This window comes from Vanellus vanellus, assembly GCF_965231255.1.
Source record: "Vanellus vanellus genome assembly, chromosome: 1".
Classification (NCBI taxonomy): domain Eukaryota; kingdom Metazoa; phylum Chordata; class Aves; order Charadriiformes; family Charadriidae; genus Vanellus; species Vanellus vanellus.
In genome coordinates this window covers 40,329,518-40,473,696 of record NC_138905.1, presented here as the reverse complement: position 1 = coordinate 40,473,696, position 144,179 = coordinate 40,329,518, and the positions used below count along the sequence as shown (strand labels likewise).

General features: G+C 40.2%; 2 protein-coding genes across 2 annotated transcripts; both read right to left on the bottom strand.

Moving 5' to 3' along the window:
• Positions 1 to 46: 46 nt before the first annotated feature.
• KCNMB4 (potassium calcium-activated channel subfamily M regulatory beta subunit 4) lies at positions 47 to 22,295 on the bottom strand (the record flags this gene model as incomplete). Its single annotated transcript, XM_082483042.1, has 3 exons — positions 47 to 215; positions 10,774 to 10,901; positions 21,957 to 22,295. 3 exons carry the CDS (start codon positions 22,293 to 22,295, stop codon positions 47 to 49), a joined length of 636 nt encoding a protein of 211 aa, XP_082339168.1.
• Positions 22,296 to 29,325: 7,030 nt separating this feature from the next.
• Positions 29,326 to 122,526, bottom strand: CNOT2 (CCR4-NOT transcription complex subunit 2). Its single transcript, XM_082495853.1, has 15 exons — positions 122,447 to 122,526; positions 68,753 to 68,875; positions 57,327 to 57,393; positions 53,921 to 54,068; positions 53,091 to 53,273; positions 50,205 to 50,284; positions 48,940 to 49,065; positions 46,200 to 46,324; positions 44,568 to 44,688; positions 44,298 to 44,454; positions 39,741 to 39,802; positions 39,594 to 39,643; positions 38,648 to 38,748; positions 37,942 to 38,086; positions 29,326 to 30,554 (listed from the first exon to the last, which is right to left on the bottom strand). The coding sequence occupies exons 2-15, from the start codon at positions 68,861 to 68,863 to the stop codon at positions 30,468 to 30,470; spliced, it is 1,563 nt and encodes a 520-aa protein (XP_082351979.1). The 5' UTR covers positions 68,864 to 68,875; positions 122,447 to 122,526; the 3' UTR covers positions 29,326 to 30,467.
• Positions 122,527 to 144,179: the final 21,653 nt, after the last annotated feature.

The following is a 144,179-nucleotide window of genomic DNA, read 5'->3' as shown; positions in this document are numbered from 1 at the left end:
TGAGACCTTCTTGCAGGGTTTTCTTTTCCATCAGCAGCCTGGCTGTTTACAAATGCTTCTTCTTTTTTATTGCCTCTGCCCTGACAGCTAAGCTCTTGGCACAGATGGTCAGGACCACGATGAGGACTCCGACCAGGAACGTAACCAGAGGCCAGAGGAAGCAGTGCAAGAGGACAGTCTCATCGTGGGTGCGCTTCAGCATCACATCATCTGGCCTGCGAAGAGGAGGAACAGAAGAGGGAGAAAATATAAAGCAATACGACATCATCAATTCATCATAAATGGAAAGCATCTGCCACGGAAACAATAAGTCTTTTATTTGCAACAGTGTTAGAAAATGATTAAGTGGACTGTTTCGTTCACTGCTTTCGTTTGCCCGTCTATCACCAGCACTCGTGGCAGGCCGTGAGGGCTTCCCACTAGCAGTGTTTGCAGGCTAACAAGTTCGTTCAGACAAAAAAAAAGTAAAAAAAGCATTGGTACTTTCGATCTTCCAGGGGCTGTGGTCATCACAAACAGCCGTGGGAGATACAATATCACGCTGTGGATTGAAAAACCACTCCAATGCAAACATAATCCAAGGCAACTGTTATACATATCTACCTCAAATGGCATCAGACACTGCACAATGAGTTTAAAGTGCAATTAAAACTTCCCTTTTAGCTTTCAGCCCTGATGTGTCCATGGGGCTACACGGAGGGTTCTGATGAAGCCCTGGCTGTGGTCTGGATCTGGATGGAGAGCCAGTCCCTGTCCTGACTGCTGCACTGCTGGTGGCCCAGGCTAGCCCAGCCATGCCGGCAGGCAGGGGTCTGCAGAACACCTACCCCAGGAGGGCTCCTGCCCAGCCCCAGGGTGCTGGAGGCTCCCGACTCAGCTCCTTCCCAGCAGAAGCTATTTCAGCAATAAGATGTGATTTGGTACTGCAAACACCAGCTGCTCAGTGGACTTGAGTCTGCTCCTACAGGCACACTTTGGGGAGCCTGACCCCCCGTGGCTCCAACAACAACGTCTAACACACAGTCATGGTTGGGTCTGTGATAGATTTATGCATTTCCAAAGGGAAACAGATGGAGAAGAATAGCAAGGAGGAGGCATCTCAAGAGGTTTGGAAATTCAGCCATGCCACATGTCTGAAAGATCAGGTGTCCATCTGCCTCTTCCTGGTCTAGGAAGTTGGTTGGGAAATCTGATGGCAGTTTTTGCTCAGCTCCGGCTCTTTCTGTTCTCTCTGTAGTTTAACAGAGTTATTAAATCAGTCTCGTGGAATTTGCACTTTGCTGCTGCTTTCCCATCTACAGAGACATGCAGTCTGCTGGAAAACTAGCTGCAAAGGAAGGAAAAAAAACTTTCTCTAATTAGGAAAATACATATAGTCTTGACTCATATTGGTCCTCATTTGCATCGAACACTCCCATCCCACGTTGCTTCGTCAATGCTACCCGCCACTCCTTGGAGCAACAAACCTCACAGCCTAAAATCCTGGCAACCCCAGCTCATCCAGCTGGGTTGTTCAGCTCTCCTAATGCGGTGGCACATGGGAACAGATACCTGTGTGATGATTGTGCTGTCTCTCCCCCAACAGCTGCATCCTGATCAGAAAGCAGCGCTAAGAAAACATTCCCTGTAGGGGAAACAAGAAGACACTCTTTTACCTTCACCGAGAAGTTAATTAATGGAGATGCCCACAAATCTACAGGGGTTTATCCATCTTAAGGAGTAGGTGAAGCCAGACCACCAGGCTACACCTGAGCCCCGATTTAATTGTAATCGCATTTGCATTTGCAGGTCTCTCCTCCAAAATTGCTGTGTGGAGGTTCCTCTGCACTGCGCCAGTCTGCCAGTCCCCGAGGCCAGCACCGCACGTCTCTCTTTATTTGTGTAGTAAGGAGCAGAATAAGACTTTGATTATGAGCAGCTCAGCTACATAAAAGTTGAGACTCAGCAACATAAGAAATGATCAAAAGAAACCCAGGTGTATTCAATAGTGGGACACGTGAAGTCTGCTCAACCGAAATCCTCCAGACACATAATCAGGCACGTGTGGAGACCATAAATTGAATAAAATAATATTAACTTTATGGGCACAAACCCACAAGCCTATGCCATATAAATGACAGCACCTGAACAGAAAAATCCTTTCACAGGAGGTATAATATTGCTTCCCTCTTATTTACTGTATCATCATCTGTGAATAACAGAGTGCTAATTGGCAAGGAGGCCATAAGTAGACAGCATTCAGTCCTCACAGCTCTCAGCTTACAAGTGACGTTGATTTTTAAGTATTTTTTTAAAGTGGATACTAATCAAAGAGTTCAAAAATAAGGGGCAAGCAAATAAACTCGAAAATTGGATTCAGTTAAAGAAAAGAAAGTATGATTGGAGAGAGCAAGATATCCTTCTGATTGAATCTTAGATATTTTGGAAAACATCTGTACCAAAGCTAGCAGCGATGGATGCCAAACGCTCATTATAGGTGTGACTGTAACTCTTGCAACTTAGTAATTTAAAAGTTTGGAAAAGAGTCAAAGACTTACAGAGGCCTTTAATGAAGCCTCAGGATGAGGTTTGGGTTCAGATGGATATTATTGCTATTCTTAGCTACAGCGAGAGTCCCTGTGCAATTCCTCCATGGCAGAAGGTGTGCAGGAATTCACAGTCATCTGTTTACAGCGTCTCTTCAGACAACACATCAAGTCATGACTGGTCCCTCAACAATACATCATTAAATGACTATTGGCAGCACATTTAAGGCATTAAATGCCCCTCTTTAGCCAAGGGAGGGAGAGAGGCTCCTGGAGGGTGATCCGGCACACAGGAGAGCTCAGGGACCCTCCAGGATGTAGCTTCTCGGGACTGACTCCTGCCACCAAACAATGGTGGGACAAATCTCTGCCTTGCTACTACTTGGTTTAATCTGCATGGTTATTCTGGAAGAGCTATGGTGCTTTCAGCTGGTCTTTATCTTATCCTAAATTAACTTTCCAGTGGAGATAATCACTGTTGGACCCCAGGAGTGAATGAGAAAAGCTAGTAAAGGCAGACAGACCACACACTCCTGGATGGCAACGTCCTGGTTATCTGCCTGTAGTAACCCAAGGAAACTTATCAGGATCAACTTTGGCAACATATAATGCTGTTTCTTTGCATTTGTATGATTCCCTCCCTCTCCCATCAGGACCAGCTCCCCTTTCCTGCATCTGCTTACCTGCACGGAGATGTCACGGGGCACAGGGGAGAGCACTGGGGAGTGCTGGGGCGGCAGGAGGAGGCAGTGGGGGATGGGAGCCTGGGCTCGGCGGTGCCCAGTTGAGGAGCCCTTCCCTGCAGATCCATCACTGGAGCTGACAGCAGTTATGGAAAGCTCTCTGGAAAACAGCTTAGAGGGTGTAATGGCAGCAGAGGGTCCCACTGAGATGCAGCTTTTACAGCAGAGGGAAAGACCTGAAGAGGGGTTATTGAAAAAGAAAATGTTTACTATTTTCTTTTACAAGATAACTCCTTTTACCTCTGCTTTTTGGTGCTGAGATTGCAAACAACGGCAAATAACAGCTTCCACAGTGAGGAGGGACAATCAGCCCTGCTGCACCCTTGTGACGTGCTGCATGAGACCCTGAGCCCACCACCCTGCTGCCGTAGCCCAGGGCTGGTGCCAGCAGGGACCCCATGCAGCCAAGCTGGCCAACACGACCCGAGAAGGACCATCCAGGCAGAGGAAAACACCCCTGACCAGGAAAAACACCCCAGTGGCATGTGGGTTATACTGGACTTGCAAGTCCACAGCAAGAGCAGCCCAAGGAGCTGGGGCTGGGCAGCCAGATGTCCTCTGCAGCAGGAGCACCGCAGCCCGGCGGCTCTGCAGGAGATATGCAGAGGTAACCGCAGGGGCTTGGGGGTTCATCATGGGCCCCCCACGCTGCACCCCACAAATGAGGTAACTGGGCTCATCCCCAGGTTTTCGCTTGCTCCTTGGAAAGAGGGTCAGGGAGGCACAAAGGGGGTGGTTTGCAAGCCAGACTTGCACGTCCTGGCTTGGCAGCCAGGGATTGGCATGGTGGGCAGTGTGAGTGAGGGCTGGGGAGGCCACCTGGCTAAAAACCCGAAGAATAAACACGTTTGCGTTTGTTTCCAGGTGTTCCATACCAGGCTAAAAACCATAGGTATTTCATGGGAGATGTGCAAAGTCCAAAGGGAAAGACTGGGGAAAAAGTAGGAGGAGATAGAGGGAGTGAGAATCAGAATTAATCGGATGAATTAAATATAGCAAAGTCATTAGTGGTTAATTAACAGGTTAGCCTACAGAGGCTGGATTTCATTTCTTCCAGGCTGTTTGTTATCCTCTCATGGCAGCATCAGTTTAGGGGAAGAGCTATCCTCCACCTCCTGAGAAATGAATTCTCAGGCAGAGCAGAGCAGAATGCCACCACCACCCGGCAAGTCTCCGAAGGAGCCAGAGAGATGCGTAGAGCAGCTGTCCTCCAACGTCTGAGCCTGCAGAGTGTTTGGGGACATCCCTGGGACAACTCCTAAGCAATCCTGCAATGAACCCTGAGGGATAAGGAACAAAATCTGCTTGCAGAAAGTACCCAGAGCAGCAGCCAGGACTGCGGAAGCCCTGCTTGGCCCATGGGACGTGCTGCTGGCCACCTCGCTGCGGCATCTTGCTCGGAGCTGAGCTCATTACTGGGGCGCTGCATCAGCCCCCTCGGGCATCAGGAAGAGCTGGATCTGTCCTGCTGTTCTGGTACAAAAGCCTTTGGCTTTCGCTCCAAGGCTTACACCATGATTAATACAAGAGAGCTGCCCCGTGTGTTTTTGAATTAGAAATGTGCACACAGAGATACTTATCTTGCCAAGCACAGACAGAGAACATCACCAAGAGAGCAAAGCGGCTGGCAGTGAGCCGTGATGTTTATGTGGCCCATCACAGTTACTTCTGAGCCCTGAGATAATCACGACGGCTGTGCTGTGAGACAAGAGGAACCAGAGCTGGGCTGTGCCAGCAGGGGCAGACTCCCAGCGCCGTGCTGCACCACCATGGAGATGACCAGGAGTTCAGGAACCAGACAGCCTAAAGGGCCTTCAGGAGAATGAGCCTTTGGGTGGCTGTCACCCACCCATGAAACAGAAAGCACACAGCAGTCAGGAAATATTGTGGCCACCTGGGAACGCCAAGATACAGGCCAAAGGAGCAGAAAATTTTAGCTGAAATCTCTGGATTCCACATCTAAAGCAATAACTGCTATCAATAGCAGAAGCAAGGAGAGCAGGAGCCTGGAAAGGAGCCACGGAGCTGCCACAGGAGCGGCAGAGGAAGCTGGCAGGGCTGGGCAGAGAAAACAAGAGGATGGTGTCAGGGGGAAAGGAGAAAGATGATTTTAACAGGCAAACAGCAAAAAGAAGAGAAGAGAGAGGGCTCTACTTCTACAGCAAACCACCTTTTTCCTTGGGAGAAAGAGAAATGAATAGCTATCAGGACACTCAAAACTTAACTCTTGGTTTTGCACAGCGAGGTCAGCATGTATCCAAACTGCAGATTTGACTTTTTCTTGCTACTTTTGTAGACGTGACCTGCCTATTCCCAGAGTCAGAAGGCTTGTTATTTGGCTTGGAAACAGAAACAGGAAGGTGCTCCCATCCCTGGAGGAAACCTTCTCATGACAAGGACATGGCTTTGCTGGAAGTCCCTGCAGCATCACTCCCCTGGTGCTGAGTCAGCAATGCCAAACTCAAAGGAGGTATGCCATGCCTGGAAAGGTTTTTCTTTTCCTTGTGAAAATCAGCAGCTATAATTAAAGATATTGCCTTGTCCCTGCAAGAACGGTGCATTTGATAAACCCATCTTTGCTCTGCGACTTCCATATAATACTTTAGTTCAAAGACATTGACCAGAGGGGTTGCACATGTTCCCCCTAAGTTCCGTTATGGACTATCTCTTGTTTCTAGCGATGCTGCCATTCAGCTCTCCAGCAAATGCAAAGCTTCTCGAGGAGATGCACTCAAACTCCTAACACCAGTTATCCGTGCACAAAACAGCGGCAGGGGCAAGAGAGAGACCTGGTGGGACAAAAGGGGGGAAAAAAATGAATACATTCAAACCCTGGTCAGGCATCGAGACCAGGTCCTGCTGCAAGCAGTGATGGCCACTGTGCAGCACCACCACCACTGCCCAGCAGCAGCCCCAGGGTGAAAGAAGAATGAACAAACTAAAGAAGTCTCTGCCTTAACTCTGAACACACACTTTTCCCTTTCGCTGAACAGACAAAGAGGGAGCAAGTTTGTTTTCATAGCTAAAAGGTGAAACCGGTACTTATTTTTAGCAGGACTTTGAGCTCAGGGCTGGAGCCTCGTGGGGCTCTGGCCAGGGGTAACTGGATTAGTTGTTGCATTACACAACACGTCCCTGTTAGGCGCTGCCAAGCAATTCAAACAGACACTGGGTAAAGCAGGCCTCCGTCAGAGCCTTCGGAGCAATTACTGAACATCATGGGAAGAACTGCAGCGCAGGGGTTACCAAAAAGTCATGGAGGACCAAAAAGTTACAGGCATGTAAACTTTTCACTCATCACTTATGCACCACACCGTGCAATTTATGTGACGCAGAGAAAGCTGGCAGGGGCAGGGGCATGGGATAGGGAAACCTTACAAATATTTTTTATATGAAAAAAAAAATCTGGATTTCAAGATGTTTGCAATCTGCATACACTTATTTTCGCCACAATTATTCACATCCCTTCCCTATGACAAGCACTCATCAGAAGTTTTTTTCCCCTATTGTTGCAAGACACAGAGATCCTCAGCTGGACGGCTGCACGCAGGGACAGCGCAATCCTACAAGAAAGGATAGGAAATAACAACACTGTTTTCTGACTGGAGGGAATTAATTTAGAAAACTTTGTGAAGTACCAGAGCAAACCCAAAATTTCTGTTCCACCATTCACGAATGAGCAGCCCTATTACCTGAGCACCCTTGGCTTCTGCAGATAAGGAGGAGGCTGAGGGGAGACCTCATCACTCTCTACAACTATTTAAAAGGACACTGTAGAGAGGTCTCTTCTCACAGGTAATTAATGACAGAACAAGAGGGAATGGCTTCAAGCTCCAACAGGGTAGATTTAGGCTTGAACATTAGGAAAGAATTTTTCACAGAAAGAGTGGTCGGGCATTGGAATAGACTGCCCAGGGAGGTGGTTGAGTCACCATCCCTGGATGTGTTTTAAGAGACGTTTAGATGTGGTGTTGGGGGATATGGTGTAGGGGAGAACTTTGTAGAGTAGGGTAGATGGTTGGACTCGATGATCCCAAGGGTCTCTTCCAACCTAGACAATTCTATGATTCTATGATTCTATAATTATTCCCAAATAAATGGCCCGCAGGTTACCCCAACACCGTACAGGTGGTTGCTAACCACTAGAGAGTGTTTGCTCTTCAAATCTCAGGTGAATTTGTGTACAGCATGCTGCAGCAAACACAGAGACATATAAAGCACGGCTGGCTCATCTGCTGCGCTGTGGCAAAGGAACCACAGAGTGTTCTTGCTCCACTGGACGAACCCAGAGCTGAAAAGCAACAATGCCACATAAATGAGCTACTAGTACAAAATGACTTGACATATGTCGCTCTACCTATCTCTGCTTGGCATGAGACTGAGGGGTCTGAGCTGATGGAGATCTTGGTTTCTCTCTTTTTGTTCTTGTTGTTGATGTCAGTGAGACCTGGAACAGGAAGAAATAAAGTGACAGGATCTCCCCCATCCCGCCCATTCCCGCAGGCCTTCAGGGCATGCAGCTGTGACCCTTGTTTGCATGTGTTCGTGACTACAGACCCCCGGGACAATCCATGTGAGATCCGTGAACGCTGAAGCACAAGAGCTCAGTGCCTTCTCAAACCTTTGGCAACAGCCTGAGAACTTTATCTGAATTTGATGTTTATTTTGTGCTCCGAAACACTGGGGATTGGTTTCTGCTGGGCAGGGCTCCCTACAGACCAGAGTATCATCACGCCAGCAGACAGGCACCTCCACCAGAGGTCTGGAAAAGCAACTTTCCCACGCAGTTTGCATCACTTGGCCCACAGCTAGCCAGAGAAGAGTGGGACACTTAAAGGTAAGTGCCTACTGTGGAAAAGCAAAACCTCGTTTTTCAGTAAAGTGCTGAGCTCCGAGCTGAGCTGCGCGTTGGTTCCCTAAGATAAATGTCAGACAGGTAGTTGTGCTGGGCCTCTCCCTTTATATTAACAGAGAATGACTGAAATCGCCAAGTCTGCTTCTCACCCATTTCGTATAACTTTGAACTGTACAAACGGCACCACTTTCTTCTTCTTTTCAAAGCAGCCTGTTGAAACGTGCCCCACCAAACTGAAGAGAGGTGTCACCTAACAATGCGCTTGGCATCCAGCAACAACTCTGACAATAATGCTAAATTAAGTTTGATGAAGAGGAGACAATGTTCATTCGTTGCTTAGATATATACCTAGAATTTTATTCTGCCGTTTCAAGAGAGAGTATTAATATTGCAAATACTACTTTCCCTGAGAAACCTACCACTATATTCTATATGTTTTATACAGACTGACACAGACGAGTTAGCTCATCCACACAGTTAAAAAAATACTGACAAAATATGCACACTTCTGTTTTGAAGTGAACAGATGTTTTCCTCAGTTTGTATGGTTTTTTACTGCTTCACAAGCTGTTTAGTCATCGTAACTCTAACAGTATACCTAAGCAAGCACATTCCTAGTCAGCAAAACTTATCTCTCAAAACTGATTCCTATCTCCAGAAGAAAATAGATGGTGTACACATTACAGCTTAGGCTGTCTTCAAGTATCTCTGGCAGTGAGCCTCTCTTCTGCTATATATAAATTGTTGTACGATCAGCAAAAGGCAGCCGTTGCACTTGGCGAGAACATCTAACAGTACAGGATGCCGCAACTATAAGGAAGAAATCTTGCCCGAGTGCTGCAAAATTCTTCAGTGTCAACCTACATAAATGGCAGACCCTGGGCGGTATGCAGCCTCAGAAAATTTTGCCTTCGCTTCACCTACAGATGTGATGTGAGAACCAGCTCACCTACCTCTGGACACCTACCACCTAGGTGCCTGCACCTGATCAGTCCACATCAGCTCAGATGAATCCCAGCCATGACAACTCCTGCAGAAGATCCCATATTTCTGACTATCCTGCTCACTCAGGCAGGGGCTGCTGAAGGTCCCAGGTCTCAACAGCGTGGGGAACCGGCAGCACCTGCCTGCCCAGAGAAGCCAAAATCATCACGTGGCTCCTGGTGAGCAGACCCAAGCAGTGGCACCCTGTGGACCAAAGAAGCTCCCAAGAAGGTCCCTGTCAGGCCTGATGTGACTGCACAGGGTGCCCTAAGTTTTAGCCTCTGCACACTGTAGACAGTGCTTCTTTCCCCACGGTAAGAAGAGAGGTTTTGTTACAAAACATTGGAGGTTTCCCTCTGCAAAGAGTTAACCAGGGACAACAGACTGTCATCCTGGGCACATTGACTAGGTCTACGGTCTCTCCAGGGAGGGGACAACAATCATAGCCAGCCTAGGACAAACCTGAAGCCCCCAAGGCATTCAGTGAGCCACTGACAGGAGAGTTGGACATCTCTCTGCCTGCCACCCTGCTCCTGCTACCCAGTTCCTCCAAGGTCCTATCACACACTGGCATCCGTTTTCCTCTTGTGTGTCTTAATAAATTTAAATATGTGATGCCAACAATCCCACACTGAGGCCTGAATTGGACCAACAGGTACCAAGCTATTCCCACCCAGGTCTTCCTCACCTGTTTAGCTTCCAAGTACTGGTGGGGTAGGACCAACCTCCACCTTTAGTCCCTGATGTGTCAGACATTTATTTGAGTGCTCAACTTAGCAACCAAGAGCAGATCCTTAGCTTTACCAAAATTACTCATGCTGATCAAATTAAGCAAGTGCCATGTCCCTCCAGAACTGGACTCTAAACCCCATAGGCTGATCTGGAGATCTTAAATATTCTCTTCCCACCTCCCTGTCTACACAGACCCATCATCCCAATCATTGCTGTTCTCCCAAGTTCTACCAGAGAGGTGGAGCAACAGTAAGTTGCTGCTGCCACATCACCTTTTTTTCCCTGGCACATCACCATCAGAAAGAGATAGGCAAAAGGACTCTCTCCTCTTCCCATTTACTGAAGGAAGGAAACCACACGTCACCCTTATACACACTTAAGTCACATCAACATTGGCAGTAAAAGTAAGAATTGAAACAGTGGAGGAGATGCTTTAAGTTACAACTCTGCAAGCATCTATGAAAACGGGCAGTTCTGTGGATGTTTATTACGCATACCCAATTCACTAATCCTCCACGAACACGATTCCCGAGTTGATTCGTACTATTTACTGATCTCCCCTTTTCCTCCAATCCCTCATTGACACAGTAGGATTTCTCTTCCATGGAGGGAAGGAATGTTACTACCCAAGCCAGAAATTGTCCATCTAAGCATTAAAAGCCAAGATGTTTTTTGCCATAAAATGACATGTTTTAAGGGAGAAGGAGTTTTATATTTTTACTTCAAGCGGTAAAAACATTTTGCTTTCTATGTAGCTTTTCATCAATAGAGTTGTCTCGGAAAGTTGTGCACTAAACTCTGGGTGATAAACCATATCACTATATGGGGGTGTCTGTATATATACATGCATTTCTATATATTTTCTAACAGAACAAATAGACAGCTGTTAAACAGATGCGTAAGCACTTCTGCCTATGAAATGTAGATTACTCACCTCAAGTGCTGGTTAAAATAGCATGTAAATGGTTGTGAACCCACTTTCTCTTTCCAGTATTTCTGCTTGTACGTGACATTCTCAGAGTTCTCCTGGTCGTCTCTGGCGCAGGGAGGGATGTACGAACACTGCCAACACACATTGCAAAACAGAGTTACTTCTGCGCGCAAGAATGCAGGGCATCACTTTCTCTGCATTTTCCTAATAGTACCAGTGGGACTGAAATGGGCAAAGAATAATAAGTACAAGGTCCAAAGAAACAAAAAAGAAAAGTTAGCTGAACTTTAATTCAATTGCTAGTTACCCCCTGCAGTAAGGAGTAAGGAAAAGAATATGCCAACATTCAGAAACAAAATAAAGGCTTTATCATGTTTTGTCCCATTATCAAACCACGTGCCACGTAATACCTTGGGTTTTTGCATGATGAATGTAAAAATGATTGTTGCATTTTGAGGTATTCCTAGCCAGCTGCACGGATTGGATTTGAATTACTTCCTATTTTCAGTGAGAAACATAATCACAAGTTTTGTTTAGCACCATGCTAATAAATAACCAAAATATTCCAGCAAGCTTTCCCAGATGATGGGTTATCTGATACCTGGCTAATATCCCTTGGCCAAAGACAAGAATTCTTCCACCGTTACAACACAGGGAAACAAGCACAGAAAGTTCAAAGCCCCACTTCAGCAGAAAGGTGCAACATCCGCTTCTGCTGTATAGAAGTCAACAAGAGTTGAGCGTGCAGCTGAGCTATCTGCAGATCTCACCCTCAGACATCTGCTTCAAAGCCCAGACTGATCAAGGGAAGTTCCTCCCTCAGCTTGGTGCACTTGGCACTGGGCTTTCTGCTCTGGGTCACACACAACGCACAGAACCTTGTTTCCAAGTCTTGTCTTTGACGCGCCACCCTTCCCTCCTAGCCACAGGGAGTTAAACAAGATAAAACAAATAGTCCACTGAATCCAATGTCAGCAGTATCAGGATCTCAGTGTCCAAGCACAATCCCTCCTGTTGTTACCAGGCATCCATACAGGAGTTCATTACGGGAGATCATTACAGGAGGTTTAGAACCAAACTGAGTAACACAGCTTAAGTGATCCTTGGATAACATAAAGACGTTTCACCCAGGACGACTCGCGGACAGCAAGGCTCAAGGTGTACACACAGGTATTTAATTCCTTTAAAACTGAGCGCTGCAAGCAGAAAAAAAGTGACTGTGAAGGCAGCTAAAAAACCTCATACTTTGGCAGGATGAGGCAGCAGGAGGTGCAGGGTGAGGGGTGCCCCGAAAGGCATCCCCACATATGATCACAACATGAGTTTCTTCACAGTACCCTGAAGGCAATAACAACAAGGAGAGCGATACCCTCTCTAACCTGAAAATAAAGATCACCGTGACTCACTGTGCCCACTGAATGCTTCCTCTCCCTCTCCATCTGGTGAGGTTCCACAGAGGCCTACTGTGCCCCTAGCTGCACGCTATACCCAAGCTGTACGGACCTACAAATCCATCTCCACCATACAACAGCTCTAATCTTTGCCATTCCAGGGGGATGGGAGAAATCCCAGGATTTTATTGGCCTAATCATGTAAAAACTGACCACTTGTCAGCACTTCCAATTGCTGCCAGTAGCTTCCATGCTTCAGACTGAAAGAATCTACAAGGTCTTGCTTGTTGCTTCCAAGCTGAAACTTGCCTTATTCACAGGCATGGGCCCCCGTTTCCACATGGACCCACATCTGGTGTTGCCACGGTACAGAGCTCCCTTTCGATCCCTGTTCAGATGACTCTAAACAAGGATTGTCCCACTGATGACGAGGAAGGACAGGAATGAGCAGCAACACCACTCTGCTTCAGAAACCAGAACGCAGGGTTTATCACACAGTTATTTCCATCTTAGATAATATTCCTTGGCCAGCAATGTTTTTGTTTTGGTTGTGTACTTTGGAAGCATCAACCACACTCCTCTTTCCTCCATCCTCCTAGTCCACAAACACATCTGTTCAGCAGCTGGATGGAGTCAGCAGATTTGGCACAAAGACACCCAAGGGCAATGCTGGCTCTGCTCTGTTCCCCTGACAGCCACCAACGTGCCACACCATCCCACCTGGTCCCCTCCTGGTGCTCCCTGCTCAAGCCGGGGTCCAGCACTCCCAACCATCTCCGCTCTGGGGTTTTTCTTCATGAAGCCTTTCAGATCCCGTGGAAATGGTGCCATATTCCACCAGTTGTACACTCACTGCCTACGTCTGACTGTAATCTATACCCTGCTCTTCCCCAAGCCCACAACTATATTAAGTACGCTCTTGCAATACAGGGATACAAGAGAGTAGAAGTAAACAGGCTTTACTCAGAGTCACCAAAATTGTCCTGGTTTCAGTGGGGATAGAGTTGTTGCTAAGTGTTGCTTACATTAGTCGAGGACTTTTTCAGCTTCCCATAGAAGCTGAGAGGGAACACAGACAGGAAAAGCTGGCCAAAGGGATATTCCATACCATAGACATCGTGCTCAGTATACAAAAGGGGGTTGGACCGGAGGCAGGAATCCGTGATCACTGCTTGCAATGGGATGGGCAACCAATCATCAGGTGGTGAGAGCAACTTGTATCACTTTATCTTGTATAGCCTTTTACCATTATTATTGTTGTTGTTGTTATTTTCCTCTTCTGTTACCGTTCTATTAAACTGTCTTTATCTCAACCCATGAGGTTTGGTGGGTTTTTTTTGTTCCTCCCCCTCTCCTTTTCTCACTCTTCCCCCTGTCCTACTTGGGGGGCGGGGAGGGTGAGGGAGAGTGTGAGCAGCTGCATGGTCCTAGTTGCTGGCTGGGTTTAAATCACAACACAAATCAACCACTATTGGTATGGCCAGCAGGTCGAGGGAGGTCATCATCTCCCTCTACTGTGCCCTGGCGAGGCCACATCTGGTATCCAGTTCTGGGCCCCCTGGTTCAAGAAAGGCACAGAACTCCTGGACAGTGTCCAGTGGAGGGCTATGAAGATGATCAAGGGAATGGAGCATCTCTCTTATGAGGAAAGGCTGAGCAACCTGGGGCTGTTTAGCCTGGAGAAGAGAAGACTGAGAGGGGATCTTATCAATGCTGTTAAATACCTAAAGGGGGGTTGTCAAGAGGATGGGGCCAGACTCTTTTCAGTGGTGCCCAGTGACAGCACAAGGGGCAACAGGCACAAGCTGGAACACAGGAAATTCCATCTGAACATGATGAAAAACTTCTTTACTTTGAGGGTGGCAGAGCACTGGAACAGGCTGCCCAGAGAGGTTGAGGAGTCTCCTTCTCTGGAGATATTCAAAACCCACCTGGGTGCAATCCTGTGCAACCTGCTCTAGGTGAACCTGCCTTGGCAAGGGAGTTGGACTAGATGATCTCTGAAGGTCCCTTCCAACCCCTACCATTCTGTGATTCTGTGATTTAGCCAGAACACAAAATGCAGACTTAGACAAAACAACTAGGTACCAATACTCATTCTTGTACCTAAATCTCCTCAGTGATCTCGAAAACTCCTTTTCCTGTGGTACCAGCTCCAGTACGCAGCTCCCCTCTCTGAAATGTTTCTTCCTCATGGCTGAGCCTACTCCTGTCCTCTGTTATGAAAGCGTGAACACCCCACCACTCCTCTGCTGGCCAAACTTTCTCCAGACCCTTCAGAGATCTTCCCTTCTGCCCCCCCCCAATATTACATGAATCCTTCACAAAGTTCACAACTTGGTGAACCATTGTTTATCCCCATCCTGAATTTCAGCCTTAAAAACAACTGCAGAGATCTCTTTTCCCAAGAGACGTCCATCTGAACGGACAAGTAGCAAGCTGTAACAGTTTCCAAGGGCAGCTCCATCACAGAGGACTTCGCAATTTTTTATGATGGCAGTCCCTACAGGTTTAGTTCAAGATAAGCTATTGAAAATGGAGTTTTTCAGGGCAGGGATTTTGCCTGGTTTGGAAGATGTAAAGGGCTCCACAGACAGCTTCCCCAGTCAACACATCCATCTTCCCCCATGCCAAGGCAAGACAGCGGTATGGGAGTACTGCCAGTACTTTCAGGAGGGACACCTGGAATTTGGGGACAACAGCAAATATGCTCTCTGTAACTCAAACTTCACACCACTCTTTGCATAAGTAATCCCAATGACAGCTGACAGAAAACATGCTGGATTCATTCCCATGTCTTCCTCTTTATCTTCATGAGGAAAACACAAAGGAGGCACACGGGAGCTTGCCATCAATCAATGGGACCTTGTTGCTTGAGCCTGTCAAGGATTAACAGTCTTGAAGAGAGGAGTGCTCCTTGCCCAAGGCAAAATCATCATCATATAAATCCCAAGGCTCACCCTGAAACATCTCCTCAACATGATGAAGGCCTTGTGCCGCAGTGAACACGCAAGGTCCAACTCCAATGTAGGCTTCCCACCTGCTGAGCGAAAACCGGAGCTCGACTGCCTCCCCAGGATGCCAGCACAGTTCCCACCAACCGGATGTTCACTTTGGCCCCTTCTGATCCACGTAGGTGGTGGATCTCTCTTTTCTCAGCTTCCCAGGCACACTTCTTGGGGACTTCGTTTGATCAGCTGTCTCACCCTCCAAAGCACAGTCAGCATGTGGATAAAAGGGGATCATAACCTGGCAACTTTCGCTGCCGTGAGTTGGTGGATGAACCTGAAAGGATCTCCCCCTTTGGCAAGAGGCACTTTCTGAAAGGTTAATTCTGCAGTCTTCCCCCAGAAGACACGGCATGAAATCCTACTATCAAAACATAAACAAACGCCAAGTGTTTGAAAGCAAGCTAGGATGCCTTGTGCTCACCCGCAGCTTGTGCAGCAACATCCATTTTCAATGGAAATGTCCCGCTCTGTACTTCTTTGATGTTTTTTCTTAAACAAGTTACAATGAAGTTGCAGAACAGCACTTAAGATTAGGCATTCAGAATAAATCGAATGGAGCGGAGGCCTTTTCAGCGGATCTATTGATACACGGTGCCACAATCGCACCTCCTACGCTATGTCATAGCAACGATAAAATTATTATGTAATTCAAATACAGTCTCAACTACACAGATCAAAATCAGTATCAGGGTAATAATATTCCCCCTTCAATCAAAGCCAGTGTTTGGATAGATGACTCGGGACTCAATTCAGTAAAAACATCAGTGAACTGCTAATACACCTTTCCACCAAGGTTTTGTAAGATTTGCATCTGTGTTTGATGCTGGATACTCACACTCCAGTGTCTTTGCAGATGCCTGGGAAGATTCCCAGTCCCTTCAAACACTTCATCAGAGCAGCTATTCTTCCATATCACTGAGAAGGGACAGAGGAGTGAACTCCTGACCATGCTTTAGCTTCCAGGTTGCATTTCATGCTTTTCAAAGGCTAATTCTTGCCCAGTTCAGTCACATTTTTATGAAAAAGAAGCCAGACTTGGTAGGCTCTGAGGCAAGCTGTCTCAAGCTTGGAAGACACCATCTACAAGATGAGACCAAGAGAGTCTCAAATGCACACAGGTGTAAGAGCCCAAAGTAGAAGCAAGTCAGCCCATCAGAAGACAGACTGATGACACCAAGAAGCAACTCTCCAGCCTCAGTCTCCAAGCAACTTGTCAAGGACCATCCTCCTGGCTGCTGGTAAACTACGGGACATAGCGTGTACCATTTGCTTGGCAGGGCAGACAGCCCCCACATCACGTGTCATGCAGGTTGGGAAGCTTGCGATGAAATGGAGTGGAAAGGATGCTCTAGATAAGTATCATTGCAAAAATACAATGCACCACTAAAGCCAACAATTGCCAACTCCCGATCTTCAAGTGTATTGTGTTCGCGTGGCAAGGTTTTGGTAACAGGGGGCTACAGGGGTGGTGTCTGTGAGAAGCTGCTAGAAGCTTCCCCCCATGTCTGACAGGCCCAATGCCTGCCGGCTCCAAGAGAGACCTACTGCTGGCCAAGGCTGAGCCCATCAGCGACAGTGGTAACACCTCTGTGATAACATATTTTAGAAGGGGGAAAAGCTGGTGTGACACAGCAGCTGGAGAAGATGAGTGAGAATATGAAAGAAACAAGTCTGCAGACACCAAGATCAGTGAAGAAGGAGGAGGAGGTGCTCTGGGCGCTGGAGCAGAGATTTCTCTGCAGCCCGTGGTGAAGACCATGGTGAGGCAGGCTGTCCCCCTGCAGCCCACAGAGGTTAATGGTGGAGCAGATATCCACCTGCAGCCTGTGGAGGACCCCACACTGGAGTAGATGGATGCCTGAAGGAGGCTGTGACCCCATGGGAAGCCCCTGCTGGAGCAGGCTCCTGGCAGGACCTGTGGCCCCATGGAGAGGAGGTTACGCTGGAGCAGGTTTGCTGACAGGACTTGTGGCCCCGTGCGGGACCCACGCTGGAGCAGTCTGTTCCTGAAGGATCTGCACCTCATAGAAGGGACCCACACTGGGGCAGTCTGTGAAGAACTGCAGCTCATGGGAAAGATTGACATTGGAGAAGTCCGAGGAGGACTGTGTCCTGTGGGAGGGGCCCCACACTGGAGCAGGGAAAGAGTGTGAGAAGGAAGGAGTGGCAGAGACAACGTGATATGAACAGACCACAATCCCAATTCCCCATCCCTCTGCATGGCCTGGGGGGAAGAGGTAGAGAATTTGGGAGTGAAGTTGAACCCGGGAAGAAGGGAAGGGTGAGGGGAAGGTGTTTTAAGGTTTGGTTTTATTTCTTATTACCCTTCTCTGATTTGATCAGTAATAAATTAAATGAATTTCCCTGAATCGAGCTTGGTTTGCCCGTGACGGTAATCGCTGAGTGATCTCCCTGTCCTTATCTCAACCCATGAGCTTTCTGTTACAATTTCTCTCCCCTGCCCCAGCTGAGGAGGGGGAGTGACAAAGCAGCTTTGGTGGGCACCTGGTGTCCAGCCAGGGTCAACCCACCACACCAAGCGATGTATGAGCTTCTCTGAGCTTTGTGTGTGGGCACCTCCTCACATTACTCGGTTATTTTCATGGCCTGGAAGGGCGGAAGCGCTGCCAACAACCATCCCGCTGTGGCAGGAGAGGAGCAGGGGGGGACTCGCTCCATTAGTACGGAAGGACGCTCCCCTCCCAGCTGACTGTACCGGGGGAGCCGGAGCTGAGCATCACATCTGGTTTTCACCTGCATCTGTCAGCACAGACGAACCCACCAGGAGTGACCAAACCCACAACCCCTCCCAGAGGCTGGAGGCAGCGAGGGGTGCCCCAGCTGAGACAGGAGGTGGGGGAGCGGTGGGGTTTATCTGCAGCACCTGGGGCTGCTTCCTGAGGAATCGCTGGACAGCCTCTGCAGAGTCTGCCCCTCACAGGCACCAGCCCAAGCACAGATCTGGTGCTACAGCAGATGCACCAGACCATCCCAAAGTCATTGTAGGGTTGGGCATATTTTGGTATTAAACCTCCTCTGTCGTATTTAAGAGAGTACCAAAACCAAAGCCATTTACAAGCGCAGAGAAGAGAGAACTGTACGCCATCTCGTCAGGCTGAGCGCTTACAGAAAGCGGCACGACAGGAGCGCAGACAAGGAGCAGCGGCTGCCTGCTCTGCTCCCCGGGACGGGGACCGGGACAGGGACGACCGGTCCTGCTGCACAGCTGCTAACATCAGGCTCATCAGTCACTCCCCTAAAAGTTTCTTCCTCAAAAGAGTGGGCGACTTCTTCCGGCCCTGAGCTTAACTTTAAGCATAGAAAGGGAAAAGTTTAAAAAGCCAGAAAGCAGATCTTTTTAGCAGCTGACATTCCCCACTCTCATTTTACCCAACCAAACCTATAGCCCGGTCCCCGTGCTGGCTGTACAGCCCGCTGACACATTTGATGGCCAGAACGAGAGCGACAAATTGATTTTGGAATTAATCCCCCTTAAGCCTTATCTCAGAGATTATTATTGCTATGAAGGCAGCTGAAGGAAGGCTACCATCCCTCTGCTGAAATGTCTTCCTCTGAGACAACAATTAAAGAAAAAAGAAAAGAAAAAAAAAAAAAAAAAAAGAAATCCACAAATCACTTGGGCTGAACACAAATGTCATCGTGGCCGGTGCTTTATATATACATTTCTGGATTAAGTCTGACCCAGCTATATAATCTTTTAAGAGCTAAAATGAATCCTGGGCTGTGCAATGATGTGATTATCTTAGGAAACAAGAGAGAAAAAAAAAATAAATTTCTTTTTCTTGCAGCTAGACCTCACTAGAACAGCCAGATGTGTAGCTGCCGAGATGTTTATATGCCAGCCCACTCTACTACAGAAAGTAGAATATTTTTAGTCCGACACACTGGGGATTTTTGGGGTAGAGTGAAGCTGCCAGCTGATTCAGTGTTGTTTCATGGTGTAAGGAGCCTGAACTACGCCTTTTCCGTACTATTGATTTAGCAGGAAGAATCGCTACCCCACACAGAGAAGCGGCTAGACAGAATGTAAAATTTTCAGATCATTCAAAACAAAATTGTTCAGGTTTTTTTTTTTTTTTTCCTTCTAGTTGGGTGGCACCTATTAGCGTGCTGTATGTGTAATCGCATGAACACGAGCAAGCATGCTGCGAGAAGGCGACGGAAACGGGGAGGGTTAAACGGCTCCCTAAGTGTCCGTTCATAAATACATACTGGATCCCAAGCCTTAGATCCAGCAGGTTCCTACTCTGTTGCTACGACTAACCTATTTCAGCATAAAATCCTGAACGCTTTTAAAGACAGCGAGACTTTAGCACAAAAATTAAAAGGAGAGTATAACCGCTCGGCTCCACAGACATTAAACTGGCGGAAAAAGGGAAAACCGAAGCGACAGCTATACGTACTTCATTCTCTCAAAACGGTATGTTTTCCTAATGGGTCTTAAACAACTTTTCTTCTTATTTTGTATTGATTTTACATAAACACCTTAAGGTAAGGAAAATAATTGGACTGCATTTTTTTCTATGTTGTTTTCCGCTTAGTTAAACTCAATTACTACCAGAGAATGCAGTTACATTAAAAAAAAAAAAAAAAAACAAACATCCTTTCTGCTTGGTCTCATCTGGTAAATCAGATTCAGTCATCAGCAATCAATATCCCAGGGTAAACAGCCCACACCTAGAGGCGCAAGTTGCAAGCTGGAGGAAACAGATTATATTTGCAAGAGATGCAAGTCCAATGTGCTGCCAACACACAGCCCCGTGTATCTTTATTAGATACTAAATAAAAGCAGGCTTCTGAGTGACATTTATGGGCATCACTGCTGAAGCTCTGGGTGCCTCTCTGCAGAAATTGCAATCCAGCCCCCAGGCAGGTGCAATCCTCCACTTTCCACCAGACTTCCAGAAAGGCGGGAGAAGACAGAATTGAGAAGTAAAAACAAAAAAAGAAACCACTCAAACTACTCCCAGAGATGTTGCAGGCGCAGCCCAGTTTCAAACAGAGGATGCTGCAAAAGTTGCTGAGCCCAGGCGTGCTGGTGGCACGGCTCACCACCCACCTCCCGCCTCCCGTCCCTGCTGGACACGGCCAGAACCGGGGTCTCGGGCTGTGCTCAGGGACAGCCACGCTGCACCCTCTGCGGCAACACGGCACCTTCACCCTACTTCCAAAGGGCATTTCACCAACTACCCCCAACCTGCCTGAAGATGGAGAAAGGTTCAGAGAAGCCCTGGTGCTCGGACTGCTGGGTGCTCATGGTGCACCTCCCCGGAACCACGGCCCCCTCTGTGGGGAGCCCGGCAGCAGCACCCCCAGGGAAAGGTGAAGTTTGCAAAGCTCCCTCCCAGGCCAACGTTTCACTCGCTTCTCTCTCAGGCACCATGCAGCGCTGCAGCTTCATCGCTAGCGCTTCTGAGCGGTGCCAACAATTTAATCCAAAACCTGTCAGACTTATCATCCTGCTTCTCGCTTTGCTGATTTTTGCCCCGACCACCTTTCTGGGCCCGCAAGCTGCCAAAGGGAAAAAAAGAAACCCCCAAACTCTGAGCTTGCAACTTAATCCACCTTCCAAGGCACAGTTCCATGCTGGTGTAACTACGACTGCGGAGACACGAGGCTGCACATCCCAAATGAGATACGCAAGTCTGCTCCTCAACCCCTGCATGCAGACCCCTGCAGCATGCTTAGTGTGACCCCTGGCACTGCGCTACATTCCCATCTCGATCAAATTGAAGAGCCCAAATTTGCTTCTCCAATATACTCCCAATTTCAGGTTCTTTCGGGGGGAGGGGGGGGGGGGAAATCCTGCCGTATTTTTTATTTTCTGGAAACTACTTAAAATTTCCTCCACTCAGGCAGCGCGCTGGCAAAGGTGGTCTTTACTCAGCATGAAAAGAAAAAGGGGAAAGCAGAAGCACTGTCTTTAAAGAAAGAAAAAGCACAAGTCACACACTGCCTTCAGGCTACCCTAGTTTGCTAGAAGGTGCAACTCTAAAGATGTTTCCGTCCAGCCCATTTTCATGTGGGTGATGGAGAAGTTTAAGAATCAAACCAGCATGGATGAAACTTCAGCTTCAGTGCAGCCCTCTGCCCCGGGGTCCCACCAGCAGAGACTCTGTTAAAATTTCTCCTTGCATTTAGGGGAGCTGCTTTAGGAAGCCCCTCACCCTCCAGGGCACGCAGTGCAACAGTGGCTGGGGCAGACAGACCTCCTCACCGGCAGCAGGACTCTCTCCCCAGCTTCCCACCAGCGTCCCGGGGCTGCCGACGGGACAGACGGGGGGACCGGGAGCAGAGCTGCCCGAGGGGTGCACTGGGGCCGGGGTGGCACCGCTCCCGCGGGAAGGATAATCCAGGGCTGTTCAGGGTAAAAATATATATATAGCATGTGTATATAGTGTTATACTATACTATATTGTATAGGGTAATACTATACTATATATAGTGTATATATACACACTATATACATACACACATCATATATATATATACACAAAATGTATAATATTTTTATACATGTACTATATATACACTTTTTGCTGAGTAACAGAGCACAGGGGCATTTCGGGGGGATGCTCCGCGACTTACTTCATCCCCCCACTCCCCATCAGAATAAAACCCGAACCCGAACGGAGAGCTGTTGCAGAGGACCCTGACCCCAAAGGAGGGCAGAAGGGGCGGTGATAAAGGGCGAAAGGCTTTGCCCTGCGGGACCCCCACCCCCGCACCCCCTCTAACCGTATTTTGGGAGCGCGGGTCTCACCTTGGGATTGGTGCGGAGCTGCCGCTCGTCCTCATGGAGCAGCGCAGGGACGGAGGAGCGGGAGGTACGGACCAGGACCTGGAGACAGGGGTAGCGGGCGGTACCCCGGCAGGCGGCCCCGCAGGAGAAGGTACAGGCGAAGCGTTCCCCGAGCTGCCGCACCGCCAGCACCGTGCAGTTGGCGGAGCCGCCCCCTCCCCGTTCCTGCAGCGCCGGGCGCAGCCAGCAGCAACCCAAACCCAAGAGGGAGAGCAAACCGGCGGCGATGAGGAGGAAACCCAGCCGCATGCTTTTGTCCTCCGCCTCCGTGTACTCGTAAGCCGCCCGGCTCCTCGCCATGGCCCGGTTGCCGCTGGCAGCCGCCGCCGGGCAGCCGCTGCCATCGGCTAAAGCTCCCGCCGCTCCCCGCCTCCCTCCCCGCCTCCTCCCGGGGGTGAGGGAACCCACGGGAGGGAGGGTGGGAGTGGAGGGATGCGTGTGTGTGCGTGTGTAACCAGAATGAAAAAAAAAAAAAAAAAAAAAAAAAAAGATATAAATAAATAAAATGCAAATGTAAACCCGGTTGACCCAATTCAAGCCCCTCCGGGGGTGGAAGGGACAGATTGCGATGGGATTATCTGCCCCCGGAGATTTGTTAGTCCGGATTAACACCGGGTACTGTGTAAGGTGCCATATCTAGAGGGGGGCGGACGGGTGGGGGGCTGCAACGCGCCCCCCTCTAAGCCAACATCCCCACACACGACGGGGTAAGCAAGAATAAAAAAATCATGGCTTGAAAATGGTTTGCGCTTCCCAGTTCCCACCGCCGGCTTAGTTAAAGGCTGGCGAGCCCATGTGACGTCATGCTCGGTACCCCCACGTGTCAAAATCTGCGAGGTCTCTATGCACGCACAGGGAGTCAGACCCGAAATTAAAGAAATTAAGTATGTAGAAGTGAGGAAGCAGCTGTTATTTTCACCTTATTAACTGAGAAGGGAAATAACAGGGGTTGGCTGAACGTTGTCCTGCCTCAACGGGACTTCTTGGGGGCGCAGGGGCAAGCGCTCTGCTCTAGCCAACCCCAAATGCAGCATCCACGCAGCAGGGACAGAGCCAGCGTCTTTCAGCATTCATTGAAGATAATAGGTAAGCAAGATGGTAGCCATCAAAATGTTTTACGTAGAAAATGCTTTCAACAAGAAGGACCTTTGAAAGGTCCCCCTAAGAAGTGCCCTCTTCCAAGCAGGTCTGCAGAAAAGCAGTTGATCCAAGAAAATACACTTATTTTGCAAATAAAGTTTGGTTATTACCCAGCATTTCCCACTGTGGCAACATAACAGAAGCAGCTCTTCGGTGCCAAAGTTCCATAAGCAATAGTTATATTTTTACTCCATAGTCTTTATCATAGGCAATTAGGTAGAACAAAATGTGACAGTTTCAGAGCCGACAGCTGAACTTGATGATACAGCAGACAAGAAAATACAGAAATAATAGAAAAATAAATACGGGAAATAGCACTTTCCTCTGGCCACCTTTTTTCAATCGCTTTCCCACTGCAGAGTGCGACGTCAAACTTTTAAAAGTTTGATCCATAGATTCTCCAAATGGACTATTGAGCAAGGTTTGGCAGGAAGGCTATTAAGAATCCACTCTGTGACATGAATATAAATGGATGCAAATATTGTCCTTGGTTGCACCAGTGCACTACCACGCTGCCCTCAGGCCAGCGGCTCTGTAGTAGCCTTTCCTAACGCCAAAGGGTTTCAGGTAAAGTATGTTAGCTCCAAGTAAAAATAATAATCCCAGGTTTAAACATGCAATGGGATTTTATACTAGAAACTGAACTCATCTTGGTTAGTCCTGGGCTCTGTTCATCCATTCCCATCCGTCAGGCTTTGCTGCCAACGCTTGTGATGACAGCAGTCTCTAACAGCGGGGCTTGCTGCGTAGAGCTTTCTTATCATAAAAAATAAATTTTTAATCAGGTAGGTTTGTTGCCTGCCACCTGAAGGGAAGCTCCAGCCCTGCTTTCCCAGTTCAGCTGGGCTGTGACTTCCCTTCTTTCTTACCTTCTGAACAGCTGGCGCTGAGTGTCCCTGCATTCAGTACTCGGTTCAGTTCCTTGCTGTCCCCTGTACATAAAGTGCCCTCAGCTGAAAAGTAAGGCAACAGCTCACTGGGTGACACAGTAACCTTGAGAGTTAGTCCTCTTGTGTGCATCCAACCCCTACATCATCCGTGGCCGAAGGAGATGCTGAGGCTGTATTTTAACTGGCAACGGCATTTAACATTCACCAGGTAATCTCACCGGTTTTGAAGTTCTGCACAAATAACCCCATCAGGACTCGAGGTCTATTTGGATCAGTTGGAAGTGAAAAACTATCATCGATGCCCAATTTGTAAGAGAATAAAGCTGGGTACCAGGGGCCTGTTGTGAAGATTTTAGCTCTGCTGTCACCTGCTGAGGGCAGGAGTTGGGATGCTGCCTCCATGGCCACAGGAGCAGCCAGGGCTGAGAAAGCCAGCGTACAAACTTAAATAAATGTCTGTATGAAATTTTCAAGGGCAGGAAAACAGGTTGCTCCCTGCTTTTTCAGTCCCTTCCTTGCCTTGCCACCTGTGGCCAACTGCTGATCACCCACCTGAAGGCAGCTTGTGTGACCCGCGGTGAGGATGCTTCCACCTCGGTCACGTACCTTGAAGTTGGAGGCGCCGTGGTGGGGCTCCATCACCACATGCCCAGAGGGGCCAGCCGACGAGAATGGGCTCACTCATCCCCGTTTCCTTGCAGAAGCCGAGTGGTGGTCCTCATGATGTTGACCATGGAGCTGCCTCCCCCGTCTTCCATGAAAGTGCTAGTAATGAGCTCCTTTTCGAATAGCAAATGTATATATACACAAAACCAAAATGGCTTTTCAAAACAAATACTGTGATGCCCACCAGAAAGTAAATCGTCCTTCAAGTGGAGGGAGATCCCAGCCAGCTGGTAGAAGCACACCCAGGGGCAGGGGAACAACCAAAACAGCCGGTTTGTCCGAAAGAAGAACTGTAGGAAAAGCTGAAGAGTTTCCACAGAACGTCGATGTCTGCACCAAACGGGGCAGCCCCGGGGTGCCGGCGTTCCCTCCGCTCCTCGTCAGGGCTGTCTTAACAGGCGATGCAAGATACTGCAATCATGAAAATTGGCTGCCGCTTCCTTGGATTGTTTGTTCGTTAAACCAGAGGGAGTTCAAAGAAGTGGTTTTGCAGGAAATTAGTTTGGCGGCTTCAGCAGGAAAATTCTGACATATACACACCTCCAATATTGGCGTGGTAATACCGACAAGGGAACGTCAAATGCAAACAACAAACCGAAGTCCAGGAAAATAACACGCAAGCTTGGTTAGCGCTGCTAATTCTGAAGTGCGTTGAATCAGCAATATTCAAAACTATTGTTCGATGTGTTTTAACATTACTTTCAAAAAAATGAAGTTTAACTCCAACAGTAAAATGGTTTTAAGAGGTAAACCTACTGAACTAATTCAAACCACAATTTGAAAATAAGTCATCCAGCTGCACTTCCTCAGGTCTTCCGAATGTACCAGAAGCTTTCAGACTTGTGGAAATGAAGGCACGTACACTTATCAGAGGAGAGAAATGAAAACAGCTACATTTCAATTCTTATACTATATGAAAATAAAAGCATCAGCTGTCAACCCAGGCAACCTGGGTTACTCCTCTACGCCGCTCTGGTGAGACTCTACCTGGAGTACTGCATCAAGCTTTGGAGTCCTCAGCACAAGAAGGACATGGACCTGTTGGAGATGGTCCAGAAGTGGGCTACAAAGATGATCAGAGGGGTGGAGCACCTCTCCTACGGAGATAGGGTGAGACAGTTGGGGTTATTCAGCCTGGAGAAGAGAAGGCTCCAGGGAGACCTTACAGTGGCCTTCCAGTACCTAAAGGGGGCCTACAAGAAGGCCGGAGAGGGACTTTTTACAAGGGCATGTAATGATGGGATGAGGGGTAATGGCTTCAATCTGGAAGAGGATAGATTTAGATTAGATAACAGGAAGAAATTCTTTACTCTGAGGGTGGTGAGACACCGAAACAGGTTTCCCAGGGAAGTTGTGGAGGCCCCATCCCTGGAAGTGTTCAAGGCCAGGCTGGACAGGGCTTTGAGCAACCTGGTCTAGTGGGAGGTGTCCCTGCCCATGGCAGGGGGATTGGAACTAGATGATCTTTAAGGTCCCTTCCAACCTAAACATTCTATGATTCTACAACTGCATAGCCTATCTGCATTCTTTACCAGAATTCAACTTCTACTAGCATAACTTTTAGGCAGTGGCATTTTGAGGAACACGATGAAAGGGTATGGTATTTGAAAACTAGGCACACTCACAAATTTTGCTTTAATAGAAGCCATTGCTATATTTAGGATTTTAAATCAAAAGCACTGTCTAGCTACCTCATGCTTAGGATGACATTGTGCATTCAGAAGCTCTTCTTGAGTGCGACAGATAGCAATCAAATTTTCTTTTTTGTTTCAATCAACATCCAGCCATGGAAGTACTTTCAGTCAGAAGCCAGGGGAATTAACTTTAAAAAAATAAAACTAAAACGTGTTCATTTTAGGTGACAGATATCTTTAAAACAATGTTATGTAGAAACTGAACACCTTTCTTCAATAGCCACAGCCACCTAGGAGCCCCGTGGGATGGAGCTGACTGTCCCCTAGACCTCTATGCCTTCCAGCACTGCCTAGGTCATACCAAAGGTAGTTTCTGATCTCTTTACAGTCAACAGAAACAGTCTCTCAGAACTCTGCAAACAATTTCACATCTGCCTACAATACACAAGTTCTTATTTTGGGTACATTGTCAATATTCTTCTTCATGGAAACTGCAAAATGGAAACAGAAAAGTACAAAAAACCACTGGCTTAAGGATAGAGGGGATTTCAGACATGACACACAGCAAAGCGGTATTATTATACATCTTTGTACCACACAGATGTCACGTCTGTGAAAGAGCCGCATGGTCATGAATTCTGACACATAGCCGACACTTTAACGGAGGTCAAAGTCACGTGCAAAACAGTTCTGCCCATGTGAGTATCTGCAGCCTTTCCTGGATTAGTCGGGTCTTCAATTAGATTAATCAAGCCCATGAAGGTTCTCACGTGCTTAAGCATTTGTGGCACCAGGTACCACGGCAGAAGAGACACAGCCCGGAGTGGCTTGGTCTTTTTGTTTGGTTGGTTTTTTAAACACCCAGGTGGAACATCCTTACCTCCTTCCTCCCTGCCCCCCTGGTACCCTCGATTTTCCCACAATTGGGGTGGTTGTAGTAGTAATGGTTAAAATAACAACTGCCAGTGTTTTCTGCAACACTAGGCGTAATCAAGTGGGGGAAACGCATCTTAGCCTTGGAAATTTGGGGTAGTGGATTTCCAGAGAAGCTGGAGCTAACTACTTGATAAAGATTTATGAATGATACGCAATAAGGAGCCATGAATATGAGAATATGTTAGAACATGCCAGATATAAGAACACTTCTACTTGTTTCCAAGAACACCAGGCTTACTACTCAGAACTTACCTTGGCCGTTGTTGCACAACGCTGTCATTATGGGGACAAAAAACCCACCTCAAATACATGTATTTTTAAAATAGCATTCTATTCTCTCCCCTTATACACAGTGCTAGCGGAATATAAAAACGTATTAAATAAGCCTCAGACCTTAATTGTCAGTGTTGAAAATCTCCAAGTTGATTCAGTTGCCAATTTACCACGTGCGTAAACATGCAAAAGAGGGCTGAGGCTTTCTTCCCTTCAGAAAAAAAGGCAGTATGGTTTTTTCTCAATTGATGTGATATCAGCTAAGAAGTGTTTCCAATTTTACACCTTGTTTTCTGTTTAAAGCCATTTCTCCTGCTTCAACCCAGAGTGTAACATGAAATTAAGTCACAGATTTTGAAGTCTCCATATATGCTTAGTGCACCAGAATGTTCTTCCCATTGGCAGAGCCAAAGCACCAGTTCCTTGCTCACAGGTGAGAAGTTTGCTAAAATCAAGTATCACGCATTTTTGAAGCATCATGCAGTTGAATACAACTGTATCATCAAAGTAACTTTTTGGAGAACTTAGATTCCCAATTTCAGCTTAATTGTTTTTAACGTACCATAGGTATTTATCAGTCGAAGATACCATTTTAATGTTACTCATCTTGCTCCCTTTACCTGAAATGATCTGTTGTTTGTTTCCATAAGACTGGCTATGCAGATGAAAAACAACATTAAAAAAAATCCAAGCCTATATATAATCACATTTGATTTGAAGATGCAAACATTGTTTCAGGAATCCTTAAAAAGAAGAAAAAAGAAAAAGCAAAGTTCACAGCAGACCTGATGGCAAAAAAAAAGAGTAAGAATAATTGTGGAGTGAGCAAGATGCTTTGGGAAAATTATACTTTTAGAATTTATATATTTATGCTTGAATAGTCAAATATATGCTTGTATCTGCTCTGATTTGAGAGAGAGACAGCAAAAATAGGAACAAAAGAAAAAAAGAAAAAAGCCATCTTTTTCAGTTGTGTCAGCCATCATCTGGATTATAACCACCCTCATCCTTCAAGTTGAGAAAGCCGCTTGCTTTAATAATAAAAAACCATAATCAATAGTCTTATATGTCTATCATCTTAAAATAGATATAAAAAAAGTGTAGAATTTAAAATTGCTATACACCTGAAACAGAACCACAGCAATGCCATTAATGGTCCCATTTCCGGGCATAATTCAATACATGTCAACAAGCTGGTTGGAAAAACAGGTCAAAACCTGAAGATAAAACCCCACACCACCCCATTCACTGATGTGTGTTTTGCTGTCTTTTCTTGCTTTGGTAATTTCAGGTATTCTGAAATGGTTTGCATCACCAGAGGCAACTCAATGAGAAGTGGCAGTTACATCAAGAAAAAGGAAACTACGCAAACAGTTCAGGTTTTTCTTCCTCCGCTCTAAGAGAACAGTCATAATTTTCAGAACCAGTGTATATTCATGTTTGTTTGCAGCTGGCAGCTCAAGTAATAGAGATCATCAAATGAAATGTACCTAAGAGGGCAAATACCAACCTGGCAGTAAGCTACGATCAGTTCTAAACCAAGTTTCTTCCAAGTGTTCCTTCTGTGATGAATTCTTGAAGCATCTTTCTATCATTTTACATGTTACCCACCCGCCTTTCTAAAAGTGATTTGCTGTTTGCTATTATGGAGAGGGGATCCGAAACCAAGGTTAACCAGACTTTTTGGCTGTGGAAACTTTACTGTGGAAAGGAATATAAAACTCTCTCATAAATTTACTTGTCAGCAGCAAAAAGACTCTTCAAGTGTCTTAACCACTGTACAGCTCGATAGTTTTAATACTTCAACTTTTTTTTTTTTCCATTTTTCATTGTTGAAGAAATAATTTCACAATCTCAAATCAAAGTCAACACTGCAGTGAGGAGAGCTTTTCTACTTTATTACAAAGAGAAGAAGCCTTTATGTGGTCAGAAAATACAAGATTGATCTTTTTTTTTTTTTCTCTTCCTATGAAACGCTGCTGTTCAAACAGCCAGAGTGAATTGTCTCAGTTCACTTCTTTAAGTCCCATCACATTCACTTGGGTATGGATGTCCTTGGCTGCTGAAAATCTGGCCCTTTAGTGCACAGGGCGACAAAGTAGTCCCCTGACCAGCAGTTCCAGAATGTCCCGTTTTCATATATTGCATCCATGCACACCTCCTAAAAATGAGGTACAGCAGGGCAAACATTTTCCAAAATAGATGTCATATATATAATATATACACATTCGTACATACATACCTTTATTCATGTGATGTCCAAAAATTTAAAAAAAATGTACACATTTATTACAAAATCGTAACAAAGACTGGACAGTGTTTTGCTCATTCTGGAAAGATGAAGCTCAGTAATACACAACTCTGGAAACTAACCAGAGACTGTGGCAATATCTTTCTTCTAAACAGTCAGATATTCTTGCATTAAGCTTGGCGAAAACTGCCTTTCAAAAACAGAAGGGGAAGTAAAATGAAGGAAGCAAACCTTGCTCATCTTTCCAAATGAAATACGAGAAGGATCTTCACATAAAAATGCACAAACATTTTTTATTACCAATAGTGCTACAATGAACAATGCAAATTTTGTTGTCTAATTTTTTGTCTTTTTTCTTTTTTTCTGTTTTTACATTTTGGAAAACTAAGTGGTAAACTTTTGTCAGTGTACTTGCTTGTCTTTACAGACCCAAGCTTGTCTGCTGGCAAAAAATAAAACAAAAACAAAAATTCAGACCCTGCTCAAACTAAAGAAAAACAATTACAAATTTAGTTGTTGGGCAGCACATAATTAGTAAGGCAGGACCTCAAATGGTGACCCTTCGCATGAGCCAATTGCCAGATCCTCAAGGAATTAAAACCAGGATGCCTGAGCCACATCAGTTCTGCAGTTATGTTGAGTATTGTGCTGAGACAGCCATACCCCAAGAAAAGGGAAGTCTTTAGAAGGCTTGCTGAGCAGGGTTGTAGTTGAAGGTTGATGGCAGATGAGGCCTTTCTTCTAATTTGTCATATTCCAGATGGAACTCCTACAATTAAAATAAAAAAAAAAGACAAAACCAAATAAAACAACGTATCATTTACCTGTCGAGACCATGTCTTCCTACCAGCCATATTTGAAATGCACATATACAGAAGAGACCAAGTTCTAACTTATCTTAAGGCAGAAACACATGATTTTTGCTATCTTGGATTCTCTATTTTAAGTAGAAAAAAGTCAATATCCTAAGACATTATACTTGCAACATGTAAGCTCTCCTATTCCTTTTAATGCAACATTATTCTCAGAACCCTCCTTATGATATCAAACAATTTTATATAGGCACACACACAAAACACAAATACACAATCACGGCATGAGCTGAACTACGAATAAAAAGCTTCTGTCTTTCACCACGTCAGACATACAGAGACTTGTTTTGGATGACCTGGAGTTTGGGGATATTTTGTGGCGTACTACCAGGCCCAAATGTAAGTTAAACTAGCTAGGTTTCTCCTTGGGGAACGCTACCTAAAATCCTAGAGACAAAGTACTGAGACATACTTGAGGCAGAATTTAACAAAATATTCCACCACATTTCATACTCAGATTTAAGCTCCAGGCTCACCCAACCCTCCTGTACATCCTAAGTTCCTTGCTCCTATATCCCCACTTTGCCAACACCTTTCATGAGGAATTCTCTCATAAACGACCACACAGAATAAAAATCTTTGCCCATGTACTTGGATGCCACACAAGCCACTGGTTAACAAATAAACAGCTTTATTGTCTCACCAGCACAAACACCTGACTTGGTTTGAGGGCGTACTGGTTTGCATAATCGTAAAACATTTCAGTGATCCAGTAGGAATTCCTATACTGACTACAACAGCTACTACAATAGAGGTTGTAACCACCCTTGATGTCTAAATGCATCCTGATTATTATAGCGAAAAAAGCAGCTTCCTTCCCTGTGACATTAATTTGTGCACACAACCCTAACTAGTGCACTTTGATATTCAGTGCTTGTTACTTCATTCATGCAAAAACGTACAGGGACTTACTTAAATCTTGTATTTTTCAGATCCTTTCAGCAGTTTAACTGTGTCTCATCCCCATTTTATCTTCATTCAAGAAATAGAGTAAGCGGAAGATTCAGAATTTCTCTTTAAGGGTATTTCTTAGTAATTCAGCAACAGCTACCTTGGACATGCACAGTAACTTAATTTTGCCTAACTCAGTGGAGAACTTCAGCAGAACATCATCTGCATCTGCAGAGCAAACCTACCTCACTATTGTGACATAAAGATGACAATGCTAAGAGAAGTGAACAGATTATTTTAGAACGCTCCCTGAAGTGATTAAATGGTGTAATATTTCAGTTTTCACAGGCCAACAAACTAAATTGAAGACCAAGTCAATGCAAGACCAGAAATAAAATCTAGGAAATTCAACTCTCAGATTTCTCTGCTTTAAAGCAAAACAAGGTCCATCTAGCATAGAAAGAACATTCAGCATGGTAAGGAAACAAAGTAGAGGAAAATGCTAAGCATTCAGTAAGTCTGCGTTCCCCAGAGACTACTGTCCCTAAACCTGGAAAATCCTAAGAAAACCTATGTGAGGTTACAGCCACCTGTACTGAAGTGCTGCACATCTGCTCCATTTCTGGTTTCCTGCTCTCTGCTCCAACCAAGGGCTTTTTTAGTTGGTTGGGGTCGTCTTTTATTTTGGTGGTGGGTCGGTTGGTTTGGGCTTTTTTAGGTTATACACACAAGTGAATTGCTTTTGGCATTCCTAATTAACACTGCATGCCAGTTGGTGTACATTCTCTTTTTATGCAGATACATACACATATGCTGATGCTGAAGAGCTGCCTGCTCCCTCCTTTTGTGAGAAGCAAGATCAAGGTGTACAAGTCTTTGTAGGTATTTTTGTGTCAAAGGCTGGTTTAGGTTGGGTGGATCTTCAGTAACTCTGAAGTTATTTTACAATAGAAAAAATACGACTCAAACTTCTCTCCCATTTATAGCTTTTGAAGTATCCATTTTGTACATAATCATGGACAGGTCTGCAGATTACTGTCAACCTATGGTCAGCTTCAGTCTGTCACCGGAACCTCCACACGCTCTGAAATGCCTTCAAAATTACCCATGGAAAACCGCTACTGAACTGGTAAGACAGCATCAGTAGCCTAAAAAGGGCTTTCCAACCTTAAGACGTTTGTGCACCTCCATTGGCAGTAGTAGCTGTGAGCAAGGTGTGTGTCTGAGAAATGCTCAGTAGCTTAAGCGACCTGTTGTGTGCCGCAGATTGGAAGCCCCTCATTCAGAAGAAGGAATGTGATTCCCTACCAAGTTCATATTTCAAACTGTCATCAATTTTTAAAATAAACAGGCTTTATACAGCCTTTTTGATTTGCATCCCAGTGTCAGCAATGCTCAAGTCCAATATCCAGTCATGTACAAGAACGCCTAAAGTTATATCTGACAATAGCAAAAAAAGAACTCATTGACCAAGTACTTTTGAAAACTAAAAGGCAATTATTTATTACATATAGAAAAGTGCTTCTATTACAGTTATACTTTATGTTTTTGCTTTTGATTCCAGGGGTCACTGTGGTTTAGGATGTGAACAGTAGCACTGATATTTTTTAATATAGACAGATACAAATAAAATGCAAAAAAATGTCATTTATCCATTGACAAACATCTGTTAAATTATTTTATTTTCCACATGGAAGAAATTTTTAAAAATTAAGCACCTTTTATTAACCAAGAATAATGAATACTAAATGTGTGTGGAAACTTACAGCACATGTGCGACGCTAAATTATTGTTCTACGCAAAGAAATCAATCAATTCTCACATCATCCTGAAAACTGGTTTTGATGGTAAAGTTACATCAGCCTGCACATGTACGAACAATAATAGGTAAGTAAGAATGCTAAAGACAGAAGAGAACTGCTTAAGGTGATCCAATGCGTTAACAGAGTAAAACAAAACAAAAAGTTAGCTGACTATGAAGTGTCCTGAGGACAAAATATTCTGGACTCTGTAAAGCCATCAAAGGAGATGGTAGAAATCCCATGGCTAGCTCAAAAATTCCAAATGGGACCAAAAAGCAGCATTTATACTGGCTTAAGGATGGATGCAAAGACCCAAATTTAAATTAGGGGCTAAATTAAAATGCTATGGCACATCTCTATTAGAAGAACAAATTTAACTTTCTAGCAATTATAAAAGTCTTTCACTTAATATTGATCTTAAAAGGACAAGAAGTAATTTAATGTAGGCAGCAACCCTTACAAGCAAATAAACACTTGGAAATTTAACTTTCTCTCACATAAAGAATTCCATGTTTTGTAACTACAAAGTCATAGTAAAAGGGTTTTATAATCTTGTTCCTTAAACGGGATTAATTCTCCTTACTTTTCAAAGGAGAAATTCCAGACAGTTTACTTCAGACTATTTAAATCAGGATTTCAGTACATGTGCAATTGTAGAAGGCATTTTTGGTCTTATCTCCACTTCCTTTCCTCTCTCATGTCTCCTCAACAGCAGCAAACTATATAGCCAAATCCTCAGTGAAAAATCAAAGTGTCTTTAACCATACTATACTTTCCATATGCCCTAGGATGAAAAACCATATATACAGACATATCTGTAACAAGCATTTTCCTGAATTTTGATTTGAATTTAAGGTGAATTTCAAGCTTACTGTCATTCATATTTTTTTCACTATTTACTACCACATATCAACAGAGAATTAATTTGATTTTATTCCGATACAGTTTAGGAATTGTCTCATTACTCAGCTATTTTGCTGCATTTTCTTCTTTGGTCTATTATCTACTCTATTAGGACTATAAAAATACAGCCCACATCTTAATAAAAAAAATATATATATTATATGATGTCTTCTTTAAAGAAGTTATTCAGTTTAGTTTACTGGGTTTTGTTAAAACCAATCTAGGACACCATCAAAAAAATCTGTTAAACCACATCCGATTTGTGTGTTTACAAACTTAGTCTTAAGATTTAGTAATACAATGAAATATAACTGTTTACTTCAGATAGTATCTGTTGTAATACAGTATAATTTAAAATAGGTACAATAAATAAATAAGCTCATAATGCACCACGTCTGCAAAGCACAACACATTAAAATGTGCTGCCCTACATTTGAGCATATACACTAGAACAACAGACAAATTTATAAAGCACCTTGAAAAACAATTTAATTTGCATGTATAAGAGATAGTAATTTACCAGAAATAATTCTTGTCTGACTGTTTCAAAAAAGGAGTAATGAAACCGTTAAGCTGCAGTTATTATTGTGGCCTTCTAAGGAACTGACATTCCCAGGATTCACTAATAATGTAGCAGTTATAGTAGGAGACCACAATTTATCAGAATTCTTTCTTTTTTATTGCAACTTCTTATATTTTTAATTTCCTGAAACATTAATTAATACTTCTGCATTTGTTAGGAAAAAATTAGTTGGCCATACTTTTCTTTGCATTCAAAGCAATGTGGAGCTACCAAATACTGCCATCCTTGTTATGCTAAGTCTATGCTAGTCTTCCTCGAAGGAAACGTCAACTCCAGAAATCAGTATCAGAATTAATACAATGCCAAGATCATACCTGACATATATCTAAGTTCTTATTTATTTACCACAGATGGAAACATCACAGAATTATTTCTAGCCAGTAATTCCTTTTCCATGTAACAAAATAGCAATTTTTCCCCAAATCCTTCTCTAGCTTCCTGTGATCAATACTTCAACTTGCCTGCTGTATTGTGCACCAAACTAAAATTAAATAAAAATTTCAAAATAGTATTCTAGTTCGAATTTTTACATTAAGAAATGCACAACCCTAAAAGAACAGATACTATCCCTTCCTATGGACACTGGGGGGAAAGAAAAAAAAAAAAAAAAATGTTCCTTGTTAACACACCAGAGTAAGTGCAAAACTTTAAAAAATACTACCCCTCTCCTCACTACCTATCAATTGCTTCTTAATGTTGGGGGAATTATTTTCAGTATTCAAAGTAAAGAGAAGAGAATCATGTATATCTTGGGCAAAATCATTTGGAGAACAGTAGTGATTTATAACTCTTTCTCACCGCTGTATCTCCAGAAATGCCTAACAGATGAAGCCAGATCGACTCTTTAAAAGAGGAAGGATGTAGTGTGCTAATTAACAACCTGACCACTGGATGTTGAATTTTAGGACTGCACTCAGGACTCTAAATAGAGTTAATACTGCCTTCAAAAGTAACGCTTAAGCATCAAGTAGCAGCTTCATACATTTAGTATAGTAGAAAAAGAAGAGACACTAAAGAGGTTACTACCCTTATACAACAGACACCACTTCCACCTAGTAAAAAAATGTTTCCACATAGGGTAAAAACTCAAGTCCACTGATATATGAACCTACACGAGGCTCTTACTGCTCATAAATAAATGGAACATACTCAGTTGACTCCAAAGAAGAAATCTATGCTTTCAAAAGGTAATTACTTCCCCTCTGATGATCTTATGTAATAATAAAATAGCTCTAAACAGCATCTTGGGAAACTTGAAGTATACCAAGCAGCAAATCAATAATTCAAGTAGAAATTAAAACTTTCCTTTTGTTTGGGTTTTCTTTTGAGGGGAGTGATGCTTTTGCTTAAAAGTTTTGAAATTACCTTGCACTTATGGAAACCCATACAAGTAGGGCTTGCCACTAAAACCTTCAGTTACAAAATCCTGGTTGTCTTATGGTCACAAGAAAGGCAGCAGAGGAAACGAGTCATGCAGGCAAATGGACTGAAGACCCTCCTTTATCATTTGGGGCAACTACAATGTTAGTTTCTGAGGGGAGCTTGCACAGACCAAGCAAATTTACTGGGGGGAGGAGGGAAGGAAAAAGAAAAAAAAGTGCATTATATCTAGTTAATCTCTAGGTGATGGCAAACTTCAATATACTTGCTAGGAAGAAATGTAATGCACTTACAGAAAGGAGAACATTGAATTTTATTCCCTTTAATTTAAAGGTGATGTTTAAAAAGAGGTCAACAAACATGTCACTATTTAATGTTATATTTCATAATCTCCAAGTGTAGAGATGCAACTTTCTCACAGAAATGAAATGCCTATTCAGCAAACAATTAATAAGTTAGGCTCCAGGTGAAAAGATTTCTGATTAAATGGAATACCTAAGCATGCAGAACTACAAAATAGTTCCAACATGCTGGAATCATGTCTGTTGAGTTCAAGGCTTCAAGATTAATCTGGTCTGATCTCTTAAGTGTTTTTTAGAGAAAAGCAAGAGTATGATACTGTGTCTACAGAAGGTCTGACATGGAAGTTTTATGTTTGCTCTTTCATCAATGAATCCAACAGGTCAGTTAAAACCTGAAGCAAAAATCATACCACATCCATAAAATCTCATATAACCAAATTTAAGTGGGGAATGAGATTCTTCAAAAAAAATATTTAACTCAAACAGACTCTAGGTAGGAGTAATGGTTGTAGGCACGTTGTGAATATATCTTTTTTTCAGCTCCAGCTGAAGCTGAATACATGGCTTTATAGGGCAGGCTACTTTCAAAAGAGCATGCCTCTGGCCAGGTTGGTGAATGTTAGAGCTCCTGATAACTCAAATAATGTTTTAGCACAAATCTAAACTAGGAAAATCTTTGCTTTAGTGGGGAAGAGAAATCACAGACAGCAAAAGACATCATACAATATAGTTTTAAAAGCTGGAATTGGAAGTTGGATGGTGTTAAAAGTTGGAAGATACTGAAAATTAATTATCTTTAGGGGAGGAAGGAGAAAATGAAGCACAATTCTGTACATTTCTTAAGCTAACAAGTAAAGGGTGAATGTTACTGAAAATACGCCTCCTCCCTAAAAGAAGTGATTTATCTCAAAGTACTCTGATGTTCAAACAACAGAGCATGAAAGTCCTTCAGTATGCTAAAGGACAGACAGTACCTGAAAAACAAAAAAACACTGCCCTCACCCATCCCACCCCCATTTTTAATTCCAAAAAGAGATGTGGTAGCTCCCTATTTAATTTTCTAAAGCAAAATAATAAAATATTTGCAAGCACAATTTCTCAATTGCCAAATAATGCTTTCTATTCTATAATTCTGTAGTTGAAGAGAGCTTTTGATTTTAACAAAACTGATAATAGAAGTTCTACGTCCTTGTACCTCCCAAAGAAAACTGGAAATAGAGAGACAACTCCTGCTTTTCCACAAGCAAGCGAGTGTTTTAGGCAATCTTTATTCCCTCACACGTCAGAACTTAAGATAATGAACTTAAGCAACAAGAGGTTAAAAGGTTTGAGATTTTTGGGGAGGAGGTTGGGGTTTACTTTTGTCTTCCTAAAAGTACATGGTTGACAAACTTAAAAAATCTGCACAAGGGAAAAGAGATACCTTAGCTACTTTCCTCCAGTTAAGACAGTCAAAGAAGTAATATGTTCCCCTCTCGTACGTATTGGTTTTCATTGTTGGCTCCATGCCGGGTGCCCTGGTGATCCATACTCGTTCTTCTTTGTGGTATCTCCAATCCCGGTTAAATCTTTCATTTTTAATAGGAAGGAAAAAGAATTTTTAGTGTTAGTTACCTGAAGTTGACTTAATAAACTAAAATTTTAAAGGTTGCAATCAAAACTGTACAATGCATTCAAAACCAAAACAAAAATTCTAAGATATCATTATACCTGTGATCTCATACCTCTTCCATACAATTATTACACCTCAAACTAATCACATACGAAACTTTTAAGTCTAGTAGGTTCAAACAACAAACTTTTAATGATTATTTACTGGTTTTCATTTTGTTAAAGACAGGTAAGTTAGACATTTAGTAACAACTGGCACCTGCCGCTTTTTCACAACGCTTCATAATAATGCAGTATTCATGAGACACACTTTTGATTTCCACTATATGAATGAAAAAAAAAGTACAAAACAGAACCAAGGTTGGAGGAGTATTTAAAAAAAGGTTTCCAGCTTTAGATTGACTGAGCTTCTGTTTTCAGTGTCTAACTTGTGGACTGACTTTTTTTTTTTTACATCTACTACTTCATTACTGCAATAGATTAAATCATATAAGACTGACAAAACAGTTTGAACGTACAGCTCTACTGCTGCTAATAGCTGTAATACATCTCCTCCATTCATGTAATAGAGATAAAACAGGAGATCTTCTCCATATCGGCCAAGTTTTATTGCAGCCAGCTGCAAAAGATTGAAGAAAATGAGGATGAAAAATCACAATAGATAAATGTTTTAAGACATACTATCCCACTTAAATAACACTAGGATACATCCAGAATGTGCTTCCAGCCTAAGTGTGTTGCAAATGATACTCTAGTATAACAAGAGTAATAATTATTAAAACAATCAATTTTTCTTCACTTTTAGTTAACCTTTCCAACATAAAGGATACAACAGAAAAATGAACAGAAGTAATGAATCAGCAAAACAGAATTTTCTCCCTGTACCTGTGTGTACCCTCATCAGTTACCTTTTTTTAATTATAAACCCCAAACATTTACATTTCTTTGCTCACTTCACACTGTATTAAGCAACATTACTAAAATTTCTTAGTGTTTCTCAGCCATCCCTCTTACAGAACTAATAGTTGAAAGAAAATATATCTAACAAAAAAATCCCTATTCAAGTAGATATAAAATGCAACAGATAAACATGAGAATATCTTGAACCACAATTCTGAGCTTATCTCAAGAAGAAGTAGCTCTATTTAATATGGCATTTGAATATTACAGTATGTGGACTATAAGAAACTTCTGCTTTGCATGAAGGGCAAACTCTTGAAAACCTAATGTTCTCTTTTGCTAATCATGCCCATTCTCAGTTTTGCCTTCCCTTCCTTTTTCTAAGGTGGAATGGGTGCATGATGTGTCTAATTAGCTGGTTAACGCACCACTGTTCCTAAAAAGATTGAGGACATCCATAAAAAGCATTGATTTTGAACATCACCTATGTGAAAGAAAATTTAGAAAATTACTGATAATAAATTAACAAAAAATACGCACGCGCACACACACACACGTACTCACCTTATCCCTAATGTGAATGTTAGTTAAGTATTCAGATGGAACATGGAAGTCTAAAAAAAGAATCGGAATTGATGCAACTATTAAGACATGTAAATGAATATAATTTGCAAATATTAATATTGAATTAAGTAGTTATTTCTCTCTTACCTATGTCTTGAGGTCGACAAGGTGATGATGCCCAGGGTGATGCAAATTTGGGATAAAGATTTCTGAAGGAAAAGAAAAGCACAGATTTATGAAAAATGAAAGCGAAACCCAAACCAATCAAACAAAAAAACTCCATAACCAACCTCACAACCCTAAAAACCGTACTACACAACCAAAATCACTAGCTGGGTGAGAAAAAAAAAATTCCAGCCCACTTTCCCGAAACAGTTACATTTATTCATTTTCTTTTTTAATACATGGAGTAAGATTGCATTTAAACTGCCGTGGGAATCTACAGGGTCAAGACTTCCTTTTTAATCTATCATTCCTTCAGCTTAAGCGCCAGGGATCCCAACCCTTTTCAGGGATCCAATTTTACACAGGGCTTCCATTTGCGTACGAACAGTTGAGACAAGCCTCATGGGTTCTGATTTATTAGCCTACGATATCCAGCGTGACCTGGACAGGCTGGAAAGCTGGGCAGAGAAGAACCTAATGAGGTTCAACAAAAGCAAGTGCAAGGTCCTGCACCTGGGGAGGAAGAATGCTAGGCACCAGTATAGGTTAGGGGCGGACCTGCTGGGAAGTAGCTCGGAGGAGAAGGATCTGGGGTTTGTGGTAGACAATAAATTATCCATGGCCCAGCAATGTGCCCTTGTTGCCAAAAAGGCCAATGGAATCCTAGGTCGAGGGAGGTCATTCTCCCCCTCTACTTTGCACTGGTGAGGCCACAACTGGAATACTGTGTCCAGTTTTGGGCTCCCCAGTTCAAGAGGGACAGGGAACTGCTGGAGCGAGTCCAGCGAAGGGCAACTAAGATGATTAAGGGATTGGAGCATCTCCCTTATGAGGAAAGGCTGAGAGAGCTGGGACTCTTTAGCCTGGAGAAGGCTGAGGGGAGACCTTATTATGGCATACAAGTATCTAAAGGGTGGGTTGAAGGAGGATGGAGCCAGGCTCTTTTCAATGGTTCCCAGTGACAGGACGAGGGGTAACGGGCACAAGTTAGAACACAGGAAGTTCCGTTCAAATACATGGAAACACTTCTTTACGGTGAGGGTGACAGAGCACTGGCACAGGCTGCCCAGGGAGGTTGTGGAGTCCCCTTCTCTGGAGGTTTTCAAGACCCGCCTGGATGCAGTCCTGAGTAATGTGCTCTGGGCAATCCTGCTTTGGCAGGGGAGTTAAGACTAGATGATCTCTAGAGATCCCTTCCAACTCTGAAAATTCTGTGATTCTATGATATAAAAGGGGATGAAAAGCTTATACTGGCAGATTTTTTTTTTTTTTTAAACATCAGTTTTATTATTTAATATTTTTCTTTCAGATAGATTTTGCTAACATTTATTTAAAAATATAGGGCCATTCGTCTAATAAAGAGAAAATAATGAACCTTCCAACTCTACTACAATGACTGATGTACTGAGGAATGAGTTTTCTAATTAACAGGTAAAGAAGTGGAAAAAAAGGAGTTAGCAAAATGTACTTTTGGCAGGTAACTACAGCCTGCTTTTAATTATTCACAACAGCATCCTATTATGGCAAGTTTTGTAAATGAAACTTGAGTATGGTACACCCTATCAAATTCTTGCTTCCGTCTTGTCAAGGGCCTAATAATTACTATAAAAAAAAAATACTGGAAGCCTACCGAATTCCCTGAAGACAACCAACTCCCAGCTAAGCTATATAGGCCAAAAACTACACTGATCAAGTGGCATCCTCTAGGCTAGTTAATCTTACTGTTAGCAAAAACTTATGCTTTAGAGCCTGAAGGAAGATTTCAGTGGCAAAATCTGCAGATGTTGAAAATAACTAAACCATTCCTCGTACTGAAAGCATGGATAGGCAGTGCCCCAAGAAGAGGAGTGTCCTGCAACTCCATCACCTCATGCCTGCCCCATAGGTTTGGTTTCCTAGGGCAAAGAATCCAGGATTGTACAGACTCAGGATGGCACCTCTATATGCAATAAAATTAGAAGAGTTTGCACACAGTGTTCCCTCTATGATACAAATAAAATTCTACTAATTTAACATTTTTCAAGGAGCTACTGGACAACCTACTTTGTATTTGATGAGTGTTTCAGAAAGCTTCAGAACATGAACAAACAGCTACATAATCTCTAAAGAATTAAATGTAGTAGTGTCATATTTTTTTAATCTTTGTTTATGTAGAATTTTAAGTTATCCTAAGGAATCAGAAGCATATTTCTTAACAAAGAAATACAGGACTGTACAGGCAATACAAAATCATTCTTTCAACAACTGAAATAAATCTTAACCTACTTAAACAGAAAATCTATATAAAACTAGGAGTTAGAAGGGTTAATTCAAACTATTAGAGATATATACAGAATTCTAAAATTTTGTTTCTAACAGCACATTTATTGTGCTAAGTGTTTAAGTTAGACAGGTATCTTTACCATCAGAAGTACCTCACAGGGCAGAAAATTTCGTCTTTCCACATGTGAAATGCCTTTAGTTTTTCAAATGACAATTCACAAAGGAAGCAGAGGATGTCTAACGTAAGGCAAGATGACAGGCCAGACACTGAGGACTACACAGGCTGTTTGTATTTTTTTTTCTGTAGTATAAAATAAAACCAGCTTTCCAATACAGAACTGCCTGGATAAAATATTAATTCTACCCCCTCCAAGACACTTAATACCCTATACACAGAAACTGAATGTTAAAAGCTTTTAAATATCCAACTACTTACAGCATACCTGCTAAGGAAAGGCATACTGCTTATGTACAAAGACACACTAATAATTTGGATGCTGTATTCAGGAGCTGCATAACACAGCTACAAGTTGTCACATCATCAAAGCATGTTTAGTATCCCTCTGCAATGACATACTAGTTTTATGTAGAATTTTCAATAGGTATATTAAGCCTAAATTTTATGTTAGTCACTAAAACCAATGAATAACATTGAATAAAACATCAAACAGTATCACCAAAAGTAGGATCACTACTCCTATTCTGCATGCCAACAGCTAGAGAAAATAGCTGTATAACCAAACAGCATAACTAGATGGACCTGTGTCTAGGAACAGTTCCAAAATTTGGATACTGATGTACCTGAAATTATTTTAATGAGCAAAGGCATTCTACTTTCAGCTGATCATCCTCAAATCATGTTTGAGCAACTGAGAAGTGCAAATTACATCAGTATCACGTAGATCCAGGAGACCCATCTCCCAGTCCCAGCTGTAAGCTCTGGGACTACCAAAGAAAAACAGCAACCCATGGTCAGTTTAACTGTTCTTCGGGCATTCTCTTTATGTTGTGGGAGAAGGGGATGGCAGTGGGAAACTATTTGATTCAATGGAGGAGTGACCTGCAAGACTAACACTACAAGTGAAGAAGATACTGCATTAACGTAACACATTCTGCAAATAACTACAGACAATTGTATTAGAAGTCTGACTTTAGATGATAATTTTGAAGTATTTTTCAAAGTGCCAATGGAATAACAATTTGACTAAGTTTTGATGCAAGCTCTACAGAAAGAATTTCCAGAAGTGGTAATTTCTAAAAAGTTACAGCTCTAGAAAAAAATACGTAAATTCATGCAAATTATTTCAAGTTAGAAAAAAATCAGGAACCATTTTTCCTATGCTTTCCTTCTCAACTTGATACCCACATTCATCAGTCTTCCCTGAACTTGTGCATTCAGAGTGCAGCTCCATATAAATTTGTGAAAAGTGAGAACTGTGTGTATGCTGTCTGGTCTTTGTTTCATTAATATACTATGTGCAAACCTTAAAATGTGTATACTACTCTGTCAATAAGGCTAACACTATGTAAATCTCTGCTGAAACAAAATGATGGGAGATTCTCAGCTGAAAGTCGGAGTACCAGAAATTAAATTGCTCTCACAATTACAATCACCTAGAAGATAAGTGGTTTTGTCCAAACTGATCTAGGTTCTGTCTATAACTAGTGGAGAAAGAGAGGCACCCTGGGCTGGTGATTCATCTGATCTATCTTAAGCACTTATCTTACCATTAGTGCAGTCACTAACTGCTTTTCTCCCCACTGCTTCTACAGGAAGCCTAGATGACTAAACTTAGGCAAACTGAATGACTAGAAGTTAACTACAAAACTACTTTTTCATTTTAAAAATTCATTTCATATTTGGTGCAGGGTAACACTGCAGATGCTCTGTTCATTATTACATTAATATAAATTGAATTTACCCCCCAAAATTGCACAGTTAAGTGTAGATATTCTCAAGGAATATTATTTGAAAAATAATGTATACATAAAATTTATTAACAATACACTGCCAATTCCTTGAAGAAAGTCCTAAAGAAGTTAGAAGAATAAGCAAAGCCACTAGGTTTATTGAAAGCTTGCATAAGAAGATCTTAGTGTGCCTTGAACCACAATTCTCTTGTTGACGAAAATTTTATTTTACTGTCATTACATTTTCAAATTTTATTTGGTAAAACATCTTCAGGGTTTGACAGTCGTGTGAGCTAAGTGAACATATTATGAACAACAGCATAATAAAACCAAAACTGAAGATAGTACTAAAACCCAGAAACTTACTCAGGAGAGTTGAGATTGAGACCTAGTGTTGTTAAATCACTTCCTAATGCAAGATGTACCATTCCTGGATCTGTCTCTGCTGCCCTGATGAATGTTAACAAGCCAATCATTCCAAACTGGTCCGTCACCATCCCTTGAGGAATGTTGGTAACCCGACCTGGGCAAGAACAACAAATTAATTTTCTCCTTTCAAGAAGTGGAAGAATCAATAAGATGATCTAAATGACTGTCAAAACTTTTAAAGAAGAAAAAAAATGGAGTAACACATACCATCAGGTAACACCTGGATCCCTTTTTTCTGCTGGTTGTTGTTTTGCGTAGTTGAACTTTTATCTCCAGGAAACTTGGGCCCATCTGTGCTGGATGATGTTTTGCCTGATGTACTCAAATTCTATTAAAAATAATTTGCAGAGTTGGTATGATGGAAACAAACCAAAATGGAAAAACTTGTGACTGTATCTTTCAGTCAAGCGCTCTAAACCAGTACATCAAGTCACTCTAATAAATTAGGCATTAAAATGGAACAAAGCTGAAGCTCTTGAGTTCTGTTGACAAACCTTATGTAATACTTACCACTTCCAAAATATACCTGTCATGCAATAAGAGCTATTAATGAGCCTACCGCTTGCAGTCTAAAAGGATAAGAAAATATTTTACACCTAAGTTTGAATACATGATGGATATCCCAACTGCCTGTGACTAGAGAATATTTTGGACTGATCCCATCATATATTTTTCCCACACGGTCTTGTAACACTGTGACACAGCAACACATAATAACTCAAGCCAATTTCAGGGGCAAGCAACATCCAGTTGGCACATTTGCAACTAGCAGGAAAGAGATATAAACGCTATGTCTGGCAAGAAAATTGCGAGGAGCCCATATGCTGACAAAAGATATCTTCCATAACTATTATTTCTTACTCTTTACTTTTCTTTAAAACAAGTCTGCAGTAACACAATGGAATCACATTTACTCCCTCCTTCCTTATGGTATTCAACACTAACTGTATCAGAACACTTTCCACATGATAAACCTGGCCACAACATTTGGGAGCTAGGCTTCCCCGCATCCCTTTTTTGAAGAGTTGCATTTTTCAGTTTTCACATGTAGTCACATCTACTACCTACTCATCAGTATTTATGCCACCCTGATAAACATACATTTTGCAATTATAAGTAATAAAACAATCAGAAAGTAGAACATTTTGTCAAATATTGTAGGAAACTTATCTTCCATCCACATTTTATTCACCTTTCATTTGTAATAAAAAAAGCAATTTTTATTACAAATCTTTCAGAGCAAACAATGAAAAAACCCCATAATCTAAGCTATATATCCCACTAGTCTACAACATATCCATGAATGCAATGGTCTCTTTTAACAGAGTTTATTCCCTGTGATTTCATTTCCCCATCAAGAATTTTACCTTGAAGTGATACTGTACCACCTAACTTTTAAAGGATTTGACAGCTTTGAAGAAAGATGTTATAATATGTAAATTACTACTACTGATGAGAAGCACCAACAGCGAAAAATGAGCTGGAATTGGTAGAAAAGGAAATCATGAATTTCAAAACTTGAAAAATATACATTCATTCTCAAAATTAAATTTTGAGATGTTCTTGCAAGTTCCTCCCTGGCCCCTTCCCAAAATACAAAAGGATACACAGAAATCAAATGAAATTAAGAAACCAAGGTTGCAGTGACTGTTGGGACCATAAAACTTTGTGAGAAATTCCATTTACATAGTTATATATGAAATGTTGCTTATGGAAAATTTGTTCTTAATTTAGAGGGGTCAATTTGAAAATCTTATATTACAAATATAGTCACTGCCCATTTTAAAATCTAATAATCAAAAGAAGTACGAACACTCAAAAGATTTAAGGTTTACTTACAGATTTATTGTCATCATTACTCGATGTTGGGTCTTTGTAGCTGGAGCCTGGTAATGCTGGAAAATCTTCATTGTGTATTGAAAAGTCCTGGGACTGCTCACTTGCTGGTTTTGTTACCATTCCAACTATCATCAAAATGAAAGCAGGAATAGCATTAAATGACTGCTAAGTAAAGAATTTTCTGTTGTTGATCTTGCTTACTGTCCGTTTTCATTATGTGCAAGCTGTACAGCAGAAATTACTTTCAAAAAAACCCAGGTAAACCAAAACAAAGCATATTCATTTAAAACATCCACATGTATTAGACTAAAGCCTCTTATTTAAGTGTGAGCTGAGAAACACTCCAGGTTAAATTCATAGACACATCCACTGCTTTAAGAATGAAGCCCAGTATTTTTACCAGGAACAGCACCTGTTTTGCACATCTAAATAATCAACTAATCTTTACAGGCATTATTAAAGCGGTATTTAAGGAAATCCACTGATGAAGGAAGGATATACTGCTTTTAAGATTATAATACATTTTTCCTCCATCCCCTAATTGCATGAAGAATTTCTTAGCATAATCTCTTTAGAAGCACGTATTCTTAAAGGACGCCCAGCTAACTTGCAACAGAACATACCACCAATGAAATACTTGCCTGTGACATAAGAACGACTCCTGCTTTCAGTATGAAAACTGAAAGCATTTAGCCTGCAACTCTCAGTGCTCTGACCCTAATTTAAAAAAAGTAGGCCAGTCACATTGGAACATGGATTCCGACTACTGAAAAGCAACATCTTTTTTTTTTTTTCTTTTTAATGCCCGTTGAAAAAACAAACCAAACCCACAAACAAAACAAAACAAAAATAAAACCCCAAAATAATCAACCAAAGAAAAGCCCCCACACCACACACCCAAGGGCAGGTATTCTTTGCTAAGGACAAAGAAGTAATTCAGTGATTTGGTTGCAAACAACATTGCACTACCAAAAGAGAAGACAGAAGTAGTCTAGGGCCTATTTTTCAAAGACTCCTAATAGATGTATAGGATCTAATATAGTTCAATAGCTGACAATATAGATGACCTTCTCTACTATTCTGAAGTTAGAGATCAAAGTTCCTTTATTTTAAGGAACCACTGAGTGGAACCACTTTAAAAAAATGACTGAGTTAATCTTGTTTCTGCTGTTCACCTTTTTCATCCAGACTTATGATTTTTTCCACTGTATGAATAAAACTGATAATGGATTAACTGTGTTGCATAGTCTCATTCTTTCTAAAAAATTGTCTGAAGTCTAATTTTCCTAAATAAGCTAAGCATGAAGGAAGCATGTCTCTGCTCAGTTTCAAACCTTTTTTTTTTCCTTGATCACAACCAAAAGTGCTCTCCCCTTTTTGTTGCTGGTGACAGCATCCACTGCATCTCATATCCCCACTTCTCAATTGCTTATACCACCATACCCACCCCCTGCATTAAGCAGATGCTCCAGATAACTCTTCACACAGTGAAATTTCTTTCCTGGTTCACCACAGAGGTATGCCAACCGTTGTGCTAGCACCAAAACGGGGAAATGGCATAAGGACAGGAGCAATTACAGATTTTTTTATGTGGCAATGCTGCTGAATGTTGAATTCCAGCTCCATGCTGGAAGTACATCTGTGTGGATCTCCTTCCTACCTTCTATCAATTTTCCATGTAATGGCTTCTCTTTCAAAAACAAGACAAAATCTCATGTAAACCACAAGCCACATTAGCTCTCCACTCCCAGTGTGACTTTTCAGCATCTTTCTTTGGGGAAGTGACTTTCCCCTGTGCTTTGGAGCACTTCAGTTTAACTCATTTAGCTCGTTCTCACAGCTATCTTAAGCAGAGGGCCCTGGTTACGCCCAATCCATGAGGCTACTTTCTCCTGATAATGCAGTATCTATTATTTCTCTTCAATTAAAGTTGGAGATATCTCTGAAAAACACTAGGTTGTTATAGTTAGAAAACACTGGGTCATTTTTTGGTTGGAAATTCGACGAGTGTCACAAAAATAACTTCAGGTAGCTGATGCAACATGCATGACAAAATCTACTAAAGCAGTAACAAAAAAAGTATTGTGTCTCACACTAAGCTTACCTGATTTTTTTCCAGACCCAAATAATAAGATTTGTATCCACCTTAAAGTTTTTCCTTTTATTATTTTTAAGCTGTTCAGCAAGAATTATATAAGACACAGACTTGGAATCTGACTGATAATAGTTGATGCTTACAGGTTATTTTTGGAAATCTGATGTTCATTGTAAGAATGACAGTGAACAGTACTACAGCAAGTACTACCAATAAACAGAGAAAATACACAGTATGTTTACAGCTGCTGACTTCTTACACAATAACACCTCTAGTAACCAAATATTATTTCTAAACTTTACTACTCTAGACCTCGACAGTTCTTGTATATATGCAATTAGAAAACAACCTGTTGCCTAAGAAATGTCTAGAGTGAGCAGCCTCAGAGTAATCATAATGTACAGACTGAAAACCCCAACAACCTCTGTTGACCGTGAAACTAAAGCAGATGAGTTCTAATACTTACAAAAGCCTTAGGGGAAACTCCAATGACAGAGATATTGATTATTTATTTTAAAAAAACGAGACTTAAGAGCTCAAGTGTCTGGCATTTTTGAAAATACTACCTATTGTGTTAGGAACAGCAAAAGGTGAACCAAGCAAATACAGATTTCATTCAAAGAGCATTCAAAAGTATAGTCTTACCATAGGGTGCCCTTCCAGCTAAAGGGTTTATTAATGGAGTTGGATTGCCACTTCCTTCCCTTCTGTTTCTGTCTGCTAGCGCTGGAAAATCTGAGAGGTCCAGTCCTGTCACATTTTCACTTCCATCTACAATAAAAACAAGTATTTTAATTCCCTTATGTTTTTTATCCAAAGACTTCATTATGCACAAGATAAATGCAGGATATATTTTCTTTCCTCAAGTTGATCTTTTTACTCTTTACTATAATTATTACAAATAACTACCGCCTCTGTGTTATGAGACTAGCCTAAAGAACATCAAGATGTTTTGGGTTTGCTTTTAAACAATAGCTAGTCAACAGTATTTAGTAACAAGGTCTACTTATTTTGAATTAAAGACTGCACACATAAAATACAGGCAGACTATCAAAATTACAATACTAGGATAGGTAGCCTGTATAAATTTAAGGAGCTACCAAGAAGAAATTTGAGAGAAGATAACAACCCATATTAGCAGCACCATCAAGGAGCTCTTTTGTCCTTAGATAAGGTAAGATAGAACTGAAGCAACTACAGAGCCAATGCAATGCAAGGTACACGGGAACATGTTTTGATTTGTAGCAGAAAATACTACAAAGGCGAGGCCAGAGCTGCGGCTCGATAAAGATGTCACAAGGGATACCCAAACCCTTCCACTCTGTGATATCACCAACACCTCAAGTTGCTTGATATACACAGCCACCTACAGAAACATCAACATGGACAAACCTAAGGCATTTATGCACAAGGATATTTTCCCCCCTCTAGTTCATTAAATTCAGGCAAAGAATAATTCCCAGAGAAAAATCACAACTGAAACAAGTAATTGAAAGGATCACATTATAAACCAGATGTTCAAAAGGAGTTTGAGATTTCAAAAAATGCTTTCCCACTGTTTTTACCCTATATAATGTTTTCATAGAAAATGGATAAATCTTTTCTCCTCTGATCCCCTTTTCAATTCCACAAGGTATTTTGCATTTCTAACTGACTATGTATAATCTATAGTCATGTGATCTACAGTGAGTATTCTACAGAATACTTTCACTTTGTCTTCAAAAGTATTAAAATCCACTATTACAAAGCAGTAACAGTTTCATAGTACAGCTCTTAAAGCATTTCTATGGAACAATTGAAAATTATAACACAGTTGCACTCCAACAGAACAAAGTATTTTCAATTGGATTTATTTAGTCAAAAAATCTCTCTGCTATACTTTAAGACAACATTAATCAGAGCAAACTCACCTGTTCCATTAAAAATGTTACTTGATAAGGAGTTATTCATTCCAAATGCCTGATTTCTGTTCATCCCAAATCCAGACATACTGTGAAAAAAATCCAGGAAGTCAGACAAAAGGATATACAAACTCTGCAGTTTCCAGTGGAAGGCGTTAAGGGGGAAAAATACCCCTAAGACACTTAAATTATTTCAAGCTTAAGTAACCCACATTAGTCAACACTCAGTTTTTAATTATTTTCCTCTGTATTTCTGAAAACTCTGAGCAGCAGCAGCAGGCACTGCTCAATCAAGACAACTGGAATGACTTAAAAATAACTTTGTTTTTTAATAGCCACTGTGTCCTTAAGACATCTGTCAACCAATAAGTTATGACAAACATGATCGTTACTCAATAATTTCATATAGAAAAATGGAGCAGCAGTAAATGCAGCAGTGAAAAGTCAGACTGCAATCCATCCATTTGCAGGTGGGAAGCTGGATCATGGAAGTGATCAAGTTTGTCATGACTCAGTTATAAGCTGAACAGTTACGGTGTGCAATCAACACCATGTACATATGGTACCTACTACGAGCATAGGGATGGTCTCTGCCACACAAGGACACCAGTTAAACTAGTTTCATATAGTCAGGCAAAAATCTAAACATCATATAGGACTACTGTGGTTGGAAAGACACCCTCACGAATGATCCGCTTCATTCTGTGTGAGCTGGAGACGTTGAGAAGCCCAAAGGTAGGCCCCAGCTGAGTGAAATTCTGAATTTCTGCCCTGTGGGAAATCACAGCATTCATTTTCCCCTGTAACAGTATGGAAGTTGATGTTTTAGAAGTTTCCACAAATAAAAATGTCAAACATTTTCCTAGTGGAAATTTTACCTACACAGACTTTTTCCACAATTACAAATCTGAAGCATTTCATTCCATCTGAAATAGCCCTAAATGCTTCATTTTGGATTGAGACATCAAGAAAAGGAACAGTTAGCCAAGACTGGTTCTCTCCTGCTTTGTTTCCCCGAGGCGGTGTATTTGAAAGACATCCACATTTTGGACACCTGGCACATTTGAAGAAACACATTTCTGGTACTATCTGAATTCTAGACCTGGTGAGAGCACCAACAAGGAACAACTTGATCTGGAGGGCATATAATCTAGCCTGATAACAGACACTATTTCTCATGCAAAGTTTTTTTTTTTTGTTTTCTTTTAAACTAATTAGAAATAACCACGTTAAGAATTGCAGGGATAAGAAATGGATTAGGCCACAAAATGCATATTTCCCTAAAATTATTTATAATCTGTTTTACCAATGTAACTATGAAAGGGAAAGTGAAGTATTCATGTTCAAAAACCTAAAAAATTGCATTGCTCCAACTAAGGCAACCATTCAGAAAACACTTCTTAGAAGTGACATAATTCATGCATCTGTCAAGGAAACACCATAAATTCTTCTCCCAAGTATAATTTCCATATTTTGTTAAATATATCAATTAACAATTGGATATTTACTACTACTGTACTTCTGTAGGCTAAGAAACTGTGGAATAAGAACCTGACATTGTTCCAGTGATATTTCCTCCTCAACTTGTAAAAATTGTAGCTTCTTGAAAATCAGATATACAATGCAAACAGTGAAAGATGAGGATTTTAATCCAAATGCTCCTACAGATGGGATTTCACTTAAACAAGTACTTTGTATACAAAATCAATCTCCAAAATCATTGTCCTCTGCATGTAGACCTTTTAAATATATTGCTATTTCAACCTTTTGTGATGCTCAAGTTTCAAAATACTTTAAAATGTAAAGTTATCTTATTAAATTATCATCTCCTTTAGTTGCTGCTATACATCCCAGGAAAGAAAAAGCAAATTCAACGTAATCACATGCAAGACACAGAGTCCTCTCACACTCAAGGAACATGAACTGCTACTACGAAATCTCTAATCTATGATTGAGAAAAGCATTTTTATGCCTAACTCATAGTGCGAAACTACAAAACTAAGTGGCCTGACCCAAGTTTCAGATCACCGTGACACTGGTTTTCACCTTCCTTTATCCATTTTGTAAAATACTAGATGGGGTTAGAGGAGGCACCTGACTGCCATGAGCTTGTTTGTACTCCATCTAAGAGTAAGTCCCCTAAGGAAGGGCCTCAGAGGAGAAAAAGGATTAAACTGGGGGCACAGAGACCGTGAGGCTCTGGAACGAAGCCTGGAAAGCAGTCAGGTGTGCGAAGCTGTGACCACACACATTAAATAATTAGAATCAACACACTTCTTACTACAAGTTTATCAGTATGAACTAAGCATAATCACAGCACCAAAACACAGTTAAAGCCTAATGATATTGCAATGTTACAACCTTGCGCCATTAGGAAAAGAGCAGAAGTGACCGAGAAGCTTTTGGCATCCAAATGAGCACCACATCCTTGAATGAATGGCAAACCACTGTTCTCCATCTTATTCCTGAATTTAAAGTAGTAAAACACTAGGTCCCTACTGCATCTGAATCAGTTAACTATTGTTCCAGAATAACTATTGTGTTCTTAAATCTTGCCTTACTTCTTCCCAAACTCATAGATGAATAGTCTTAAAATAGAAGCATATACCCCCAAATCAATGCATGTTTCAAAAACAAATTCAGGAACACGCGAGAAACATCACAGATCTTAAAGAAGCAGCAGCAGAAATTCAGTAGTCGGAAACAGAATTTAGCTTAAAGGCCTCAAAAAGCTTGTGTGAATATTAAAAGCAGCTTCAAAGTTTATTGCCAGAAGACGAGAACACACGAAGCAGTGCTTTCGAGCTTTATTCTAATGGATAAAACTTATATTTCCAGAGCAGCATTTAAGCATGTCCATGGCTGTAGAGGGATGGTCTCACTAAACAGCCTTACCTGTTCACAGTAAAAGGTTGTCGAGAGGGTTGCTGCTTTGGCATACATATTATGCTTGGAGAGCTTCTGTTGGGGCTGCCTAACCCTGAACTGCTCATGCTGTTTGTCCTGCTGGGAATTCCAATGCCCTGACCAACCTGGGAGTGGTTCATCATATTCCTAGGATTCATAGGCAATATCCCCCTGAAAGAGAAAAAACCATCCACAGAGATGAATCTGTACAATAGTATTTGGTTACTCATTTAGATTACTAACGTAGGATGGACTCTGAGTTGTTGCAACTTAATTTGTGCTTAGAGTCAACACAGCATGTTTGGATTACTCTCTGTAATTAATGTAGTTTTGGATTTCTTCAGAAACATCAGATGACCCATTACATACTAATCGAGTCCTTTGTCAGGTTTAGATAAATACTTAAATATTATGCATTTGAAAAGGTGTTACAGCTTTTTTTTTTTTAATGAGCACTTCAGACCTACTACCTTAACATTCTTCTGTAGTGTGTAACATCCATATAAAAATTTTAACCATACATTTACCAGAACAACCAAAAAACCAGCCTCTTACATTCTGAAGCAGAATTTGCCAGCAGTTTGTCCTTTACATACAAAAATCAACTACCGTCTTACAGTAAATCCTATCTTACTGTTTCACAGTATCATTTCCCTAACACAGGCAGTGGTCAATAGAAACTATTTTTCTTTTTCTTTTCTTTTTTTTTTTTTTTAAATTAATCAGACTGTAAAGTAGTCAAGGCAAAATATGCAGAACATTTAACAAGTGCTCTGCAGAAAGACACAATTGCAGAAATATTGGCTATCAATAAATACCTGCTCGGAGATGGAGGCGTGTGAAGTGACATTGTTGGTACCCCTGTTGTTGGCGTTACGTGGCTCGGTAACTGAGTGCCTTGTGATAAGCTGCGATTTAACTGAGGGGTATTGTTGCTCATTCCCCTCATTGGAAGGCCTAGTGCACCTATTGAAAAAAAATTCAGAGGGGTGGAGATATAGAGCAATCAGGAACAAAGTCTTCTCCATCAGGTGTAGATGGAAACAATTTATGCTGACAACCTACAAAAAAGTGTAAAGACTGAAGGAAAGTGCAGTGTAAAAACTAAGTCATTGTTTCCATAACAGAAGCCCAATTATCTCAAATTTAGCCCCATTTCTGTTAAACTTTAGAAAGGCTCTTTAAAGAATTTCTGTACTTCAGTCACTAACAAATTTTTGTTTCCTTTGAGAAGAAAACTGGAGAAAGGTTTTAGGCTTGAGTTTTTGATGATGGCATGGAAATCTACAAATTATCTCAAAAAAAGGCAGCATTTTGACAAAATTAATAACTGCACTCAATAAATACGTTAATTACTTTTGAATAAACCAGTATATATTTGGCCAGTATTTAGAACACTGACCTGTCTCGTTAAAAATTAAGCACATCTTTAATAAAAAAGTTATTAATATTTAATTAACAATAACATTGCTTTTAGAACAACAAAAGCAACTTTTTAGGCCAGTTCTCTGTAAAGTTTAAGTTGCCTCTTTTTGATAAAAGAACTTCAGTGTCCACGATCAAATCAAGTTCAATCTTTTGAGAAAAGAAAACAAGCAGAATTTTAACTGCCCTCTATCAGCATTTAAAAATATACAGAAGATTTTTAACATTGTGATCAAAAGTATTTTCTACACAAACAACTGTGTGTGACAGAAGTAAGCACTTCAGTGAGGTAAAAAAAGAAATCACTTTAACTCAGACCAGCAAAAGATTAGCTGCTGCTTGTCTCAAAATGCCCCAAAACTTTACGAAGTTTCTCACCATTCTCACATTGCTTTTCTGTGTTTATGAAGTTCGGAATGATGTTCAAAGAAAGAAAAATTCATTCAGTGCAATATATCAGTAGAAAAAAACTGAGCATATAAAATGTGATAGCTATAAGTAACAGTCCCTATTGCTTTGGCATAAGGCTGCTGAGGTAGACTCACAGAACTCAAAACCTTATCTTACACACCAAACAAAAGAAAAATGGTGATGAATCAGCACTCTCTCATGGTAGATCACCCCTGCAGAAGAGCTGAATATGCCAGTGTATAATATGATTAAATACTAAGAATGCAGAGAATGGACACAGCAGACGCTCAGCTTATTTATCATGGACAAGGTCTGAAGAAACCTCCCGGTCATTTAGCTCTCACAATTTAAGAGCTACTGTCTCTCTGTGTCCTACCCTACAACTTGCAATCTAAGAAGCTTGCAATAACACTCAAAGTTTTGATAACACTCAAATTTATCCCTATACATTCAGATTAAGAGGTAGTGTGACTTGCTATAACAAGCCTCCTAGGACTTCATTAAATGCTGATTATATCAAGGTGTTCACTGTAAATATTTTGGCAATTTGCTGCATCAGAATAATTTCAATGAGCATAAATATATATTATAAATAATATTTCACTTGATTAACAATTAGGTGGAATTTTAAAAATAAAATAGTAAAGAAAAAATACATACACTTCCAAACTAGATACAGTACACTGAAAAACATGACTACAATATTCAGGTTAATTTTATGCAAGCATTTGTTTCAGCAAAGCCAGTTCTACACTGATGGTTATTTCTTGTTGTTTGCTTTCTTTAAACTAGAATTTCTAATGTGTAGGACTGTTACAGGGAAGAACAACTATATTCCTACGGCTGGCAAAGAGGGGCAGTTGAAATATTCACCATAACAAAAAATATATAGCATGGGCTATATTGGAGGCTGATCAATGAAGTGGCCGATTTCCTGCCTAATAGTTAAGTTTACATTAAGTAACTCTGTAACATGACATCTTGCTAAATGACTGAGAGCTACCAATCTAAAAGCGCATACGCATTATCAGCTTTGTTTTTCCCAAAAGTATTTTAATCATAAGTATTGACTTCAACACAGAAGTTTCTTGCTCCTTTTTCTCAATATTTGGTAGAAACCAAACCCCAATAATATTTAGTCTCTAGTTTTTAGCCATGCATGTCTCCATGTTAGATTATGTCCTAGGCACCACAACCAACTGAATGAACAAAGTTGATGAAAAAAGTTAACCTTAAAAATAAACAAAAAATAACTGTGATAAACAGAACAAATAAACTACTTCAGCATCTTTATACAGTTAAGTGTGAAAGGTTCACTAGTGCCAGATTCAGCACTCAAAAAGCCCAGAGCCAAACATGTCCCTCAGACTGGCCAGAAACTGCTCACAGAAATCTCAGTAGCATAATCAAATGCCAGTTTATATTACATGGTCACTCATCAACAGCCACTGACATAGTAAAAAAAACAAACAAACAAAAAACCACTATATTTTTTAAACTGTTTGAAGAAAGCCAAAAGAAGCTGTGAAAGCCATGCATCTAGCAGACAAAGCTATTAGTTTGTCCAGGTAAAAAAGTTCACACTCTCTAAAGTATTCTGAAGACAGTTTTTCTTAGAATCACAGTCAGATGCACTTGGCAAGGAACCTGCAAACATTCAAAAGCGTACAGTGATAAAAGAGAGATGTTCACAAACCTGTTTTACTTGTGTAACTGTATCTAACTCAGATACTCTGAGTCACTTTCTGGATGCACCTCAGCTACAAGGAGGTTCAGTTCTCAGTGCTGGCCCTTAAGTTAGGTAGCTAGCGTTACACATCATGACTGTTGCTCTATAGGTCTTCTATTGCAACAGTATACACAAGACTGGCAGGCACAGAAAATTCTTCAAGGTATGGGAAAGGAAAAAAAAAAAAAAAAAAAAAGTGGTGCAGAAGGCTTTGCCAAATGTGAGTTGCCAAGTGCATACACAAGATTTAATTTGCTCATGTAGAGCATGAAATATCAGTTATAATTTGACGTATAATTTCCTTCCATTCCTTACATATTTTTCTGAACTAGGCTTATTTTGGCTTGACTCTCCTTAGTTTTTCCTTTAGAAAGTCACAGTTAAATCACAGATAGTCTTTATAGGATGATTATATTTGGATATTTAACAGCTACACAGTGTTAGTATATATGACACTTTACATATTAAAGACTGCAAAAAATGCACACTAAGCAAAGCAAAAGTGTATCTTCAAAAAAACCCCAAACAAACAAGCAAGGAGACATACTGGTTTTTACAATCACCAGAAAACAAAGCCATATGCGTGTTCTCTACTCAGAGAGCATGAAACTACAACATATTTAGCATAAAATAAACATATCAATAAAAAGAATTCTTACTTTGTTGCCCGTATAAACTTGCCCCAAACTGAGACAGCTGACCTGATGTTGATGGTGATGCCAGCATCTAAAATGTAAGAATAAAAGGTTGTTAAAGACACAAAGATGTTGTGTTATCTTGCTCTGAAGTTGACAACAGTATATTGTTTTGCCAAGAAAGCCAAAGCAGCGACTGAAAACTCCTTTTAAGTCATGAAAAGTTTAAGAAACTCCCCAAAATATCTGCACAGTAACAACTGCAACATTATATTAAATGTCAATAAAAATTTATGACTTTACATGTATAAAAACACTTTCTTTTACTGGCAACAAATAGCATAGAGGAAGGAGATCCAAAAGCTTTCAGTTTTTCTACCCCTGTAGCTAAGAGACCAATCTTTACAGAAGAAGGAATACTGTTAAACAGATAAATTCCCCCCCCCCCCCCCCCCGTGCATCATACAAGCAGTTCAATCCTTGTTCAATGTAATAATATAAAACTTTGCACTTGCTGTTGTAAATTACAATAGCAAAAGGTGGGAAATGAGTGGCTAGGTAGCAGCATGTATATAGAAACAGATATTAACTTCGGATAAGATTCTAAGGTTAAAAGTACCTCCCTAAGAGCTAGCTTCATGCTTGTATATGCACCACGTGAATAGGTAAAATGTAAAAATATCAGAAGTAATCTCTTCTGCTCTATTATGCCCACTTTAGACATCACATATTACCAAATATTTCCATTAAAATTTTCTTTGCCAACTTCCAGGCACCACACAAGAAATGTGACAAACTAACGAGACTCTTAAGAGTAAGAGGTAGAAAAAAATAAATCACGATCTATCAAGAAAGATTGAGATCTGGGTTTGTATACTCAAAAAGAAGGCAACTAAGGTACGGACATGGCACCAGACTTCCAGTCATTGCTGCAAGAGGAAAAGAATCAACTACTCTCCATGCTGCTGCAGAAATGGAAAGTATTAATAACTTTGAGAAACAGAAGATTTAGGCTAAGTATCTGGGAAAAAAAAAAGCCCTTTGCAATCTTAAGGACAGTTCAGCACTGGAACATCCATCCCTGGATGTTTTTAAAGAACAGATTAGATGTACATCAACATTAGGTATAGCTGAGTGTTCTTTGGAGCAAGAAGAGGTATTAGTTGACTTAATCCATCCAGCTCACAACAGAATATGCTACTCTAACCCATGGACAAATGTCTGCTTGTTTAGTGCAGTAGTCTGGACTTGGGTTGAATTTTAGGATGCTTTCAAGGAAAGGAATGTCCATATTCTTACATATAAGGGGATTTCAAGCTTTTTCAACTTGAGAGTAAAGAATTAAAATCAAAATAACTTGCACCGTCATAAATTTCAAATTGCTTTGTTGACTTAATCTAGAAAGATGTAAAACTCAAACTTTATAAACTGAATCTGCTAGTTGTCTATCCTGGGGCCAAATCTAGATGGTAGAAATGCAAAAGACGACATGCAGGGTAGACACCAAATATCAAAAGTAGCATTCATGTCTTTAAATCACAAAGTATTTACAATTTTTTAAATACATACAGAACACATGAGAAATCACAGCAGCTAATTAATATAGACCATCAGAAAATGTATCAGAAATATCACCCCAAAGTGTTATATACTCACACATATTTTGAACAAATTGAACATATTTGATAGTAAGCAACTACAGCAATAAATATCAACAGTTGCAAACATAAGAGGTTTGAAATACTAAGACAAAAAACTTCCAGCAGAAAAAAATAGAACTAAAATATATGCCAGACTGGACCAAAGTTCTGTCGTAGTGAAGAACTGGCTGTGAACAAAAGAACATTTTAAACAACCACCAGTAGCTTCAGCTCAGCACTCAGGTAGTAAAGTTCACAGGCCACATCTGCATCAGCAAGCAATGCCACCAGAGAGAAGTGCATTTATAAAACAAAAAAGTTGCTCCTGGGGGCCTCACGTACACACTAGCATTTCACATTTCTACACATTTCTAACTAGAGTTAGCCATGACTAAAACACCTGATGGCATGGACTGGTTGACCATCAGTGAGCAGAACACATTTGGTGCACTCCTGGAGCATCGCTTCCAGCCTATTTTGATCCAGAAGGAATCAAATTGATTCACACCAAGACTGCTCTGCAACACGAACCAAAGCATGCAGAAGTGGGGACACTTGGGAGACAGACTTCAAAAGCACACTCTCCATCCAAACTAACAAACTGATGTTTGTTAAACATTAATAAAACAAGCCAATAGAGTAGTTTTAAGAAAAGAAAGGCAAAGTAAAATGTTGAGGTAAAAAAAAAATAATTCAAATTTGACAAGTTGAAGAATCTGAGAACATGTTGCAAGGTGTGGCAAATTGTAATTCCATGGGGGGGAAAGAAAGAAAAAGGTATGAGACACCTTCAGAGTCAATGACACAGGCACACAAGCCAAAAAAAACCCACCCAAACCAACCAGACATTGAGATAGAAACAGCAGTCAACAATTTCTACTAGCTCTGGGACAGGGACAGGTAATCAAAACAGTTAATCCAAAAAAAGAAGATCTGGTAAGAACAGCTGCTCAGGGCATTCAAAAATTGCTGCAATGGCATGTAATATATTAAGCAAAAGATGGTACAAACCTCAGCAGAAAAAAAAAAAAAATAATGTTTATTTATGTTAACTTGGATTAAAAAAAAATTAAAATTCACAGACCTAAGAGGTACTAGATTACTTAAAAGAGAGGAAAAAGAATCCCACTTCTATACTGAGCACTCCTTGACTTTTTAAATTCAGTTAAAAGAAAGGGAATGACAAATAATATTTAATGAACGCTGCTTATTAGAAATTGGATTTTCTTTTGAAACACTGCAAAGTAGGTCACATGTATTGTGCCTCTTGCTTTTACATGAAAAGTTAATTGCAAAATGACTTGTAGAGAAACCTTTATAGAAAACCATAATAAAGGCCAAGTACTAAATTCAATAAGTCTAACAACTAGTCTTAAAGTCATAACATACTTAGAACATCAAAGATAACAAGCCTGAAGAAGAAAGAAAGATTTCTGGGGATCTGTTCCAGGCTGATTAACTGCAGCATTTCTCAAATCTCACTTATTCTCTCTCTAGTTTAGTTTGTAATATGCCAAAAAATCCTCCCCACTATTAAGTACTTCTTTCTGTCATAGCTAAGTAAGGAGCCATTTAAAATTTTGTCTTCTTCTTCTATTATTTCCACACAATTTAGGTCAACAACAAAAGAACTAAATTAGCCAAAACCTTAACCTATACTACCTAGACCTTTATTTGCATTCACAACCTCTGAATCACTATTATAGTCTACTCAAACTTGGTCTACCAAAAGTAACGAAGATTCAAGATGAATACTATTAGTAGTATTAAAAACATCCCTTCTGGCATTCTGCAATCATTATTTTATCTGACTGGACTACTAGCCACATGACACACAAAATATAACAATTCTCCAAGAGTACAGTTGCAACAGTGGCTGGAAGTTACTCTTGAATTTCTTTTAGACTGCAAAAGTCAAAGGTAATGACAATCTTAATAACAAATAAAGCAGTCGAGCCCTTAAGGTCACTAAAGCCTCTTCCAGTTAGTAAGATCTTTTAAGCTTTACCCAATTATATATATTTTAGGAAAAATGCTCACAATTACACCTGTAACTTTTGGAAAAAAACAACAACAACAACAACAAAAAAAAACCCACCACACAAAACCCAAACCACATACCAAATTACTGAGATCATGTCAATGCACTATATATTCTAGCAGTATGTATACAATACCAGCATTTTAAAACAAGTGACTAATAATATTTGATCAAGTCAAGGACATTGCTAAATAAGCTTCTGACAACTATAGCTTTTGCTGCACATGTACCAAAAAAATCCACCCATCAAACTTTGGCATTTATATTTAAATCAATTTGCCAGTGGTTAACAGCTACAAAATCCAGTTGCGAAGTAGCATGGGATTTCTGCTTCTATTCCAACCTTATATGACTGAACTACACAGATTGTTTCGGGACTGGTCCACACCAAAAATCAGTAAGCTGTAACAGGCTATCAGGCAATTTCCTAACCCTAGTGATGAACGAGATTTTACTGTAACTGCTTTTTAACTCTTGATGGGTTTACTGCAGTAAGTTCATTTAAGAGTGTAAAAAAATCTTGAAAAAACAGCACCAGCAGTTGCTTAAATTTGCCAGAACTGGAAAAAAACTGCTGCATTTTACAACCCTCTCGGGATATTGGCAAACACAGGCTGCAGCCTCCCTGAAAAGAGGAGGTGGGAGGAGGCCCAGCAGCAGAGCTGGCTGACGGGGTTCCTGTCTCCCCCCTGCACTGCAGCATCCTGCCTCTTTCAAGCAAACCCCCAACTTACCATGGGGACAGCTGCCTGTGACCATAACTGCTGCGGTAGCACACCTCAGCACAGTGGCACCAAAAAACCTCAGTAAAGCAACACTTCTGCAAAGGCTGCTACATTATGCAGTTACTGCCTAAAGCTACTTTCTTAAACACAAAGCAAGCTCAAGTTAAAACACATCAATCCGACACCAGAAAGTCACCTAAAAGCAAAACATGTTAGAATAAGCAAGTAAGTCTGTGAGTAATATCTGGCCTGATAAATGATGGGTTTCTCACAGGTGCAAACATCAGCATCATTTTGTATTTGCACTACTTTATTTCTGGTATCTGCCATCTGTGCTGCTGCTGCTATTTAATAATAAAACAGCTGACCCACAGCCTGAAAAGAAGGAAGTGTTATACTGACATAAAAAAATCATTATAAATCAAGCCAACAGATAACAGATGAAAAAAAAAATGCATTTTTTCTGTATTCTGCCAGTTTTTTAGTAGTATTATTAGTCCTTCTCTAGCTTACTAACTACTTTTCAATAGTGCTCACAAAATTTCCACGTCACAAGAAAATACTTCCAAATCTCAAAATCAGAGATCAATAAAGAAATTTTGAAAGCCTTATAATTGCAAGGTATTATTTGCAAGTGAAAATTGTTACTGATATAAATATAAAACCAAATACAATACTGAAAACTAAACGAAATTTTATTCAATCTTCCAGATTTCTTAATTTACGCTTGTGGTCACCTGCCTCCCGTAATACTCGGGAAGCACAAGGAGGTAGGACTGCACTGTTGTTGGCTGTAATACTTCAAGATCTTAAAGGCAAGATGTTGCCTTTGAACAACAATGACATTATTAACATGAGGTTAACATGGCTATTAAACTCTAAAACCAATTCTCCCTGTGTAGAGACATTCAGTTTGATGGTAGAGTGTATTAATGGGCCAAAAGATTACAGGAAACTCATTGAAAGCTCCTAAAAAAATGTCATAAGCAATTAAGAATTAAGACAACAAAGCAAATGTTTTATTTCAATTAAATAACCAGTTGCATATGAAAAACTAAAGGAAAACAAACAAACAAAAAAAACCCAAAACCCAAACCACACAGTGAGCACGTAAACTACCAATATTACAATATGTTTAGTGAACTGAATTATTGTGTAAGGAAACATAACCTCCTGCTTCCAGAAGAGGCAGATGATTTTATGCATGGAATTATTTGGTCCGAGGAACTACCTCATATGGTAAAGCTGACGTGCGAAACCATTATATATTGTTGATTTAAGTGGAGATGCAGTAAAATATAGCTGTTAGATAAATTACAGAAATAACACTTACCAACGTCATTTAGTTCTTCTATTAAGAAAAAAATCTAAATGTATATTCAACCATAGGAAAAATTGTATACTACAGTCATCAACAGTGAAATTAATTTCCTTGTGACATAATTTCAAATTTTAAAGTGATGCGGAATAACTCTAATTCAGATACATACTTCTTGCAAACTGTGTGAGAGAGTATAAAAGCCCGTTTTCTTCTCTAAGTAAAGTAAGTTTGTCATGTATTGTTTTATTTGATAAACCCATCATAAACCAGGAATACATTTATAGGTGACACAGTAAAAGGCTGCATTTTGCATTTTAAACTTTTGGTTCTTTCTTCATACTGTATAACTTTATTATGAAATCAGAAGCTATAAGCAGAATGACAATAGGCTCTGAACGTGTACACTGCATTAAAACATAAAACCTCCCTCAATTTGTTTCTAATCTCATCCTTCCAACTGTTTTCAATTAATGGCATTGCAATTTTCATTCATTTTAAGTTTGTTTTGGGTTTTTTTGTTGTTTTGTTGGCTTTTTTTTTTTAAACATATTATGTATTCGCTAAAAGATGCAAAGACTATTTAATCACTCTCAAAGAAAGTAAAAAGCAACTCTGTTGCTTTGCAACTCACACTCCAAAAAACCCCAAAACTTAAGCCATGTGTTTCAGAAAGGAAGCAGGGCAAACCAACCCACTATTCACTCAAATCTACAAGTATGTTTACATGCAAAGTCATGCATATGAAAATATTCATTTGCCATTTGTAATTAAAGGCATGAATCTCCACAAAATAAGCTTTACTTTTTTTTCGCCCCTCCACAAATGGATCAAAACTATTCAGACTATGAAAAGTTACATTAATGTTAAGTAGCTCTAATCAACCAGCCAGCATTAGCGTGAATGCTGTGACTGCTTCTGATACAAGAGGATTCCATGGGAATTTTTAAATACTTAGCACAACTCCATATGTAGCATCTGAAGTTAAATTATGACTAAGCTAACAAACTCTCGTGCAATGACTAAGGCAAATGCCAAGCAAGATGCCTTGGGAAACGAGATAGGTTTCCTCAGAATCCTAAAAAATAGCATTAGAAAGTCAGCAGTGCAGCTGGAACAACATAGTGTTCAGCAATACTAAAGCCAAAGCCGTCTCCAGAAGACTGATTAAATACTTCCACATTTAGTTTCCCTAACTTGGCAAGATTCTGGATCTCCGTCTCCACAGTAATTTAAGTCTTGTTTCAGGGTTTTATCTCCTATAAAAGTACAACCTCTTTATAAGGCCACATATTTCAAAACACAGTAAGAGTTAGGTAAAGGTTCCATAAATTACTTTGATGGAAGTTTGCAGTAAAAGACTTCGATAACAGCTTCTGACCACCCCTTTCTTGCATCACCACCATCATGTCCATTACAAAACAAACCCACTGATTCTGCCTTCATGCAACTCTCTCATGACAGAACACCACTTGAATTTCATCCATCACAGACATGCTTCTCCCACATGAGGATGGAAGAAACCTCCAATAAGCGGGCTCCCAGAATCAATAACCCATTCTGCTGTGCTCAATACCCAAATCTGAAGACCTCCTACTTCAGGAAAGGTAATGCCAGGGAGCTAGATTAATAGTTGCAACGAGTGAAATCTAACCTGCAGGCTAGATCTTACTTGCCCCAATTGTTAAAATATATTTGATTTCACAAGAAGGCATGTTTTGAAAGAACTGAGCTGCAAAAGAACATCAGGTCTCAACTGAGAAAGTCCAGAATAGATAAAACATTAACATTTTTCAGACAAGAGAATAAGCTCAGCAAACTAACCTATTAGAAGTGCAAATCAGAGAATTAGTACTATCTTACTGTGAGCACTTTATCATCTGTTGAGCAACCAGGAGAGAAAATGAACAGCAAAGCACTAGGCAAAGAAATGGAAAAAGCATTCATTAAGGAAAGTTAAGAGAATTTTTTTTATAATTTGGGCAGATCTTCATTAAAGGCGTGTCTGTCTACTGTCAGATTTGTATCTGCAGTTCATCACAACAGAAGATGCCCTGATCTTATATTCTCACACAGGCATCTTCAGTGGATTGGGCTAGACTGGTCAAACCTTGTAGAGCACTTCTTCCATTCTTATACATGAGAAATCAAGGAAGTTCAGACCAAACAGGTCCCATTTTTTCCCCTCAAAGCACATCGTCTTTTTTTTTTTTTTCCCTCTCATTTGAAGACAGTAGGTTTGAAAGCATGTGAAGGCTTTGAGTTACCATTTCCTACCATTGTCATTCTATCCAAATAAAGATATGCCCCTTTCCTCACAATGATTTTGCTGAGTGCACAGACAGCTCAATTAAGTTGCTGAAACTGGCCACAAATAAGCTCTGCAATTATTTTGTGGGCACATTGTGCATCTTGTTGTCAATTTAAGCTACAGGACCACATTTGTTTCAAGCCAAACCTTAAACTATTTTCTTAACCAGTTCTATTTTCTGCAAGTCCTGTAAAATATCTTATTTCTTTGCCAAAGGAATATTGACCTGGTTATCACGCACTGTCTATGAATTCTGCTGCACCTAGGGTCAGAGCATTCATGGATTTACTCTGTTCCACTTCCTAACTTAGCACTGCAAGGTTTGTGAACACTCAAGGCAAAGCTACTCGTTTAGTAAAAAGGAAGCATTAGATGGCTTGAGTAAGATCTAATCTCATCTAAGGAAACATAATTTTCTGCCTAAAACAAGAGGCCCAAACAGCATCCATACGATTTTGGAAGCACTTGAGCACACAACTTTTCCATTTCAATTATCACATCAATCCTGAATGTCTAGAACTGCATTCCCTAGAGAAAAAAACAGGTAAGTTACAAGAAAGCTTTTAGGTTTTTGCTACGCTGAGTCTCTGAAATAAAAATAACATGTCCCAAACTATTTGTTGCTACTTCTTCCCACTTATAAAAAGCCTTCAAAATTTAAGACAGGACTTGAGCAGCCTTAGTTCACTTCAGCTTTGTGTAAAGGAAATTCTTTTAAAATGCAAATTAGCCAAATCAACAAGTCAGAAGAATACCACATCAGTAAGTGCTATGAAAATTGTTTAATGAAAGGCATAAAATATTTTTTCACATCTTTTTCAGATAAGTGAAAAAAGAATTTAGAACTTAAGTGAAGAACAATTTCCTAATATTATTTGAAAAAAAATAAAACCTCCACCTTGGGTGTTAAAACAAGACAGAAAGGCTCCCAACCCAGTCAAACCTGAAGACAATGCCTCTTCACAAGGACAGAAACCTTACCGTAAAAGTAAAGTGAAAAACAGATTCTGACATTTATACAAAATAATGGGCTTGCAGTAATAGTCCTTACTCTACTCTAAATTTTAGGAAGGTTTCACCGTTCTGTATGTTCCTCCGCTTGGAGTATAAATACACATGTGCAGTAACAATTCTCTGGAAAGGAGCAACTTTTAAGGTCAGATTCAGTAAGACTTCAACAAAATGAAAAACAGAAAAACACCTGGTCAAGTCAAGTCTAGCAGGAGGGTAAATACTAAACAAGCTTTAGCCCTTTCCAAAGAGCAGTGTTTAAGGAGGTCATTAACAGACTGCTTCCCTCAGAACCACTCTATTTCAGGTTGAAGAACTCTAGAGGATAAATGAAGCAGACATGAAGGACTTGGGATTCATGTGTACATCTGATACATCAGATTAAAAAAAAAGAACATTTAACTCATTTACTACAAGTTTTTAGCTAAAACTTGCAATATATTAATTTTGCATGCTCTTGGTAAATACATACAAGAAACTGAAAATTAAAAAAAGGAATCATTTAAATTGCAATAAAACTGCACCTTGTTTAGATAATTCTACTATAAAAAAGGCATAAACACTGCCATTTTTCAGGAAGCTTACAAAGAGATTGTGTATTCTACGTTTTAATCTTTTATTACCATTCGGATTTGCTGAATATAAAATTTATTTACTCCTTTCCCCAAAGTTTCCTCTATCTTTATTTTTTCCCCCACATTTACCTGTGTGTGAAGACAGAAAGATTCAAAGTGTTTCAAGATCTAGAATGCTGGAAATTTTACCCCCCAGGTGTTCATAAAACTGGATACAGGTTTTGAACATTAGTCTTTATTAGCTTACTCAGAGAAAACTGAGCAAATTTATTTTTGTCTGTCAATACTGTTATCCCAATAACAACAGAGTCAATATATTTATTGTGTTCTCATATACAGAACAACATCTTTAGTAGAATTTCAGTCAAAAGACTAATTGAAAACATGGTTATTTTCAGTTGGAAAAGGTTTTCAAAGCCACAAAACTGGTTGATAAGTAAAAGAACACAACCACCTTTGCAACCTTTCTCATCTACTGTGAGCCAAATGAGATATCAAAAGGAAAATGCAATACAGAATATACATTCAGCTATACATGAGTGATCAAAGGTGTACAGACAATGTCAATATCACCACTGTATATTTATTTTGATCAACTTAAAAAAAATAATATTACAATAGCATATAAGGGTTTAAGATTTCATAAGCATGAACTCAAAAACTTGTAATGGTCAACAGTGAAGCTACGGGGGGAGGGGGGGAGGGAATCCAGTAACAAGGACTTGGAAATGAAACTTTAAAAAGCTTTTGGAAAAATCACTCTTCCATTTCCTGTCGGAACGACATCACTCTTCTGCCAACTACAGCAGCTTCTATGCCCCATTTTGGCCACTTCTCCCACAAGCTTTCACGATTTCTCATTTGTCATTCCCGGTGTCTGGAACACCCACCTTCCTTCTCTTGAAGTCCCATTCTAAGATCCACTTCTGCAACATTGCCTACAGAAAGAGTAGGCAACTAAAACACTCATTCACTTCGTCAACAACATGCCAAGCATCAGCTTTCACTGTGTACACTGTACAGCATAGCGTTTGTCTCACTTCACCTTTCTTACTACACTGTAATGACTTCTTTCTCAGTGTATCAAATCTAAAAGTGAGGATTTAATATCTAAGAATCATTTTGGAGAAATAGTGTCTACCATTTTTGAGCGTGCTGGCTGCACCTCTCGGTGCTCACAGAAAGGAAAGTATGTTCAACATTATAAACATTCCATTGTGCCTCTGTGGTACAGGCACAAACTTCAAGTCATGCTTTCAGTCTTCCATATATTTCTCTATGCCACTCCATATAAGAGTGAAATATTTTACTGGCTAATTTATTTACTTTAATAATAAGCAGACCTTCAGTAATGCCAATGTAGTTCTAATATACAATAATGCATTACCAAAGGAAAAAAAAATGTTTAGGAATGGTTGGTTTTGTAACTTTGTGTCATTACAAATGGGAGAAATACCTAAATTGGAATACTTGAGCAGACAAACAAGCTGCACAAGGTATTTTCAGAAACGGAAAAACGGAAAAACCAAACCGTTGAAGACGTAAAATGCAAAACCACAACAAAGCCACTGTAGACAACATGTAAACACAAGATATAATCAATAACCCAATTTAAGTTACAAATACAATTCTTAAAGACAAAAAATAAAACCCTGGCAAGCATATGGCTGAAATTCACATGTATAAACTCACTAAAATGAAAGCACTTGCCACTGAAAACACTGTTATTCATAGCTTAAAGCTAAAATAAAGCCTTTCCTCACATATATTTCACATACTTGAAACTATCTCGTTATTGAAAGGGGAAAAAATAAGCTTATTCAACTTACATCTTTTTCTGACCGATGTGGGAACATCGATGATTGGCTGTAGTACATGTTTTCATCATGGTAGTCACCATCAACCCCCTCTACAAACTTCTTCCTTGAAGCACCAAACATGCTGTTTGTCACCTAAATAAGAAGAAAAATAATCATTTAGCATATATGATTTGGTTTGCTACATACTTATAATAGTATATAATTTAAATAATTGTTAAAAAAAATTGTTAAAAAAAAACAACCCTGTTTCTAAACATTTTAAAATTCCTCTTAAAAATATTTTCTGTATATCGCCAATGTAACGGTTCTTCCAAGTGGAATTTTCATCTGACAGAAAGTCATATTCAGAAAGGACTGGGGAGGAGAGAGGGGTGTTCGTTTGTTTATTTAAAATTAAAGAATGTCAGACAAAAAAAACCAGAAAAATTTCTCCAATTTTCCTTTCCTCAGGTAAACACTTTCCATCTAAAAGAATAAAATTAAGGAATGTTCTTTAGACCTCAGCCGCCTTATAAGAACTAACACTAATAAAAAAAAGGAAGAAAAAAATATATCTATAAAAATCACTCCCATGTCTCATCATCACAACTTTGGAAAAGCAGCTTTCTACGTAACCCTGTGGACTCAGAGCCATGATTAAGTAAGAGAAGGTTGAGCTTAACCACGCTCAACAACCTCCTCACAGACTAGCAAAGTTACTGAAGACAGCCCATAAAAAAACACCAGATTTCATGTTGCCCTTACTCCCAGAGGTGCACACAAACACAGACAGAGCTGCTAAGTCAGGAACTGGAAACTGAAGAAACAGCAACCACACAGCTGGTCACAGAACCTTAATTCATTAGAAAATTTAATCCCGCAGCAAGGTCACACAACATCACTGAAGCATGTACTGCATGCTGTGCATATTTATACACCTGACTCTCTTATTTACGTAAAAATACACACACCTCTAAGTTCCTAATCTATCTGGCTACAAAACACTATCACAGTGCAGTGTGGGCTAACCAAGCCCTGTTTTAACCTAACAGGTTAATCTTCAAACCAGCAAAACGGCACACGCTGGTCAGCACTAAGCAACTCGCCCAGTTTCTTGAACCATACAGCGAGACTGGAGAGAGCACAACCAACAGGATGGTAATCAACCCTGAGCTACTGCCCTACATAAAATATCTTGAAATGGATCTTCAACATCTTGAAAGGTAAGGAAGCTAAGTTACAGTTAGCTTATGAAATGCTCTGAGCCCTAAGACTATCTTCACTACTGACAGCATTAGTTAAACCTAAAAAAACCCCATAGGACTTTTTTTTTTTTTTTTTTTTTTTTTTTAAGAAGTCACTTTGTACTACCTTAGGCTCATGCTAGAAATTGAAGTTTCAAAACATTTCATTTATTCTGGTTGGCTGCAAGGAGAGATACTGTCATCTTGAAATCCTCTTATCCCTACTGCTACAAAATTACTCTGATATTCCTCACAGTGTGGCTTATTCAAATTTCACCTTTAGTGACAAAGATTTTTAGGCAGTTTGGTAACATGGGTGCTCCTATACTAGTAACACGTTAGCCCCATGATTTCAAAGTCATAGGAGTTTCGAGTAAAAGTAAAGTCAACACTTAATTTATTATAGCATTTAATACAGCCATAATCACAGAACTGCCCTAAAACATTCAGATAAACAAAAGCCTATTCCACTACTCCTACAATAGTGTTTCAGATATTTAGACTACTTATGTCTCTAAACAAATTTATAATCTGTTACACAAACGTGAAGGCATGTAAAGGTAAGGCACACCTTCTCCAGATGAAACTTGTATTTTATGATATTTACAAAAATGTGCAAATACAAGGTCTCAAACTGCTTGAATGCATTCAGCTGACTTTCACACTTGTAGTGAAGCTTTCATTACACTATAAGCATATCCCACTGTGCTAATCCCTTTACAATGCAATTATCACCTACCAGATGGGATGGAGCATTTAACAGGCTAAGGGGATTATCTTGTCCTTTGCTCTGCCTGAGTAAAGTGCAGAGAGAGGAGCAGTTGCCACTAACCGCTGTAAAAAGGATAGTGAAATGCTTTGGTGAAGCTATCCCGAACAACGAGGAGAAGCTGAGCATCTCAACCACCTACTGCTCCTGAGAAGGTAGAAGGCAGCTTCTCAAAAGTCCCAAAGAATTTTTTGGTGCTCCTTTAACAATACCTGGGATAAGAGAAGAAATTTTTTTCCCCACATAACCTTCTCTTGTAATACATCATCAGGATAACAAAATTTAATAGTGACACTGAAGCATACACCATATTGTACTAACATAATACCTAACCCTGAGCTACAGTACAGGAACTATATAAGGGGAAAAAACGATTTTGTCTTTGACCCTGTAGCTTTTGATCTTATTTCCTCAGAGGTTTCCACATGGCTGGCTACACACGCATCATAAAGATTTCTGAGTCAGCGGGGTAAGGTCAGAGCTTTCTGTCTCAAAATATACGTTTAAAACTGCTGCAAGAAAGCTAGTATGTCCAAATATTAAGTCTAAATACTGAAAACCTGAAAGATGTTTTAAACACTCTCCACTAAATTTAAATTGTCTAAAAGATTATTTTCTACATTAATAACTGTATAAGACATTGGCCCAAAAACTAATCAAGTTTATGCCCTGAAGACTGATGAAGTGAACTGATATTAACATGGAGTCTTACAAGAGCATGGTCATTAAAAAAGAAATGAAGAAAACTTTTAATAATTAGATAGATTAAATATTGATATTTTTATTGGCAACCCATATTTCTACACGATACCTAGCAGGACTGTGCCGATGAACTTCAGAGAGCAGAGCAGGGAATGGCAGGCTGCAGCTGCAGGGGAAGAGGGGAAGGTGGGAAGGCCAGAGGAGCCGTGCCTACAACCCAGCTGCATCGCTATGCCCAACTGCTTTGAAGACCTTCAAAAACTTTTTGCAGAGACTGACACTACTTCACAGCAGCGTTTCTGTAAGCGATTCTGTGTTGTTCAATGCTGCCAAGTGAAGCAGTCGCGTGCAGCGCTCAAGCTGTCCACGCTCCCACCAAGGGAAGCGGTGCAGGCGCTGGAGGGCATTCTGGCAGCTGCCTGCACCCCTAACAGGATTTCTCTTCACTAGAAAGAACTGCCACTTGTTCTCAGGGTGAACCACAGCACAGATCACAACAGAGAAACATGGCACTGCGATTCACACTGCTGTCCAGCCCTGTTACAAAACTAATAGTACGATAAAAAGAGGCAGCCGCTAAGGACCAGTAACTGAAAGGGCAGAAACTGGGATTAGAGACTGAAGTTGCAGCTGCCGTAGCCAGGCTGCTTACTTCTTGCTTGTTCTTAGGCAAACACCAGCAGCCAATTTATCTACTTCCCAGTAGTTGCCACTGACAGTAAACAGCTGGCAAACTTCTGAATCAGAGCACCTATTCCCACGCAGACTTTTATATTACAGCAGTTTTATGCAATGCAGTGTCAGATGGTTCCCGAGTTAGCAGCAGGCATCTTCCTATCCACATTAACTTATTCCAGTATTCACCAACATCCTCATTAGTCAGTCATGCTACGAGCATATGCACAGATAATGAAAAAACACTGTTGCACTACTATTTGTAAGAAGTTGTGAGAATAACTGGGAACTGGGGCTATGTGAAACACAGGCAGATCTGCAGATGGAACTTTGTTGCATATTTCTTAGGACGAGAAGCCACCAGGAAACCTCATACATAGATTGCAGCTCCTTTTTCATAGACCAATAGATCAGTGTCCAATCAGCTACAAAAGTAAATACAGCGAAGTTCATGCAGCACTTAACAAATACATTTTAAACCCTTTGGAAAGTAACAGTGACCTTCCACAGCGTCTAGACTGATGAGGTGAAAGGTAGAAATCAGCTCTTGTATTTCTGTCCCTTATTCATACATATATACCTATACACACACACATTTATGCCAACACAATCTCACAGAATGGTACTCCAGTTGCACGGCAATTTTATTAAGTAAAGAATTCCTGTCTACTCAGCCTAATTTCATACAGATTCCTCTCCTAATCCTGGAACTACTTTTCCTTTTCTACTGTGGGAACTCCATCCTCTGTTGCACAAGACACACTGGCAGTGTAACCATTCATTAAAAATGCAAAAATGGTGCATTTCTGTCAATTCATCCTTTAGCATTGCAAAAGTACTTCCCACTCCCACTGGCAGACCCACATACAAATATTATTAGAAAATATTCGTGGTAACAGGAAAGAAAGGGAAGGAGTTCAGAGAACTAGCCAGCCACGCTGCCACAAACCATGCCCAATTCTGATCAGGCTAACACAAGTGCCTCTTTCAACGCACAAGCACATCATGTTTAAAAATTTTGCCCAAGCAAAATGCAGTCACAAACCTGACAAAACCTTTAAATTCTTCTATGGAACATTTTCTAACAACCACCTCTATGGGAGAACTAAAAGCACCACACAAATGTTAAGAACTTGAAGCACCTAATAAGCAGTTTGCTGTGGTCATTGACCTTTATCCCTCAGCTGAGTACATAACACACACACAACCAACTATACACATTTAAAAAAAAAAAAAAATAAAACAAACCAAAAAGTCTCCCCAGATTTCAAGAAAAATCCTTTTTATTGCAAGAAACGCTGCAGTATAGCATACTTTAGCACACAAAAACTTGGTTGTTAGCAATACATTATTGACACAGAATTTGTAAGGAAAAACTACTAAAAAATTTGTCATCTTAAGCAGCAAAAAGATCTTCTCTATAATCACTTATAAAGTAACAGTATGATTGTATATTAAATTAGTTTAACAGCCTGAAGCAAATTATATTATTAAAAATGAAAACTAATTATGTTTCTGTTTTGCAGTATTACTATAGGTAGTGCACCCAAGGAGAGCTCACTCAGGACATTAACGTAGACAACTCTAAACTAAGAGGATACTATAAAATCTCTCTGGAGAATGAATATTTTTTAATTCTGCATAGAGCAGAAAAATTGATTATTCTATTACAACTGATTAAATTCACCATCTTTATAAAAGCTGAAAACCATATACAGTAATACATATTAAAAAAAAAGAAACCACTTCAAGAATTTTAGCAATATCTTCCCTTTCCTGCTCTTCCAATGACTGTGGTATTTCTCAGCATGCACACACCATCATTATGTGAGAGCAATTAGAAGTTGTAATCTCAGTTTGATGTTACAGAGCTTCCACGCATCTATATACTGAGGCTTCTGATGTTGCTGTTTAGGCCTTACTAAGCGAAGTTAATAATTTATTTTTCTCTTCTGTTACAAATCAATGATTTCACATAAGGCAACACACTTGCATTTCCAAAGTATCTACAAAAGTGACCCTTAATGAGCTTTTCAGTAAGAAATAAGTGTCTATCAAAAGTCACATGCTGGTAACCACCAAATCAGCCTGCAATTTAAGTCTAAATATAGAATTTGGAATTCCATCTGTTAGTAAAAGCATAAATTCAATTTATAGTCAAAACTGCTGTTTATGGTCCTGTTTCTCAGTGTGAATGATAATTTCTATTTGGTCCAAACTGGAACTGATATACAATAGAACATATACTACCAACTTGCTAGACACAAAAGATCTCTCAAACCCCAACCGTTTAGTAATAAGTTACAGCTACCAAAAAACATCATGAAAAATACACCAATACAAATAGATACATTTTATTTTCAGGATGAAAGACAACACAAAACTAGAAGTTGAGATCCTTTGTTCCCTCATTTCATTTCACACTCACAGTCACTTAATTTCTCCAAGGTGACTGATAACCTCTAACAGTATACTGTATGCTTACGCTACAGTAGCCCTTCAAACAACAACTTGGTAATGTCAACAGTACATAATCATGGGAAATAGAACATTTCGCTGTATTTCTTTTCTGATAAATCTTTCTCCTTGATGAGCTTAATACTGGCACAGATCTGTACTCACTCTAAGAATACAACTGTAAAATAGGTGTTTTGTCCGTCTTTAACAACTGGCTTCATATTCTTTTAACTTATGTAAGTAAGTATTTTTAAGTTTAAATCTCAGAAATATGGAAGACTGAAATGAAGACGAACACAATATGAGACACAAATCTGTCAAAAAACCTTGAAGGTTGGATAGCTTTTAAAATAACCTCATAGTACTTGTGTCATATGGTTCATAAATTGATTATTTTCCAAATTCACAGAGCACAGTAGAAAATAACAGCCATAAAGCTACTATCTGATTGACACTTGACCAAAGGAAGTCTGTAAAAGTAGTTCAAGATATAACTAGCCTCCTTAAAATGCTGCATGGTCTTTCCTTTCAAAAAAGAAATAATATGACATGAGATGCATAGCAACTTCTATGCAGGAACTCCAGACAAAAATTTTAAGCATGAAGGAAATCAAGAACATACAGTTAAGATTTTAGACTATCTTCCACTTATATTCTCAAGAACAGCCATCTACAAGGCAAAATTTTTCAAGTGTTCTATAAACTATAATAATGCTTTCAAAAGTTACACTAAAACTGTGAATCTCTGCTGCACATAAACTATGTCAGGAAAGTGCAGTCCCTAACATCAAACAAGCCACAGAAATTCTCCTGACCAAGATCTACATCCTAACTGTTTTAAAACTTGAACCATCCTTAACTATTACAAAATGAACATTTTAAAACACTCCTGAAATAAAGCAGCACAGGAGGAATAAGTAGAACTACCCTACATTAAAATAAAAATAAACCAACATTGAAATTACTAAAGCTAAACTTGAAAATTGAGATTACAAGAAGCTCCATTTGGTTTCATAACATAGTTGACACCATGGCCATCCTGGGGCAGATTCCCACAGGTTCTATTCCTACTAATCACAGGCACGAGATTTGGAAGATGCAAGAAATCAACAGTGGCTGGGCATGTGATTTTGCACTAAGCTGTGTGGGTGCCTTTTATGGGTCTGATCAATGAGATGTACTCATACAGGAAATACTGTTCAGACGCACCACTCAACAAAATCCAAACACACACAAGAAAGACATTTCGAAGATGAGAAAGGCAGCAAGGGATCTGCAAAAGTGACCGGAAGAGCAAACGGACTAGCACTCCATATAGAGCAGCTGTGGGGAGAAACCAAGAAAATGCCAGATGCATTCCACCTTATTTGGTGGTGCGACCTGAGGAGAAGCAGAAGCATGTCCTTTGTAGACATGGCAATGAAGTCAAGTCCTGACTAACCACACATTATGCATTCCCACACATGCACTGTAAAACATGCAGCTACAATTATCTGTCAGAGACATGGTTTAAGAATTTTATCAATCAGGAACAAATATTACTTGTCTGACAGTATTATAAATAATATTATCTGCTCAATAATAAGAAAAAAACCCCACAACCAATAGCCCACCTTGATCAGCCTATCCAAAATGTGAGTATATTTACCCACTTTCTCTCTTCTTGATGGTCCCAGTCGTTTGTAGTATTTACTGTCCTTTCAAGACTAAGAGGTGTTCCAGATTTAATTTAACATAGCATTTCTGACTTACTATTGTAAAACACTATACGCTTGGCTGTGCAATGCCCTTCAAGTTTTCACCACAAAAGATGGCTGCGTTTTATAAAGAAGTGACAATCGTGCCAGTAACTTCTGCAGGGCAATATGTTGGCTCATACTTTTAAATTCAATGCTATTTTAGGTATGCATGCAGTGAACAATAGCAAGAACCTTGAAAATAAGTTATGTACAAGCATGCTCCTGTTACCTACTTAAGATACTCAGCCATAATATTTTTTTAAAAAGAAACTAGTTCAATTTGTAAACAAAAAGTAACTTTTAAAGTATGTTCTCAGTTGATGATCCATCAAGACAATTATCAGCTAAATATACATTATCTTCGTATCACATTTATTTACTGATTGTCTTTTGGAAATACCATCAAAGAAGAAATCAGTTACGCTAAGAATCTAGACTTAAACAAAATTAAGTTCAGAAACCAAACAAGCTTCTGAAGTACCTATGTTGTCATGGGAAAACAAAACTCAACAAACAAGCAAAGAAGCACATAAAATAAGAGATAGGCAAACTTGCATTTCTAGTAACTACCACAGTAAACCTGTCTATGAAAACTGGTATTTGGTTAATATGGAAAATTGTCAGTCTCAGAAAGGAAAAAATCAGCCATCACGTTTGTAAATAAATAAGCAAAAGACAAAATTCTATTCTGCAAAGATAACCCAATTTGCTTCAAATATTCTCATAATAAAGTTACTAATACAGTGGCACTTCTTTTGGCTCCTCAAAGGCTTATTCTGTGAGTTTCTCTCAACCAATATTTTGCACCTCAACCATAAAAAAAATTTGCTATTGGAATATACCAGAATGACAACTTTCTACCTTCTTTTGTTTGATAACCTTTGACTCATCCCATGCACTGGTTGAAAACTACTTGCAGTTTTAATGAAAAATTGATTTTGCAATTGAACAACATTGCAGTTTGCCATATGAACATTAGGGCTTTTGAGTATTTTGCTGTAGACAAAACAAGTTTTGCCATATTTCAGAAATTACCCTTTCATAACAAGTTAGAATTAGATATCCTCTAATTCAGCAAGTTAATCTATTTGAATTTTATCTCCAGTTTCATGCCTTGGGTTGCCTTCTTTGTTGCTTTATGGTGTGTTTTTTTAATAAAATAAATAAAAAGGCACTTTACCCAGTTAGAAATCTAGATCTACTCAGATGCACTCTAGAGAGTTCCTCAAGAGGGTATATACAATGGCAAAGCCCAGCTCTAAAAGATTAGGAAATAAGCTACTGCACCAAGTTCTTCAGAAATAGTGAAATCCTATCTTTCCCTCCAGGTCCCAGAGAAAGAAGTTGGAATTCAGCATTTTCTTAAACATTGCAATACTTGGAGCAAATTGATAAAAATGCAATCTCGGTGTTCAGCAGAATTCTACTGCAGCAAATTGTGCTTATGGCCAACTCACAATGTATGAGCAATCTTAAAGCTGGATCAGGTAAACAGAGAAACGAATCTATAAAATATCATCATGCTAAGCACATGCAACTTGTTCTTCTCAGAGACTTAGAACTGTGACAGATTCTATACATTTCTCATGAAAGCAAAAAAGGAAATAGTGACAAAAAAAGCCAAGAGTTAAAGAAATTTGCACTTTCTACTCTAAAAACTAATTTCCGTATGAAATAGGTAGTAGAACTAGTTAAAATTTAGGTAACTTCAGCTGAAAACTCAAGGAGGGGTGCCAAGACAATGAGGTGAAACAGACATAGGGAACAAGAAGTTTCAGCCTGAACCAGTTGCAATTTGTATAAGCAACAGAAAAAAGGGGATTTCAACAGGGAAATGCCAGTCTGCTGTCAGAATACTGGTACTATCCACTCTCTCTTTACTGTACTCCACCTCTGCAAGAATGCACCAAAACAGGACGGTTTTTTTACTAGTGCATGTTCCATGACACATGTGTGGGCCTAATAGCAAAGAAAAGATCCTCAAGGGACATAAATGCACTCCTACAAAGAGAATTAAGCAGGTTAAGCAATAATTGGACAGGCAGCAAACTAGTTTCGGAATTCTAGCCTCTTAATTCACAGAATGTCCAGACAGGATAAATATTTTAAAAAATGCAAACAAATTAAGTATGATTTTTGATTAAAAGCTCAGAACAGTTTAACGGGGAGAAGAAAAAAAGATAAAAACTTTTATTGGGTTTTATTCTTCATTGGTATTCAACAGTCATCACATATTCACAAAACACATTTTTTAACAGCAATTAGAACAGGAAGTTAAGTAAGATTAAACAGGTTGGACTTCGGCTCCACAATCAAGAGATCTGCTATACTACAGTATTTCTTCTCTACCAAGTGTTACAGCATCAATATCAACATGACATACTTTGCCACCTCTGATGCTTGGTATCACTCCTAGCCTCTCAACATGTTTTTCCACAAACAACAGAAAACTCAGATGATAGACACATGGACCAACAAAGCTTAACCTAGAAAACAAACAAGGTCCTAACCTAGTCAATGCCAGCCAATTGCTCTCACTAAGGTCTCAGTTGTGAAGCAGACATAATTGCTCCCAGTATTACAGAAATGATATAAGGGTTTCATTAATAAGGAGCATCTCAGAAAGCCTTTATGTTGATGATTCCCCTAAGAAATTATAAAAACAAAAGAAAACCCTTAGCAGAGCAACATGCAAACCTTATTTTACAGTGAAATAAGGTGGTAACCATTTTTCTGAATTATGCCCAGTGCAACTAGTACATTAATAGCTGATACTCCTCCCAAAAAAGAGTCCTCAACTGTTCGGCAAGCCAACTCCCCACTACCACTTACTGAAAGTGACAAAAGTCATTTGCCCATGTGGAGGACAGATATGTATTTGTTTGCCAGCCTCACTGCAAACAAAGGGTCTACTTTTTGGTACTTCACAACAGACAACTACGTGTTACTCTACAAATTCACGTGCAAGTTCCATTACACTCCCTCTTTTTAAAACATCTACGCGATTAGTTACATGCCAGCCTAGTCTGACATCACACAAGAAAAAGATGTATATACTTAAGCCTCCGAAATGGTAAGACATAGTTAAAATAGCCTTAAATAAAAGTGGCACACTAAAACAACAGCTTGTGTACTGACAGCAAAACACCTTACTCATTTTGTACAATTTAAAGCCTTTTCATTCACGTGTAAACTGCATTCCACTGCTTCAAAACCTTTGCTGAAATTCTTGCATTTGCCAAATCAAACTTTTACAAGGAAAGCTGGTGGTAAGGAAAGAGAAAACAACACTCCCAAAGGTCTTAGGGAGGCTTTATCCCTCCAGGGGACACAAAATTGAAGACAGCAAGCAGCAACGATACTGGCAGGGCAGGGGGTGGTAGCATGGGGAGGGGAGTGGATGAGTCGGAAACATGAAGGTCAGCTGGGCCTCACAGGCAAGGGAAGATGGTTGCTGATAGCGCCGCTGAGAAGCGACTCTCAAGCAGCGTTAGGAGGATGGCGTCGATACACTTGTCAGTGAGCAAGTAAGACCATGTGCACGCTCTATCACTGGGAGAGCGTTTTTTCCCTTTCTCTTAATCTTGATGTGGTCCCTTATATCATATCTAAGGCAAGCTGATATCATTTCATCTGCTGTCTCCCAGCTTTCTCTGTAGAGTTATTACTTTACATATCCTTCAAGCAACATTTCTTAACAGTTCCTACACACCCAATTCAGTTGAAGCCAAAAATGCCCACTGATAAGCTTTCTAGATCTGTTCCTTCTGTAAAATAGTAAAGCTTATTAAATGATGTATGTTGCAATAACTATTAGGTAGTCTGTATCTGTTGACTGGACACTATCTTTTGTTAGTTCATTTACTGTTTAAAAACTTTTGCACTATCTATCAGACAGGGTGATAAAGCTTATGAACCAAGAGGAAAAAATCCCAAACTTTGAAGTAATTCAAACATGTCTCATGATCTCAGGATTTAGATGTTTCCATCACATCAAAACTCGCCTACTGTGGGAGAAAAATAAAAAATTAAAAATGAAAGAATAGGATTCCTTTGACTTATTTGCTTTCAGCTGAGACTCTTGGCCAGGAGGCCAGATTTCTGCATCTGTGCTTCAGCTAAAAGAATGGTAACCATTGCTCCATCCGGGATGTTTCCACGTTGATTTTGAACTGGCTCCTGTTTCCAGGAATACTGCAGTTATCTTTCCCCCACTCCCCCCTTTTCTTTTTTTTTTTTGCATAATAGCCGATTCCACTAACTTTTTAAGACAGCTGCACTGCCTAACTATTCCTTCCTGAATACAGCCAAAACTTTCATGTTTGCTTAATCTAAAACATTGTATTTTAAACTGGCCCTGGTTTCCCAAGCATTTCCTGCAGTTAAGCACTATACAGTCAGATGTAGATCATGACTAATGGAGTAGCAACAGGAATTTTTGTTTTCTCTTTCATTAGTCGGATGGAGTTTGTTGACATTAAGTAAATCAGTACTGGACCCATTTCTACTCTAGCTTTTGCTGGGGGGGGAAGGTATGTTGTTTGGTTTTGGTTTTGTTTGTTTGTTTGTTTAGGGATCACAAGATAAATGACAACTGAAAAAGAGCACAACTATTTCTTAAAGATTTATTAACAGTATGTTCACACATACAGTATTTAATGTAAGGTGCTGACCATTTTTTTGAAGCATCCTCAAGAAAGAGGCAGTAATGCTATTTTTACTTTATGTTGAATTTTAAAGAAATACAGGGTTCCTTTAGGTTTGGGTTTCCTTTTTTTTTTTTTTTTCCAGAGGTATTCTAAAAACAGAAATAGCTGAGAATATTCTGGCCAAAAAAAATTCATTCTCGACACACAGCACATCAAACATCTTGTGTTACGTTAAAATACAACTGGAAAATTCAAAACATTAAGTATGTTTAATATATTGAATCCTTGAAGAGAAAAAAAAATATTTACGAGCTGCCACAACTTCCTGGCAGCATACTTGCTTCTCAGTGACTCTCCTTCTCCAGACTAATGGTACGTTCTACAAAAGCAGAAACATTTCCCAAGAGCAAAGGCAGGTTAAAGTTAAATTCATGGATGGCTTTTTCGCACATCCTCCTAAAACTTACTTAAGCAAGTCTGTGACTCTTCACGGCAGCACAAAAAATGCAAAATTAAAATTAAAGACTTCTATCCTTTGGTCATTTATTTATTTATTTTAAATTAAAGCCTTAAAACACTTTAGGAAGCATGTTTCTCAAAATATTCCAGGGTCTGTTTCTTGTAACCTTCTGACTATGCAGCCAGGCTATTTTGCGATTACAGCTGTACCGGGTTCAGCCATTTATGACAAAATAACTTTGATGTTTTTACATCATATGTAAAGAACAAGGACATAAAAAAATGTTAAAAAAAAAAAAAGACTGAATTTATTTTAAAGATAATGAACAGAGTACCAGAATTATTTAAGACTTCAAATTGCTGCACTGCAATTCTTCATTGATTTTTTGTTATATAGCTGTTAATTGATGTTAGTGAAGAATTTTCAGTTAGATACTATTCCACACTGGAAAAGATAAATTACAGGCTCTGAGATCCCTACCATGTTATCACAAATACAATCACCAAGTACAATTAAGAAAGCGGTAAATGCACCTATCATGCCTTTCCACTGAACTAATCTTCCATACGTTTAACTTAAACCTCTTCAATCATCTTGTTCTCCATTAAGGTTGTCAAAAAATGAATTAATCCAGCTATGCACTTTCTCATTTAAACAGGTGTACTTCAGTCAGATCCCATATTGTAAACTTTGGCTCAATATGTGCTGTAAACTTTGTTCAAATATCAGGAACTGAAATAACGTCATTTTTCATTTTAAAGAAATTCCGCTTTGAAGTGACTGACTAAGCCACAACATTTTAAAATAGAGCTACCTCAAATTGGCAGTCTAAGCTCAGACTGCAAATGTTGCTTAGACCTGGCCCAAGTCCCAGACACGGGATGGTCCCCTCCATCTCATACCTTCCCCACAGTTTCTCAGAAAACAGCCACATGTATTCAGAGCTCCAAGACAAGACAGCAATGTTTAGTGCCTCAACAGCCTGGTAAAACAAGCAACAGGGCATTACTTCCCCTTATTCTGTTCTCATTAAAAAATAAAGGAGTATTTTTACTGAAAACAGGACTACTCAGTCTTCAGCTAATGTATATAGTCTCACTCACAATTAAAGTTTTGTAGTTGGTGAAGTACTTGCAAATGCACGACCTCAACTCTCAGTTTTTCTTTTCCTACAGCTGATTTCATAAGATTTAAAAGTTATACTGACCAGCAGCATTACCACGCTTTCATCTAGAGTTGCAACAGTAAAACATTCAAATCAATTTTAGTCTCAACCCATTTTACCAGTATTGCAGATGGCAAAAATACAGGGATTTAAATCATTACACCACAGCCTGATGCCAAATTCTTTCAAGTTTTCTCAGGGTCAGCCAAGTCCTGGAAGACGTTCTTGCTTCTTGAGTGATACAATTCTTTCCCCACCCTCCCCCTACCCTGCACAATCTTGAAGCAGGACTCTTAAAAGTTTTGCTTTTAAAAAGACACGTTGTTCCAGCATTACATCTTGTTCAGGAATGACAGAGACAGACTAATTTCTTTACCACATTTTCAAAATGTAAAATACATTCCAGAGAACTATATTTATCTATACATTAAACAGTTTTTTTCTAATAAAATACGAGTTGCACTCAAAATCCAAATGAATAACAGGTATGTTTTTCTCTGAGCATCAGACTTGTGACAATATGAAGGGTGATACATTTCACCATGAACCTATATACTGGATTACTGGAGGCAGTTACTACTTACATAAATTTGTAACTATTCTTAAATTGAACAAAACATCACCCACATAGTACAGCTCTCTTTCAATGATAGGAAGTATACAATTATTAGCTATCAAAAACTACCAATGGCAAAAGCATTTACAAATACTGAAGCATTCTTTGTGTTTGATCTCCTTCATTACTGTCATCATTTTTTAAAAAGTTTCTGAATCTCTGTGGTGCCATAAGCTTTTTTTGTTGCACTGTTAAATAAATGTATTCTTTACCACTCTTATTAATCCTTCCCCCCTTTTTAAAAGAAAAATTATCAAAATGCTTATAGCGACAAAGAAAAATGTACCTGGAGGCAGCATATGTAAACAGCCCATAGAGCAGCACGGTGCACAATTCACAACTTCCAAAACCTAGCCACGCACAAAACAATGTTTTTCTAGTTCTGCCCAGAATTTATCTTCAAAAAGCTAGTTTAGAAACAGCAATACTTTTAATGTACATAGGTAAGAATAAAGAACCATGAAAATATATTCTTTATAGTGACTGGATATATATCATACATCAAAAGCTTTCTGCTTATTAATAGAAAAAAATTTGATGAGATTGCTGTATCACCCACATCTAAGTGAAATGCTGAAAAAAAACCCAAAACAAAACAGTCTCAAATGGGTTTTTTGGTTTTTGTTTTTTTTTTTTTTTTTTTTTTTAGAATCTGAAGTTAAACAGTTATCAAGCAAATTCTCTTGCAGACAAACCATCTGCCTCTAAAACTGGAGATTCCTGGAAGGGAGGATCCATCAGTACTCACTACTTCTGAAGTACTGACCAGAATTTTGTTAAGCAGCTGCAAAGAAAGGTCTAGATGACTCAATAAAATAAATACCCAATGAAAGCTTTGAAAGCAGAACAAGGCAAATCAGATATACTACTGATAGTTGGTAGAAAGCAGTTTACTTAAGACTCAAAGGGTTCTTTGAGAATACAAGGGTTGTTTAGGATACTCTAAAGTCAGTTCAAAAGTGACAGCAAAATCAGTTACGGGGAGGGAGGAATACAAACACATAACCATGATCCACTGCAGGCTGCAATTACAAAAGTTTGATGGTAAGCAAGTTTTTGGGATTTTTGAAGTGACATAGAGAAGCCTTCTACATGTTCACTGGACAATTCTTACACTAAAGGGCTGCATAGGAAGATTTAATTTTTTTTTTTTTTTTTTAATCAAAGATTCACTACCGTATGAATTATCACTGAGCAGGATTTTCACAAGGCATAAGGTTTCACAACAGCTAAGTCTACTGTCATGGTCCTGCTCTTGGTTGCCTTATTAAATTTTCAGCCAGTTGGCTCCTTGGTGCAGCTTTGCTACATGGTTACAGACATGGTTACACCACACCATAGGGGCAGGACAACATAACTGTAAATTGGGGCTGTGGCTATTATCTTAACAGCCAAGAAATTATGTGAAGATCAAGATTCTAGGAAGTGAAGAAGGGCAAGGACCCTGTTGTCCAAATTCACTTTATCAGAACAATGAACACTTGTATGATGGACAACACTATTAAGCAAGTGTAGCATGTAACTGGCCACACGCAGTGGTGGACTGAACTGGATTGAACTGATACAACTGCCATCCTAAGTTTTTCCATCACGTCCCTTCCCCAGGGGCTGCTGACAAGCTGCAGCACACAAGCAGCAACTGAGGTACCACCAATTTACTCCTGGTAGGTTATACTGAAATTGGCACAATGTTTGCTACATACCCTGTCCAGCCATGTCTGCAGCGGGTATAACCACCTCTGGGGCAGCAGGAAGACCACAGCCGAGGGTGGTAACCACTCAAACCACAGCACTTTCACTTCACAGGGTGCCAATCGCCACCCTGCACCTGCCTGTGCTGTCTTCCTTTTCCAACAACAACAAAAACCCCAATAAACCCACAGATCCTAAAAGATCTTAATCATGCTTCTCAAGCCATGTCAAGTGTTAACCCTCGGTCTAAAATTTCAATTGAAAAAAACCCCAAAATATTGACTAATGCCTGTTAATTTAAGATTCAGTTGCTACAATAAGTGTGCTATAAGAAAATAACGCTAAAAGAAAAGAATCTGTCAGCAAGCCATGAAGAACATATAGAGAAAAATGCATTATTTGAAGTGTTTGGGGTTTTTTTAAATAAAGATAAGATTTGCTAAACTTTAGATTAAAGGCATAGATAGCTGGTGTAGGCATGCATAGCCCTAGTTAAGCAGATAAAACTGAGGAGCTGTAAATTTTCTTTTGAAAAATAACCTTTAAAAGAGGACTTAAAAGTTTCTACATTTCAGGTTATTTAGGAACAAAGTAATTCTAAGAAGTTTTTCAGTATATTATGGCTCTGAATGCTGAAAATATTCTTTGCATCTGCTATGTATTAATTTTTCTGGGATTCCTGTGAAGTCTATAGTCCAATTAATTGACAACAGATCGAAATGAAACCATTTAGGTTTTTTATTGTCTGGATAAAAAGTGGTCAGTTCTGTTTTCCTCCTTTTATTGTTTTCCTGTTCAACAGCTTTCCTTCTTACCACAATTCTGATTAATTTCAGAGGAAAAAATATTTAAAATCTCAATTATTTACAGTGATCCAACAAATTCCTAAGGAAGAAAAGCTGATGCTTAGCCTATGTCCTGGTTTGAGGGCCTAAACCAGGACAGCCTAATGAGAAAAATATGAGTCCCTTTGGGAACCTAGTGACTTCCAACACTTATCTGATCTTTTGCTCTGTATTGATGCTTCCTAATTTCTTCTCATCAAGAGAGGAAGATGCATGCTCTCCTCTACAAGGATTTTCAAGTTTCCTTCTGTAAAAACTAGTAATTTTTACAGTTGTTCTTGTACTTCATATAAAAGTAGAATTTTACAGTTTGTTCCTTCCTGCCCCAATATGTGTTCATAGGGACTGACATATCTTCTGAATCAGGGTGTTTGAACAATAATGAGGTACTTATATTTCAAAGCAACAAATATTTTCTCAAGCATTTAATACAAACAAAAATCCACATCTGAAAACATTCTCACAAAAGCATCCCTCTGTTCTAAGTTCTGTTCCAAAACTCCTACTATTAAGGGAAGCAAAACATACATTGGGTTTAGTCTTCTGTGAGAGATTTCTGTAAAATTTCTTAGTCTCAAAAGTGTTGGAGACTGGAAAAGAGAGACAAAAAAGATACAATAATGCACAACCAAAGCAGCTTTCTTTTACAAGACAAACCCATTTTAATACTTCAAAAAGAACAGAGCTGAAGATTACTCTCAATAAATGAATGACTTTTCATCTATGAACTCAGTATTTCAAAACAGGTCTGTCTGGTACTGCTTCATGAAGTATCATATCTAGTCCAAATTTAAATAAGCAAGGCTGCGCTGCCACTCCTGGATCACATGCCTAGGAGTAGTCAAGCTACACCAGTCCTTACTCCCCATACCCTGTGTCTGCATCTGTCTCAAGGATTTCTGGCTTTAAGAAGTGATCCTATTGACTGATTCAGAATAAATAAATTCATAAACAAGAACAGTCACCTGCCTTCCTTATCTCAGCAATTAAGTCAGGACAGCTTTTGTCTTCCTGATACCAAGGATATCTGGAACTGCAACTTTTTAAACTCCCAGTTACCAGTCTGCATACTCCACTGCTGCACTTTAAACATTGACTCTCAAAGCTGAGCCTTCACCTGTGTGGGGAACTGTAATTCCACATTACAGGCTGCTCAGATCTCAGCTTCTTTCAACCACTCTACAGGAGACTAAAGAGAGGCACACTTTGCCACAAAAATAATTCTCAGAAAACATTAGTGAAAGGCGTGCTCTCTAATGGTAAACTATTTACCCAGCTTTGCTCTAGGAAAGCCAAAACAGTCTGGAGACTGCCTTGGAAGCAAAAGGAACACACTGATAAATTATACGGAGGAACAAGAAACCAACTTGTTCCAAGCATAACTTTTTCCCAACCAATTTGTGATTCTGTGACAAGACCTAGGAGTGCATAGGAAAAAAGTTCACATTCGCATTTAAATCCTCAAACTGAAGCCTAAATGAGCATAACAAACAATACATGACAAACAAAAGAGAAAAAACTCTTCAGAATTACTTCTGGGACTTTCCACAATGTATCATTACATTGAGACACATATTGCCAAAATGTAAAACAGAGTAATCACAAAAGCAAGCTATTCTTGAGGTTTACTGACTCTTCTGCTCATCTTATTTTAATGAATCTTAAGCATGTCATGACATGTTCCTGGGAATGCCTCTATGCTACTTTAACGTGCTATTCGGCAAAACCCCAAAGTTAACTCGTATGTTTTTAACTTCATGTTGCCTTATCACATTGACACACACATACCCCCCAATAATTTGTAGGCTCTAATTAACCCACAGTATGCAGTCTGCTGAAATTCCTTCCTAGCTCACAGGAATTTAACAAATTTTACTTTTAAAATGGTGTAATACCCCATTGAGAAACGTCACCTCCTTCCTACTCTACTTTTAGGCCATAAATATAAAAACCAGCTACACTACATAGCACTACAGTTGGAGACTTGCAATAAAAACCAAAATCACTGAATTTTTACTTTAGTGATGTAGAGATACAACAGTCCTGAAGTTGAACCTTCCATCTTCAAAGATTATTTTATTGAATTAAATGCAATGCTATCCTGAAATATGCTATATAATTATTAACAACATAAATTTTTGTATGAACAAACCCAAGTTGTTTTGGGGGATTTTTTTTGCCTTTGCCATTTGATCTGAAGGAACACTAAGGATTCCAAAGGACATATATTTGCAGAGCAGACTATGTTAATATGAAAATCATATCAAGGATTTATTTTATTTATTTCTTAAGTGGATAAATAAAATGTGATTGTTATTGACATGCCAAAATGCAGAACTCACCCACCCACTGTATGGTACTACTGCTGCAAAGTTACAATCATGGAACTTTGACTAACTTTTGTTATGATTACAGACTACTGTAAAAGAAAAGAATATACTGAAGTGTAACATTTATTGCACTACATTTCAATGCCTTGAACGTAGTAAACCACCAAGAGTCAACAAAATAAAGATGCCCCACCCAATCTCTATAACTTACGTTAGGTAAGTTATGTTCAAATTTGGTAAAAGTATCAGAAAGAACACTTAGTTTACAAATCTTAAAGAAAAATATCTGAAAAATTTTTAAAAGCACACATAAAAATAAATATACTTCTTTCAATTTCTCTCTACCACACAAATGTATATATGCATCATTCCAAGGCACTTTTAAATAAAGTCCCATAAAAGTAGGAAGCTATTAATATACTTCCACTTCCTTCAGCATCTATTGAATCTACTGCCTGAGTATTTGAAAGAGCAAAATCTTACGTTTTGATAGCTATCCCACTCCCTTAGAATAAGGTTCTTCAAGGAGAACCTTAAGTGCACTGAAAATAGCTACCTACCTAGACACTGTACTTTTGCCCATTAATTTTTTGTCTCTGCTGAGGTGAGCAAATTTTGACCGATGACCACTTCCTGTAAATGAAGTAGATTAATAAAACATTATTAGTAAAAATATATTGTTATTTTCAAAGTGTCTTACAATTCTTACCATTCTGTAAATGGAAAAATACTCAATTTCAAACATTTTGTGCACTGAAAATAATACAAAAATAATACTTAAAATAAAAAAGCTTTCAAGTAGTTTTAAAGCAAAAAGCAAATGCAATAAAAAGCAATAATCACATACAAACTAAAGCAGGAGTTGTTAGCTGTCAAAAATTCATTTTAAAAAGAAAATTAGTACTCTTTTGGAGACTTAAGAAAAAAATGAATCAGTAGTAAGCTTTTTCCCCCGTAGAAAAAGAAAGGAGTTCACAACACAAACTAAAAGACTACAGAGATCTAACGTGTCAACAGATCCTTTGTCCAAACAGAAAGGCACAGATGCCTCAATCCTGTAAAGACAAGTTATTCTAAAAATAATACAGAATTAGCCTCATAAGAAAACCACATAAGAAATCACAAATGCTCCCAAAAATATTTTTAGCTGTGTGTATTTTATTCTCTGCTAAACGAATTAAAACTTGAATACAGGCACATACTTTTTATTGTACACCTTAAAGGGAACTTTACCTCCTTACAAGAAATACAGAAATGCTTCTGAACCACCCTTGGGACAGCAGGGGAACAAGCACAAACTCATGCCCCAACAGTTTTCAGAGATGACTGGAAAAACACAACCAGAAGCTGGGAGCACAGAATCCACATTTCCAAATCCAAAGGAGAAGGAAGGAAACAAAAAAACATTCCTGACAGAGATTTTGGTTTACTGAAAAAATAACGGGAAGGAAAAACAAAAACCAAAACAAAAACACAAACCCCAAACCCACCAAAAAACAACTGGGAAAGCAGAAGCTCTGACCTTTCAGGATCTCCAGAATCAGTATGTTCTGGCTGTAACTGGTACAGGAAATGAACAACTACATTAGTAAAGAACCACATCACCCAAGCCTTGAACACAGAGCAGTATTCCAGGACCCTAAGCTAGTGAAGGAACCAGCTGTTTCATGCAATGATAAAGCTGTAATTCTCCCCCCCCCCCAAACACCAAAAGGCACATTCACACTGTTAAGAGTGATGCCTAGAAACAGCACAGCATAACCAGTTGTGGGTACTGCAGCTACAGGATAAAATTCCACCAAGTGTTTTGCACCGTCCCTTCTCACTATCCTTTCCTAAGGTTCCTCACCTCAGAAAAGTGGCAAAATTTCAAAGCAGACTTGCTAAATAATTCATGTACACTTATTCTGCAAAACTTTTTCTACAGCTTAAAGCAATTCAACAAAAACACTTCACTGAAAATATCACCGAAGTACTGATATACTAGGGGACCTATTTGGAGTGACTACCACTGAACACGGACTTAAGCGTCTAAAGAAAGTAACCAAATCTCCAGGCCCACTGCAGTTACCCCTGTGGTCCCCAAGTGATTCAAGTGTGGCCCCAGTGCCAGGGCTGCACCACACAACCAAAACCATAGCTTGCCAATGGTGGGGCGATGGGAGGAAGCAAAGCAGGAGAGGCCGAAGCTGCCATTTCTGACATGGCTATGCCGTCCTGGTGCACACCCAGCCTTGTCACATCCCGCAAAGAAATCGCAGGACACCAAGCAAGCTGCTGTCCTCCTCCTTCCACTTCCAGAGACTGCAAAGTCAATACACACCACCAATAACATCAGCAGAAAGTTTCAGATTCCCCTGGTTCTGTGAAGAGATCAGGCCTCGACTACGCCAGACGATCCAGAGACACTCTCACACTCTCCCTTCGCCAGCACTAGCAAAGAGCAGTAGCACTGCCCGACGTGAGTAGTTCTTGGCACCGCTGGGTACAAGGATGTGTCAACAGTTGGTTCCTCACCTGACAAAATGGAAATGGTATCAAATACTGTGGAAAAACCACAGGTTTATTTTTTGAGGAAGGGATTTTTATAAGAACTACATTTTCTACAAAAATATGAATTATATCGCTGAAGCCTTAGAGGCAGACTGTTCCTTTCTGCCTGACAAGGCACTGGATCCTTGGAGAGCTCCAACACTGTAAGACAAAACTTTAGAGTTTCCAAGACTCCCTTCCAGGAAGATTCTAAACTCAGAATGCACCACCCCACACTCAATAATGCTGCTTTCTTTACTTGCCTTAAAATGTTATGATTTCAGTACTAGCACCCATACACTTGACAACATTAAGTATTTCTTCTAACACTGTAATAATTCAGACTGCATTAAGTTTCTTTTATTTCATTAAATTCAGACTTGCTACATATGGAATGGCTCTTTCATCCAGTCCTATAAAACTATCGGTGGGAGCATGCACCATACTTGACATGCAAATAAAATAAAATCGTAAGAGAAATTAGAAAGAAAGGGTTCTACTCTTTTCCTGGATAGGTATTATAAAACTAGTCTCAGCTTAAGCAACTGGCTTTAAGTTATAATCACTAAGTATCACAATTTCAGCACAAAACTAGGTTTTCCCTTTCCCTTGCATGAAGGGAAAGGACTTGAGTATCAAAGTCTCTCTAGGCCACTCCACAGAAGTAGCTGGGTTTCGGCTCCTCCCTCTCACCTCTTTACAGCATCAAATACACCAAAAGCAGCTTTGTGTTCAGTCCCAGCAGAAGAAAAAAGTCATGACATTATAACACAATCTTTACCAGGCCAATTCAAACAGCACTCATGAAATTCCACAACACTCCAGCCTTGTCATGCCTGGGACAGGGATTAAGAAAGCAAGAGTAGGACCTTAGTCAAGTACCAAAATATGACTTGAGAGCTCTATAGTCAAAACAAATTGAAAATGAATACATTTTGAATGAGAAAATGTCAATCTTCATCATTTTGTTACATTTGTATATAATGTTATATAGAGAAGACAACATGCCAATACAAATATTAGCCTATTACACGTATACACACAAATTCTATACTGATTAACATCTCTGAAATTCCACCCCATTACAGGGATTTTATTCTCTGTTTTATGAGAAATGAGAATTCTTCGGCCCAAAGGCCATGCATCAAGCTGTATTGTTCTTTTCCAAATTACATGTTAATTTGTTGATTCATAATTTTGCAGGAAGTGGGAAATTCTCCCTCACGAAGAGATACCTCGTGCTCAAGAGAGGCTAGCAGCTGCTACCATCTCCTGTATGGTATTCCCTGGCTCCTGCTGAGCTTTCATTTCTGCAGGATGCAGGAGCCATCATCTACTTGCTAACACTATTACTGCCTCTCAGACCCATGACAGACCTACCTTACGCAACCTCCCTGAGGAACCTATGCCATTGTCCGACCATACTCACCAAAAGTCCCTCCAATCTTTGAAAAAACGCTTTGTACAAACATCATGAAGATCTTAACCCTTCCTAGAAGGCAAAGAACAGCTTTTCCTCACCCTGTCCCTCTGCACTCACTCTTAAGGGACAACATTGTACTTGTTCCCAGAGGAGAGCAGCTCCGCTTCTTCTGCCCTGCTCTTCTGGGCCATCTTTGCAAGACCCATGTTCCTTTTTAGTCCTTTTAACAGTTAATGTACTTTTGTAAGTACAGTACTCCATGTAAGGTCCTAACATCTTCAAACACAGCAGCAGTAGTTCACTATGATTTGGATACAAGCACTCCTATGTATACATCCTGGAACAGAGTCTGCTTCCCTCTCTCCCTCAACAACTTACTGCTGGTATGAATGGCTTATTACACACTACAAGCACTACATCCTTCCCTGATAATTAATCAGTGCTCCTCATTATATATTTGTACTGTTTGTCATCTACAGTATTTGCCTTTTTATGCAAAATGGATACATTTACTTCCTCTTCTATCATCCAATAATTCAGGAAAACATCGACAAGTACTAGACTCATAAAGAAGTTTTCCCTACAATTTCACTGTGAAGTACTTATACTACAGTTTTCCAGACAACTTGTAGCTTCAGTCTAGGACCTACCTTCTTAGCTTAGTTACATAGACCATACCAGCATGAGACAAAAGCTCTTCTTAAAACACACAGTATCTACTGCTTCTCCTCTATTCAGATCTTCTGCTCCAGCAGAAGCACAGTTTGCTTTTGTACTAAATCTCTTTTCAGATTACTCATCAACAGCAATACCCAAGTCAAATTCAATCTATAGCATAGGTTTAGGTTTTCCAAAACCTTAACCAAGTGACTAACCCTCCATTGTAACAAACTGAGAAAACACATTAACAAAAAAAAAAAAAACACCAACAAACCCACACAAATACAACACAGTCTAAGAACTATCGTATTCTAAACCAAAGTTAGACACAGAGGAGTAAAGGTCACAGAAAAGTAAGTAACAATCTTTTTTTTTTTTTTTTTTTTAGAGAAAATGGGTATTAATGATAAATTTGACAGAACCACAGACAATTCAAACTTTTCTCAAACACCAGCTTCCCTGTTTTTTCTCCCTCCTTTGATTTTCAGATAAACTATGCAGTTGACTCAGTCCCACTTTGAATTCCAGACTACACAGCTTGGACAACTGTCTCCCTATAAATGAATCCTAACAACAAAAAAAAAGAAAATTGGAAAATACTTCTTCAAGCATTCCAAACTTTAACATGGATTAATGCAAAGCTAAAACAAAGACACTTCTGATGCTAAGACCTTGGGTTACATACAGTAAGGACAACAGGAAGTATTTCAATATTGGAAAGGTTCAATTATTTAATTTACAAATCCCAGTAAAAATGTCAAAACAGTGTTTATACTAAAACACATTAAAACATGCATGTCATTTTGCATAACATCTCCTCTCCACCAAGTTCAGATAATATAGTCTGCTTCTATTTGTGATACATTAGTTTAATATTTGCATTTTGAATACTGGAGAAAGTTGCTTGCATTTTTCCCCATAGAAGAATTATTTTGAAAGATATTTTCTCTGTAGTCTCATACTCATCAGTCTTGATTGATGAACAGTTTCATTATTTTCAACTTTGATTTGCTGCTGTTATAGTTGAAAATTAAATTTATTTCAGCATCTTCCTTCAAATTCAGATATTCCTATACTGCTTTGATTTCACATACTTACAAAACCCTCAGCTGATCTGTGATCCTAATCCCAACCACTTCAGGTCATTTTCAGGAACAAACCATTGAGAGAATTATTGAGAGATTTTTTTTTTTTTTGACTGAGAAATAGCTCCCTCCTCCTGTCTGCACCAATGCATAAATAGAAAGAAAAGGTTTCTCTAGGTAATGAGGTCCTTTTGCATGCTCCACCAAACCAAGCATATCTGCAGCACAAGGTCTTTGTCAGTAATGGAAGAGATCAGAAAGACAGCTGCTCGAAGAATCCTGCTTTCAAAAGCAACATTTAGGCTTGCTTTATAGTCAGTCAAGAGAAGTATCAGGGGAGGAATCACTCCCTAGAGTGACCTCTATCCACTGACTATAAAGGGAGCCTGAAGAGGTAGGTGAACCAGATTTCAAACTTGTTAGTAATTAAATATAAGCAAGGCAGACCTACTCACTGCGTTTAGCTGAGCATACTTTACATTTCCTCTGATCTCACTGATTGGAACAAACCCAATAATCCTAAATTGGTCATGCCAGAATTCTAATGGCTCATGCTAAAGGGAATATCATTGTTTTATTTGTCACACAGAAATGCAACCACCATCTAAAATGAATGATTAATTAACCATGCACAATAAACTAAAGCAAAGTTTACTACTTACTATATTTGTCTGCGGCTCATTTATGCATGCAATCACATACTCTGCTTCAACTGCATCTTAGACTCACCTAAGATAGCTCTACATTGCCATTAGTACCTCAGGATGCAGCACTTGAAGCCTGAAGCAGAACAGGCACCAATGATCTGCACTTAAAACAATCAAAAATTATTTAAAAACTGCACAAACATGCAGAACTTGGGTAGGAGCACAAAACAACTCCACAAAACTTTCTTAACAGAAAAGAAACATTAAACACAAAGGACCCATAATCTTGAATTATCTTTTACCATAGACGCTATGGCTATTAACTTCAGTAGGAGACAACTATCAAAGCAGAACTTTGCAGACAAGTTCACCTAAGCGACCCGAGTGTCACACTCGATAAGTACAGATGCACGGAAACATCTGAGTAAGGCTTCTGAAACCTCCTACTATTCAGGTAAAATGAAGCAGAGAAGAAAAAATACTTGATGCTTGTTCTACTATCAGTTTCCCCTTTAACCACTTCAGGAATTAAAAATAAAAATATTACCTTTCTTTCCATATAAAAGTCCAAAATACAGTAACAGTTTCCATTCAGAAAAGTTACCACCTGACTATTACGAAGAAAAACAATGCAGGAAAGTTTTAATTAATAGCTTTAACATATTAATGGAGAGAACATCCTGAAATATTCCCATTTCTGCATACTTTTGTGTCCAGTTTTCTTGACAAAAAAATAAGACTTCTCTACTTGGCACCTTACAACCACATTCTTGTTCACTTACATCACGCAGATGACCAAACAATTCTAGCAGAACAAAGATTTTCATTTTACCAAAGTTATGGGGAAGGGGTATAACAATCCAATAGCAAGATACACACACACACACAAATACGTGTGTACATGCATATCTCAATAAAATGGTCTCCCTGCAGACTACAGATTTCAAAAGCTTTATGAACTGGTAGCACTTACATTTGGTTTTGTTGTTGGTTTTGATGTTGTTTGGGTTTTTTTTAATAATATAAGACTTTTATAATGTAAACTTCATTTTATCCCCCTTCGCCCTGAAAAGTTCACAAAATAGTAATGGAAGGGTATTCAAAGTTACAAAACCCAAGCAGATATTCAGCTTCTGGCTAACAATATTCACATTCAACAACATTTTTCAGCTTGCTGCTTTCAAATTTCTTCACTAGCCTGTATGATTTGACAAGTCCTTTTCAACTTTCACTTTTAATTCTTCCTCATATTGCACCTCTGATAAGAGATGTGAATTTTAAAGTTATCTGATGTCTTCCTCAGTATCTGGGATGGGTATATACACAGAAGACTTCATTTGAGGAGTGAATTTCCTATGGGAAGACTACTTACTTTTAATAAAAATTACTAAAAATGATGAAGCATTCATTTAGTTGGATTACAGATTGTCAAAGATCTTCTAAACAGATAAAAAAGGGCAAGTAAATGTCACCACAAAAATGCATAAAATTACAGCATTCCAAAGACACTGACTTGGTCCACATTGCACAGACACAACACAGGCTCCTTACGAATAACCATACAGATAAAAGAAAATTCAAATGAGTATACAGTTAAAAAGGAATTTTAAAAAGTAACTATTTGGTTTGTGCCAGTATAGGTAAGTGTTTACAATGTCAATGAAATTACACAATTTCTTGTTGATACTACTTGCTTTTTTTGGTCTCATATATTTGTTCTGTTACCTGGAAATTACGGCTACCTGTCACGGTTTCAGGCTGTTTTTCAGTGGTTCCTATCAATACAGGACATTTCAAAATATCCATTTTAAGTGATCATTATTTTAATCCCAAATTTTAATTCAAGAAATGGGTATTACCCTAAAAACTGGAAGACATTACCGCTTGAAAAAGAAAACTGAAAAGTACCTTCAGGTCCCCAACAAGATGCAGAAGCAGGTCCAAACAGGAACACGAATAGTACTTAAAAGAGCAACCAACTTTTTCACTGGTCCAAAGTAAATTTTGATCCTGTTGTGCTTTCTAAGGTGTGCAAATCCTTAAACACATCACTGCAGCAGTAAAATTAACAAAATTGATATTTCAAGAATTTTCCTCTGAATGCGTAACAGAGCTGACAGAGATCCATCTGTAGACATCCACCTCTAACACACTGGTCCAAGTCTCCCATTCAGATTCAAAGCTGGGATGTGACTCAGACTTTTGCTAAGGTACTCTGAACACCCATAAAACAAACTAAAGGCAAACTCAACCCCTGATATGTTATTTTATTTCACCCTGGTGAACACCATGTAACTACACAATATTTTCTTCAATATTGCTACACGGTAGCAATGCACACCATCACTGTCATCCGAAGACAGCAACCTGTCAGCCATTCTGCTTCACTGAAGAGCTCCAGAAAGTTGATGTGACATTTCTGCTTCACTGGGATGAGCAACTCTAAACTGCAAGACCTGTGCATCCCATCCTAGATTAAGTAAAACTAATTCAAATTAAACTTTAAATTGGAAGGAGTAATCCATTATGAAGATAATCCTAAGGGCCTTACTCTAGGTGGTACGATAGGCATCTAGACCAAGACTTAATGGTTCTAAATCCACCAAGGCAGAAAAGCCTCCACAGAAACTGTGTCCATAATCACCCAAGTCAGCTGCATCCAACTGACAGTATGTAAGCAAAATTTCTGGGCACTGGGCTTGAAGTTTAGGCTTCCATTGAGAAGAAAAGAATGTTTCTTTTTTAGCACCAGTATAGGTTAGGGGCGGACCTGCTGGGAAGTAGCTCGGAGGAGAAGGATCTGGGGGTCGTGGTAGACAGTAAATTATCCATGAGCAAGCAATGTGCCCTTGTCGCCAAAAAGGCCAATGGAATCCTGGGCTGCCTAGGGACGAGTGTGGCCAGTAGGTCAAAGGAGGTCATTCTCCCCCTCTATTCTGCACTGGTGAGGCCACAACTGGAATACTGTGTCCAGTTATGGACACCCAAGTACAAGAGGGATAGGGAACTGCTGGAGCGAGTCCAGCGAAGGGCAACTAAAATGATTAAGGGCTTGGAGCATCTCCCTTATGAGGAAAGGCTGAGAGAGCTGGGACTCTTTAGCCTGGAGAAGAGAAGGCTGAGGGGAGACCTTATTATGGCATACAAGTATCTAAAGGGTGGGTTGAAGGAGGATGGAGCCAGGCTCTTTTCAATGGTTCCAAGTGACAGGACAAGGGGCAATGGGCACAAGTTAGAACATAGGAAGTTCCATTCAAATACACAGAAAAACTTCTTTATGGTGAGGGTGACAGAGCACTGGCACAGGCTGCCCGGGGGGGTTGTGGAGTCCCCTTCTCTAGAGATTTTCAAGACCCGCCTGGATGCAGTCCTGAGTAATGTGCTCTGGGCAATCCTGCTTTGGCAGGGGAGTTGGACTAGATGATCTCTAGAGGTCCCTTCCAACTCTGAAAACTCCGTGATTCCGTTTCAAGTCAAAAATACAGTTTCTTGAGTCTCTTAATTAAGAGACCCCCATGTCATTATTATGAAGAGAAGGGAGACAACATCACCATACCTTAGCGCCATAAAGAAGCCAATCAACCAGATATTTTACTGTTAGCAGATTTGCATCTCAAAAAAAATATAGATACTTCCTCTGTGACACTCACTTCCCTATTTCCATTCCAGTACCTTGAAATCAAGAGCTATATCGATTTCTTTCCGGATTGGCCAAGAGAATGGCCAGTCCTGAAGCCCTAAGGAAAAAGGAGGGAAGAAGATGAATGCTTAAGTCTATAATGATTCAATCCTTGTCCTCCTTTTTGATATTAGAAAAACAGTCTGTAAAATCCTGTCCCTCTGCAGCACAACGAAACCTTCTCTAGTATACAGGGGAAGTCCACATTAGGGAAAGGTAGCGATGAACTGTAGGACAGTAGCGGCATGAACGGTAAGACTTGTGGCAAGTGTATCAAGAATAGGAGAGAGAGTTTGTTGTGGGGTTTTTATTACTTATTTATTTAGAGAAAGGAAGCTCTGTAGGCAGGGGAGAGAAAGCAGGTGATATGAACCTGCTGGGACACCTAGAGTGACAGCAACAGAAGGAATGTAGATGGGTTATAGGTATTGGAAGTAACGCTTGTGAAGCCTTCAACTCTGACAGTATTTTTCTGCAAGTCCGAACACAGAGTAAGGAAAAGTTGAAGCTGAGGTCTTCAACCACTGTAAAAGCCACTGTACTCAAAAAAAAAAAAAAAAAAAAATACAGAGGCAAATGAAAAGATGCTGAATGGATGTCACTTGTCAGTTAGAAACCCTAACAAAATGAAAGATAATCTGTTTTCAGGACAAGTGGCATAGGTTTATGAAAAGGCAGATCCTCTACAACAGATACAAGCATTTTTGGCAAAACAAAGGTATATTCTTGCATACCTTGGGCTTTCTTAGAACACCTATTTCTAAAGTCTGATTTAAAGCTTCTCTGATTGTGTCAAGACAGCCAGACATGAAGGCAATACCAAAAATATCCTCCTAGGAGCCTAGAACTTCTGACCTTTCTTTCCAACAGCTGAGGAAGCAGAAGTCTGAAGGAAAGCACAGTTGAGCTTTGGCCACACCAGCAGGTAAGAACAGTCTAGCTACTGTCAGCTACTGCAGAACATCTGTGAGGTTGTGGGATGCTTCCCTTCCCTCTTCTGTTTCTAATACACCAGCCGTTACAGTGCCTGCAGTTAAACTCTAGAAGCACAACCATTGTCCCACTAGCCCCTGGGAGTAGTGGTCTCTCTGAAGGACAAACATTGCAGAAGACATGTACTGTAAAGAGAAGTTATTTTACTCCCAGATGATGTGGGGAAGACAGAGATCCACTAATGTACCACACAAACCCAGAGCCTGGAGCACATGCCCAGACAGGTTAAGTTAATAGGCATCCATCTCATTTGCTGTTTAAGAACAAGGTAAACAGAAGCTTTGGCACCTAACCACCATCTTTTCGCCCTACACCACACACACCTTGAAGAGACCATCAAGCCACTACCACAGATACCAATGACAAGTAGGGCAAGTAGATTTAAAGGCCAGAAACTCCAAGTGAAAAACTGCGCAGCTCAGGGAAAAACAAAAATAGCGAAGTGTTGTCAGCAAACAGGGGAGCTCACCAAGAATACTCCAGCTAAACACCAACTGCAAAGGAGAAGAGGCCTCTGGTTCAAGTAGCTGTGGGCATACAAAGAACTCTGTGTAAACACGTGTCTCATGCCTCAAAGGTAAAACAATCCTCACATCTGTTAAAAACCTGCAAAAGTTTACTTTGGGCAAAGATGTTAGCAAGTTAACTACATACTTCTCAAACTGTTGGACACCGTATCTGAGCCCCAGCTTTACAGCACAAGCAGCATTTGGCACAGTGTCTGTGGAAACAGAACCGAGACAGTCCTAACAGCGACAACTCAGCTTCTGCACACTGGGAGTTCAGCACGAATCAACACCACACATCTGAGCACACCTGCACGATTCCTGCTTTCTTGTTTGAAGTCAGTCAGTATACATCACCACAGCTAATTCAAATTTTACACTGCAACTGGACTTCATTCTATTTCATCTAATGGATTATATTTCTCGAAGTTTAATTCTCCTTAATTCTCCAAGTATCTTACATTTATGTGGAGCTACAAACATGCACCTGCGCTTGTCTAGCACAGTGAAGCACTGATGCAGAGCTATTTTGTTTAATTTACTCAAACAACATAGCCCAGACACAGGTGTATCTTTCTCCTCCAATCTTTCAGTTTAACCCAACACCACAGTACAATGTCCCATGAATGCTTCAAGCATTTTATCCAGTGCTATTTAAATGGATATTAGATAATCCCAAAACGCTCTTATTTTTAGGTCGCCAGTACAGCAATTTTATAGTAATGCAGCAACAACAACAGAGCAAAATAAAAGTGCAATTCATGATACGCTGCTACATATCTCCTAAGTAGGACTTACTATTACAAGGATAGGAGACATGCCTTCATCCTTAATATACGCGTACTCCTTAGAGAGACAAGAGTACATAACTTCAATAAATATCTCTCTTGGACTTTGTTAAAGCCATTAAACAGTGGTTTATACACTTGTCAGCTCTGCTTGCAAACAAATGCCTAATCATCAGCGAAAGTTACTCAAAATACTGTTAGTATTTTTGCTCATTTGGTTTGAGAGCACTTTGCAGATCGCTGGTTTCACTCTTAGTGGCACTTCCTGGTTCACCCATCGATGCTGTGAGCTGCTCTGCACTCCTGTGTGCCCGGACCGACTGCAGCATCCAACAGCGACAAATGGCAGAAACAAGCCTGCCCCTTAAGAGCCAGCAGGCAGCAGAGGGTGCAGAAGGAGGAGGAGGACAGACTAGCAAGATACCTTTGCTGACATGCAAAAGAGTTTCTGCAACAAACTATAGGTCAGCAACAGAGATTGAGGGGAAAAAAAAAAAGTATTTGAATAAATAAAAAGGCCTTGTGGTATAATATTCAAAATGTGCTATTAGAAAACGTCAAAACAATCAGCAATGCCCCTTCAATCACTCTTCTATTTTCTTTTTATACATCCTACTTCTCAACCTGAAACACTACACACACAATTAGCCTCACTGATGTCAAATCAGAAACTCATGTATCTTAAATCAAACTATGTTTAGTGTGGGATTGGGGCCAGCCTCTCCCCAGTTCCACACACAGGGAATCCTACCAATACCAACATGGCCCAATCTATTCTAAATTAGGATCTAAAAACTAAGTTGCCCCCCCCCCCCCCCCTTTTTTTTTAAGGAGGGAAAGAGGGATGTAGAAAAGCTTTTTCCCTTTCCCTTCATTTTCCCCTCCTCTTGTTTTAAACAGACAGCAAGGAAGAAAAACTCAAGGAGAATTTACAAGAAAAGCACCATGATCTACAACTCCACACTAATGACATATCCTTCATACAGGAATTTCAAGACAAGCTGGTTTTTACATTAAATAACACAGCATATTCTCTCATAACTGAATGTTCACCTGTATAACTGTCTTTGGCCGGGTACACTAAAAATTTGGACTTTACTGCTTAAGTTTCAAGACTGGGAAATAGATAACAACTTAAAATTCTTCAAATGTTTCAGTCTTTGCAGACTATAATTACCAAGCCAAAGAACAAAAACCTAATTGCATTTAACATGTAAAAGTACGGCTACAACTATTCCTTCTAAGGCTCATACAGACTTTACAGTCCCTTTATAAGAAGGTGCAAGGTAGGACTGTCAATTAACCCATCTGCACAACTCTTCCAGCTGCTCAGTGTACAGGTTATTTTGCCTTTGATTAGAAAACTCTTCTTTATTCCTGAATGGTAAATCCAAGTACCTAGGAACAACACAAAGCTTATTCGTTTTGTCTCTCAAACATGCTCAGTTCTCAAGTCAGAAAACTATTCAGACTTTTCCTCTTTAAATTGGAAGAGCTAAATGGCAAACTTTTCATGTATTGCAGATGCCAATGCAAGAACTCGTTATGTCAAATTATTGTTTCAGTATTGTCTGTGCCACTCCACGCTCCTAATTTGTTGATGGACCAGAACAGTAATTCCACTCATCAGTTCTTAAGAGGCACTAGTAATATTTAGATGACAGCTAAAGACAAAAAGCTCACTTTCTAAAGTAAGCACAGTTACATCTGAAAGCACAAGGACCTGGTAATTCAAAATGTACCATTATACTGGCACTCTTACAAATAGAGCTATACAGAGCACTGCTTTGATTATTTTACAGTATTTTAAGAAGGTACATTAGAACACTTAAGGCTTTACATCAAATTTCAGTATTACAAATGTTACTATGTATGCTAAACCCATCTCCTGCAGTATTTAAAATTAATTAAGCTTCTAGGAATGAGCACCCAGAGATCTTCTTGACTGACTATATGTAATTAAGATTAAGAGATATGTATGCATAATAAAACATTCAAAAAATGCTCCAAAGTCAACACTAGAGATAATGTTATTTACATAGATTTAAATATAAAAATACATAGTATTTTTAAGTTTTCCCAGTAGTATCAACCCCAGGCTGCCTCATATTCAATTTTTTCTTGCTACGTATTTGCTGGCCTTCTGTCCCTTGAAAAATAGCTCCTGTAACGATACAATAACAAAAAAACCCACAATATTTGACAACTTTCCATGACAAATCAATTAAAAAATAATGCTAGTATAATCTCAGCTCTTGTACATACCTAGACTTTCAAATACATTTTAAGTTGCAGTATCAATATGCAAAACAATTTTTTTGAAAGTTCAATAAATTCTCATAATAAATGATTTGGAAAAAAGCATACTAGAACAGTTTGTTTAGATAAAAAGATGACTAAATATTAGGTCTCTTTTAGAGTTTGTTTTGAGTTGAATTGGACATACCCTATACCCACTTTCACTCGCTTCTGACAAGAGCATAAAGAACAACTGAGACAAGGGAAAAAAAACTCCATAGGTCTCAGACAGTATCACTTAAACACCAAAAGCAAATGGGGTTGACGGTGTTATAAAATAACATGATACGAGTTATAAAATAATATGATACAAGTTATTCCACATTTCCTTTCTTTGCATATGAGTGAGTCTCTAAGGCTACAATTTTGCACTCAATATTTGTTAGTACTGGATAAAGCGTAACCAGTTGAGAGTAGTAACACAAACAAAAGTTATGGGGAATTGTTAGCATATTTTGCTACTACACAGAATAACAAATCCCAGGTTCATACTCTTTACTGAAAGGCATGGGTTCCTTCCTTCATTCCCTCCCTATGGATAGAATGCAAAGAATGCAGCTTCTGTTTCTCTTTCTAAAGTTTGAGAAGTGAGACAAACAGAATTTACTATAAAAGCTGTTATTCCTAGAGAAATAAATTCTATAAGCCTATTATAGTGGATACTTGGCCTGAAGGAGCAAAGAGCGAGACTTAGGACTTGCTACTAGAAAGGCGGAAGGTCTGGCTCCTGGAAACAGACACACTTCTTCAAGAAGCCGAGAAGTAATTTGAACATTAGGAAAATATCAAAAAGCTACCTTTGGATAATACAGGCATATAGATAAAAACAGAACAAAAACAAAATGAAGAAAACTGAGAGGAGCCTAGAGCAACACAAGATGACAGATTTGAAGTTCCTCCCCCATAAAGTTTATTTTACCATAACACCTTTTGCAGATTTGTCCCAACAGACCTTTTCTATTTTGGGTTAGTAGCTTATCGAGTGACTTTTGTAAAAAGGTAAACATGGAAAACAACAGGACCTTTCTACCCATTTGCTTACTGGCATAATACTCACCTTTAAGTAGGCATCAAAACAGAAGAAAACGCAGAAATTATTCTGGAAATGTTGTGCAAAAGAAGTATACTTGCTACAGACAGTTGCAGGAAAAGGCATCCTATATAGAAAAGGATCTTGGGCTTCACCTCGACTCGCACAACTTCAAATGGATACTCCGTGAAGTATCATATTAGTGACATCATGAACAGACACACAACATCTTACTTCAATGCCACGTTTAAATTAGCTGGCGAGCCAGGATCTCTCTCCATCTATGAAATATCCATTTATGACCTCCAAAATCTAATTTTGTGAGAAGGACCAAGAACACCAATAGCTTCCTAGATGACGTTTAAGCTGGAGAAGAGCCCAGCAAACTACCTGAAATATCTTTTTAGAAACTTGCTCCTGTCTTTCCCTGATGTAGCAGTTCTCTAATTCAGCTGCCTTGCTGGAAATCAGAGATAATTGTTAGAGCCTAAGGCAGTGCTTGCAAGCCTGTCTAGCAATGAACAGTGAAAAAACAACTTCCAGATTTATCACAGCAGGCTCTGCCAACCAACTTCACCACTGGTTCTCACAGCAACTTTATAGCCAGTTTACGGACTAGCAGGATCTCCTGGGTTTGTGTTTATTTACTCATTTGCCTGTCATACAGGTACCTGTGCCGGCAGACCGCTGCTTGCCAGGAAGCTTTTATGAATGAAGGAAAAAGGAAGAGCAAAGCTCTTTGTGGCAGTGATCATAAATAGTCTGCTCAGACACAGCTGTATCAAAGCTATTGCTTCGCAGTTGACATTTCACTCGGAAGGCTGACACCACAGAAATAAAGCAGAATAGGTTTAGATCATTCTTCCCTAACTGCTTTCTGGGGGAAATCAGCACCTTGCATAAACAGTTTCTGTCTCTTGCTTCCAAGACAGAAAAACATGACACTGTCCTCAACAGACCATGTTGTCCAAGACCTTCATTGCTTTTTACATTCCCACACTTTTTCTAAAACCTCTCCATCTAATGCTTTTAACTTCCTATACAGAACACTTTTTCAGGCTATGAATGGTAACACTAGTATTTTCAAGAAAGGCAGAGAAGGAAAAATAATTCTAAGAGACAGAGCTCGTTCCTCTATGCCCTTGGAACAGAGTTACAAGACCAGCTGCAAGGAATCAGACAAATCATATAAATATAGAACAGTTTAATGACTTTCGCTTTACGAACCCTTAAACGGCATTTCAGGGGACATGCTCCTACAGTCTTGTATGATACCTGTTTATTAAATAGCACTGCCTTCCAGGACACTGATCTCCAAGACAGAAGATCCAGAACCAGCTGTGCCTCACCTAACTTGGCTGAAGCGGGGGAATCCCTGGATCAGGGCATTTACTTTCCATAACAGCCCTACGGGAAGGTCCTTTGAGATAACTGAGGAAAGCTAGACTTAATGGCTAAGTAATGTCTCTGTTAACTCTTTGACAGAGACATTATTTACTTAAAGGGTTAACAGAGACATTTCTTAGGAAGTCCATCAGGTAGTTTTAAGCATCCAAATTATCCAAAGTTTCTGCTTAACAAATGTGTGCTTTGAAACAAGTAAAAGACAGTACTGTCAGTCTCCTACCTGGACACAAGCTGAAGATACATTTAAGTGGATATCACACCTTTAATTTCGCTATCTCCTTTACTCACCATTCTGATCTTGAAGTCAGGACCAGAGTCCTCTGCAATAGCTAGTGATATCACAGGCATTTCTCTGCACTGTACTTGACTAGGGTGGTGTGATTTGCTATCTCTCCAAAGATAAAAACTTCAACTATTAACTTGGTTTAAGGAAAGTGACACTGTGGGTTTGAGATGTTTTAAGGCATTTGGCAATATGCAAACCTAAATTTTACTTTTCCCATAACAAGGAATAAGTTCACTTGAGAACTGTTCACTAAATTCTGTAAGAATGCAAAAGGTAGCAAAGCCACAATCTCAGGTTATATTATCCATCAACACAAATCTATATGAAAAAAAACCAATTGCCCAGTTTTGTAGTAGACACCTGCCAGCTTCATCTCAGTTCGGAGATTCCAACTCATGTTTGCAAATCAAAACTAAATATATACTATTCACTATAGAATTTAAAAAAAAAAAAAAAAAAAAGAAAAATTCCAGAAATCTCTAGGCTTCTCTGTAATAGGACGAAGAAAAAAAAAAAATCACCTTCACTATTAAATCTATTATCTGCAATATTAAGAAACTATAGATTTTAATACTGAAATTAAATCCAGCGAGGCTGATGATTTCGCTTTTTAAAAGAACTGACCCTTCAATGACCTTCAAAACCACATGAAACGTAAGTTAAAAGTTTTAACTAAAGTATGAAAGGTCATCGTATTTTCTAATTGGCATAGTAACGATTTAATGTCATTTACTATGGCTTTAGCGTAAAAAATCCGTTAAGAAAAAGTTTTCAATTAAATATAATTAACCCACTCATACTTTTCTTTCAGAGTACAACGTTCCTAAATTATGACCAAACATCCGAAGGTAAAAGCCTAAATGAGAGAAATTGTTTCAGTAGTGTACTCCTTTGAAGTGCATCATGATTAACATGTGTCAGTTACATGATGTATATGGGAGTAATATACTTCTGCCCTAACAGAGGCTCTCTTAACCATTTCCACATCTACCTCTTCTCAGAAAATTTGATTTTTACCATTACATTTCTTACTGATCCAGAACTCTTCCTTTTTTTTAAAACCAAAAGGCTTTCACAGTCAATGTTTATATAAATCCATCAGTATCAAGCACATATCTACAGTTGTAAAGTCTAGTAGCCAATTTACAGAACAAACACATCATAAAGATCAATTTTAACACTACTAAAACGTAGTGATTCTTGAGTATGTTAGATACTTGACTTGACATAGACAAACAAAACTTTAATGAAATAAAATAAAAAAAACAACCCTGAGAGGCAACGTAGCCCGATTTAGAACTTTGTTAGGATACAGAAATCGGTAACAAGAACTCTACCTTGTATTTTAAGGAGGATTTTACAAGCAAGGTCAATATCTTGGGCTAACTTCATAGTGTTAGCTTGGTGGCCCAGTAAGGGCTTATTCACAATAGATCTTAAGAGAAGTGCAAAATTAGACAACACTGAGATGTTTACTGAGCAAAAATTACACAGCTCGCAAACTTTTTATGCATATTTTACACCTAATCCAATTTAGACTGTTCTGGTTCTCTAAAAATAAGCACAAAACTGTAACTAACATTTTTAGTCAAATCTGGCAATGATTTATATATGCATCTGAAGGGTGAAGCACACATTAACACACAAAATTAACAAAACTATGCACTAACACTATACATCATTATAAAATTAAAAAAAATTATCACACTTTTCAAGCAAAAGAATCTAAACAAAGTTTATAAGCTACAGACTCTGGTTTTCCCAGACAAAGAAGGTTTAAGAGGAAAGATCCCGGAGGCACTGTGCCTGAGGTCGGAAGAGCCAGTAAACAAACCATAATTCAATACAGGCCCTTCACTGAGAAGGACGAGCTCCACAACACAGGCCTGACAGAGGGGGGAGAAGAAAGTATGAGTCCAGAACTGATCCCTCACATGAAAATATACTATCCACATTCTCATTTGTGATCTCAATAAACACTACACACACAGGCAGTCTTCAAAAAACGCATAGGGGTTCTAATGACTATACATTGTTGAATGCTTTTTTTTTTTTTAGATTATTCAAAGGTTTCACAACTGTTACTGTTATTGCTATAGTGATGTAAGAACCTAAACAAGTCTTATGCTTTAGCACAAGTCTAGCATTGCTACTGCCTATTTATATAGGAAGATTTTTACCAAAACCCTGGGTTACAGGCAGAAAACAAGACCTGCATAATAAGAAAAAAAATCCCTTTCCCTGGAAGTTGAACTGTAAAGGAGGAAAGTTTTACTCCAGCAACTCACAATGTCAGTTACACATTTTAAGTGTGTAACTTAAAATCCTACTGAAAATTACTGATTGTTTGCGATTTGCAGCATATTTGCATAACATACAGATCTGCTATATGTGTATTGCCACAATTATACTCTGAAAAGGAGGAAAAGGGTACAGCAGCACTTTGACTGCATGATCTGTTATACACATTGCAGTAACACACATACTCAGTTCAGTTATGCTTATTCATTCAGAGAGCAAACAAGCATTTCTGGTACATGCATGTGTTTTCAAGGAGACATAAGAAGCTCTTCCATTTGTTTCCCTGGACTTCCAGGGGCCTACACGCCTACCTTTTAGCCAGCTAAAATCAGACGAGAAAAATTTCACCTCAAGCATTAAAATTAAGCGGAGGAAGATATGCGGGATAAATCTGGATATTAAATTGACACCCAAAGATTTACAGCTGAGTCTGGGTATTAGCAGCCTCGCTTGTAAAATACAAAGAGGAGGAGAAAATGAGTCATATATTACTTGAACAGACATCTTTACTATTTTCACAACAGTTTTAATGTAGGTGAACACACCAAATAAAACTAAAACCTTCACCTCACCTGAGAACATTCACTCCTCTTGTAACAAACACTTTCTCCTTTAATCGCTTCACCCTTTTTTTCATTACATAACCCTTCTATACCCTTACAACTAAAGTATCTTCATTTACAACACAAACCAGGACACCTCAAGTAGAGCTTCTTTTCAGAAAACAAAACAAAAATCAAGACAGCAAAAATACTTTTTCTAAGCGTTTAACTCCCATGCCATTTTCAAAAGAAATCTTGGGCAGATAACTCCCTTTGAAAACCATATCATGTTTTAAAGTTAGGAATTCTGAAAACAATCCTGTAGTTTGAGGTTCATCCAACACTTCTAAACTAACGATTTTCCAGAAATTTTCTGTAGTTCCTCATACGAAGTATAAACTCCAGATTCGGAGAACTGCACAATAACTTGCATGTACATGAAATGCACTTTAATCTGGGCCTTGTTTAAAAATGCTTTCAGATGCACAACTTTGGAAGAAAAAGCTAAGAAAACATACAGATTTGGTTTTGCTTTTAAGAGCAACTTACATTGTTACAGACAGCACAGGCAGTAATACTGTGTTGGATAATCTCAGTCATTGCTTTTAAGACCCCATATTCATTCACTTGGCCAAATTACAGAATGCACAAGCCTTTTATGCCCAAATACCTCCTTTAAGCATCTTTCAGGCCAAACTGATCAGATGGTTGTTTTTTTTTTAAAGTAGCTAAGATAGTTCAACCATTTCTGAATGTTTCTAAACAGGAAAACATCCCCCCCTCCTGCCGAAAACATTTTAAAATCTAGTCTGTTGGGATGCTCTAGCACTTGAATGCTGTGCAAAACTGACAAGCGGGGCATGTTCTTGTCCTAGGAAGGCACCGTGTACCATCACAAGGAAGACCTGCTCAAGGCTACTTCAGCTGTAAGGCTCTGCAACACCAGCCCACTCACACACTACACTGAAATCGTACAGCATTTCGCAACTTCTCTCTCCTGATCTACAACACACATTTGTCCTCTTGCATGAGACCTCTGTGCAATGGTGTGGATGTAAGCCTAGCCACAGGATAACTAAGGACACTTCATCCTTGGACTGAGAAATACTTCATTTCTCTTAAAAATCAGTTGGGTGCCATCAGGAGGATAGCTAGGACACAGGGGACAAGGAAACCAAAAGAGGAATAAGAGTTCAGAACAGGAACAGAAAAAGAAACTGCAGAAAGAGACAGATGTGTAAGATGCTGATGAGAAAGCAGAGAGTCCTAAAGACCCAGCCACCACAGCACACAGAGCTTCAGATCCTGGACTCATATCCACCATTTCTGGATTTCCTCATTCTTTTCATGTACAGTCAACGAACCAGGAACCACTGTAAAGATGTACCTCTATCCTCTTCTAATTAATGAGGCAGAGACTACAGAAAGAAAACAATGTGTCTAGCTAAAATGTTTAAATGTCACCTACGTAAACTGATTTTATGCCTGTCTCTTAAGGTTTGTCTTTTTTTTTCTAATTCATTGTATTTTAATAATGCTGAGGAGCCACACAAAGGTTTTCAGAAGTGCCTTCTGCTTGAAATACTTCAAAGTTCATGCAGAAGCACAGCAAATTAAATTAAAGGTATTTCTGTTGTGAAATATTAAGCCAATGCCTCAGTTTCCCTCTGTAACACATGGCTGTCACCTCAGTGAGGCAATATAAAAATATAACTTTTTCAAAAACGTATTACAAAGCACTTCCATGCATCTGTAATGAAGAAAATGGGGAGAAAACATTAATCCAGAAATGACTTATCATTTTGGATAGCATGGTCTGAACTATGGGATTAAAAAAGAAAAACCTCAGTGAGAGAACACCATGCATCTTGTCCAGCAAATGAGGCCAGAGCCCTCTGGGAAAAACAGCATTTGACCAAAAAAAAAAAAAATATAATAGTGTTATGCAGATGGAACCTGACTTAAGATAGGAAAGAAAATTTTCATACCAGCATTTCTTAAATTCAGATTGCCTTGAGTTTGCAATTTTAACATTCGTTGAAGCCGGGTTTTATGTACTGACTGAGGAAGGGGTTGGCTTGTAACAAAACTTTAAATGCTCATATAAACAGTGACCTACATCCCCCTCAGTTTATGAACTGAAAATGAGACACGTTTATGATGTGGAAATACAAAGACTAAGCATCGGGAAGAACAATGAGGTAATCCAAAACTTCTCTTTTCAATCTTAAATTGCTGGGGAAGCAAAGAAACAGAGTAAAAAGAAAAGATGAAAGAAAAGTACAGGGACAAAAAAACAAATGGTAAGAATACATAGTGTAGAAAAAGGAGGCATTCTGGGTGCACATGAGACAAAAAAGGCTAGCTAAAGTGTTCTGCGTTGATCTAAAACCCTGTCTTCAGATAAAAATTCAAGTTCACAGCTGGGAACACCATCATCACTTGATGGAGCATAGCTGCTCCTCTCTAGATTTATATAGTAACTTAATTCAAAGCTTCTAACACTAAGTGAATAAAATTTGAAAATTTTAATAGTTAAAATTTCAAAGTATATTTGATACTACAAAAAAAATAAAGGAAATACTACAAAATGAATATGTGAGGGATATAACCACCTCAGCAGTGTTGCATGGATTTTCATCACTATCACTTCCTACATCAACCCCAAATTTAAATTAGCTCCTCATAATGGATGTACAATTACAAGGTAACACTAGGAGTCTCATTCTTACTTAAGGGACATATTTCCATTAGTAATCTAGCCATTTGTAATTCTGATTTTTTGCCAATTTTATTTTGCCAGTTTTACAGTATCCACAGAGGTCAGACTGCTGACAGGAGCAGGACCTGGTAAGGTTTCCAGTGAATGACAAGACCTTGCTGTGGAACCCAAACTGAACCCACTCTCTCAGCAGCTGTCCATCTTGTTCCAAGATAGCACACTTACTCTGCCACCGCTGGACTGTCACCTCTGAAAAAAATATTGAGTGGTTCTTCAGAGGAAAAAGGAAAAAAAAAAAAAACAAAGAGGATAATGTGGGCAGGATTGTGGTAGCTACGTTCAGAGAGAAGAAACCCAACACCAAAGGGAATTTTCTTTTGTTAACCAAGGCAAAACTTGGCATGTCTTCTGCGTTTGACACTACAAAGCATGAGAGCATCTGATTAGGCAAGACCATTTTCACTTTTTTTTTTTTCTGTTTCAGTATTAGAGTTTAACACTGACAACTGAATTATTTTAAATGCTCTTCATGCATAACAATTTCAGAAGCTTACCTTCTAAGCTAAATCTGTCATTCTCTTGTGGTTTTATATGTTTTTTTCCTTTCCAGTAAAAACAATATCAGATATTTTAAAGTGTCACTACAATTATTAGCAACTAAGAGTTTTCACAGAAAACGTGTTCACAACCAAAATATCCACACCTCAGAAGAATCAAAACATACCCACACAGTTTTATAGTGCCATGGCAAGGGCAACATGAGAGGGATGTGAGCTCATTCTGACCCTGCATCAGTGAATGAAAAGACTATCCATTCATACTGTATGTCACAAGGCATAAAGGCAGACATTGAATAAATCTGACATAAAATTTGAAAGTTTTACTTAATTAGAGAGGGAAGTAGGGTTACACCATCTTCCACAAAAATCCAACACTTTTCATAAATAGCAAGTTATACGATGAGTGTAGGATAAACACACTAACTTCACAAAATTAAATTATATTAACAGGACAATTAAGCATTCAAAGTAGAAAGATCATCGAGTAGACTAGATGATCTCTGGAGGTCCCTTCTAACTCTGATAATTCTGCGATTCTGTGAAAACGCATAGTGACTTTACACAAAAATAAATAGGACATTCTTTTCACAAACCTCTCCTCTCATAACAACCCCCCAGCCAACCTAGCGATACCAACAGTTTCCTGACACAGCCCTGCCCAAACCAGGCCGAGAAGACTCAGTGATAAAACGCCAACAACCACCAGGGCCTTCTCGACATTAGCAGTTTTCTCTTACTAGTGGACAGACGGACAACAGGCAGCTGTGGTGAAGAAACTCTGGGATACACTCTTAAAAAAATGACTGGGCACGTAAATGCCGAAATACACAACTGATGTGTTATTCTTGTGTTTGGCTCCCTAGTCTAGAAAAAGAGGAAACAATACCAAACAGAACAGAGGAACATATTTACTATAAAAACATTGCATTTCTACTCTACACACGCAGTATTAGCTAACAGGCTAGGCCTGGGCTGACCCACCAGGCACAGAACAACATGGCCTGGCCTGTGCAGGCTCTTCCTCTCTGGAATGCTTCCCCTGCTTTTGCCCTCCTGCTCCTTGCCTACCAGAGGTGCGTGCCTGCTCCACCATGGCTAGGGCAGTCCTGGGCTTTCTACACAGAGACCATAGCACTCGGGAGTCCCTCAGTGCCAGCAGACAAGTGTCCTTCCTTACCCCAGAGCCACAGTGTTCTTGCTGTGTCCCAGGGCTCTTTGGAGAACCCAGGACTGAAAAGAAAAAAAAAAAAAAAAAAAAAGACAAAAAACTTTGCTATTCACAAGGCAAAGCTGAGTAACAACAACTTCACGTTGGACATCCCACTCCTTCCGCTCACAGGCATATACTCACTGGTTCCCCAAGGAACAGTAGGGATTGCTTCCCCATCACCAGGATAAGGGGATGGTGCCCACAGGCCTCTAGGAAGGGTGGTGGAGTGCTTTGGGGTTCTTCCCCCAATACACAAGCTGGGTCAAGAGGGTTTCTTAAGAACCACAGCCAAGGGAGAAGGCACAGGATGCCAGGCCTTACAGCAGGCTCTCACCTACTGTGACACTCTCCCACTGAACAACCTGAATCCAACCTACAAACAAAACTTATCCATGTAGAAATGGCGTATATCTACCTATCTGAATATGCACACATGCTGTTTGGCCTCAGAAAGGAAAAACGTAATGCACGCTTTGCTAAAGGTAACACTTATACTGAAACATGGGCTACTGGTATCATAAATACCAAACTTTACAAATTTTTCAGTCTTTCAGGATGATTTCCATGGTTGACAAGGAGGTCTGAGGGTTGACAGCACTTCCCCGGCCCCAAGGTTCTGGATACCTGACCTAGGCTATTACTGCTAGGAAATTAAATAATTTGAATTGTTCAGATAAAACAACCATTAAAAGCATCTACAAAATCGCATTTATTCTAAAAGCTGTGACCTAACAAAGAGACTACCTGTATGTTTACAAGTATCTATTCCTTCAGACCTAAGATCCCTTTGAATTCACTCTTCACTGAACTACACGATCTCTCAGGGAAAGAGGAGGACCTTGTAAAATGAAGCACTACGGATGTCAGTAAACAACACTATTGAAAATTAACTTTTATAAGGACATTAATAGAACAAACAATGGATGTCTCTGTTTTGGCCTTGGATTGAGACTCTCAATTTTCTATCCTCTACTCTGAAATTTCAGCTTTGCTCTTAACATAAAAAGATAGCACCTACTTCAAAAAGTAGTGAAAAAAGGGAACCAAGTTACTCTAATAAAGCTATAATTCTTGATAAATCCAATTTCTGTCCCTTAAATTATTTACATATGACAAAGTTTTTCTGCACAGGTGTCATCCTATCATCAAGACATGATGCATTCTATCATTTAATTTAACATGGTATTTGCAGGCTGAATTAAAAAAGCATGAGACAAGTCACATTAAAGAGATCAAAACATTGCTAAGACTACAGCAAGAGGTGTACAACAGCTAAGAGAACAGTATAATTTGATCATAAATGTCACCTAAAATACTGAAAAAAGTGGTTTACATTCAAGCATATTTCAAGTTTGCCCTCAAAGTTGCATTAATATGATTAACATCTCCTTTTCACATCTGCAACATCCACAGACTTTCAGAACTGTTACAGTTACAGTGCAGAGCCAGATTATGCGAGAGGTCTCTTGAGAAAGTGCAACATATGAAGTGCACATACCTGTGAGCAGGAATCTACCAGGCTTCTTTAAATCAGAGAAACAAATGTCTACTGTACTATACAGCACTTTCTAACTGTTGTTTTGCTCAGATATGCCAAAACAATACTATAAAACTCTGCAAATGCAGAGGAGTACCATACCTAACAGTGCAAACAAGATATCTGATATTCCTAAAACATAAGCAAAGTTACTGTTTGGCCACAGACACTTACAGGGAAAATATTTCAGATGTAAATACCTACAATCAGAAATTATGTAGGAAGTGTTCTGCTTCATACCAGTGAGGATGAAGCCTCTAGGTGCTAACAATACAAGAAGTGTTACATAAGACTATGCACTTATTTTTAGAAACACATTACAAAATTAAGTACTGCACTGGAATCTGTTGCAGAGCCATGGACAGTTACATCAACGTGCACAAAGAACAAGTGCTCAGCTAGATCAGAATATTAGGTTTGACTCAGATTAGAGTTCTCTCCTGCTAACCCCAAAAATACTGAACTATCTGAGACTAAGAAAGTTAATTTGCATTCATTAAAAAAAAAATAAAAACCAAACACACTACTAATACATTGTTTTCCATGAGCAGCTGAACTAATAAAAGCTAGTTTCTTACAGATTTTTCTTTTGTTTCTTAATACTTCTCCCACACCATGACAACCCTCAACTTCCCACTTTTCGACATCTCTTCATGACTCTCTCCCCCTTGTTCCAGGGAAATGAGTGGTGGTACAGACACTTTGAAGTCTGCATGTGCTCACAGGCTGCCTGACCAGCTGCCATCCTACAGAATACATACTAGATCAGGTCAGAACATCTCTTTTACAAGAGTATGCACTAATTTGGACTTCCTTCCTCTACTCCATCACATTTTTATGAGGCTTGTAGGACCATAATTTGAGTCTTAATTCCTCTTTCTGATTTAAGTTTCCATGTATAAATATAAGTATAAATGAAATGTTTAACTTTTGAGTTAACTCATATGTAAAGTATATATAGGTAATGCAACTTCTATCTTTTTTAAATTTTTATATATACATACACATATATATGTATGCTGGGGAGGAGGGACAGACAAATTAATCTCGTAAATCCAACTTCCTAAAAAAAAAAAAAAAAAAAAAAAAAAAATCAAATCTTCCTAGGTGTTTTCCTTGAAACAGTACTAGATACTGCAGAATTAACTCAGCATGCATTTTCCTAGATTAGAGTTCACTGTACCCTCACCATCTCTGATTTTCACTGTTCCTCTCATTCTCACCGATTTTTAAAAAATTGCAGCTAACTTCATGGCCATGCATCCCAGTGCTCTTCAGAACAACCCCACCTGAATTTATCAATATCGCTTCCCCTATTTCTTGCAGACACAGACATAAACCAATCCATTAAGTGCATCCTACTATCAACAGATTTTACTACCACTGTTTATTCATTTGCAGCCTACGCTATTCCTCTTCAGGCTCCTTGCTAAGTATATTAACAGCACGGCCTGTGGACTATGCTTAGTTTATTGAGTTTTAAAATACACCTCACAAAATGTTTTTGTTCTAAAAAGCAGACTCTGCAGATGCAGATATTTGCTAGGACAGAAGAGTCCAGCAGCTGTATGCTGGAATATACACCTGCTGTTATAAAGGCACAGTTAAAGACGCCTGCTCTTACGAGGCACTCCTGGTCACCAACCAGATCTACGCTTGGCCATTCCAGTTTTCAAGACTTGTTGAGCTGTTCCTATAAATTCAAATTCAGTCTAGTATCATATTTAAGAAAGGGAGGCTTGAAACTGAATCTACAGTTAGGACCCTGAAAGAACTGCCAGATGTTTGGTGTATTTTTTTTTTTTAAAGTAATTTAAACTAAAGTTATGTGTGTTTTGGAGACAAATAAAAGATTAGGATCACAGCTCATATCAACAGTTTCCATAACAGTTTAATTAGGAATTTGCAAATACTACTTGCCATCAAGCATATACTGCTGGTAGTCACAATACACACCTACCTGAGGTAAGGAGAGTTCAGAAGAGCACCAATCTCTTAAAAACTACATTTTATCCTTCCAATAAATTTGGAATACTTTCTGTTTCATCATAGATGTCCCACAACATGTATGTTCTTATATAACTGGACATCCATGAATTAGGGGGAAAACAATTCGTGTATTTATTGCCCAAAACATATCATCCAGAAAGTGCCAAAATTTTCCAAAAAAAAAAAAAAAAAACCAAAAAAAACCACCCAACAAAAACCCAACCAAAAAAAATACTACTAACTCCATATCACAAATGCACAGGAACCTAAATTTATTTCAGCTTCCACCATGAAACAGAGATACTTATTCTCCTATGTAACGCTGATCTTAATTCAGTCTTGAAGAATCAACTTACTAGAAATGTGCGTCCACATCCAGTAAATAAGCCAATAAATTAAGATTTCAATGTAAGGTACCTTTGTGCTTTATGATGATGCTTTTGACATGTTGGAAAAAGATACACCACACCGTGAAGTATCAAGAACAGTACCAAGATTGTAATAAATTAATCAAATATCTCATATAAAATGATTTTTTTCTGCAATCTGTTTTATAAGTGGACACAACATTACAAAGTACTTTTAACATTCAGAATTGCTCATCATCTCTTCAGTCTTTCAAAATTTGGCACTGCCTACAGTTTAGATTTCTCTTTGAAAAGCTTTCAAATTTCTACTTGTCCACACCACAAAGCACAGTACACACTCTCAAGAAGACAGACTTTCTTCTATACCTTTATTTTTAGCCTACTCAGTCATTATGTAAAATACCTGCTTCACAGTTATTTTCATACTTTATACCTTCTTTTTAAATATATTTACATGCAACAAGTGATTTCTCACAAATTGCATTACTACCGAATGGTGAAAGACTCCAAGCATATACCTGAACAAGTCCCCTACAGAGCAGGGCAACAGAAGGAAGGCTGGCAAACCTTTTTTCCATCATTATAATTCTCAGGTAACACTTCCTTTGCAAGAACAGTTTTAACAACTGGAACAAAAAATGCATTAAAAATAGTTAGAAAGAATAGTCAGTCTACCTCAAACCATGCAAGGTTTTTATAGTCTAGAAAGGGAAAAATACTATTCCAGTGAAGCTAGAAGAAAAAACCTCACACAGTCATATAGTGAATGACAGGTACACAGTCCACTGACACAAGCATTAGTTTCTCATTTTGCACTAGGGCAGGATCTTCCTGAAATCCGTAGACTGAAAAGATAATATATGATATTACATTATCATTTTCTGTATTACGAAGGCAGCCTTAGAAGAACTTGTTTGCCAAGAAGTTGCCTACAAATCTAAACATTAACAGTTTATAATTTAAAATAGTTGGTGGTTGTTTTAATGTAATTAGTCACGTTGCTTCTTTCTGGTGCCTGGAAACTCGTTGCTATTGTTTTCAAATACACACATATTCAGATTGTAAAGAAAATGTGTTCCAGAATTGCATGTCCACAACATAAGGACAAACAATCCAACTGCCACCTACTGAATTTGGTACTGGACCATTTTAGGGGTTTTTTTAATATTGCTTTCTCTAACTATGTATGTTAACTGCTACTGGTATGTAGTTCCACAGAAGCCTTGAACCATGCAAGTAAAACACAGGAAATCATTATCCTCTTACTACAGACCAGAAGTTGGCTATAAATGTGTTAAATGGCCTACCCAGAGTCACCCATCACTTCAGTAGGTAACTCAAAGACAGAAAGCATGCTCCAACTTCTATACGCACGCTCAATCCATTGGATTACTGTCCGCTCAGCAAGAGCAACATGAAGTAGGAGTTTCCATTTTAATTCCCACAAATACATCAGCATTTTATACTAGTTTTCATTTTAAATAAACTATACTTTTAACAAATAACTTGACCTCAGCCAACTATATTCAACCATCATTGATCTCAACTGCACAAAAAATTCGAAAGCAGAACTTTGAAAATACTTCAGAAGTTCATTAAACTACTCGCTGCAACCAAAAAGAATCCTGAGTGATGTGGGGGAACGAGATACTTAAAAATACCCCCCAAAAAAATATCCCAAATCAAAAGAAAAACAGGAAGAAACAACGGTCTACTTACTAATGAATTTCTGATCAACAACTCTTGCACCGCAATTCAACAACAGAAGGATGTGTCTGAAAAAAGGCTCAATTATAATCAACTTTTAACCTACCAGCATAACCTGAAAGGAATCCTGCTAGGAAATGTAGAGAGTTGTGAAATTAAACATATTAGCAGTATAAAGAGCGGTTAGATGGCAGAGCAAGCAAGTCAAGCGGAAAAAATAATGCACACTTTCCTGTAACACTACTGATAACCAATGCTATCTCAAGACAAATCGGGGGGACTCAGTAACCTCTTTGGGCAAGGATCATTTACACCTTGATTTGGGGCCTCTTACACAACCAGACCAGAAGCTGAGCTAGTACACTACCACAATACAAATATTCAATTTTCAACAGAGCACTATAAATGAAAGATAAAATATAAATTAAAAGCAACCTGAACATTTTATTTTTTTTTCTGCTGATACACAAATATTTTAAATGCTACGTAAAAATCTCTTACTGATTAGCACAGACCACGTTTGATATGCAAACACCCTCTCTAAACAAAATAATTCCATAAGAACAATTTTAAACATCCTACTGTGCAATAATTTCATGTGACACAATTCTTCCTACGCTGTTATAATGCTCAATAAAAGCATACTTAACTGTCAACATACAGCATCCATCCTGAAAAATCTCATGCACTAAGTTAACTGTCAACATGTGCTTTTAAGGTGCTTTTAAGTCAATGAGACTACCCATAAACTTTCAGTTGTTCCTATGTTTTTACAGGAACCTGGGTCAGGAGACCAATGCAACACACATAAACACACAACAAATGTGCTAAAGCACATTTGGAAATAAAAAAAGAACCAAACCAACACTATCCAGGGAACACAACTGAAATAGGTTGGTTTGAATTGCTCAGTATAGTGTATCTGAGACATCAAGATAAATTTCAAGCAAAAATACTAGCAGATCTCTGTTGTGTAGAACGTCTACATGCAATTTTTATTTATTTATTCCTCAAAAGCCCAGATGAAGCAAAGTTAACCTAACTTCTTGGCTTTTGACAACAAGCACTGTAATTCATGTATACACTGTATTAATAACTAAAAAAACCCAAACCAAAACACAATAAAAGAGAAAGACTATCACTTAAAGAGCAATCATTTAAATCTGTGGCAAAAAAGTATTGGTTTGACTTACTACAGTACTGCACTTCTATATAAACCAGCATAGAGCTTTCTATCTAAGCTAACATTTAGAAACATACACAATAGAGTATACTGCCAAAAGCTTTAATATTTTTTTTTTAAGAACACATTTTTAAGGTGCCTTTTAAAAATCTATATTCAAGCACATTATCGTTTTTAGGGAAGACCTAATTTAAAAAGTTAAATACAAGGATCTACTTTAGAACACAATTCTGTACTTGGAAGCTTAGGCACGCTTTCTATACTACCTCATAACAAAACAAGCAATTCAATGTTTCTGTTCAGTTTCCAGATCAAGTCAGAAAGCCAGGTGGCAAGAAACCCCTATTTTAATTCAACTATACTGTATTTTTAAGTTCTATTCACTTCTTGAGTCAGTAACAACAAGGAGGTACAAGATATTTTTGAATAAACAAAGTTATGATACAAGACCACTTTAAAGCCATAATGAGGTTACAACTTTGCAATTACTACACAACAGACAGACACAACACAAAAATAAGTAAATTTTTTTTGAAAAAAACCACAGCAATAATGTTTCTCATTTAACAGTTAATTTCTATCTAGACAGAAATACATTTATAAGTATAGTAAATACAGCAGAAATACTTTCTGAGAGCTACCATTCCACTGCGGCCACACACAACTTTCATACGAGGGGGCTGAGGTACAGATCAAGACTTTCAGGTGCAAACAGCCACTTATGGGATCAGTTTATAGCATCAAACTTCAGGATACCTTAGCTGCCCTATTTTTTCCACCAAATACCAATTCTAAAATTCCTTTAAAGATAATTCAAATCAATTTTTTCATAAATTCTGGGGATTTTTTTTATTTTCAGTTCTTAGCCAAGGGCTTTTGCTCCCATTTGTCAGTAGAACTGATACACAAATGGGTTTCAATGACAACTACTTTGACAGCAATATTAAGTTTCTACAAGAAACTTGTAGACAAGGTTTATCTACTACTACACTCTTAGCTTTATCAACAGCTTCCTGAAAGTGAAACGGAAATTCACTTGCTAGTCAAGTCAGCCAGCTCACGATAGCAAGTATTTAAAATCCCTTCCTAAAATCAGAAGCAGTCAACACCTTGAAGTTTAGCATGCCGGCTGAATTCTCAACATAAACAATAGTGGAAGCTGGGGGCGGGGGGGAGGGTGAAAGACCACTGGATTCAAACATAGTCTTCAAGATCTCAAACTGGATCTTGCAAGTTATGTTCTCTTAAGACACAACCACTCTAAGAGAATTCAAAGTACATCAACACACACTCCCCAGTTCTTCCAGGTTCAAGCAAAGATGCCTTTGCAGTACAAATCTAAAGAATTATTTTACTCTTGCAAGTCTTTACAAGTCTTAAGTCTGAAACATATCCAAGTTTCCAGAAACATAAAGGTTGCCACTAACTGATATGACAGCAGGTTTGATCATCTTCAACTCCCTTCCCCCAGCTGAAGAGTTAAGACCAGCAGCCAGCCACCAGCACCAGATGTTACTGCTGTGCAGGCACACAGGAATGTCTCTTTCACACACTCAAGTCACACGCATGCACGTACATATACAAAAAAGTTCTCATCTTCCCCTGGGGATAAAACAGTGCAAAGCCGGAAACAAGTTCTTCCCCAAGATTTAAAGCAGAAATGAAAACATGCTTGTGTTAGATGCAGATCAGCAGCTTGTGCTGCTAACACAAGCATGTTTTCAATTTCTCATATTACAAAACGTCTAAAACAAAGTTACCGGTAACTTCACAAAAAAAACCCGCCCCCAAACAGAAATGCTAAAACTAGGATACCTGTAAGCAAATCCTTGCTTTTGTGAGGAGCGCGCACACACGACCTACAGTGTAAACACTGCTTCTCGCACCCTTCTCCACCGCTTTAGTGTCCCCTTCTCATCCCTGACCTGTCACCCTGTCCCGCTTTCCCCCCCACCAGCCCGCACCTGGTCGCTCCCCCCCGGGTCAGGTTCAGGCCAAAGCCTCAAACCGCCGCCCCGGCGGGTAGGGGAAGGTCGGTTCCCTCCTCCGGGGGCTGCGCTCGGGAAAGCGGCTCTCGGTCCGTTTCAAGTTTGTTTCATAAACGCGTCCGAGGGAACATCAGAACCTGTTTACACACCACCTCAACCGCCGCCAGGAGGAGAGTGGAAAAGCCGCAGGCGAAATAAAAAAATATATATTTTTCGAAAGAAAACCAGCCAGCAGCAGCCCCGTCTCACCCCCTTTCCTCACCCGGGGCCTTCCCGGGAGCCGGCGGAGCAGGCCGCAAAACCACTCCAGCGAGGCGCACAGCCCGGCGCCGCCCGGGAGCGGGACCGGCGGCACCACCGGCCGTGGGTGGCAGGTTTCGCTGCACCGGCGCCGGGCCCGGGGGAAGGCGGCGGGCGGGGGCCGGGCGGCCGCGCACCACCGCCGCAGCGCGGAGACGGGGTCGGCGGGGGGAGGGGGGGGTCGGGGTGCGGGCAGTGGAGACGGCCGCCGCTAGGCCCGGGGGCGGCGGCGAGGCGGCGGCGGGAAGGAGCCGTCCCGGGCGGGCCGAGCGGGCCGCGGGGCGAGCTGCCAGCGGCGGCTGCGGAGGATGCGGGGCCCAGGCACTGCTGGGCCGCGGCCTCGGCCGGCCCCGGAGCGGCGCCCGGCGGCCGCCGCAGCCCGCGGCCGCGGAGAAGGGCGGAGGGCGGCGGGCCAGGTCGGGCCTGCGGCTGCGCTCCCCGCTCGGGCGCCGCGCGTCCCCCCCGCTCCCCCTCGGAGACAAAAGCAAACGGAAACCCGGCGGGACGGCCCCGGGCCCGCAGAGCCCCGCCGCGGGCCGCGCCGCCGCCCAGCCCTCCCTTATCGGCCCGCGGCCGGGACGGTGGCGGGGCCCAGAGCGGCGGCGGGGGCCGGGGAGGGGGCGGCCGGGGCCGGACTCACCGCATGAATTTTCTTGTCCCGCGGATCCAAGATGGCTGAGTATCCAGCACGGAGGATGCTGGGGGAGCAACCTTTACCCTCTGACCCGCCGGCCGCCGCCGTCGTGACCCCGCCGCCGCTCGGCCCGGCAGCCAGCGCTGAGGGGCGGGGGCAAGCGCCGCTGTACGGCCCGGCCCGGCCTGGCGGGGAGCGGAGCGGCGCGGAGGGGCTGAGGGGGACGGGGTGGAGAAGGAGGAGGAAGAAGAAGGAGCAGCGAGGCGCGCTCGGCTGCGCTCCCTCCGCCTCCCGCGGGAGACGCGGCCCAGCACTTGGGGCCGCGCACGTCGCCGGGCCCGCGGCGGGGCACGTAGGCCGTGGGGCTGCTGGGCCCCGCCGCGCTCCGCGGGCCTCGGGAGGCCGCAGGCACCGGCCCTGACAGAGGCGCTGCTGACCGGGGACACGGGGATCCGGCGCGGCGGGCGAGAGCGCCCGGCCAGGCCCCCATTTTGTGAGGGGAGAGGGAGGCCTGGCCCGCCGCGCCCAGCCCGGGCCGGGCCAGGGGCTGTGGGGGCGAGCAGGGTCCGGGGGTAGCGGGGCTCCCCGGTCTTTTTCTCAGCCTGCGGAGGTTGGAGCCCCCGAGGGCTCCGGGGGAGTGTGGAGACTTACCCCGGGCGGACGCGGTCTCCTGGGAAGCGTCCAGAGAGGGAGTCCCATCACCTGTGGCCCGGGCCTGTCGGCTCTGCCTGAGTTACCGGGTGCGGAAGGAACGGCCTGGCCTGGGTGTAGGCTGTGCCTGAGCCTGCGGAGGATCCGGGTCAGGAACTACCGTCCTGATGAGATAAATCGTGTGAAAGGTTTATTTTCTCTGCCTGTGAGGTAGCGTTGGGCAGGCAGGCCGTGCCATCCACTTTTGTCTGTTATTAAAATGGAAAAGCATTGCCAAGGTGACACAACGGGACTTTTTTTTTTTTTTTTTCACTTATCAGCCCTGAAAATATGTATGTTATAACAATGGCTCAAGTGTAGCAAATGCAGATGCACAAAACACTCATAATGCAAATAATCCCCTTGAACTCAATGCGACTATCAACAGTACAAAAGCTAAGCCTGTACACCAGTGTTTACAGGATCAAGGCCAACATAATTTGTGAACTGGCTTCTCTGCTACGTCAAGAAAAACAATAGCACTTCTACCTTAATTTTGTTATGAAATCATCATGAAGTTTAAAAATTCAAACAAAAACATAACACCGCCAGAAAGAGCAGGTTTCTTTCAATAACTTCACGTGTGTGTTTTCTTCTCAGGTTTGATTTTGGAGCTCCAAACTGAATTTTAAAAGTAAGAATTCAGTAGGTTATACAGCACTAATATTTTATAGAAACGTTAGTACCTACAGCAACACGTCTGTCAACATAAACATGTTTTGAAGATGAAAGAGCGCAGTCTTTCATCTAAACTGGGAGACCAGTTTCTTAATGCCACCAGCTTTTTATGCAGCACAATTGCGTGCTGAGCGTGGGTGCCATGTCATTGAAATGAATATCTATACACTTTGTCCAGGAAAATACTGCATGTATTCTAATATTTTAACCTTTCCTTTGTCACTGAAATCTTCATTCATTTGCTATGAACAAACCATTATAAAACACCATAAGTCACATCCTGTTTTTAAGTAGAGTATGTGAATTTCTGGAGTACTTTTGTTGTTCGATCTGAAAAATCAAAGATTTCTTTACACCACATGACAGATATAAAAGCAGTACTTTTAGACTGGAAATAGTAACAAATTTCATTAATCTTTACTGTTGTTAAATAAGCATTTCTATAGTCTGATTGAGCCTTTTACATCCATTTATAAACATTTTGCTTCGTTTTGTTTCATTTTGCACTTTAATGGTCTGAGTTTCTTTTTCAAAATATATTTTTTGTTATACATCCCCAAAGAGAAGTCATTTAAGACATACGATACCCAATGATATGATGCAAGTTAAGTAAACACCCGACATCGTGGTTGCATCTATGTGGACTGACCTCTCTGTTCATTACAAAATTACAGTTTACATGCAAATCAATTAACATTTATACAACAAGAAGCCTGTGTAGTTCAAAAGAGCTAGGGAACATAAATAGGTTTTCTTGTCTTAGGTTAGCTTAGTATAACAACCTAACTAGCAATCACACTGTGTGTAAATTGTGATTTAAGTTCTGATAATTAAAAAAAAATTCTAACCTGCCCTTCTGCCTGAAACTGCGTGTTCAGTTGAGGAACCGCATCACTGTGGCTGTAGTAGGTGTGTATTCTACTTCCTCATTTGTTTTCTTAAAGAAAGTGAAAGCTGTTAGCCTTTTAATGCTTTAAAATAACCTTTGAAGACGTTAAAGAGGTGTTATTGTCATGTGTGTGTTCATACATTTGCTACTTTTAGTCTTGGCTCAATACATTTTTCTAAAACGGTGAGGCCTGTTTCCCATAGTTGCACCTGCTTAATTAAGGAGATGTCCTGAGCTCATTTAATGCCATAGCTGCTAATCATGTGTGGACACTCCTAATTCATTTTGAACCTCATATGTTATGGTTTGACCTCCTTGTGTAAGTCTCTGTCTACAAACAGATATACATTTGTTATTTTTAACCTCATTTAATCAATGGCCTCCTTTTCTCTTGACTTACTTCATAGACTAGTCTGATACACATCCATTTTCAATCAATAGAAGGATGTCTATAGGATTCAATCTGCAAACTTGTGTCTATGATGGCACAGGTGAAGGAACTATATAATACCCGATGGCAGCAATTACAAAAAACCTGTCCTGCAGGTGATTGCATGTGCAGGCCCATGTAGTCAACAATTCCTGTGGTGCTGTTAAAGTCAATCAGCACAGTCTTCTACCTAATCTTCCTGAAAGCCAGGGCCTTAACATGCATGCTGTGAAGCAGTCATCACACCCATCTAGTAGCCATTTGGATTCGCAGCTGGCTGTTGCTTCTGCTAATGTCCACGTCCACAGAAGGCTAAAAGCCTTCAGCATCTGGCTGGAAAATTTGGGAAGATGCCGTCAAGAAAGACAGATGTGCTCAGAATCCCCAAATGCTTTATTGTCATGGTTCTGGGTGTTCATGGGAAATTCTCTGCAGTTTTTCTGAGCCTTTGCTCTAGAGAGTTTGCGGATGCTCCTTGGCTCTGTTCAAAGTGTCACCAATAGATGTGGGCAATGCAGTCACAGAAGTGGGAGGAAGGCAAATTGCCCAAAGTATGTGCAGGGCACAGTTAGGGTGTTCCACTTTGCCAAAATATAATATTAAATTAGTCATAGTGAGACCACCATCCTCGATCATGAGTGGAGGCAGAACATGGTGAATTTTTAAGTCATTTTTAAACAGAACAAAAAGTGCATTGGAGTGCAGCAAGGGTCCTTCCTTCTCCCACCTACAGACTCTCCCAGTATTCCTCTGGAAAAACAAATACAGTGTGATAACCTTGAGTAAGGGTTAGAAGCTTTTCAGTGGTGGAGAAACAGGCTGCATTTTTCTTTCTCAAATTAGGTTTTAAATCCATTGGAAGAAATAGCTTGAACCAGAAGATAGTGCCCCTTGATTGCAAGGTGCATTCCATTAGCTAAACTAGTGACATACCTCTTCTGAAGGAGGCAGAGGTTCCTGATTTCTTCTGAACTCAGAGCTGTGTGAGACTCACAAATTGGGAGGGGCAGCTTCTCACGGATGTCTTTCTTGCGTGATATTCAAGTCTCTCAGTTACTTTCTTTGGAAGAAGGTTGTAGGGTTACAGCACTGCTCTGCATTAATGTTTTGCCTAGAACCCAGGCAGATTTTTTTTTTTTCATAAATATAGAATATTTAATTTTTTAATATTTCTAAAACACAAGGATAAAGGTGTGCCAAAGTGTACACCGCACCAGAACTGTTATTAAAGATTTCACCACAAAGAGATGTTAAAACTTTTTTTTTAAGAGTAAAAGCACTAAGACCTCTCATTTTCTTACTGTATATTCTCCTAATTCTTAATTATTACACTAAAACAAAGCACAAAATACTTAGATTTGGGAGGAATTCTTAGGATTACTTTTGCAAGTTAGTCTCCAATTTTTAGTTAATTCAGGAAAGGTAAGGGAAGGATCAGCTGTTTCCATGGCACTGTCCTTATCTATCCTTTCACTCCTACAGGGGATTTCCAGGGATGGCTGCTGGCAAGGGAAGCCCTCTAGAAGTGCAGCTCCATTACTGTTTTAGTGTTAAAATGCATCACAAGGTATCCACACAGATGGCCTCTCATCTGCTGGATTTGTAGTTTCCAGGAGGGAATATTGGGAGCGGAAGTATCTTTATCTCAGTCTCTCATATATTTTTACTATCAAGAAACCCTGTCTCAGCCTTCTGCTGTAGTGCCTTCAGTGTCTGATTTAGTGCTAATTATACCAGAGCACCAGGGAAAAAAAATATACCAAGTTTAAAAAGAAATCTGCCAATTCGGGGAGAATAATATGACCCCAAACAGGAGATAAAATGTAAATTTTTCCAAAAATAAGATGCTTCACGCTGCTGTATAGCAACGAAGAGGTCTGCCAGAGTGCTAGTAAATGAGAGGATAAATCAAGAATTAGAGGTAGCAGCAGTTTCAAGTCTTTCTTAAGACAAAGAGAAGGATAACGCTACAGATGGAAATATGTTTTCCAGAGGAGAGAATGTATTACAGAAACACAAGCTAGCACCAGAGTAGGTGCTGACTGACATTCCCAAGCATGATTATCCCCAGAGAGACGGGAGTTACAGCGGTGGTGACAGGGGAACCCTTCCTATCTTAGTTCTCAAGATTGCCGTCAGCAGTGCTCTTGCTGGTGGTCATTGGAGAGCTCGCTGGTCAGAAGTGCTGTTTCTCATTTGAAACTATTAAATCATGTCAAAAGACCGTCAATGTTTTATTTTGAGTACGGTGGACTTCATGGCATGATATTTCCATATGACTAACTGATGTAGTTACTACGAATACGTGCTACATAGGACAGTCTCTCCATTAAGCTGCAGTCCCTATTGATAAAAACATAAACTTAAGCGTTTCAGACAGTCATAATTAAAAGTTATGCTGGGAAGTAAGAGCTATTACAATGGCTTTGTAAAAAATGATCAGCAAATATATAACCAGCAGCCTGGGGAAATCACGGTATCTAAGGTAAAAGGAGAATTAATTTCCCTTACACCAGGTCTCAGCTTGGCAAGGGAACAGAGCCTGGGGGGCTGGAAAATGCTGGATTCTTGTTCTTGCTTTTTGACAGTTTTTCAAGTTCGATGGTCAGGCCTATTTCCAAAAGGGTGCTCTCCCCTAAATAATTGTTAATAAGCACAGCAAGTGAACTTTGGCTACAGCAGTTGATGATAGTTTGCCATCCCACCAGAAGCCAGAGGACTCCTGTGTCACTGTCCCACTGGGCATGGCCCCAGCCCGGTGAAGCAAGTTGCCAGTGTGCAGTGACAGAAGTTAGGCCAACTCATGCAACTTGGCAGGAGTTTGGTGGTGCCTGGAGAAGGGTCCCTGAGCTCCCCAGTGGTGCTGTTAGCTACCTATGGCTGATGCTGGCCCCGCAGCCTGCAGAGGGTTTCCCGTGTGGACAGCCCCTGGTAGTGCTTGCTGACTGCAGAGGCATTTGTCTGGGCTTTGTGCTTGTTTGAAGAGGTGAGACAGCTCTTAAGCTACTTTGGAAGCTTTGCTGGGGTCCTGATCATCACATTGTATGACTCTGAACATCAGCAGAGAGTCTGTTACATTTTTCCTGCGGTAAGGCCAAAGGCCAGCTGCCAGGCACAACACCAGTTTCTATCACTGGGTTGCAAATACAGGACAGAATGAGGCTTACAAGGGCTCGGAAGGGCTTAAGCTACCTCATTTTCCAAAGCCATCAGCAGCTCACGTTTTAAATTGAGTCTTGTTTGCTACAGACGTAGGCAGAACAAACAAAAAGCACATCCTTTTGCTCTTGCCAGCCTTGCTGTACCTGCCTCTTCATCCCAAGGAAGGCTGAAACCCAGATCGCAAGTCCAAAGCTGCTGCTTACCATCTTAGCCAATTCAAGCAGCACCATGTTGCTAGGCCGATGAGAGAGGGAACTTACTGCATCAAAACGAATCTGTGTCTGCAACCAGTATACTGAACTGAATTACTTTTTATTCTGGCTTGCATGAAACCAACCGCCGGCATGCCTAGGAACCTCCAATAGCCGCTACCATCGCAGGGCTAAGACTGATCCTTCCCAGCCAAGCAACAACCCTGCTGTATCATGGACACTCTGTAACGGAGTAATAACAGCTACTTTTGAGCTCTTCTTCAGGTCTTGCCCAGCAAGAGATATAACTACGTGCACATGCCAGGTCTCTCCAGAAGGTTCCTGGGTCTCAGTTTTGCTGCAGCCGATAGGATGCTGGTTTATTACAAAGCTGTCCCCCTCCTCCCCCCACAGCCTTGCATACCACCGATGGTGCTCTACTCCTGTCCCATTTGGGACCATGAATTCAGACCTTTGTTTACCATGCAGCCAAGCTATTCATGAAATCTCATGATGCAGAAACTCAAGTGTAAATACTGAATGCTCAAACATTTGAACCTCTCCCACCTCTTCCCATGCCAATCCTGCTCAACATGTTCAATACTCTCAGTGGAGGAGCTGCCCAAAGGGAGCCGGTCTGAATGGGGAGACCAACTGACTGAGGCAGTCTGCTTCTTCCCCACTCAGACGTGTGTCTCAGCAGAAATAAACTGAATTTTAAATTCAGTGGCCTTCCATGCTCCCATCACTTCCAGCAGAGCCCGTGGTTCCTATTTGCAGCCCTGCTCCTCATCTAGCTCTGCTTCTTGCTTGGGTTGGCCCTGAGAAAAATGGCAGCATCTTCGGAGAAGAAAAGTAAGATTTTCTTGATTTTTTCTGTCTCTCCCTCTCTTCCTTTCTTTCTTCCTCTCTCTCTCTCAATTTGTCTCTTGCCCTCTTCTTGCTGTCTTTCTGAAATCACACACACAGTGATATAAATATTCTTGCAATAAGCAGCCAAATCTTTTTATTACAGTAGACTGACCCCACTCCTGCTGGGGCTCCTGAACGAACAAATTGCTGTGCCTGTTGGGGAGCCCCACAGATTTTGGCGAAGGCCTGAAACATGTAGCTTGTGCAAAACTTACAATTACAATTTCTACATCCAGGATGTTTCCTATTTCATTTTATGCATTGTGAATGAAAGCATTAAAGCCCCCATTCTGCAGCACTTTCTCAGGCAGAAGCTGTGGCAGGTGGTGCCTGGGCTGGGCACAGGGGCAGACCTACCGAGACAAACTTGCCCATTTTAAATTCTTTTTTTTTTTTTTTTTTTTTTCCCTAGAGACGGTCCCAGCAAGCTTATATTCACAGCAAGTCCATGGAGTATACGCACTTCCCCTTACAACTAAGCAACGGTGTAACACCGATTCCCAGTGGTAACTGAAACGATACAGTGTGACGTACTGGCAGGAGCCATGTATCTCACATATGCAGGTATCTTTTAGTTTTTATATTATTCCTTTGATGTTAAGTCAGATGAATTTGAAAGCTAAGCGTGCCATTCATCTCACCACCTTCAGCTGTCTGAAAAGGAGGCACCTTGTCTGAGATATTTACCCAGTCTTCCTGCAAGTCAATGGAGAAGGGGATCTTCTCTCCTTCCATGACTCCCGAAGGCGGGCGTCCCTGCAGGCTGCGGGTGACTGGCATACAGGGCATCTGTGGCACTCGGATGGCTAATGCTAGATGGGAGAAATTCTCCTTTATACAGTCTGTTTACTCACATGGGAGGCCCGAATATTACTTGTTCTGAATATTTAGCAAGTGTTTACTAAAAAGTACGTTTGTGCACAGATATAAAGATTTTCTGCGCAGGGCCTGTGTTTGAAAAATATGCAAGAAGGTCTCTCTTTTATGCACTATATGATAAATCTGCCCGTGAAATATTATGTTGGCATAAAAGAATGGAAATATTCTCTTGATTTCAAAATTTAATTTAATAGGAAGATCCTAGATATAAAACTATGTAATCCTAATGTATATCCCTAAAAACGATTTCAGAACGACCCTGTGTTGTTCAGGGCTGGAAAAATCATCTGCAGTTTTAACGTGAAATTGTTATTAACTGCTTAAAATGTAAGTAGCAGTTCTGACATCCTCTGTTTTCATACTGATTAAGTTATATCTGGGTTTTTTAGTACGAAGGCATATTTATTTCAAATTCACCAGCATAAAGAGCTGTTAAGAGCTCCAGAGATCAAGATTCTAGTGTTATAAATACATAGCTTGAGACAGTCCTATCCTAAGTGCTTGCTGTCAAAACAGACAAGACAGAAATGGAGGAGATGATGAAAAAGAGCCAAAGTGACTTGCCAGAAGTCATGTCATAGTCTTCTCTCCAAGCTCCAGTACAGGAGTAAAGATGCTGACCGGGACTGAAGGTGGGCAAGCTTAGCCTACAGTTATCTTGGCCTTTCCAGTTCAAGAAAAGTGTTCCCCAGGGAGAAAAACAACATGAGAAATCACAGTTTATATTCAAACATCAAATATCCTGAGCAAGAATGTTATGATTTTTAGCATTGCTAGCATGGCAAAAGATTTTGTGATGAGTAGTTGCGGTTGCCACATCCTTGTTAGCAATCCGTACTAGCACCCAAGTAAAATACTAGCTGAATGCTGCTGAGTATGATCTCTTTTTAAAAAAAGTGTACAAATATGAGATAGTCTGAGACGTCTTGTTCAGCAACCCAGGTATATCTGGCCCTGTGCCGACTTCCCCACCCAGCCTTGAGTGTTTCTCTATTGAAAAAATTCATGGAGATTTCTCATGCTAATCCAGATAGTTAGTGCTCTGAGCCGTGAAACAACTTGAGGTTTGGTCAGAAAATGAATCTGACTTCAGAGTTCCCAATATTGAGTTTAAATATTGTGGATTCTCTTCTGTTGGTTCATATTTGTTTAAAAAAAGGTAAATGGATTAATTTTGTAACAATAGGCTTTATGTTGAATCAAGAGGCTAGCTTCATGCCAGACCATGTATTGTCCTTCCTTCTGCAGCCAACATAAAATCAGGAAAAACTATGAACTAGCTCTGACTGGGTCAGCAAGCCCATACTGGGATGGACAAGAGTGTGCCGTGACCCAGCAGTGTGCAGATATGGCATGAGCCATCATGGCATCGCGGCCTGAGGGTAGATAGCTGTATTTTGAGTTTGTTTGTTTTGGTTTTTTTTTTACAGCTAGTCACATTGCAAACTGACAAAAAGCTGCTTAGCCCGAGAAGCCATAATAATTAGGGGTCTGTGCTTGGCTAACAAAGTTATGTTGTTTTCAGGGAGGATGAGCTGTGGGAGAGGCCTCGCATCTGCCTGCCAAACATCAGATGATCCTACCCTGGGAGCACAGCCCGTGCGTTGCTCTGCTGCATGACAAAGCACTGGGAAGTTTGGCCTTTGTGCTTCTTCCCCCTCCTCTTGGGTGAAGTGCGCAAGTCTGTCGTCATTCGTTGCCTTTGGGATACCTGAGATGGCATTGCTCTCTGCTCTGGTGCAGATGAGGGTTTTATTGTCCTACCAACCATAGATCTGTAGGCATCACTTCTGGTTGTCAAACAACTAAAGCAATTAAAAGGAGTACAGCGTAGGACACTCCTTGCCAAAATCATCTGGGTTTGAGCTGAAACAGAAACATCGATTGCTAGGCATTAACCGCTGCTGGCTTAACTCTTCATGAGTGAATTCACGTTTACATAATTAGTTTTATATATTCCCTTGCAATTCCCATAGGTGTTCATAAGCAGGATTTGGGGAGATGAGTTTCAATGTTACTGGTATTATCATTCTTATAGTTGCTAATTACCTGTAGAAGAGTGGTGTTTAAGCGAGCACAGGTTGCAGCCTGTAAGGTCAGGAGCTGCCCTGGAAGGTTCCCAGCGTGACAGCCAGCTGCTGTGGAGCAGAGGAGATCGGTTTCCAGTGCAGCCTGGGCAGATCGCTTGAGCCCTTTTCCCAGGCGGATTGGACACCCAGAAGCAGCCTGTTTTCTCTCTGTTTCTCCAGATGGTTGCTCTGCTGCAAATGTCCAGCCTCAACTATTCATTCCACTAGCTGTTGCTGCTGTAAATAAAGAAATGTGGGATGGCCACCAAATTTGCACTAGTTATCAGGAAATAAGTGTCTTAATTCAAGTCTACTGTGAAGTGACTTCTGTGTCTTGGCCTCGTGGTTGTTTCAGTAGAAAATCTTCCTGATGCTATAGATAAAAAATTTGTTGGAGGGAAGGGAGTAATCCTAGTGCTAAAACATATGTTTCTAAGATCACCGTTGAGCATTTTCACAAGTTTAATCATATCTACTGCATTAAAAAATTTATCCTTTGTAACATATAGTTTAAATCCCTGTGGTATAATATAGCAGTAACTTGTACAAATTCATCTGGAAAAGTGCAGGCAATAATTTTTTTGTTTACAGTATTATCAAATATTTTACATTTTATGGCAGTTTGGGGAAAAGAAAAGCTATTGAATTAGTTTAGAATAATTCCTCATTTGTATTCTCTAAACTGGGCAAACAGTCTTTCACTTCTCCTTTATAAGAGACATTTTATGAACACTGGGGCTTCACCCACCCACAGCAAGGAAAATAACTAACAATTGTGTTTTAAGGGCTGTGTCACATGCATGTGCATCGTGTGTGTGAATACTGTACTGTTAAAGTTCTCTTGAGAGAAAAAGAACGGTTGTGGATCCTACTTTCTAAACCCATCTCCTGGGATGAAAATAAAAGCTCTCTAGTCATCCTTGCTGCTACATATCGCATGACTTTCTTTTTGTTTGGGGTTTCTTGAGAGTAAGAGATGCCAATTACAATTTTCATGCAACTTACCCTGAAATTCTTGTATAAAAAGTAAGTACAAATATTAATTAAAAAAACCCCGTTTTTTAATACATTCTGTTTTCTCTTGTCTGTTGGATATAGCTGGCACTGGCACTCATCTGCCAACACGACTACTTCTCAAGTCCTAGTACTTGTTTACTTTACATTGGGAACTTTTCCAGAGGGGATATACCCTAATTATTGTATTTCAGTGGTGGAAGTATTGAAACACTACTTCTACACAAAACCAAAATTGCCACAGAAATGGAATTCACTTCACACACAAAAGGAACACAAGCATCACAGTTATTCACCTCCTTATTTCATTTCTGTTGTAGAGATACTGCTTTTTTTGCTTATAGCTGGCATTTTAGAAATATTTTTCTGTTTTCCTTAGCAAAGGAGCGATCTGCAGTGATTTTCTCTTCACCTCTTAAAAAAGGAACATCTTTCATTCATCAGTACATTCTAAATCATATATTCAACATTTAATTATTTTAGGTCTGCCTTCTGAAATGAAGTTCTGATCTTGCATGAAATGCCTAGGGAGTGTCATAACCTAAGCCAAAAGACCCTGCAGGATGTTCACTGCATGCCTGCACGTGGGATGCTAGCACTGACCTGGGTGGTTGTAAGCCTCTCCTGGGCTGGGTAATCTGCAGCACTGCCTCTGTCGCCGGTCACTCCAGCTCACTCCCTCAATCCATATCAGTATAGATGGTACAGATCCATAGATCTACAGGTCTGTTTATCATGATCCACTACCTATATGTGGATGCTCGGGTACAGCTGTGGTCTCTAGACCAGTGGTAACCATGGAATACAGCATATTAGTTTAGCTTGTTTTGTCCCAGAATCAAAATCCTATGGAAACCCTCATTCTGAATTAAACTCCTTCAAGTGAATTTTATTTTAAGCAGCAAAAGAAATTTAGCATGTACTTCTCTGCTGGTTTTCCCTACCACATTTTAGCATTCTTTGGCATTTGTCGTAGAATCATAGAATGGTTTAGATTGAACACCTAAAGAAGACCTTGAAGATCATCGAGTTCCAAACCCCCTGCCATAGGCAGGCACACCTCCCACTACACCAGGTTGCCCAAGGCCACGTTCAGCCTGGCCTTGAACACCTCCAGGGATGGGGCCTCAACTACCTCTCCGGGCAACCTGTTCCAGTGCCTTACCACCCTCAAAGTGAAAAATGTCTTCCTAATGTTCAATCTGAACCTGCCCTCTTCCAGTTTAAAGCCACTCCCCCTCGTCCTATCGCTACATGCCATAGCAAAGTCCTTCCCCAGCTCTCCTGTAGGCCCCCTTTAGGTACTGGAAGGCCGCAATAAGATCTCCCCGGAGCCTTCTCTTCTCCAGGCTGAACAGCCCCAACTCTTTCAGCCTCTCCTCATAGGAGAGGTGCTCCAGCCCTCGGATCATCCTTGTGGCTCTCCTCTGGACATGCTCCAGCAGGTCCATGTCCTTCTTATGTTGGGGACTCCAGAGCTGGACGCAGTACTCCAGGTGGGGTCTCACGAGAGTGGAGGAGAGGGGTAGAATCACCTCTTTTGACCTGCTGGCCACACTTCTGCTGCTGCAGTCCAGGATATGGTTGGCCTTCTGGGCTGCAAATGGACATGGCTGGCTCGAATTTAGGTCAGTAAATTTTTATTGTTCGTGACATCCCTCCTCCTACCTCCTCAATCCTCTTCTGGGATTCCCTTCTAGGTTACTCTCTTCATCTAATCCAGAACTCTTTCTTTGTCTCTCTCCCTCTGACCTTTGAAGCACAATTTCTTCAGCTCCATTTGGTCCATCAGTGGAAAAGGGCATTCTTACCCATAAAACCTCTGTCTTTTAGACTGTTCTCAATGTCTCAGCTTTTGGCAAGCACTTTGATAGCCTGGATGCCTGTTTGGGCCTTTTTATTTGTTTCATGTTCCCTACTTGGTATAGCTCTGCACTCTACACTTGCCTCCATCCAGCTCCCTGGGACAAAAAGGATCCTTCCAGGTCATGCACATTCTGTAGCATCCTCTCTCTCTTCTCAGTGTGAAATCTTAATGACTTCTTTTTCTCCTCTTTACCCTTTTGCATGACAGGATTCCTACAAGCCTTTAGCTATTTTGCTACTCACAGAGGGAAGGGATTGTACACTGATTTCTTCAGCACCATCAGAGCACACTGATACATCGGGGATTGTACCGATTCCCCACTGTGCCAAAATGAGCTTTTGCATCTGCAAACCCCGCCTAGGCTGCAACTCCTTCTTTCAAACCTCGACACATCATGGAGGGTCACCTCCAAGGCCAAGGATGTGGCAACCATGACTGTTTGTCATGAAATCTCTGACCGAGGGGTGTAACGATGACTGGAGTGCAGCCGCAGGCTCACCGGCATGCTGCCTGTCATACGCTCTGGCTCTGGCTCTGGCTCTCCTCAGCCTTGGCCATGCTTACAGTCAAGCTTCGCTGTCACACATGAAGTTGCATCCTGGAAGTGAGAAGGAGAGTAGCTGAAAAAGTGCTTGGATTAGACAAAAATCTGGTATTGCTATTAGTAGCTACACACACGCTGGCAACCCAGGACATGCAACACTTACAGGAGCACTATTCTCTGCAAATGATGCCCCCCCCTTTAGCCACTCTTATTCCCATCTTTTTGCAGAAGGAGACTGGAAAAAGATAGAAGAATAGAGACAGAGTCCTCAGCAGTTGACTTTTACATTTTGCTGCTTACATCTTCCTGTCTGAAAGAACTGTGACAGGAGGATTCGGTCTAAATAACTGCAGCTTTGCTCAATAATACAGCACTTTCTTTCCCGGAAATGCATTTTATGCGCCTCAGCTTCAAAATCTAATAACCCTCCCAGCCAGCTAGAAATACGGTGTTCATGTTTAAAAGGTAGATAAAAGCTTTTACTTTCCTGAAACATCCTTCTAATTATGAACAAACTGGGTGACATTTTTCCTTGAAAGATGCATTTATCTAGATGTTTTCATTTGAAAGCAGAAAAATGTTCAAGAACCTGATCAAAATTCAGACACTAGTCATGTAAGTCTTACTCTGGTATGAAGAATTCAAAGAGGATTTCTAATCTGATGACTCTGAAATGCAAAAACCACAACAACCTGAGAACTTCCAGGAAGACAAAACCCCCAACCAGACAGAAACAACAAATCTTGCAAACAATTGTTTCCTCTTTGCTCATTTAAAAATTCAATCCAACAGTTTCTCCCATGTGGCCACTAAACTCTTATTTAAAATTTTCAGGATAATCTACTTCTGGCCTGCGGTGACACGAACATGCTTCATTTGGCTCAGCAGATGTTAACCTCAGCCTAAAATCATTAGCTGAGCACGTTGGTACAAAGAGCTCGCAGGTGCGATGCCGCTGACCCCAGTGCCGTTGCTCCTGGGATGAAGTCGCCCAGATCCCTGCGCTGCTTTTCATCTGTTCCCGTGGCACCCTCCCACTGGCGAGGGCTTGTGCCAGGCTTAAGGACTCATCAGTGCCAAACTCGGGAAGGTTTTGGTGAGCATGCCGTGACATGGGCGTAGATAGCTCTGTCCCCGTCACAGGCACAGCTGTATTTGGGCAGCTGGGGCCGGGGCTTTTTGAGCATACAGGCATCAGCAGGATAACTGCTATCCCACAACAGATAGGAGTTTTGAGGATTACAAAGGCCTTTGTTCGCTTTCCAGGGTTTCTTCCCTGCAGTGCTACCTGGCAAGTGGCTACCGAGCCTGGAAGGGAGCCATGGGTGGCAAAACAGCGGCTGGCTCTGCAAGTGACGGCCAGCAGAGAGAGGGCCATATCCCACCAGTATGCTGAGACCTGTTGCCGCCACGGTGTGCCATAGCAAGCTGGTATGTCACGCTGCTTTCTTAGGTACCTGCCAGCGGGAAATACGGAAAGCTTTTGCTAGACTGATCCTTTGAAAACAGCAGGAAGCTTGGGGATGGTATAGGCAGAGAAGTGCTATTACTGGGTGTAAAGCTGATTTTATACAAGGAAAAGGGGCTGTAGCCTTGCGTTGCATGAAACACCTGAAAAAGGCCAGAAGGTCTTGATCACCAGTTTGCAGCCAGTTGCAGGGCCACCTCTGCAGAAACATAAAAATGCAGTAATAAATGCCTCACTGTGCCCCTCTTCTAATTGAAAATAAACTACTTTACAACTACCTTTTAGCAAGGTACACAAAATGCATAAATAAGAGTGTTGTACTGGATGATGCATGAGATGTATCTACATATTTTTCCAGACATATAGTAAAACTTTTAAGACTGACCAACTTTTCCAGACTTACCCATTTTACATTTGTCGTGGTTTAACCCCTACCATGCAGCTGCTCGCTCACCCCCTCCTACCCCCACAAGGGAGAAGAGGGAGAAAAGGAGGGGAAAGGAAAAAAAAACTCATAGGTTGAGATAAAGACAGTTTAATAAAATGGTATCAGAAAAGGAAAATAACAATAATTAATAATAATAATGACACAAGACACTCTCATCAGCCGGTGTATTGGCACAGTCCTGAGCAGTGATCACGGATTCCTACCCTGTGGCTAATCCCCATTTATATACTGAGCATAACATTTATGGCATGGAATATTTCATTGGCCATTGCATCGTTCTGTCTATTCTTCTATGGGAAGCTGAAAAAAAGTCCTTGAATAACGTAAACATCACTTAGCAACAACTGAAAACAATAGATATTATTGACATTCCTTTCACAGCAACCGCTAGAAAGAAAAACTAACTCTTTCCCAGCTGAAACCAGGACAACATTCATGGACGATCAACATACATGTCCATGTTTGTCTTCTGAAGTGTTTTTGTCCTGTGTAGTCAATACTTGGAAATAACTTGCAGAATGGTTATGGGATTGAAAATGTTAGATTGGGTTTTGATTGGCTCAGGAGCAGGATAATGGCCAAGTTGTCGGATAATTTATTTGCAATGAATAATTTAATCTTAATTATAATCAGCTAAAGTTTTAATCCCTTATATCTTTCACTAATCAACCTCACTTAGCATATGGGGAATCAAGATAAATTCACCCTTTTAATTAGAAAATCAAAAGCCTTTATATGCTTGTTGGTTGATGACAGGTCTCATAAAAGCACATCACCAAACTGCTGATGTTTCAGAAATTTCTGTCTTATACAATGCAACTCCTTGATTACACAAGCTGCTTTTTAATCATGAGATTAAACTCTGCAAGGTTGCCTGATGCCAGCCCAGCAGCACTTCTGATCGTGCTCTTTGACCCCAGCAATCTTTTAGACATCACCGGTCATCGCTCTGTGGCACCCAGGATGTGCTTTGAAGTGACAGGGCAAAGGTCACATGGCACCTTATGGCAGGCTTTTATTTTTCAGGTGCCCTTTATGGGCTTTTCAGACAGAGATTTAAGATGCCCAGGAGAATATTATCCACTTCTGGCAAAAGGTGCAAAAAAAAAGAAGGTTTTATAATATTTTACTACCAGAAATACCAGCTTTTAGAGAAGAATCTTCCCCTCAACAGTGTGCTATCTGTTTTCTTGTGTTTTCTGAGTAGCCAGACCAGACAAGGTGTGGTGATTGTTAAAAATATTAGCACAGGATGGAAAAAGGAGTCCTGGCTCTCAGGCTGTGAAAAAGCAAGATAGGGAATTTTGTGGTTACTCCAGAAATTCTAATTAAATCAATGTGAAAACATAAGACATATTGAAATGGACAATTTAAAAGTGTTTTCTTGTACTGAAGAAACCACCCTGGGAAGATACATCAGAGTAGAGTGGTCACAAAAGACCAGTTAGGGAGTCTTGAAGATGAGGAGGTTGAGAAGGGTTGGGCAGCACCCAGACCTATGACTGCAGAAAGAGGTCCACCTCTTCACTCCTGCTGCTTGCCATCTTGTTTGTTTGCACCACCTACAGCTGCAACTATGCTGCTAAATAAGACAGGACAAGGAGATGTCCCCTGCCTCTGAGGCTGACCCACACCCCAGAGCTCACCTTTACCAGCCTGACTTTTCTTCCCCTACAAAGCTGCAGAGTGGGCACGCTCAGCATGTATACTGGGGACGTGCTACCCCCAGAGCAAGCCCAGGCATTTCTCAAAGAGTACCAGGTGTCATGGGCCAGGGACCACACCAATAATTGAGTGGTGTGGACGGCTGACCCAGGGCTCAAGCCCCTACCTGCCTTGCTTGATTTACCAGTAGACATACAGCCTTAATATCTGCTGTGGTGTTGTATTGCTCCCACTAACAGACAAGTTAATAAGATTATGGGCGAAGGGGGGAGAGGACCATTGACAATCCCACCCAACCCTATAAAGAATAGCTCAAACTGGGGGGATGTAAGGAAGGAAACAGTTTTTGCAGATAGATTCTCTTTCCCCTTGGAAAGGCACAAGTAAAAGTTCCTCTTCCTTTTTTCCCCATTTCTCTTCCTCTTTTCCTATTCTAAATTAGGCAGAGTATGACAAAGGTTGCACCACGGCAACACATCTCTCCCTCCCCAAACTTTCCAGCAGCCTTTGTTCCTTTTCCAAACTTACAATGAAGACAATATTAATACAGAACTACACATCTGTTGTCCCAGACCCACAGAGACTGACATCCGACTTCTTTAAAACTCAAAACCTTTATCCAAATCAGAAATACTTATTTAGGAAATGGAAACAAAGCGAGGGATTTTTTACTGCTTTAGGTCCACCCTCAAAAGAGGTGATATTATCTAGGAGCAGCTCCCTTCAGGCACTTTCTGTTTTCTTTGATGGCCCAACCTCCTTCATTTCCACTTGTTTTTGTAAGCAGTCCTTCCCAGTAGTAATATTTTTAATAGATTAAAAAATAGATTAAAAAGTGAAAAATGATATCATTTTCCAATTTTTCTCTAGCTGTGGATCATAGTTAGATACCCATAGCTTAAAGTGTTCATAAATATGATTGATGATTATCCTGATAATGGCACCAATGGACTGTAAATGCTATCCTGGCTTTTCATTCCTTGAAAACCTGAGCAGTTGTCCATCCTTGAAAACAAACAAAAAAAAGGCTTTAGGTGTCCAAGTCCAGAGTAGTAGCTGAATTTTTCCACTATATTTTTGCCTCGTAGTGGTGACATCCGTTGTTTTCACTGTCCTCGGGAATCACAAGTAAGATGAGGTCGCTGTCAGCTCTCAGATGGGATACCTAAATTACTAGAGCGGAGGCGCTGAGGGTAGCGATGCTGGTGACTCACTATGTGACACATTTCCTTCTGCGTCACGGTTGAATCAGTGCCCCGTCAGGATGCTGAGAGGCATCAGTAAGGGCTGTCTCCATCTCCTGAAACCAACAAGACAGACACTTGTTGACAGTGAGGTTCATCAGCACTTGCTGGCTGACCTGTAATGAAACCAGAGAGAAATCGCAAAGTTTTCTCTAACGGGAGCATTTCCCTCGCAACAGGCTGTGTTTATTCTCTGCACCGTGCTTAGGTTTCTGTAGGTCTCTGATCTTGGCAACTCACACACAGCAGGGTCCTGTGGTCATCAGCTCAACAGAAATCCTGACCTGAGAGCCTGATGTGGTGCAGTAACTTGCAATTACACAGTAGGCATCTTCCACCAGGATTAAATCCTGGCATGTGCTGAATTTTAGTCTCAGTTTTTCAACACTGAAGCTCTGAAAGTTAGTTATATTATGCCATAGATTTTTAAATCGAGTCACTTCAGTGAAATAATTTATTTTGAAAGGACAGTGCAGACAATAAGGGGCTGTAACCCTGACTTTCATACACAAGAAGAATTCCTTCCCAGGTCTAAGAAAATAAATTCCATGGCACACTGCTTTGAGGATATAAACACTAAAATTAATATTTTACTGATATTAAACCAAAATTATTTAATGATGCACAAAAATATGTATTTTAAATTAATACTTAAAGTCAATGATGTCAAGCAACAAAGAATTGTTGACAATGTTTTGACAAAAATCTGTCATAGTACTAAAAGCTTGTAGAAAGAGGTAATATTTTGTTAGGCCATCTGCAAAAACTATAGAAACTTTTGAGCACACAATATCTCCATCAGCTCTGACAAAAAAGTGTCAAAAACCCAAGGCTAGAAACATTAACTTTTGATATGATGTTGTTAGACTGAGATAAGAACTGTTTGTCTGATGGCATGTTCATTTAATTCAACTGTATCAGCTGATTTAATAAAAAGCATTATCCCTACATACATACTTTATAGTAAGAAGTGAAATGTAAGCCATCACACTTCTCATTGTTTGGTTTAAGGGCGGCAATATTAGTTCACATTACTTATGCTGGTAAACTAAGTTTCCTTGACATTCTTTACCTGTATAACATTCTCATGATACAATTACTTTTAGAAAACAAGATGAACTGTATTTTATTTAAAATCAAAATGACCACAAGCACTCTGTCTGCAAAATTAAGTGATGATTTGATGATACCTAGCCAATGCTTTGTTTTGTAGATGGATAGCTGACAATGAGAAAATAAACTGTGAAATCTGTACTTTAAAATTCAGACTTAAGAAATAGTAAAAATAAAAAGGAGTGCATCAGGCCATGCAGTCTGCTTCTGTCAGAGATTTTTAGCATTTTAGAAATATATTACTTCACATTATTATACATCGGGACTCAGCCCAGGAATTATCCGAGAAAAAGCAGACATGTTATAGCAATTAGTTTTATTCAGCGGAGGATGTTCTGTTAGAGTCACTGGGCTAGTAGTCAGCATCAAAAATAAATATTTGACATGATGAAATCTTATGTCAAACTTTGATTTCATCTCATATTTTGTTGAAATTGAAATGATCTTACGAAGTATGTTTATTTTAATGACACTGTTTTCCCAAAGAACACAGTTCAGCCAAAATGCTTGTGACCAGCTTTTCACATACTACTATAAAAAAAATGCAGGAATCAGTAATTTCAACATGAGCAACATCTTACCTTTTTATTCAGCAATCTAGAAACACAGATAAACTGTTAAAGAATACTGTGCATGCTATAACCTGAATCTGTGACGTTTCCCTATTATATTATCTTTGAAGTATTCAGTATATTGTTACCTCTTTTTTCAGTAGGATGAAAGTAAAAACATTTCCAAAACAGGAAATTCCCTGTAGGTGGCAGTTTGGAATTCATTCACTCCTTTAATAATTGCTTTCAACTTCTTCTGAAGACTCAGTCTCAGTGACAACTAATGCCCTGCACTTGCAAATAGGACTCGGTGACGCTGAGATGCATCGCTGAGTAAAGAGACTGATGTGTCAAACCCGTGGGAAGGCATTTTGCAGGTGTCGTTTACTCCTGGTAGTGAAGTAAACACCACGGTAAATCACACGCGAGTGTGCTGCGGTGATTACTGAGCTGCAGCACATGGCAAGATAGGGGATTTGGGTATCTCCCCAGTAAGCAGCTTCTGAGCCCTCTAGTGGCCCTCTCTGTGTTTCACTAGCCACCAGGGACACCACGCGTGTGGTGAGATGGACTTCTCACAGTCTACGGGGCCAGGGGAACCAGATGTTTACCTCCTGTTACGTGGTACGAGTACAGAAAGCGAGGTGTCCCCACCCTTCGCTTCACGTCCCTCTTAACAGGCTGAGAGCACGTATGGTCACGCTGAAGTGGGATGTTGCCGCTGCCCATCACAGTCACTCCTGTCTCCTATGGGCTTCCAGGCATTTTAGTAGCTATGGACATGTTCTCCTTCAAATTGTGGCGGGTGTCTGTGATGAACAGGCATCCAGGTGTCCTCGCTGCCTCCATTTGCACCGCTTTCCCTCCCAGGAGTGAACCAAGAGGGACATGCGTTGGTGATAGCAGGAGATGAGGTTGAAGGTACAAGCTGAGAAGACCAGGGGTAGTTTTGGGCTCTCCAGCTCGGTTCTAAGTCTGAGAGCACATGGCCACTGCCTCTAGCTGCTAAATTACATCAGCTACCTCAAAACGACTCATTTGTCAGTCCTTAATCATTTATGGCCAAATGATTAGTTCTTTTTCATGTTCCCTGGGAGTCTCGAAACCAGAAACAGCCTGAGTACTTTTCCCCGTGCATGTAAAACAATTTCTGCAACTCCCCACCCAGTCGGCTATAAATAACCCTGGTCCCCCGTGATTGCCACATTATAGTGGGAAGCATTAGTGAGATAATTTCAGGCATCCGGCCAGCTCTTAACAGCACTTTACATCCCGTCACACAGATCTCTTTTAGTATCTCTTCATGAAAGTTACCACCACAAAATAAATGCTTGCTCTGCTGATGCTGTGACAGCACATGTTACAGAATGGGAATGACGAATATATACATCCCGTCATGCAGCACACCAGATAAATATAGCTAAATTTGGCTGTCCCTGACACAGTCTATAGGCACCAGCGCTTGGTGGCAACACCTCGGTGCTTTGACAAGCGCAGGTTCCGGGCATCAGTGAAGGTTCAGCAAAGACGAAGCAGAGCTTAGAAGTATGAAAATGGAAAATGTCATCTGTCGTGTTGGATTTAAGGGTCCATTTGCTGAGTGAGAACATGGAGCACGGCTGACTGAGTGGCTGTATGACATCCTGGGAGGACACGAGCTGAAATTCATGGCCACCAGCTTCCCCACTCACTGCTGCTGAATCCCACCAGGTCCAGGCACGTGGTGATGAGTGGGAGGTGCCACTATCCTACACCGGGTCCTGGGACAAAATGTCCATCCACATCTGACCCAGGATATCCTTTCTGGTCCAGAAATAGAGGCGGACCCTCCATGGTTCTGCACCTGTATGGCACAGATGAAGCTGAGCTCTCCATCTCCTCTCTAGCTCTGCACATCAACAAGGACTTTTTTTTTCTTGCCTATG

Excerpts from the sequence above, each read along its gene's own strand:
- CNOT2 (XM_082495853.1), bottom strand. The coding sequence starts at position 68,863 with ATGTTTGGTGCTTCAAGGAAGAAGTTTGTAGAGGGGGTTGATGGTGAC. Across the intron at positions 49,066-50,204 it reads TAACATTTTTAATGGAACAG|ATGGAAGTGAAAATGTGACA; the intron begins GTGAGTTTGCTC and ends TTTTTATTGTAG. Across the intron at positions 30,555-37,941 it reads ACTGGAGGAAAGTAGCTAAG|GAGTTCCATCTGGAATATGA; the intron begins GTATCTCTTTTC and ends TTTTAATTGTAG.